The sequence below is a fragment of the Papio anubis genome, chromosome 1 (assembly GCF_008728515.1).
Source record: "Papio anubis isolate 15944 chromosome 1, Panubis1.0, whole genome shotgun sequence".
NCBI classification, from domain to species: Eukaryota; Metazoa; Chordata; class Mammalia; order Primates; family Cercopithecidae; genus Papio; species Papio anubis.
This window is the reverse complement of record NC_044976.1, coordinates 139,401,787-139,545,965: the sequence shown is the minus strand read 5'-3', so window position 1 is coordinate 139,545,965 and position 144,179 is coordinate 139,401,787. Positions and strand designations below refer to the sequence as shown.

The 144,179-nt window shown below is 39.5% G+C and overlaps 1 pseudogene; it reads right to left on the bottom strand.

Annotated features, from left to right (window-relative positions):
* Positions 1-78,418: 78,418 nt before the first annotated feature.
* LOC100999627 lies at positions 78,419-130,390 on the bottom strand (annotated as a pseudogene).
* Positions 130,391-144,179: the final 13,789 nt, after the last annotated feature.

Below are 144,179 nucleotides of genomic sequence, written 5' to 3'. Positions count from 1 at the left end.
ATTCTCCACATTACTGTCTTCCTTGATGCAGAACATCATTACTTCAGGTCTAGGTGATATGGTTTGACTGTGTCCCCACCCAGATCTTACCTTAAATTGCAGTTTCCATAATCCCTATGTGTCATGGGAGGGACCTGGTGGGAGGTAACTGAATCAATGGGGTGGTCACCCCATGCTCTTCTCGTGATAGTGAGTGAGTTCTAGCGAGATCTGATGGTTTTATAAGAGACTTTTCTCCTTTGCTCAGCATTTCTCCCTTTCTCAGCATTTCTCCTTTGCTCAGCATTTCTCCTTCCTGCCACCTTGCGAAGAAGGACATGTTTGCTTCCCCTTCTGCCATGATTGTAAGTTTCTTGAGGCATCCCCAGCTCTGCAGAACTGTGAGTCAATCAAACCTCTTTCCTTTATAGATTACCCAGTCTCTGGCAGTTCTTTAGAGCAGTGTGAGAATGAACTAACACACTAGGTTACCACAAGAGCTTATAAAAGGTTTCCTAGTCTTTGGTCTTTCTTTCATTTGAGTCATCTTCTGAACTTTAGCCAATTCATTTTACTTTCCTAAAATGTAAATGTGTTCATTTCACATCCTACGTATAATCCTTCAAAAGTATAACATTATCTTTAGGAAAAAACCTGAACTTCTTAGTTCTATATGTAGTTTCAAATTTCAAGCCAATCTTACTCTCTTTCATTGTTGGTTCATGCAGTGACCAATAATCATGGCCATTCACATCTAACTCAAAATCAGGGAGTGCAGTGAGGGGCCAATGATCCTTTTAGCCTGGTTTCCATCAGAACTCCCACACAAAACCTAATTAGCTCTTAGTTATCTCTTTCCTGAGCACTTCCTATTAATATTGTGTTGGCCTTTCACAGACTGCATACATGCAGAAAAATGACAGACAAAAAAAAATCATTTTTATTAAAGGGCCATGGAGTTCTCCTGAGAGTAATATAGAATATGAAAAACAGATTATAATGTCATTTTATTAGACTACCCACTTGTGTAACACAAAAGTATAAGGCCAACAAGGCCTTATAGACTCAATCCCTCAAAAACTCTTTCTCTCTGCCAACACCTCTCTCTCCCACAATCCCACCCCCTTTCCCTGGTAACTCTTTTTTTTTTTTTTTGAGACAGAGTCTTGCTGTATCACCAGGCTGGAGTGCAGTAGCACAATCTCAGCTCACTGCAACCTCTGCCTCCCAGGTTCAAGCAATTCTCCTGCCTCAGCCTCCCAAGTAGCTGAGACTAGAGGTGCATGCCACCACACCCAGCTAATTTTTGTATTTTTAGTGGAGACAGGGTTTCACCATGTTGGCCAGGATGGTATCGATCACTTGGCCTCATGATCTGCCCACCTCCGCCTCCCAAAGTGCTGGGATTACAGGCTCGAGCCACCATGCCCAGCCGGTGACTACTTTTTGATGTTATGAAACCTGGTGTAACATCCCATCCTCCGGAAGACTGATTCTTCCCCACACGGTACAGACATTTCAATCCTTAAACTCTCTTTATGTTTGTGTATTTGCCAAGTCAAGGAATGAGACCTCTGCCAGTTGTAAACAGAGGTTCACTTCTATGCAGACACTGCAGTTCCAGGGAACACAAGGTGGTCTCTGGTCACATTATATGGACAATGGTGAGTCCTCAGTCTCTGGCATCTCCACCAGTGAAAGCTATCATGGAGTTCCTCACAATTTACCTAGGAAGCAAGCTCACCTTGCTAAGGGTAACATAAGCTACCCCATCTCATATAAAGAAAGGATATCCTTCCTGTTAGTAAGACTCTGAGCCTGCCTGCCTCGTTTTATCTGTCATTTCTTAGACTTTGGGAGCAAATATTTGTGTTGATTTTAAGCTTCCCAACCCTTACCCATTTTGTCCTATGAAACAATAAACCTTGATTTATTATTCTGAGAGCCTGCAACTCTCCTGAGCCTGACCTAAGTTACAAAAGTCAACTTACTGGCTGTAAATAGCACGAGGGTTAAATTCTCCCAAAATTGATAACTAGCAATTCCACTTTTGGCTTTGCCTTCAGCAGAAGGAAGGGAGGGAAGATTTTCATTCATCCCACTCCAACTGTAAGAATTTCACAACCCACACCATTCAGTTCCCCAATCTCACCTTCCACCACTCTGCTCCATAAGGGCCATGTGTCAGAATTACTTGCAGTTCCCATGCCATGCTCTCTAATGCTTCTGTACCTTTGCACATGTTATAATTTACAGCTTGGAGAATCTTCTCCACATTTATCTTTGCCCCCTCCGCTATTATTCCATCACTTTCCACTCCCTAGGTATCTTGTACTCATTAATTAAAACCTTGGAAGCTTTTTCATGCTCTGTTTTTCTCTTTGAACTGGCTGACCATCCTGTGTTCCCACACTAACTAAATACATCTCTATCATAACAAGGAAACACTGTATTGCCACTGTAGAATGATTGTCCGTATCAGCCATGAGTAAACTCCTTGAGTTTATCCTAGAGATTGAGAATAATTTTGTATGCTTCTTTGCAACCCCAGAGTTTTGCAGTGCACCTGGTTCAAAGCCATTGTTCATCAATCATCTTTTGAAAGACAGATAGATAGATGATAGATAGATACATAGATACATAGAAAAATAGATGATCGATAGAGAGATAAAATGATGTTAATAGTAAGCCTTTCACCAGAAAGAACAGAATTCATTAAAGGAGTCTGATTTTGTCTCCCATCCAAGTGGAGAAGAATGTTGCATTAGGAAACAGCTTACTTCATTATATGAGGGCAGATTCTCTGAGGTCTTTTCCTGGCACATTTGTAAATGTGACTCTGGGAAAAATCAAAACCCAATATGCGGAGCAAATAAATATTTGTGTGCACACATGTGTGCATGTACATGCACATGTGTGTCATGATGTAAGAATGGAAGTAGACACAGACTCCTGGGGAAGTGAATGTTAAAAGCAGAGTATATTTGTGGGGCATCTTTGTTACTGTGCCTCTCTTCCTAACTGGAAGTTGTCTGTGTTTTAGCACTTTCCAGAAGGCAACACCAATATTCCACCTTCAGCAGACCCCCTCAGTTTGATATTCTCCAAGAAACATAGGTTTCTCTGAAGAGAAGAGAAAAAGATCAAAAATAAGAAGCAGAGACTTTTGAATTATATTTAGATTCTCTGCCTCATTTTCTTTGGACCCAGTATCTAACTTCCTTAGGGATTCTGGCTCAAATGCTAATTAATGCCCATACTCACAGATGACATAAATAAGACACTAGATAAATCATATCAGATCCACATGCTGGAGCTAATAGAAATGTCCAATATACTAAAACAGTGGTTTCCAAATATGTTTTTCTCAACATACACTCACACATTCCCAAACCGAAATAAATCTCACAAAGCAATGCAGTGTCCCCAATGTCCTAGTGCAGTTTTAAGCCATAATAGCTTCAGAAGGATAAATGCTATAAAATTAAAACAGCATCATTTGGAAATTTATTTAAATGTAATATATACTTACTTGGTTTTATGAACTTTGAAAGATTACTTTTTTCAGTCAGTGTTTTCCATATTCAATCAGAGGGACTAAAACTAAAAATTACAAATGAGAAATGTATTTTTGAGAACAATTTAAAACTGAACTAAGTCTCTGGGGACACTATGTATATATTTTTAATACTTAGTATTCTCTGATATTATTCTCTATTTGACTTAATCGATACTACTGTATTCAATTTGTTTTTTCTCAATGCTAGTCTCACTTCAATAAATTGGTTTCATGACCCATTAAGGAAAACCACAACCCTAGAAGGCAGGAGTGTATGACTAGGTAAGAAAAACTTAGTCCTTTGTTGATTCAAGAGCTCAGTCATCCTGGGCTCAGTGATTTCCACATGCATTCATTTTACAGATATGCTAGTGAGGGAAAGCCATTAAAGCTATGGTAGGATGAAATTGGGGCCCCATGGCTATGAGTGTTGCTTCAGGAAGTCATCACTTTAACAAGGTCTAAAAGCAATGGATCCTTGGGATGCAATGATTCTGGGACACAGTGGAATATTTTCTGGACTCAAGAAACATCGGAAAATATTTTACTTGTTAACAGCAAATCTTGTCTTCTGCCAGCACCCTCTGCTCCCCACTTCCCACCCTTGGTAACAGGATGTTTTAATGGAAAACATCCAAAATAGAAATGACTGTCTTTTAAACACCAATCATCAAGTTTGGATATCTGGAATAGGGGAGAAATAAAATCACATCCTCTGTCACATAATCTCTGGCTAACGATGTCTGTTTCTGATCACTGACATTAAAGCTATTACTCCCCAGCATATGATCCTACAAGGCTCCTATTTTTCCACGCATGCTCCACTATTTCTAACTTTTATTTTCTTAACTCTGGTCACATGTGCTTTGCCTTTCACCTACACTACACTTCACCTAAACTACAACTATCTCAAAGAGTTTTGTGAACTATCTCTTGTACATTTCATTCTGTTTCAGAGTGTTTTCAGCTGCAAGTAAACAGACAAGTAATAAACGTTGGCACATTAAGGACATTGTTACCATCTGATATGGTCTAGCTGTGTCCTCATCCAAATTTGTCCTTGAATTGTAGCCCCCACATTTCCCACGTGTTGTGGGAGGGACCTGGTGGGAGGTAATTGAATCATGGGGGTGGGTCTTTCCCAAGCCGTTCTCATGATGGTGAATAAGTCTCACGAGATCTGATGGTTTTATAAAGGGGAGTTTCCTTGCACAAGCTCTCTCTTTTATCTTTTCTGCCATCATGTGAGATGTGCCTTTCACCTTCCACCATGATTGTGAGGCCTCCCAAGCCATGTGAAACTGTGAGTCCATTAATCCTCTTTTTCCTTGTAAATTACCCAGTCTCAGGTATGTCTTTATCAGCAGCGTGAAAAAAGGACTAATACATGATCTCCACAGAGATGAGGTTCCTAGGGTCAGTGACACATGATGTCAACAAGGATCCAGGTGTTTCCATTTCTCTCTTTGCCATTTTCAGCATAGAGAGCTGCATCATCCTCAGTCTTATTGCTTCATGCATGCAAGACGGCTGCCATGACTGGTGCTTCATGCACCACATCCTCATATCACTGAGCCAAAAGGCAGGGAGAAGATCTTCTCCCACACTTCTTGACCTCAGAAGTTCTCCAGCAGATGTTCCCTCAGGACCCTTTGGCCAGGATTAGGTTCCATGCTTATGCATCAATAGCAAGAGAAGCTGGGGAAAATGAGTCTCTGGCATTTTCAATTTCTGCAGCAGAAGGCTGTCTCTCCCATCAAGGAAAACACACCCACCCTGTGTTCTGCACTCAGTAGTGTTCACTGTGTTTTTGAACTGAGCACCCTATGGTTGCTCTTTAAGTAAGAGGATGAGGACATAGATTTGGTTTAAATAGCAAGTGAATCAGCTAATTTAGCTTTGTTGAAGGGTAATCGACTTTTCTCCCCTGCCTGGGGAGAAGTCATTTCACATACTGCCAATTACTATTCACAAGGATATTGGATGGGAGGGTGTGCAGAAGGATCAATACAAAGCCATTCCCCAAGCTGTAAAACCAATTATAACAATAGCTGCCTGATGCTGGGTCAGGAGGACAATTGTTTTTCTACTAATAATGCACATTTCCCCATTCCTGTTACTGTCTTTAGTTTACATGGGAGGATACTGGCAGTAGAGGGATGTCGCTAGACTTCTGATACCATATCTCCAAACCATCCTGCATTTGATCATCAAAATAACTTTTCATAAAGAGCATTTTCATCATGAGATTCAATCAGTAAAGATATATAGGAAACTTACTATGAAAAAAAGTTCAGGGCAGGAATGAGGAGATAGGGTGAAGAGAAGCAGAAAGCATCCTTAAATGTGTATGTCCATGCGTGTGCACACATGCACATGCATGCACGCTAAATTTCTACCTCACTTTTAACTCATATCTATGAATTTAGATTCAGAATTGTTTGGCTAAATTGTCCATTGATATATTACTCACTGTTGGTCCATGTGTATTGGCTTTCTATCTTAGGATAGGAACCTTCCATCTTTATGCTCCACTTCAACCATCCAGTATCTGGCAGACAGTAGGTGCTTAAAGAATAAAATGAATATAAACACAAAACTCTGAGTCCCCTGAAGACACACATGTGGTGATTTTTTTTGTAAAAAAAAAAAAAAAAAGAAGAAGAGTACAAATAGCAAGCATTTGTTAGGACAGGCACTGTGCTAAGCACTTAGCCCTCATTGTCTCATTTAATTCTCATACTGAATCTTAGAAGGAATCCCTTTTTCCCATAGAGAGAGGATATTAATAAACTTGTCCAAGATCAGATAGCTATCAAATTCCTGAACTGGGTATCATACTCATCTTCTGTCCTGTAATCCCAGCACTTCTGGAGGTCGAGGCAAGCAGATCACTTGAGGTCAGGAGTTTGAGATCAGCCTGGCCAACATGATGAAAGCCCGTCTCTACCAAAAAACACAAACATTAGCTGGATGTGGTGGCACATACCTGTAGTCTCAGTTACTGGGGGGCTGAAGCGGGAAAATTGCTTGAACCTGGGAGCCAGAGGTTGCAGTGAGCCAAGATCATGCCATTGCACTGCAGCCTAGACAACAGAGTGAGACCCTGTCAAAAAAAAAAAAAAAGAAAAAAGAAAAAAGAAAGAAAGAAAGAAAAAAAGAAAGAAAGAAAGAAAGAAAGAAAGAAAGAAAGAAAGAAAGAAAGAAAGAAAGAGAAGAGAAGGGAAGGAAGGGAAGAGAAGGGAAGGAAGGGAAGAGAAAAGAGAAAGGAGAAAGGAAAAAGAAAGGAAAGAAAACTTACAATATATTCCTAACTCTTACCTCTCAATTTTTATGTTATTGCTATGGCACATTTTATTTTCACATATATTATAATTCCCACAATAGAGTGTCACTACTTTTGCTTTAGAAGGTTAGTTATATTTATAAATAGTGAAAATAAGAAATGAAATGTCTTTTACGTTTACCTTCATTTTTATGATTTCACATTTCTTTGCATATACCCAAACTTTTCTCTGGTATTACATAACATTTTTCTGAAGAGTTTCCTTTAACAATAGTTCTTTTAGCATAAGACTTCTAACAATTAATTTTCTCAGCTCTCATTTATTTTAATGATATTTATTTCATCTTCATTTTTCAAAAAATTTTCACTGAGAATAGAATTCTGGATTTATAGTTTCGCCTTTGTTGGTTGGTTGGTTAGTTGGTTTTAGTACTTTAAAAATGTCCCTCCATTTTCTTTTTAGCTTGGAAATTTCCTAACAAGAAGTCTGCTTTAATTCTTCATGATTCCTCTCAACAAAATATGTCTTTCTTTGGCTGCCTTCAATATAGTTTATTTATCTTGGTTTTTAGCAATGTGATTACAATATGAGTAGGTTTTTTGTTTGTTTATTGCTTTAATTTATTCTGCCCAGGATTCTCTGGGCTTCTTAGATTTGGGGTTTGATGAATCTCACTACTTGGGAGAAATCCTCACTCATTATTTCTTTACCCATATTTCTTCTTTTTTCTTCTGGGATTCTAAGTACATGTCTTAATCATTTGATATTGTTACATGGCTCTTGAATGCTCTGGAGATTTTTTAATTTCCTCCACTCTATTCTCTTTGTTTATAAGTTTGAATAATGTCTACTGACCTATCTTCAAGTTCACTGATTCTTCCCTCTGCTGTGTGAACTCCATTGATGAGCCAGTCAAAGAAATTTATCATCTTTGATATCATCTTTGTATTTCTAGCATGTCCATTTGATAATTTGTTTCCTTCTGTCTGCTGAAATCTCCATCTGTTTAAAATGTTGTCAATCTAGATGTTGTAAAACTACAATTTTAATTGTAGTTATTTTAAGGTCTCTTTTATAGACTAAACGTTTGTGTCCCCTCCAAATTTCATATGTTGAAGCCCTAACCCCCACTGTATTTGAAAATAGGGTCTGTGAGATGATTAAAGTTAAATGAATCTTAAGAATGGGGTTCTAATCTGATAGGGCTGACGCTCTTATAGGAAGAGGAAGAGCTATGAGAATGCTCTCTCCTTTCACCATATGAGACACAACAAGAAGGCAGGTGTTTGCAATCCAGGAAGACAGCTCTTGCCAGGAACGGAATCTGCTGGTACCTTGATCTTGGACTTCCCAGTCTCCAGAACTGTGAGAAATAAGTTTCTTTGTTTACACCATCCAGTCTGCATGTTTGTTTGTTTGTTTTTTAGAAGAAGTCTCACTCTGTCACCAGGTTGGAGGGCAGTGGCACGATCTCGGCTCACTGCAACCTCCGCCTCAGGTTCAAGCAATTCTCCTGCCTCAGCCTGCCGAGTAGCTGGGATTACAGGCACACACCACAATGCCCAGCTAAGTTTTGTATTTTTAGTAGAGACAAGGTTTCATCATGTTGGCCAGGATGGTCTTGATCTCTTGACCTTGTGATCCACCCACCTCAGCCTCCCAAAGTGCTGGGATTACAGGCATGAGCCACTGTGCCCAGCCTGTAGTATTTTGTAATGGCAGTCTCAGCTAATCAACACAGTTTCTGTTTGACATCTGTGTCATCTCTGAGTCTAGTTCATCAGTTGCTGCGTCTCTTGACAATGGCTTGCCTCTTTTGGTATTTTATGTGTTTTATAATTTTTAATTAATATCAGGCACTGCATATAAAAAAGTAAAACTGAAACAAATAGTACTTTTTTCCAAGAATGGCCAAGTATCATCTTATATAAGGCAATTAGTATTTGGGGTTGAGTTAACCTAGTCAGGAGTTGAACTGAGTATGGATTTTGTTGTTGGTAAAGTTATCTTAAGTAGATAAAGTCTTCAAGCTCCTCTAGAGGTGAGCTACATTTAAGGTGTTGTTAATGTGTTTGGATTTAAATCTAGCTTCCTGATGTTTTCTCTTTGATCGATTCGTTCTTGGTGGGAGTAGGGTGCACAGATTTTTTTCTCAGTGTCAGTGCTTCACCCTCCACTTCCAGCAGTCCCTAAACACCTGCATCACAGAGAGGGTCTCTCTCCATGCCAATGTTCTTGTTTCTGTCTCAGCAATGCATCACTGTTGCTTGGCGCTCTGTGTCATGCCCATGGTGGGAGCACAGCGGATTTCTGTTTTGCTGATCTAGCTTTACTCTTAGAGAAACACTATGCTCTAGAGCCCAGGAGTGAGGTATTTTCAGCGTTTCAGCGTTTTTGTTCCTCCTTCCGTTGTTGACCAAACTCTGCATTTTATCTACAGTCTGTCTTAGTAACAGTTTCTTGCCCCATCCTAGACCTCTCCTTGATCTCTGTCACTATAATTACCACTTGTCTGTTTCAGTCTGAATCCCACCAATGTTCTTTCTCACATGAGCACCTCACATCATGCACGCTGTTCTTAAACACTCTGATTTCGATATCGATACTGATCGCCTGCCCTTCTCTTCACCTGCTCCACAATCAGACTTGCTTTGTGCCCCTTTGAGGTTGCCATTCTATAGGAAACTTTTCCTTATCACCACATTTTCTATACAACCAGTCTCCCAGGTACAAAACAAGTCCCCCTAGACCACAAAATATCTTATACATTTCATATTTTTGAATTAAAATTAATGTCTTTTATAGTGTTAAATTCATGATTCTTAAAGATAATGGTGCAAGGAATTAGTTCATAGACTAAAACCTCTTAAACAGCTCTCAACGTACATTTTCTCAGATTGTTCTCCATTTTGGAACCCTTTCTACTGTCATATTGACCCACTGTGTGAAAGAAAGTTAACTAGGTTATATACTACATTAGAATTTGCAAAATGTTGTGCCATTTGCAAAAGTAATCACTGTTGTTTCTCTCCTTATAATCTTCCCCTAATATTCACTTCCACACACATTTCCTTCCTCACAAATTAATATGACACTGCAGAAACTCAAATAAATCTTTGATTTTTTATTAACTGCAAAAGGTCAAATAATATTCTCTCTTCCTAACAATGATTTACACCAAAGTCATAAATATCTGCTTTAGAATGATGGAAACTAATGTTTAAAATCAATTATTTTGTTATTCAGATACTGAAACAAGTAAATTTAATTAACAGTATTAAGCATCATTACATTTATTTCTGAAGTAGATAAATTATTTTGCTAATGCTTGTCATTTCAATTAACATAATTACGTAATTATAAGTGGAACCTACACAGAAAGCAGGCTTCCAACCACCAGGTCTGTGGCCTTCTCCACCCCTAGCCTTAGCATACAATGGCCCATCTTCAACCACCCCCTGGAAGCTCCTATGCAAGAAGGCTTTTCTTGAGATTCTCCCAAGAACCTGATGGTTGATTCAGACCATGTCGAGTCCTAAACAGAACAGCCATAAGCACAAGTATTCTTCCCAAAATGCAATTCATTTTGGCTGAAGCTGACTTTAGAACCCCAAATTCTCTATTCCTACAATTACCACCATGCTGCACCTCTCATGATCAACTTGTGGCCAATTTAATGCACCATTGTCACTTCTTTGTGATCTGTTATTATCTTTGGTGCACACACAGGATTTAACTGGGTTTTCTAGTCACCCCATACTCTCATCCTAATTTTACTCTGTGTTTTTCCCTGGCCCAACTCCTGCAGCTCTTGTCCATCCTCAAAAACCTTCCATAGTAAGCAAACTTTCTTCTATTTTTCAAGGCTCTTTTAATAGTTCCTGTGCTTCCTGGCATGACTAAAGCCTGGTTATCCCCTAAGGACACGACTGGCTCTAAAACACTGTTACATGCAAGTTGCCCATTCTCCCATGGTCCACAGACCTCAAACCCCAAAGATGGAGCCTACAACTTTCCCATTATCCAGTTCTACTTCCACACCCTTTTTCTGCTCCTCTGAGGCTCATACTACTCAGCTATGCCAGTATCAGTGCTCCCTTATTTTCCTTACCCACTGGTCATGCCCTTTCATTCACTGAATCATTTTCCCCCTTTTACCCACTCCACATGTAGTCATAATAATGGACTTCTCCTCTAGCCCTTTAATTCCATATGGGGCTTGTTATTTCTAATGACTCGCACCTTCACTCCATATCAGTTACTAACCAAAAAGGTCATACTCCAGACATCATCATTGCCCAGAACTCTTTCATGTATGAAACTATACTCCAACATTTATGATCACATTTCCTATTCCAAGAGTCATTCAAACACTCCTGCTTCACCTGCTCTATACCATGATGGAACCCTCCCCCACCAGGGTCCTATCCCTTTTCTTCCTATCTATCAATCCCCAATCCCCCTTTTAGTCACTGTTTTTCCTATCCAATAGAGGAAAATAGAATATGGACCTATGGGTTCCTATAGCTAGGAACCCATAATGGATAGATTCCATGTTTCATCACCTCAATTCCCTCTTGCCCCAAGGCTCAAATGCACATTAATTCAACTGTCAGAGCCATCACTATAACTACACCAGTGTTGCTGATCACAACTGTGCAGATTATTCTTTTTCTAACATCATGCATACCACTGTCACATGGGCCTTGGTAGCTGTCTAGCAACTCTTCCATGTTTTCACGATCAGATTTCACTCTCTTTCTTCAGTCACTTCAGACGTAATAGAATCCCCAAGACTTTCTGCCTTCACATTTGTGCTTATAGCCACAACCTTTATTGCTCACTTCTCCTACTACCAAGCATGAAGTATTTCCCCTCCTGTCTAAGGGTCATTCTTCTACTTATTCTCAGAATTCCTTCATTTCTGTTTCCCCAGGGACATTCTATTTATTAGTAACTCTCTCCTACGATTTCAAATTCTGCCTCATTTATTATCATTTTTGTCAGCAATTATAAATGCCAAAGAATTTCCCATCTTTAAAAAAAATTGTCCCCAACCTCATTGTGTAGCAACATCTCTTGAAGGAATTAGTCACATCCTCAGCTTCCATTTTACCACCTCCCTATTGGCTATGATCTGGTTTCTGGTTCCACTATTTCACCAATGTCTAACTCCAGATTTATATTGCCAAATATTTACTAGATATTTCATTTGTACATGATACCAAAGTCACAGAGATAGCAGAATTTAATATGTTCCCAAATAGTGTCATGGCCTTACTCTCCCACCCCAACAGTTTCCCTGCAAACAAATTTTCGTTGTCTACCAACCACTCTGGCCACCATTTTTCATTCTCCTTTGCTAAAGCATCCTCCTCCACCTGACTTTTAAATTTTTGTTTCCTTTTGTTTTGCATAGCAGACCTAGGCAATCACATAATTTTCCATGATTTCAACAACTAATGGCTCCCAAACCTTTTACTAATCTCTAAATTCATTGCTTTCTGGGCACAACTTCCTGGAATCACACAGCCCACACTCAGCAGGCCTGAAATGCAACTCTACTCCCACAAAAATCTATTCAACTCATATAACTCTTTGAATAAAACCATTCATCCAAAACTTTCACATTGAATCATCCTCAGCTCCCTTCCCACGCCTCACACTCTATATCCAATCAATCCCCAAGCCCCATGGATTTTCCTTCAAAACACCTGCCTAAATAAGGATCATCATAATCGCTGGCTGAATTATTCCAATGGTTTTGGGACTGATCTACCTGCTATCAGTTTCCTCCACACAGCGTATCTTCCACTTTGACTTCCAGAGTCAGCCAATATGCAAATTTGATTTTATAACTCTAAATGGCTTCTGCTCAAGCTTGCTATACTAAGGACTACCATATGTAAATCATCCTCAGTCCACTTGCATGACTCCATTATATGGAATGCTCAATAAACACCAGGTGCTAACGAAACTTGGAGGGACTATTTAATTGGGTACTGTGGACCAAAAAAGGAAAATCAAAAAGTAGTATGAATCCCATCTCTCTATTTTTCTTCCCTCATCCTAAGGTAAGAAACTTTCCCAGTTCATTCTAAGGATGGAGATGCTTGGTGAATTACAGATGCCAGTGACCTATGCTGTACGATGTCATGGTGTGTTGGCTCCAATTTTATGTTATTTGGATGGTCATTGCAGGCATAATTATCAAGGATGAGTTGGAACACAAAGTATCATCTGAATAAGAAAGATGAGCCCCACAGCAACTCCCTCCTCTGAGAGAAGTTCAACCTTATATTGTTACCCCACCACAGTCTACATCATCAACATTTCTAATGCAAGCTGGTACCTCTATATGGATTGCTGTATACTCATTTCTTAATCAAACACTGTTCTGCTTCCTTTAAGTCTCAAGTCAAAAGTTATGTCTTTGTGATTTCCCCAAGTAAAGTGAATTTCTTTATCTCTGCATTCGCATACCTTGTAATTTATTGCCAATTTTTCTATCTTCCTTCCACAGTAGTGATTCATCTTATTTACATTCAGAACTTAACACAACACTTGACTTTTAAAAATGTATGTTGAATGAACAATGAATGGATGGATGTGTCATTTTGGTGTCCCTGGAATAGATGTTAAGAGCAGACTTTCAGTTTCCCTCATGCTCAGTCTTCTGAAAGTATTTGTAACTTTTGTACATATTTTCCAATCTCAACAAGCTCACTAGTAAAATTTCAAATTACCCTTTGGGCTAGTAAGATCTAGAATAGTGTTAGAAATAGTTAATATCATATAACCATTCATTTATGCTCACTCATGAGGATCTAACTTGTGTCAAGTAAGAGAATCAGTCAAGGTCCAATGAGAAAACAAGTGAGAAAAAGCTTCTGTCTTTCAGAAACTAAAAGTGGAGGACCACAGCCAGGCCTGCCCTGAGCAGCATGTATCTGAAGGAGGAAGACAATGGTAGTAGATAGACATTGGCATGCTGATAGGGCACCTCCCAAAGCCTTCTGATGCAACAGGTATCCAGCCCATAGCTCCAGGCTCATCTAATGTGCCAGATTCATCATGCTATATAGGGTGCATTGATAGCCTCACTTCAAGCAAGCTTCTAGAAGAAACTGAGACACTGAAATAGTCCATCTACTTACTGATATCATTATATGGCACAAACATCATTTGAACCATTTATTTGTTGATGTGGCAGTAAAGTAAAATGAAAGCCACTCTGAACTAAGTCTGAGTCCTCTTTCATGCAAGCTTCAAATGCAGCCTGACTCTTATATCTGGGGTTGCTCAGAGAAAGATGTGTGCGTACACACATACATACACAAAGTCCACAGATCTTTTTATTTTTCGAAGACTTGTTACATCAAGGCCCTAAAGACTAGTTGTGGGAGTATCTCTCCCCTAATCAATACCCCCTACAGAGCTGAACTGCCTCCTACTGTTATCCCTGAGAAGTGAGAACTACCTCTGAATTCAGTAAGTGTTTGATGAATTAATGCGTCAGCCCTCACCAAAAACCTCAGTGAGCAAAAATGAACTCTAATGTGTCTTGACTTCTTCCATTACCACTGACTTTCTTAACAGGCCAGTTGTCTTTGTAAGAAAATCAGAGATGTATAAATTAAGAATGAAAAGAAGCACGCTCATTAGTCACTTTGCTGAGAGTATAAAAATAACCTCTTTCAAGACATTTCTACTGTCACAAATCTTTGAAACAGAAATAGAGACTAGGTTTTCATCCTTTAGTCAAACACAACTCTCACCCTATATGTGTGTGTGTGTGTGTGTGTCTCATACAGCCATATGTGTGCAAATAAATAGATGATATAGGTGGACAGACGATTGATGATAGATAGATAGATAAATAGATACATACATAATAGGTTCCTCCATAATTCTCTTAAAGATGTTATTATTTTCCTAAACTAATTTTCCCGCACCCAGCTCAAAACTTAAATTCTCCTTAGAGACCCTCCTGAAAGCTATAATTCTCTGTCATCTTGTAACTACAGCATATAACCAACCCTAAACTTCCATGGTATTTCTAATCCTTGCCATTCATCCTCCCTTTGGGATTCTGAGCTCTGATAGTGGTGTCTATGTTTTTTTTTTTTTTTTTTTTTTTTTTTTTGAGGCGGAGTCTCGCTCTGTCGCCCAGGCTGGAGTGCAGTGGCCGGATCTGGGCTCACTGCAAGCTCCGCCTCCCGGATTTACGCCATTCTCCTGCCTCAGCCTCCTGAGTAGCTGGGACTACAGGCGCCCGCCACCTCGCCCGGCTAGTTTTTTGTATTTTTTAGTAGAGACGGGGTTTCACTGTGTTAGCCAGGATGGTCTCGATCTCCTGACCTCGTGATCCGCCCGTCTCGGCCTCCCAAAGTGCTGGGATTACAGGCTTGAGCCACCGCGCCCGGCCTTGGTGTCTATGTTTTGAGATCAGTGATAAGACAATTGATTTCAAACAGTGCTGTTCAACTGAGATAAAAAAGAATTTATTTTTAACAGCTATGAGCCCTGCACAGTGCTAGTTCTTGTATTGGAAAGAGATGGAAACGAAGAAGGGTTGGGTGAGTACTTTCTAAAAGTATAAGATACGGGTCTTCCAGTTTGAGCTTGCAGATACTAGGAAGAACCCAGGACTTTGTGAGAAGAGCCACTATCAATGAGTGAAAGATCTCTATTTCTTGTTCTATACAGAGGACCCAGGACTGGCAACAGCCATACCCCCAGGATGTATTAACTCCTTCATCAGTGTTTGTCAAAGTGTAGTCTCCAGACGCCTGCATTATAATTACTTAGGGAGCATAATAAATGCTGATTCTCAGGCCCTGTCTCAGATCGTGATTAGAATCTCTGGAGTATAAGGTCTGATAATATCAATTTTACCATGCTTTCTAGAAGAGTTATTGATGCACATAATAGTTTGTGAATCACAGCACAAAGAGTTCAAGAGAAAGACTCATTACTATCCACGCACCCCTCATCTTCCTCAAAAAGAGAATACTGAAGCTATTGCAATTGGTATCAAGTCTAGTTTAGTTTGCTCTGCTTCTGCCATTGGGGTCTCTCCACTTGCAGATTCATTCTTCCCCAGGTCCAGAGCCCATTCTAAGTCAACTCATAAAGACCATCTTGGAATTTAGTCTCACTACCCAGACCTGGAAATTTGTGGCCCCAACAATGACTGCTGAGTTGCTGTGTTTCCTGTCCAAAGTCACACAGTCTGGTGTTAGGAGCACTGAAAGGTGAGTCCTTGGCCTCTGTGAACTCCCATGGATGAACCATCACTATGCGCTGTATTGGCTCAGTCTGTGAAAGTGACTTTCTCCTCAGCCTTCCTCTACTCTTGCTATCTGGTATCTAACATGAACTCTAGCACTGGGACTTTGCTCTGAATTCAAGCCATTTGTTCTACAAAGATTTATCGAATACTACTGAAGGACTAAAGTACAAAGTTGAATACAATTGCTTCTCTCATACCTGGCAGTTCATGTAAACAAGTAATCACAATATGTGATAATCAACAGAAAAATGGAAGGTGAAGAGTTGATAAGAAGAAGAAAACGTTCAACTCGGCTTGAAGTGGTGAAAAAACCTTCTAAGTTACTTGAACTAGACACTTCAGAATGGGTATAAGTTGGAAAAATGAACGAAGCAAAAAGTGCTCCAGAGATAAGGTCCTATGAGAGCCATGAAACAGTATGACACATTCAGGGGTCTGCAAGTCTGGCTTGTGGGATGGCTGGACTTTGAGATGGGAAAGAAGACTCTCTATGCTCTCTTCCTTTAAGCTGAATCCTGCTGATCCTACCACCTTTGTGCTAAGTACGGGCAGATCTTCTTTCATTGACCATCTTCCTCTCCAGTTCTAAACTCCACCTACTACATATATCCCTTCTCTTCAACTAAACCAGACTTCTAGAAGTACCCTCTAGAGACTGTAATGGACCACCTCAATCCTTTCAGAAGCATCACTTTTTAAACTTTTCTTTTAAGTTCAGGGATATACGTGCAGGTTTGTTAGAGGTAAACTTATGTCATGGGGGTTTCTTGTACAGATTATTTCATCACCCAGCTGTTAAGGCTAATATGCATTAGTTATTTTTCCTGATCCTTTCCCTCCTCCGACTCTCCATGCTCTGATATACCCCCAATGTCTGTTGTTCCCCTCTATGTCAGACCAACTTTTGAAGCCTGAGCCACACCTAGTAAAGAAGTTTGTACTTTGTCCTAACCTTTTTCCTGTCCTGCCCTCACATTTTGCTTAGATTCTGACAAGTGCTACTCCAGTCTTAATGTACGACAATCAGGGTTTACCTCAGCCTTGTCATCTCAAGCACAATGAAGTAGAGGCTGCTCTGTGTAAAGTTCCTTCTCCTTCTCAGTATTCACAGCCTTTTCTTCTACTTGACTTACAAGGCATCATCATTGCTTGTCTGATCCAGCTGGTATTTCTCAGCAGCTCACTGATCTCTGTAGTCCATAGCTGAGTTTTAGTGCCTTCTTAGAAAATACTTCTTGGTTTTGGCATCTTCTGCTTCTGCTCACTCTACACTACCTGCCCAAGTACTCCACATTGCAGCAATCCTGTAAGCTCAATAGCAGAAAATACTTATTTCAGACTAGTACTATTGTTGATTCCAAGATCCTAGTTATGTATTATTTCTGCTCTTGTACAAGAAGCTTCCTCATAGCAGTGCCACCCTCTTCCCCTGATCATTTGTACTCATGGCCCCACAGCTCAAGCTTCTGTTAACTTTCAGCAGAAAGACATAGTTATGGGGCTAAATCTACTTACTAAGGCAACTTAGTACATCAACTCTTCTCTGCTTTCCTACCAAAGGCAACTTGTCAGTCAATAGAGCTTTATTCTGAATGTTTCATCATTATCAATCATGATAATACCTTAATGATGTATCTATCAAAGAAATTCTTTTTAAATTATAAGTTCTTTGATGGAAGAAAGACAGTAAGAAAATATATTCTTGGGCTAAAATTATGAATTATGAATTTTAGCCCAAGAATATAGCTCTATGTCTGGCATATATAGATGTATACATACAATTGTGGAATTTAGTTAATTTGCCTCTAACTTTAAACTTTTCTAATAATTTTTAACTCAAATCACAGGGGTAAGAAGTTCCACTCTGACAATAGCAGATTGGGTAAAAACAACTAGAGACAAAATTTGAAAAATAATTTTTTGAAAGCCCAAGAGAGCTATAAGCACAATATGAAATTGTAGAGCCAATATCTGGGAAAAACAAGAAGACAAAAGACATAAGCCCAGCATTTGGAGCCACTTTTCCTCTTAGGTGTTTACCAATTATGAAAGTGTGATTGAGAAACCTAGAAAATCTCACCAAAGACCCTATGATGACAAATGGTAGAGTTCATGGTCTGCCAATGAAGAAGAACCCTAGCAAACCTCGAAAGATTAGGGTTGGACTCAAAGGCTCACACCCAAGGAAAAAAAAATGATGGACCAAAAACAGTAAAAGGGGCCAAGCACGGTGGCCTATGCCTGTAATCCCAGCACTTTCGGAGACCAAGGCATGCGAATCACAAGGTCAGGAGTTCGAGACCAGCCTGTCCAACATGATGAAACCCCACCTCTACTAAAAAAACAAAAATTAGCCAGGCGTGGTGATGGGTGCCTGTAATCCCAGCTACTCAGGAGGTTGAGGCAAGAGAATAGTTTGAACCCGGGGGTGGAGTTTGCAGTGAGCTGAGATTGTGCCACTGCACTCTAGCCTGGGCGACAGAGAGACTCTGTCTCAAAAAAAAAAAAAAAAAAAAAATGTGAAAGGCTTAGTGGTAGATATTATCATTCAGGAAATTTAATCAGAAGTTTCCTTGGATCATCACCTATGAGGGAAGGGAAAGAAGCAAATGTGGGCATAGGAAGAAGTTGAGCTATGATACAGTCTCAAGAAAAGACTCAGCCAATCCCTCAGGAAGCTTTGAAGCTGAAGCAGCCCTTCAGCATTCTCCCTAGTTGGGAGAAGGGAGCCAAGACTTTATACCCCTACATTAACCAGTCATTGCATGCAGACTGCCTTTGGGAAGAGAGTATGACCTAGGTCAAAATGCTTCTCTTTAGCTATGGACAGTATCTGTAGAGGACTGACAGCTTAGGGCTGAGTGCAAGCCTCATTTCTGGCAACCTGGGAAATAAACTTGGGCTCATCCTTTGTCAAGAAGGGAGAGAGATAGGCAGTGTAACACAGGAACCACTACAGGCACAGAAGCCCAGCTTTAAATCATCTCAATTCCTGATTGGATTAATGTGACCTGAATGCTCCTAGACTAGCTGCCTGCCAGAAGCAAATGTAAATCCCCTCTGCAGGAATATAATAGCATCAAAAGACTAAAATTATCTCTAATTTTCTGTACATAATGACTGTCTGAATCAAAAATAACCAGGAACATTGGAAGACAGACCCATATGACTAAAAACCAAGAGAAACAGAAAAAAAAAAGTAGAGTCACAGAGATACAGATTAATGTAATAGCAAACACAGACTTTCAAACAGTATGATTAAAGACTCAAAAGACAAGAAAAAATGGATAGAATATAAAACTAAAAAATAAGTCAGATGATAATTCTAGAACCAAAAATATAATAACTGAAATTATGGGCTTAAATAGCAGTTTAGACACAATTGAAGAATTAGAGGACTACAATATAAAAATACCAAAACTAATGCATGTAGAGAGAGAAAAAGAGAGAAAATATAGATAAAAGAGAAACAGCTATATGGGATACTGAAGGAAAATCTAATATATGCATAATTATAACGTCAGAGAAGAAAGAATGCAGTAAAGTAATATTTGGAGGTTAAGAGTTAAGAATTTTCCAAAACTTAAAAAAGACCTCGAACCATATATTCAATAATCACAATGAACACCAAGCATGATAAAAACAAAGGAAACCACATCCAAGCCCATTATAGTAAAATTATTGGGAAAAAAATGACAGTAAAAATTTACAAGAAGCCAGGGAGCAGACACATTGCTTTCATAAGAGCACCAAGATTTATTGCTGACTTCTTCATGGAAAATTTGGAAACCAGAAAATAATATAGGGACATCTTCAAAGTGTGGGAAAAGAGTAAATGCCAAACTGAAAGTTTGTATTTATCAAAAATATCCCCCCCAAAAGGCTAAAGACATTCTGAAATAAAGACTGAGAGAATTAATTACCAGTGGACCTGTACTAAAGGCAATATAAAAAGAGTTCTTCTGGAAAAAGGAAAATATTCCTAGATAGAAGCATGGAGATGTAGGAAAGAATAAATGTCAAGAAAAGGGAAATTATATGTGTTTATCCAAATCAATGCTGATTGTATAGGCAGTTATAATAAAGTCTGTGGGGCTTTAAAGATAGTGAGAATTTAAAATACACGAAAACAGATCACTTATACATTTGGAGGAAGACAAATGGAACTAAAATGTTCTCAGGGCTTTGAATTGTTCAGGAAGAAGTAAAAGCACTAATTTATTTTGAACTTTAATAAGTAAAGAATTTGCGTTGTAACAAATCAACAATTTTATTTTTTAAGTAATTTATTTCCCTGGACAGTGAACATTTAGGGCATTAAATCCAGAGGCCCACTCCACTGCTGGGATGCTACTTGAGGCAATTATCTTCCCCAAGGCTCCACATTTTAGCCTTGTACAGAGTGGTGATGTTGTAGACCCTGGGATGGTTCCACCTGTGGCCATGGCACTCTCAGTTAACCCTTTGAAATTCCAGAGGCATCACTGATCTGGAGGCATATGCAATCTGTTCTCTGCAAAGCCTAGGAGGGTCCAAGCAGAGCAAGCCTGGCTAGGCCAGCCACACTTGTCCTTCCTGTCATGTTAAGCCTGTCTGTCACAAGATGTCCTGGAGGTTCAAAGGTGCAACATTTCCACATGCATGCTTTGCACCCATGAGCCAAGGCTTTACTCTCTCCCCTTTGGACTCAGTCCTTCCTCGTGAAAGTAAGAAGTGGAGGCCTCTGATGAAAGCTTCTTTCTCCCAGTCTCCTCTCTCCAAGGCTAACCCCCATCTCTGAAGAGAAGCTATTGTGAATGATTAGCCTATTCACTCCTCTCCTTTCCAATAAGGAGACACATGCCCTAGACTGGAGTTGTGTGAACAGATGAGAAGGTGAGGCTGCAATGGCTCTGAGTCCATCCAGTTTCCTGATTTTCAGTCTATGTCTCTGGGTATTTCTTCCTTGGTAGAAATGGCAAATGAGCAGCATGGCAAATGAGATTCAGAAACATGGCATCTGCAGATTCCTCCAGGTTATATCATGCTAAGATAGGGGCTTCCTAATGATCATGTAAACCCTGTGAAGGGGATTCACATGATACTGTATGTAGACCTTCTGGGTTTATAGTCCTTTGAGAACAGTTGCCACAAGATTTGGTTCTGATGGACCTCATCTGTGATCACGTTCTCCCTTGGGTGTCCTGCCATGGTCTTAGTGCTGCTTAGTCCATTCTGGTGGTCTCTCAGCCCCCTGTCTCTAATGTCCTGGTCCCCAGCCTTCTGCTGTCTTCAGGCAACAGAGTCACATACTGTCTCCAAGCAACAGTGCCCCTGTAGTACTGCCCTGCCCTCACTTCTCAGGACCCAGCCTGGTTACTAGAACCACGTCTGGATACCACCAGGAAAGGGCTCATCGTCAAGGGGCAGACTCAGGAGGTAATGAACCTATGACTGGACCTCACTTTAGCCACTCATTTCCCTCCTCAAGAATAGGTTAGATGCTTTTCACTCCTTATTCTCCTCTACCTTCTATGTCACTGGTCCTGGAGATTGCCCTGTGGTTACAGACCAAGTTCCATGGAGAAACCATTTACAAATGTAGAGTCTCATACAGGCTGGCTGATCAGGCAGGAGGGGAAAGGAATAGATGAGGCTGAATACTAGCATGCCATCGTCTTGCGTTCCCTACCAGGTCAGGCTGCTGGGAATCCGCAGTCCTGGTAATTCTGAACTACCCAAGAACTGTCCCAATAGGAAGGAAACCAACTCTCCAGGATGAGATTTGGGAATCATAAAGTCTGGTTGTAAGTGGCTGGATTAGGAGTGGAGACTAGAGTACAAGGATCTAGAAACAAGGGCTAGGAGGAGCAGCAGGGGGAGAGGTATAACGGAAATTGGAACACTGATAAACATGGCAGTGGCAAATGCATGACTTAAAACTAACAGAAGAGCTGGGTAGAGGGATCCTTAAGGTAGTGTAGTGGGCAGGGATGATGTCAGTCAGACAGGGAACAGAGCAGAAAACAAAAAAGTTGGATGAAATAAGAGAGTAAGATACAGGTCTGAAAATTGAGGAATAACAGGAGAAAAGAGGGCTGGAGGACAAGAGCACAAAGAAGCAGAAAAAGGTGAAGGCTGGGGTTGAGAGGGAGAAATTCAAGGTAGCTTTCTTGTCATTTTTTCAAATGACAGCTCCACTTACTCACTTGTTCAAATGAGTCAAAATGAGTAACTGGAAGATGCTCAGACCAACTCCAACTTGTATCTCACACCCAGTCCTCGGAATATTCCCTGACTGAATGCCCACTGCACAACATATATTCCTCTCCCTTTTGGTCTAGTGAGGAGGCCCTACCAACCAGGGAAATGGTCCCGGTTTCTAGGTTTAAGGGTGATCACGGAAAATAGAAGAGAGAAGGAATGGGGCTGTAATATTAGTCCCTGTTCTTGGAACACCATGTAGTTTTGCCCCACTGTAAGCAAAGATGGATCAAAGGGCTAAGATAGAGTTAGGGAGTTGGGGCATAGGAGAGTGGTTCTGATGCAGGAATTGGGAAAATGGGGAAAAAACAGTGCCCCAGCTTCCTTTCCCTACTACCGTGTTCATAGCCCTTTCATATTATTTCCATCACTGCACACATTCCATACAATGAATATGTGTGATTAGAGATATGTCCATTTGACCATGGAGAACAGTGAAGACCAGAGAAGGAAGTACCATAGGCAGGCAGTGGGTGACAAAGCAGGTTGGACTAGGACTTGGGCAGGTAGGAGAGAGCATAAAATGACAAAAAGCACTGAGCAGCAGCATATATCTCCTTCTGTGTCTCTGGACAGGATCCTGTAGGGGATGCTTCAGTGTAGAAGTGGACTTTTTATAGCTTACCTCTTGGTCCCTGTGGTCCCATGGTTTGATGCCTCTTTTTTATTTTTATTTTATTTTTAAAAATTTTTAATTTTCTACATATTTTTAACAGGGTAAAGAGGTGTTTTTTTTTAATTGTGTATACGTAACATTAGACAAAATTATTTAAAGTCAATAAATTGGTATTCAAGGAATTCCATGTTGTGATTTTTTTCCCCTGTCCATCAAGGCCACTTTAGATCCTCTAAAGAGCTGGAGTCAAAAGATTTGTCTTCAAGTTAGTCCTTTTCAATGAAACTGATGCTAATTTTAATCCAGTTGTCCTGTCAACCCATAGTTCTTTTATTTTGGCTCTGTCATCTCCTTTTAATATGGATTTATTTTTTAAAATTTATTTTATTTTATTTTAGACTCTGGGGTACATGTGCATGTTTGTTACATGAGTATACTGTGTAATGATCAGGATTGGTATTCTACTTTACCCACCACCCAAATAGTGAACACTGTACCTAGTAGGTCATTTTGTGGAGCCCTCTACCACCTTTTGAAGTCTCCAGTGTCTATTATTTTCATCTTTATGGCCACGTGTACCTATTGTTTAGCTCCCACTTATACGCAAGAACATGCAGTATTTGGTTTTCTGTTTCTGTGTTATTTCACTTAGTATAATGGCCTCCAGTTCCATCCATGTTGCTGCAAAAAATACTCTTTCTTGTGGCTGCATAGTATTTTCTTTATCCAGTCAACCACTGATGGACACTTAGGTTGGTTCCATGAATTTGCTCTTGTGAATTGTGCTGCAATAAACATGCAAGTGCAAATGTCTTGTTTATATAATGATTTATTTTTCTTTGGGTATACACCTAGTAGTGGAATTGCTGGATTGAATGTTAGTTCTACTTTCAGCTCTTTGAGAAATCTCTATACTGTTTTCTACAGAAGTTGAACTAATTTACATTGCCACCAACAGTGTTCCCTTTCCTCCACATCCATTTCAACACTTGTTGTGTTTTGACTTTTTGTATTTCTTTTTTTTTTTGAAACGGAGTCTCTCTCTGTCACCCAGGCTGGAGTGCAGTGGCACGATCTCGGCTCACTGCAAGCTCCACCTCCCGGGTTCATGCCATTCTCCCGCCTCAGCCTCCTGAGTAGCTGGGACTACAGGCGCCCACCACCACGCCCAGCTAATTTTTTGTATTTTTAGTACAGAGAGGGTTTCACCGTGTTAGCCAGGATGGTCTTGATCTCCTGACCTGGTGATCCACCCGCCTCAGCCTCCCAAAGTGCTGGGATTACAGGTGTGAGCCACCATGCCCAGTCTTTTGACTTTTTAATAATAATAACCATTCTAACTGATATAAAATGATACCTCTTTATGGTTTTAATTTGCATTTCTTTGATGATTAGTGATGTTGAGAATTTTTCATAAGTTTGTTGGCTTCTTGTATTTCTTCTGAGAAATGTCTGTTCATGTCATTTGCCTGGTTTATAATAGGGCTTTTTGTTGTTTTTTGTTGAGTTGTTTTGAGTTTCTTGTAGATGGTGATTATTAATCCTTTGTTGAAAGCATAATTTGCAAATATTTTCTCCCATTCTTTAGGTTGTCTGTTTACTCTGTTGATTATTTATTTTGCTGTGCAGAGCTTTTTTGTCTATTTTTTGTTTTGTTTTGGGGGTCTTTGTCATAAATTCTTTGCATACGCCAATGTCCAGAAAAGCTTTTCCTAGGATTTTTATAGTTTCAGGTCTTATCTTTAAGTCCTTAATCTATCTTGAGTTAATTTTTGTATATGATGGGAGGCAGGGGGTCCAGTTTAACTCTTCTGCATATGGTCTGCCAATTTTTCCAGCACCATTTATTAAATACAGTGCCCTTTTCTAGTTGTTTATTTTTGTCAATTTAGTTGCAGATTAGTTGATTGTAGTCATGTGGCTTACTTCGGGGTTCCGTATTCTGTTTCATTAATCTATATGTCTACTTTGGTACCAGTGCCATGCTGTTTTAGTTATCATAGACTTGTGGTATAATTTGAACCTAGGTAATGTGATTGCTACAGAATTGTTTTGATTATTTGAGCTTCATTTTTTTTGTTCCATATAAACTTTAGGGCTTTTTTTCCTAATTCTGTTGAAAATGATGTTGTTAATTTGATAGGAACTGGGTTGAATCTGTAGATTGCTTTGGGCAACAGGGTCATTTTAATGACATTGATTCTTTCAATTCATAATCATGGGATGTTTTTTCATTTGTTTGTATCATCTATACTTTCTTTCATAAGTGTTTTGTAGTTCTCCTTGTAGAGATCTTCCAACTCCTTGATTAAATTTATTTCTAAGTATTTTATTTTCTTGTGTGGCTATTTAAAAAAAAAAAAAAAGGCAAAACTACAGTTACTTCCTTCAAAACGAAGACTCTTTCCTTGTGTTTTAATTAGAAACCTTAGATTTTTAGAAATTGATGGACTAGCTCACACAAACCTACAAATAATGCAAGCCTACATCTGTGACACATTAAAAAAAAGTAATGTTTCATTTTAGTTTAGTGCAAAAATTAAGTTTATAATTCTTACCAAGTGATTATTACAAAATGTTTATTTAATTAAATCCAATGCATTCACAAGGTGTTAATACTTTATGTATTTATCATTTCTACCAACTGTGTTATCTAAGTAAACCAAGCAAGCACTTTTATCATAAATGTAGTCAATGATTACTAATACTTTTTTTAAAAGGACCTAAATTTTCCCCACGTTTCAGCACAGGTAGTTTTATTGTATGTTACATATAGTAGACAATATAGTAGACAATTTTAAAAAACAGTTCATAGGAATGAATAGTTTCAAATAGAGTAAATATATTCTACCATGCTGCAAAACCCAGCAAATCAAAAGCAATTGCCAAGTTGAATAATGTCACAAAGAAATAATTCTGGCTTGTACAGGAATGTGTAGTATATTCAAAGCTCTTAACAGTTACTCACTAATACATATTTCTAAAGCTTAACTTGGAGTTGGAAGATGAGTTTCACAGTAATATAATTTTAACTTTCATTTACATTAATTTTTATATATTACTAAGATGCTTACTCTGTGTCACAATGGTGCTTTCCAGTGTTCACAATTTTTAGTTTCAAGATGCACATATGTAATTCACTAACATATGGGACGGTTCTTACTATTATTATACCAACTATCCTAAAAAGAAAAATAAAACCCTACCTTACATAGAACTCTGAACATGGTGTAACTTAAAACAGATTAGTAAAACATGCCTCTTTTTTTTTTTGAGACAGAGTCTCGCTCAGTCACCCAGGCTGGAGTGCAGTGGCTCGATCTCTGCTCATCGCAAGCTCTGCCACCTGGGTTCACGCCATTCTCCTGCCTCAGCCTCCCGAGTAGCTGGGACTACAGGCACCTGCCACCATGCCCGGTGAATTTTTTTGTATTTTTTTAGTAGACACGGGGTTTCATCGTGTTAGCCAGGATGGTCGCGATCCCCTGACCTCGTGATCCGCCTGCCTCGGCCTCTCAAAGTGCTGGGATTACAGGCGTGAGCCACCGCGCCCGGCCAGTAAAACATGCTTTTTAAATATTTTAGCCATTTTCTACATATCAGTGTGTAAACTTACCTACTTAATGTATGAGAGCTACAACTGTATTCACTGATAAATTATGCATTAATTTTATCCAACCATCTTTCTTACCTTAACTCAAAAATCTCAAGACTTTCTGGCTCTGTTTCAGTGAATTTCAAACTGCATTTTCTTTTTTTTTTTTTTTTTTTTTTTTGGAGAAGGGGAGGGAAGGAAGGTGCTAAATACACTGTAAACAGAAATAAGCCTCCCTCAAATTAAGCCCTTTTTGTGTGAGTTCTTTTTTACTTCTATAATATTTCTTTAATACTTTAAGAGTCAGTTACACAGGCCCGGCATGGTGGCTCATGCCTGTAATCCAAGCACTTTGGGAGGCCATGGCGGGTGCATCATTTGAGTCAGGAGTTCAAGACCAGCCTGACCAACGTGGTGAAACCCCATCTCTACTAAAAATACAAATATTAGCTAGATGTGATGGCAGATGCCTGTAGTCCAAGCTATTTGGGAGGCTGAGGCAGGAGAATCTCTTGAACCCAGCAGGCAGAGGTTGCAGTGAGCCAAGATTGCTCCACTGCACCCTAGCCTGGATGTCAGAGTAATACTCCACCTCAAAAAAAAAAAACAAAAACAAAAAAAAAAGGGTCAGTTACAATGTTTCATGTTTAACACTAACACAAATAAATTACTATAGGGTAAGTCTTCCCTACCATTTTGGGACGTAAAATTCTAAATATGTGAACAGAAAAGTCAATACTTCAATGTTCAATTCTGAAACTTTGAACAGTTCTGTGATTTGACTAACTGGGTCAAAGCAGTTACAAACAAACAATTCAATAGGAGGTTGGTTATTCTGCTTTTGGAGGTGGGCAAAGAACAGAGAGTACAAATTGAATGAGAAATAAAAATTGTTTCCCATTTTGAGGGGGTGGTATGATCACAGGACAGTTTAAGCCTCTGTAAGTCCGTCTGACCTAACCGCCCATCTAAGACAAAATTTTTAATTTTTGAAGTAACCCTCATTCTTTCCTTGAGACTTTCATTAAACTGATCTGTAGTCACACCTCCAAGTGTGATCAGAGCTTAGCAATTTGTTGAATAAAATATTATGAAGGTAAAAAAGACAGACTAAAGTATAAACTAGAAAAATACCTACTCAAGTATCACATTCAGTTTTCAAGTCATTTACTGACACAGCCACAGATTTGGCTTCAATCACTCCTGAACATACTCACACCCACAACAGGCACCCCAGCCACTGATCTGCCTTACAACACAAGGCTATATAGTGAGAGATGAACTCTCCAAGCCCGACTTTAATCGAATTTTAAAAGTAATTTCTAATTTTATGAAAACGCTTCTTCAGAAAATATTTTTCTATAACTCCTTCATCTCCTAAACTGAGAGATGTATTTTTTTTATTCTAAGCTTAATCTGAACTTGCAAATTTGATTCCAGGCAGAAAATCTCTACAAATTAAATCAAAAACAAAAATAGATTATACTTTGGATATATGCGTGTTTATGTGTGTGTGCGTGTACGTGTGTGTGTCTGTGTGGGTGTGCATGTGTGTGTACTGATTGGAATCCTCCAGTATTTTTAAACCAAATTAGAGATGAAGTTTGGGATTCTACCATTCACAGCTCAAAATTCATAATGAGATTATTTCATATTGCATGCCTGTATCAAAACATCTCATGTATCCCATGAATATATACACCTACTATGTACCCACAAAACTTAAAAACTAAAAAAAATCCATAGTGATTTAAGTATGTATTTTCTCCTGTTTCCTTCTTGGCTACCCCTCTTCCTGCCAAAATAGTTCAGTATAGCCATGGCTCAAGTTTAATGAGAGGAGAGAGAAGTTTTTGAATAGTTTTTTGATTTTTGTTCTTTTTACTTTGGTGATCAGGGTGGCACATAATGGTTCTTGGCCATTACATGGAGTCACTCCCTGAGGTACAGCCCTGCAGCTAAACTAGCGTCTCTGTGATTTTCCCAGCTGCTTCCCTGGGAGTGGTCTTGTCACACCAGCCAGAACCACTCTTCCTAGCCTTTGCTTCCAGATTCTCATGGGGCTCCTCAAGGGACATCTCAGGAGCTCCATTCTCTTCATTTTTGGTGGGACATACTGCATTGGAGCGAAGTTCTTACAGTGACTGCATAAGAACTAAAGATGGCCCTTCAGGGGCTTCTGTCACACTTCAGCATAACTATTCATATTGTTTGCCCATTTTTTAATGGGATTATTTGGGTTTTTTATTTTTTGCTGATTTGTTTGAATTCCTTGTAGGTTCTTAATATTAGTCCTTTGTCAGATGTGAAGATTGTGAGTATTTGTTCCCATTCTGTAAATTGTCTGTACACTCTGCTGGTTATTTCTTTTGCTATGCTTTTGGGGTCTTAGTCATAATTTATTTTGCCCATACAAAACTCAGCCACTAAAAAATAATGAAATAATATCTTTTACAGCAACTTAGATGAAACTGGAGGCTATTATCCTAAGTTAAGTAACTCAGGAAGGGAAAACCAAATACTGTGTGTTCTCACTTGTAAAAGGAAGCTAATCTATGACTATACAGGGGCATACAGGATTGCATAATAAACACTGGAGGCTCAGAAGGGGGAAGAGGGGATGAGGGATGAAAAACTACCTATTGGGTACAATATATACTATTCGGGTGACAGATTACACTAAAAGCCACGACTCCACCACTATGCAATTCATCCATGTAACCAAAAACCACTTGTACCCTTATAGCTATTGAAATTCAATTTAAAAAATGAAATAAAATAGCTTTGCTATGGGTCACTGTAAACTGTTACCCTTTATGTGGAGCTAAAGACCAAAATATCAAGACATTGCCCTATCATTAGGGCAGGGCTCTGTATTACCTAAGCATTCATAAGCAAATAGAGAGACTACCTCTTCTAGGGTTTGTAATAATTCTCAGAGTTCAAACCACAAGATGGACAGTCAGACCAGTTAGTTAATACCAAGCTCACAGGCACTGATACATACACAGTCTTAATAGAGGAGCCAATAGGAGATGAATCCACTTTCAACTGCATGCATGCGATAGAGTGATACGGTGCTCTGTGGTGTAATCTTAGTAAATTTTTCTTTTGACTTCAGGTTGTGGCGGGTGTTGCTTTCTGTATCTATGATTATATAGTAGAGATTGTAATTGACTTGGAGCTTTTTGTATTTTATTATAAATTGACAAAATATCATTGTATATATTTATGGGGTACAAAGTGATGTTATGATGTATGTACGGATTGATTAAATTAACTAACATATCCCTCACCTCAAATAGTTATTTTTTGTCTTGAGTATTGTATTAGTCCACTCTCACACTGCTATAAGGAAGTACCCAAGACTGGGTAATTTATAAAGGAAAGAGGTTTAATTGACTCACAATTCCGCATGGCTGGAGAAACCTCAGGAAACTTACAATATTGGCAGAAGTGGGAGGGGAAGCAGGTGTCTTCTTTCACAAGGAGTCAGGAGAGCTAGGTGAGTGAAGGAAGAACTTGCCAAATGCTTACGAAAACATCAGATCTCATGAGAACTCACTCACTATCACCACAACAGCATAGAGGAAACTGCCCCCGTGATCCAATCATCTCCCACCAGGTTCTTCCTTCAACACCTGGGGATTACAATTCAAGGTAAGATTTGGGTGGGGACACGAAGTCAAATCATACCAAGTATAAATTGATATTTTAATTCTTATTTGTGATAAAGCTGCTTGGAACTTTACCCTAAGCCAATCAACTCATGTCTACCCCAAATACAAAATACCATATATGCAAGAGGTCAGTGTGCACTGCATGGAATGCAAATTCAGGCTCAGTGCCTAATTGATACAGATCATTCTTGCTGTTTGAAATTGGCTCAGCAATTTTTCCCTCAAATTTTTCTTCCACTTTTCTTAAAACATGGTATTAAGAAATGCTCAAAATCAACCTGTAAAAAAAGAAAAACCTAAAGAGATTTCCTAACATCCCAGTTAATGAGAGATTTGACCCCAGAGTCCTCTGTCTCCAAACTAATTACAATTATTTATAATCAAGGGACTGTAAAGAATAAGCAGCCTCGTTGTTGGATTTTACATACCAGACATGTTTAAGTTCTCAAATTCAAGAATTTTTACTTGATGGCATCAACTGAGAATAATTTTTAAGACCAAAAATTAATAAGTAAACTTGAATTGTGTGCCATTTGAATCAAAAGTGAAAGAATTAAAGATACTATAAGAGAAATGGTGAGAGAATTTATGGATGCTGCTTTGACTGTAAAGTGGGGCTTAAGGACTTTGTGAGAACAGTGTCCACACCCTCCCAATAAGTGCACCTTAGTGTTGACAATTATGCTGAGCTTCCACTGTGGTCTGATTTATGCTGGTGAACACATCTAACACACACACACACCACCCCATGAATCAGATTCTGATTTGTATCACCCGTAACGAGAGAAAGGAATCCCCAAGATCACTTAAGATGATTTTTGCACCTTTCTGTGTCTTATTAAGAAGACAATTTTACCTAAAAGAACCTCTTCCCCAAAAGAAAATTCTTATGGAAAAGAAAAATAAGCCTTTTGTAATGCTTGTTCTGATGTGTCTACAATCAATATTAACCAATATAATTGGGAGACCTCTGGAGATGAGGGGGCTTGTCCTGAGATTTCCTTAGGGGATAGAAATACTTAAGACAAAAAAAGTTTCAAATTAAAAAAAAAAAAAAAAAGACTTCTACTTTAATGAAAAACTTCTACCCACATGAAAACAACCTCCAGGGGCTTTGTTGAAAACTGTTAAGATAAAATATATCCCACATTTTATTCTTCGTAAAAAGGCTTATTATGTTCTCTCCCATTAACTTTCTCTTCGGGGTATTTCTGATGTCTGCAAAACATATTATAGCCATTTCCTGCTGAAAGGTTTTGCAATGCTGTCATTGAATTAAATTCAAGAAATGATGGAAACTGTGAACAAGCATTTGAGGACTTAAATGAGGCACCTATTAAATAAGAGATAAGGAGGTAAATATAAATACCTACCTAATCCAGTTATACAGCGGACCCAGGAGAGGCTGAACATGGGGCCAGGGTCTTCTTCAGAAGAACTTTCTGAAGAAGTTCTTCAGAAACAGCGGTTTCTTCTTCAGAGAACTCCTCTTCAGAAGAAACTGCTCACCTTGCCGACCAAATCCTAAATTAGCCTTTCCCTTGCCAAATGTCACTGTGCCCTGTATCCTTTCTCAATCAAATGACTTCCTTTCTGAAAATGTTGAAAATTCTGCTCTCTACAATGCAAGTTCTCCAGGCCAAGGCAGCAGAGTCCATTAGGTGGTGAACCCTGAGGGCTTCACACATTCATACATGTCCCTCACTTTCTTTTTTTTTTTTTTTTTTTTGAGACTGAGTCTCTCTGTCACTCAGGCTGGAGTGCAGTGGCGCGATCTCAGCTCACTGCAAGCTCCGCCTCCCAGGTTCACGCCATTCTCCTGCCTCAGCTTCCCAAGTAGCTGGGACTACAGGTGCCCGCCACCACGCCCAGCTAATTTTTTGTATTTTTTTAGTAGAGATGGGGTTTCACCACGCCAGCCAAGATGGTCTCCATCTCCCGACCTCATGATCTGCCTGCCAAGGCCTCCCAAAGTGCTGGGATTACAGGCGTGATGTCCTTCACTTTCTGATTTGACTGCAGGGACAGTGGGTCTTTCTCCAAGAAAGTATGGAAAAGAAGGGATGGAGGTGGTGTGGAGGAGAAGACCAGAGTGTGACAGTGGGGCCTGTCTCCATTACCCACCTATAATGATTGTCCTGCCCAGCGTGGCCTCATCTACATGTTTTAAGAGTCAGTCCTATGCTGCTTGACTGCTCGTACTCAAACACAGTATTAGAGCCCCCCTTTAATTAGGGTGCAAACCAGCTTCTTCCACAGACCATAGTTTAAAAAACATCTTCTTATGATTTATAAAAAGCATTACAATCATATCTAGCAACATATAAAAAATGGCAAGAAAAAATATCATCCATAATGTCACCTCCCTAAATGGGGTGCATTTTAGAAGAAAAAACTGGAAAGCAGGAGGGACTCTAGCCTGGCTTCCCGTCAGGACTCCGAATGATGCTTCACTGGTCACAAGGTCACAACCCAGGATTGCTGGGGCATCAGGGAGAGAGACAGTCTAGGTTAGCACTTCCATGTGTACAGTAAAGGGCAGATGTTCCTGCATGCCCAGCTGAGGAAAGGTTGTGACTGAGTAGTCAGCTCCTAGAAGCTGACTCTCAGACAAAACTGAGTGACCCTGAAGCTAAGGGCTATAGCGCAAGCTACCCACACTAAGGATGAATGAGGGGTGGGGGTCACCACCACACCTCAGACTCAGGTGCTCCAACCTGCACTGAGGCGGGACTGGGACTGAGTCAGTCACCAGGCCCTGGTTGTGCCCAAAGAGCCCCCATGGATTCGTCACCCCTAAACTTCAGCATCAGATGAATGTCCAGGGAAAAGGGTCATTACCACAGAGGCCAGGAAGGCAGAGGATAGAGCAAAGACCTGTTCATGCGCTTCTGAGGTCATCTGGTGGCCATGAGGGGACATTCACACCCTGCGCTACACACCCAGATACCATTTGGTGAGGACAACGGGGAGGGGCAAGAAAATGAAAAACTGAGTATTATCCCAAAGAGACTGAGCTAACTTAACCAGATGAGAACACACTTAGATTTCTCCTTTCCCCACAAGGCAGAGAGAGGGTGGCGGAATGGCAGGATGAGCACTCAAGGGGAAGATTAGGTAAGTTACAGGAAAAAAGAAAAGGGAAGTTACATTTCCTTTGCACATCTCAACACAGAGTAAGTACACTTTCTACCTCTCTTTATAACATTGCAAAGATCATCCTCAGGCGTAAAGCTTTTTCTATAACTTTGGTCCTTTCTTCAGAGTAGATTCCCAGAAGGGCTATAATTAGGTTTAAAGTTTTAACGTATCTAGTTATGCACTGCCAGACTGCTTTCCAAAAGAAATGCAGCAATTTTGATGCTTTAAAGCAACGCATGTGAGAGTAACTGCTTCTCTATATCCTACTTTCTAAGAACTCCCTTACATTTCCAGAGAAGCAATGGAATATGGAATATGCAATAAGAGCAGGAAAAACACACCATGACCCTCATGCATTCTGAGTGCAGATCTGAACTCTGATTTGTTTCAGATTGCATAGACTGTAGTCCCAAAGATTCCACCCTACAGGGTATGTGAACTCAGCAAGTTATTCATACTTTTTGCGCTTTCCTTTCTCATATATAAATAGGGTTAAAAACATCTACTTCCAGGAGTCATTGTGAGGATTAAATAAAATACATTTAGAAAGTGCACATTACCTAGTAAACACTCAATACCTGCTAGATATTTTATTTTGGATTAGCAACTCCTTCATGCCTCGTCCATCTCTGTTCCCTTGGGACTGGTAAAATGCCAGGCCTATGGTGATATTTAATAAACATTTGTTTAATAAATGCTGAATGTATATATTTTCATGCATATATTTTCATGTTCACACTTGCCTACAGGGCAGGAAACATTTCAAGAGGCAAATCGTGTGAATCCCCAGATGCAAAGCCTCAGGGTAGCAAGTGTCAGGAGCTCCTCCACACTCAAAACCAAAGACAGAAAGCAGCCCCCACAGGATGCTGATAGACCAGTGAACTATTTTGGAGAGGAAATGGGGAGAACATGGGACATTAGGATACAAATTTAAAGATGCATTGTATGGGGATATGAAATCAAGAATACAGAAAAGAATTAGAAAGATAGGGGACAGGAGAAGATACAGTTTTTCACAGCTGACATGGACATAAAACAGAGTTTTTGTGCAGCCAGCTGACCCAAATATTAAAACATTCTTGGTAGTCAGAAAACTGGCTGGGTGCGGTGTCTCACATATGAAATTCTAGCACTTTGGGAGGCCAAGGCAGGCGGATCACTTGAGGTCAGGTGTTCAAAACCAGCCCGGTCAACATGGTGAAACCCCATCTCTACTAAAAATATTAAAATATTAGCCAGGTGTGGTGGTGCTCGCCTGTAAGCATAGCTACTCAGGAGGCTGAGGCAGGAGAATCGCTTGAACCCGGGAGGCAGAGGTTGTAGTGAGCCGAGATCGTGCCACTGTACTCCAGCCCGGACAACAAGAATGAAACTCCATTTAAAAAAAAAAAAAAAGAAGAAGAAAAGAAAACTTCTTTGTGTGAAAAACAGCAGAAACTAGCATGCCAGAGGCTGAGGATGGAGGTGAGATATCCCTGGAGGGAACAAGTAGGTGGTTCTGAGAAGCACTCACTCCCTGAAGGAAACCAGTATGTGTGTGTATATATATATATACACACACAGCTTGAGGAAAATAAGGATGCTGTCCTGGGGTAGACAGGAACCCATACTATAACCAGATTATTACTGGGCCCTGTCCTTTTCCCTTCTCAAAAGTGTGAACATGTCCAGATGGGGCATTCAGGGAGACAGGTATGATCACTGTCACTCTCAAGGTCTTCTCTGGCCCTCAGGCAGTGAGTCTCTCTGCCTTCGTCATTAGCCACAGGGGCACTCATCCATGTTCATGTACCCATAGCTCCCTTTCCCAACAGAGTCCAGAAGGTCAGCATGACTGTGGTGGGCCAAATAATGGCCCCAAAGATTTCCAGGTCCTAATCTCTAAAACTTGTGAGTGTTACCTTACATGGTGAAACTGTAGATATTTGTCCTCTCCAAATCTCATGTTAAAATGTGATCCCCAGTGTTGGAGGTGTGCTTGGTGTGAAGTTTTTTGGTCATGGGGGCAGATCCTTCCTGAAAGTTTTGGTGCTGTCCTCAAAGTAATGAGTATTTGTTCTACTAGTCCACATGAGAACCGATAGTTAAATAGAACCAGCCACCTCCCTCCTCTATCTCTTACTTTCTTCTTTCTTGTGCTGTGATACCTGCTCTCCTTCCTTTTCCACCATGAGTGGAAGCTTCCTGAAGCCCTCTTCAGATGCAGATGCTTGTGCCATGCTTCTTGTACAGCCTGTGAGATAGTGAGCCAGATAAACCTCTTTTCTATACAAATTACTCAGCCTCATGTATTTATTTATAGCAATACAAATGAACTAAGACACCTGCTTGCTTATTCCACTCATTACCTAAAAAAAAAAAAAAAAAAAAAAGATGTATAGGAAGTAAAACTTCTGAGATCTTCCCTACCTCGGATGCTGTATTCCAGCCTCACATTTGATTTCTATTTTGTCTGTGTACAGAATTACATTTTGGGCATCACAGAATGTTAGACATTTTTCCTTTGTCTTCCAGCTTTTATTTTTGTCACTGAGAAGTTGAAAGCCATTCTAATTCCAGACCTTATGCATATGATCTCTTTTCTCCCCAGGAAAGGTTTTGGGATCCTCTCTGCCCCTGGCGTTCTGAAATTTCACATTAACGTACATTTTAATAGGCTTTGTTTGACCAACTTCATTGGCACTCAGGGGCCCTTTCAATCTGGAAAGTTCGTATTCCTTAGTTTTAGAAAATCTTCTTGAATTACTTATTGGATAATTTTCTTCAATTTTCTCTGTCCTAAAGTATATACTTTTAAAAGCTGGACTTTCAAAGTTAACCCTTTGCTTTTTAAAATGTTTCTATTCTATTCTTCATCTCTGCATTTTTTTCTTGTTATTCTACTTTCTGAAACATTTTCTCACTTTATCTTCCAAACCTTTTATTGAGACTTTTTTAGATCTTCTATAATAAGTTTGGTAAGCTTAAAAGCTCTTTCTGGTAACATTAATGTCTTTCTTTTGTTGATTTGTCGATCCTTGTTTTTTAGATGAATTTTCATTTATTTCTCTAAAAACATACTTCTTCAAAGAAAGTGTTCTACTTTTATATACTTTCTCTTTCTTCTGAAAGTTTTTTCTTTCTTTTTCTGCCTGTTTTGTACTCTGGCTCTCCTTAAATCTATCTGCTGATAGTTGGTTATGTCTTCATTTTTAAGAAGGAGGAATTAAAAATCTAATTGCAAGGTTCTTTGTAGGTATGGGGTTTATTGCATAGTAGGCCTCACTGTAGTGTTAGATCCCTAAAAATTATTATTGATAGTGCTTTTCTCCTGTGTAGATACTTCTCAGAAAGAAATCTATGAATTTTCTGCTAGGAGATTGGGACCATGGGGGTAAACCCAACTATTATGATTTTGGGAGGCAAGTGGAGGAAAGAGTTTGAGGATATGGATCTTACTGTTTATATCACCTTTATTTAATTCTCCTATTTGTATTGAAACCCCAAACCTCAGTAAAGAGTCACATTCATTTAACTTCTTCAGAGAGCTAATCACTGGTCTTACGCAGGAGTGTCCTAGTGAGGTTTCTTTAAAGATATTATCATGACTTTGGGCCGGGCGCGGTGGCTCAAGCCTGTAATCCCAGCACTTTCAGAGGCCGAGACGGGCGGATCACGAGGTCAGAAGATCGAGACCATCCTGGCTAGCACAGTGAAACCCCGTCTCTACTAAAAAAAATAACAAAAAACTAGCCGGGCGAGGTGGCGGGCACCTGTAGTCCCAGCTACTCGGGAGGCTGAGGCAGGAGAATGGCGTAAACCCGGGAGGCGGAGCTTGCAGTGAGCTGAGATCCGGCCACTGCACTCCCGCCTGGGCGACAGAGCAAGACTCCGTCTCAAAAAAAAAAAAAAAGATATTATCATGACTTTGTATTGCTCATTCCTCTTCAATGGCTCTTTAATGCTATTTGGGTAAAATTCAACTTACTAAGCATAACCTTGACCTGATTACTGATCATCCTTCCACCTTCTCTCTCAACACACTCTCTCCCTCCTCATCTCGCTATTGTCATTTTCTCCATCTCTGCTGTATGTTCCAGGTACACTGGGCTTGTTTCGATTGCCTGCCTGACCGTTGCTCTTTCAAACCTATGAAACTTCTCAAATGTTATATCCTCTGCCAATGATCAATATTTTGACCGCTGTTTTATATAACTCCTACCTATTCATTAGGTATCAGCCTATATGTCACTTCCCATGAGAAAATGTTCTTGAATTTGATTAATTGAGTTTGATACCACATCATGTGCTTCCTTTAGCACCATGTTCTTTTGTCTTTACCACACCATATTATAATTTGCTCATATGTTTGATCCCCCACCAGAGCAAACAAAAGTTCTTTGAATGCAGGGATATTATCTATCTGGTACAACACTCTTTTCCACAGTGTTGATGGCAATACCTGGTCCAGAGAAGTGTTTTAATAAATATTAGTTAGATAAAGTAACTAAGGAAGTGAAGGAGGTAAGATGGGAGGGAGGAAGGGAAAAATGAGGAAGCCACTGGGGTCCCACTCTTCAACCTTCCCAGGTCCTGACTTGGTGTTAAGATAAATCTGAAATGTAATAAGGCATGTGTGGTTACTTTTCCCTTAAACTAATTAAACTAGTGTACCTATAAAAATGTTAAGCTGATACAAGATATGATTAGAATGGATATACCCCTTTTAGTCTACAAAAAATGGACATTAACTCAGTTTACCTCCCTATCTCAAAAACACACCAAGAGACACCAGAAAGACTGAACCCTTGTCCAACATACTTTTATAAGTATATTGGGACAGCTCATATTTAGTCTTCCACTATTTATAAGAGTTAAAGAAAGAAAAAAGAAACATGAAACACGTCCTGGCAGTCAAAGACAGGTTTTCTTTAGATACAACCTGAGAGGGGCTTCTGGTCGATTTCAGTAAGGAGCGTTTTCTCTTAGAGACTAACAGTATATATTGCTTTTAGGGTGAGGGGCTTACTACAAGCTTGGAATGTTCCTGTGTGAGGGAGAAGTTTTATGGTGGGCTTGGAATGTCTTTGAGGGAAGGGGAGGTTATGTTGGGGCAGACATCTTTCTGGCCAGAGTAGGGTTATCTCAAGGCTGGCAACTTCCCGGCTGGAGGTGAGTTATCTCGGGGCTAGCATGTCTCTGGTTGGGGAGGGGTTTGTAATGTTTCTGGTTGGAGATGTTGTTTGTGGTTTATGGTTGTGCTGACCTTAGCCATTAGGCCAATGCCCTTTGGATTTAGGTGGTTTTTTATTAAGGTGAACTTTAGAATGAGGGGCTTGTCAAAGATGGATATGCTCCTGCTCTGTCACTATTTGGAGGAGAAAAAAACAACATGTGGCTTACTGATAGTATACAAGCAGCATTAGAAATGAAACATGATCTATAATTGGATTTTATGATACACCAATTTGGAGGATAGAAGGAAAAAGAATTTCCCATGTTGTTCTTCAATTTGCTCATTTTGATTTCCCAGGTAAATGTATCTGACAATAAGCTAAGTAGGTTACAAACTGTTCCTTCACCTTCCTCTGTAACTCCCTGGTCCTTAGCACTCAGCAGAACAGGGCTGCACTCCATGCTGCTGCCTCACCCACTCCCTCTGCACCCACCACATCTCCCTTCTGAGGGCCCTTCATCATTCCTTTCCCCAGAGGTCCTTGCCCCAGCAATTTTCCTCCCAATTACCATTAAAGTATACCCTTTTTCATCAGTTACATGTAGTAGCTCCTAGACGGATGACACCATTACCTTCCAGATGAAATTTCTAACCTTATTAGATGGTAGCAGAGCCTTCTGAGGGATATATCAGAACACTGAGTCTGGCCCTGTTTGAACCCTGGCAACTGTGCTGAGAGGAACCCAGCTGCAAACTAAATGACCTAATAAGGTCTTTTTCAACTGTAGTATCTCTGATTATAGGCCTGTCATTTTTATTCCCATTCCAGAATAGATTTATTACTTTCTGAAGACTTAAAAAAAAAATCTCATTTGGTTGTTTATGAGGCCAGAAGTGTTGCATTTAAATAAGTTCGGGTTTAATGACACACTTGACCTACCACATTCGGAGTCTCCCTAGAAACTTAGTCACAATGTCTGAATGAGTAACCTTAACAACTAACCCTCTGTGAAGAAAAACCCCTATATGGACACTTGCAGTGCAACTTTGAAATGCCTACATGTTCTGAGAGTCTAGTAGGAACTCTACCTTTGGAATAGCTGCTTTCACCCTAACAGGCCAAATAATTTGTAAATGTATCCCAGAAGAGAATATTTCATATAATTTTAAAATATGAGTTCATGTTTGTGTGCCTTGCCCAGTCATGCTCAAAGCAAAGATAAGAGGGAAAGAGAAGAATGGGAAGGTAATAATATATCTGCCATTCCCATGACAGTCAGATACTATTGTCAGAGTTTCATCATGTCACATCCAAGCTCACTTTGACTTCAAGTCTGTCCCTTCTTAGGAAACTCAAGGTGAACTTTAGAAATTCTACTGCTTGATTGTTTCTACTAAGCTTATTTTTACATCATTGTTTCCCAGTCTGTCATGATACTTGCCATTTGTACGGAACAGTTAACACAGCAGGCTATCTTTATAAAGGCCTTTTTGCAAGGTGAAGGTCAGCTTTTGGCAACTAGGCATTTGTGCAAAAGGATTTCCACCACCGTAATTGACAAGAGTGGCCCACTATGTCTAAACCATTATACAAACAACATGATGTCTGCTAAACATCTGCTTTCTTTGTGGAAGTCTAGAATCTTGTTATATGTTTGGCAAAAGGTACCTACATGATCAACCTACAATGAAAACCCTGGGCACTGAGTCTCTAATGAGTTTCCCTGGCTGGCAATATTTTACATCTGTTGTCACAACTTGTTCCTAGGGAATGAAGCATGGCCTGTGTGACTCCACCAGGAGCAACCCCTTGGAAGCTTGTATTTGGTATCCTCTGGACTTCACTCATGTACCTTTTCCCTTTCCTGATTTTGCTTTTGATTCTTTTGCTATAATAAATCAAAGCCATGATTTGATGAGGTCTGGGAGACTTCCTAGTAAATTATTGAACCCTAGAGTGGTTTGGAAGACCCCTGATTTGCAGCCGTAGTCACAAAATTGTGCAAGTAGAAGGCACTATTATCAATTACATTATTTTTAACATTGAAGTTGTTTGTTCTTTAAGTTTCTAAAGAGTGGTTCCCTCTAATGCATAAACTCATTTTTCTTGGTTGCTCCCAAAAGAAACATATTGTGATCCTCTTCATTTTCTGATCTTGATTCTGTGTATTACTCTCTCCTATGGAGCCTTGTTTCAAGAGTTACTTGTATAACTATAAGCTGAATACATAACAGGCTTGGTTCACTCACCAATACTCTGGCAATACTTTATATTCTTTGTTAGTACCACTTTTTTTCTGGAATACTCTGTATTCTATTCCCACATAGATTTTGAAAATGTTGTCTTGTTTTTGGTTTTAATATTGAAGGATCCAAGTTCTACTTCCTCCTTTATTCTCACACCCCACACTTGTTTGTAGTTACCTGTGCCTGTGATCTTATTGACCCCAATCACTTCAAAGGCACTTGGATCTCAGAACAAGAGGCTTTGAAAAAAATACGCTTTGTTTCTTTGGCAGGAAACTTACAAGTCAAAAGTTTTACTTCTATACTAATCTTATTTAATTGGATTTATTTTATTAAGTGGAGAAAAAGATATTGGTACTACAAATTCCAGGTCAAGATCACCCTCTCAGCACTGTCTACAAAACCCAGATCACACTTTAGGAAATGTGATCACAGACCTCTGTAATACTCCACTGGGTTAGAGCCAATCCTTACTAATGTAACGTAAGAACGAAGAACCTGTTAGGCAGACATAAGAACTCAAATTATTCCTTTAAATCTTATCAGACAAGCTTAGAGATGGCAACCTAAAAAAGAGAGACAGTAAACCCCACATAAACATAAGCTTTCTGCCTAAATCTCTAAAATCTATGTCAACTGCATATGGGCAGTTTAGCTCTCTAAGAGCACCCCACTCCCAGTGATACACCCAGCTCTGACACATCATGCATGGTTGTTATTCATCATCTAGTCACTGAGTTTAAGGTACAGCTCCACCACTTATTAACTGTGTGACATTGACCAAGTTAATTACATACATTGGCCTGAATTTCCTCGTCTGTAATATGCAGATGATAACAGTATCTAACTCATAGTGATGTTGTTAGAATTAAAGAGTTTATACATATTCAGCATTTAAATGACTTCCTGTCACCTGGTAAGCACGATAATCTAATTACTCATTATCATTAGCATTATTTTAGCCACTTGAGGTCACAGTTTTCTTTTCAAACAAAAAGAAATCCTGGCTTCTTAGGTTGGCATAGTTCCATACAGCCCAATGACTCTCTACTATGGTTTGGGTCATTAGAAGAAAATATATTTGACATTGAACCTTCAAGAAGTGAAAAACAGGAACTAAAAGTGAAAGGGCAGGAATTATAGTTGGCCGATGACATGGATCACTCCTTTATTCAGAGCTAAAAATGGCAGCATTTTAAAAGACTTTACATAACTCTTAAAAAGCAAAACGCTCTATGATTTTTTTTTTCCTGAGCTCAAGACTAGCCAAGCATGAAGTTTCCTAGAAACCTCTTCTTAATTATCTTTTGTCCACTCCACCCCACCTCAACTCCTGGAAATAAGTCAGCATTCAGGCACTGTGGCCACCTTGATGCTATACCTTAATTCATAAAATTGAATGATTAAGACGCATCAATCCCTGCAGACGTTTTTTGAGTCCCAACATTTTCAATAACAACTCAATACTGGGTGTTAGGGAAACCCAATAATGCTGCCTCTAAGCCATACGTCAAATGCGACTCAAGTTCCCAAAGGGTTGTGAGAAATGATAAATGCATTTAACAAGTTTTTGAAATCTTTTCTTCTAAATGAAGTGCAAAATATTTTGATTATTAGGAAATTAGTCATAGTCTTATTTAAAGGCATATGTGGATACAGTTTATACTATTTTATCTAGAAGAACTGCCTTAGGCTTAGAACACAAATCTCTGAAACTAAACAGAGCCAATAATATGGATTTTATTTTTTAAACTGGCAAAAGGCCCACACTTCATGATTTTGTTCCTGTTTGTTTCTTAAAGAACAATTTTCCTTAGTGTCACTTCTAACTGTTACAGTTTGACATGGTGTCAACTTTAGCTCAAATCTCACTACTTAAATTGTAATATCCAGAAACCATTTGCAGATGAGAATCACAACACTAAGGATTATCACGTTCCACGGATTCATTGGCCAACCTTCTCCAAAGAGATTTTTAGTGATTTTTTTTGAGTAGACATATTGCAGGGAGAGGAGAGAGTGTCTCTACTATGCTTTTTATTATCTGTTCATTCCTATTAATGTTGCCAGAAATTTTATATGCCTTAGAATTTAGCCAAAACAGAAAAAGATCATGGGTCCAGAGATCTCACAGTCAGACACATTGCCATCTTGCTGGATATTTTTATGTTGGGGGGTGTATGGATTTGATACGCAGAGGAATAGATGTTATTCTATCTTGCAAGTGTCAGGGAAAAAATCTGAAGCTATAATACAAATCATGAAGGAGTCAGAACGTCCTTGCCTTTAAGGTATTCATAGTAGCAAATGTGTGTGTACACACACATATACACAAATATCCTGGAAATTTTCAAAGATTAGAATTTGAGAATATGAACCAGATTGCTGGGGATAAAAATAGATAGCAAGTGTCTATGAAAGGAGGAAAGGGTCAGAGAGAAGGGAAAGGAAGTAGCATTTATTGAATAACTGTGCAATGGAGTAAATATGATTTTACATGGGTTGACTATTTTAATCCTCACTCCGACCCAGCTTAGTCAGTAGTATTTTAGTGAGGAGAAGCTTAGATCTGAACAAAAGGTCAGTATATTCCAAAATCCTACCTTTTACCAAATATGACACATTAACTTACCAGACCACCAGCTATTAATTTCCTTTCATTTAAATGTTATCCTCTTTATTTTGGAAATTTTCTGCTATGTGGTATACATATGTGTGCACACATGCACATATTTTATGTACTGTATTTAATTCTATACTATAAAACATCCTGAAGGCAAGGGTATTCTTGCTCCTTTACGGTACCTTTATAGCTTCAGCACCAACTGGTGGAGGCAATCTCTAGGTGACATAAAAGAAAGTAAAATTTTAATCAACTACCCAATTAGAATTGATTATCATCCCCATTAAAGTTGTTAACATTAATTGTCCACATTACTGCATATGTTATAATCTGCCTGCATTACTACAAAGGAATCCCTGTGACTGTAATTTATGATGAAAAGAGGTTTAATTGGCTCATGGCTTTTTAGGGTGTACAGGAAGCACAAGGCCAGCATCTGCTTCTGGTGAGGACATCAGGAAGCTTACGCAGACACATCACATGGCGTAAAAGGGAGCAAGAAGAGAGCAGGGAGGTGCCACACACTTTTAAACAACAACCAGATATCACATTAACTCACTCATCAGCAAGAGGATGGTGCTAGACCATTCATAACAGATCTACCCCTATGACCCAAACGCCTCCTGCCAGGTCCCACCTCCAAAACTTGAGATTACACTTCAACATGAGATCTGGAGGGGACAAACATCCAAACCCTAATACTGCATTTTAAGGAAAGCCTGACTAAACAATAAACAAAAACTATGGAAACCCTCTATCAAACAAAGTTGTATGTGTGATTCGAATACACAGAACTAATAATAAAGATGGTACTGCTCTGGGGGAAGCAGGGGAGAGCAGAATTGCCTCCATCTTGGCCTTGCCTGTACACACAACAGCCTATGAACCACGGCCTTCAAGCCTCCCAGATTTCACAAAGTACAATTTTAGAAACAATCAGATCAGAATACTTGAGCCTATAACCTCAGCTTCCCAGAGCAATGCCCCCATTGTTTTGCCTCAATAAGAGAGATAGTTGTTTAAAAATTTAACAATAATATAACACTGGGTTCTAATTTCTTCTTCAATTGCCAATTAATGGATAAACGGCAGAGTCAGGAGTGTATGCTAGGAGGTTGTTCCAAAGACGATTCCCTAAGAATCTGGATCACAGACTTCAGAGGAAATTTCTAAGCCATTCAATACCAGTATGAATATAAAAATGCAACAGAGTTTCCTCATCGAAATGTTAGTCTAGAATATTCCATTTCAAGTGAAATAAAGCAGAATTAAGATCAGGAAGTTAGTTTTGTGATATGATTATTCTGATTTAAGATTTATAACTGCTTAAAAATCAGAACAGGAAAAAAGAGGAAAATGGGAAATCAAGGAAAGCTAGAATCCCAGGCAGCAGGAAGTCTGAAAGCAGGACACTTGACTCACATTCTAAGAAATGTGCTAAGAACTCAGCTTCCCAGAAATGGAAAGTAAGGGCCTCCTACGGCCTGGGTCTTTGACAGTGTTGGGCAACATGCAAAAGGTTGCCCACTGAAGATTTAATATATGTAAAAACAATTAGGATACTTTCCTGGTCCCCAAATAATTAGCATATATTTTCACCTAGTAGAGTCCACATTGTGTTGCTTAGATTTCAAGTAATTTGTCTTGAGATCAGACACTGAGCTCAATACATGAAAACAATGTTAATGAACAAAATGAGTAACAGCCCAATAGGGAGAAAAAATAGGCTAAGGATACGATTACACAATACACAGGTGAGGCAACCAAAAAGGTAATAAATAAGCTCAAAATCATTAGTAATCAGATAAATAAAATTAAAACAAAATGATATCACTTTCGGCCAGATAGACTGGCAAAAATTTACTAGGTTGTTGCACCAACCTATAAAAAGCCGAACATTTCCAAGATTTAGGTAGCATGTGGGTTTCATGGCCAGGGTATGAAGAAAGATGAAATTGTCTTTATCTGAAATGGGGAAGGATACAACTAGAGTAGATTTGTGAGAGAAAATCTAGAGTTCTGGTTTTGACATGTTAATTTTGAGGTGCCTATTCCAAGTGGAAATGTCAAGCAGGTGATCAATTACACAAGTCTGATGTTTGAGTGAGGGATTAGGCATAAATTTGACTGTTATCCATATATAAAGGGTATATAAATCCATGAAACTGGATGAGATCACTAAGGGCGTAAGTGTGTATAGAAAAGAGAATAAGATCAAAGACTGAGTCCTAGAGTTCTCCAACATTAATACTGGGAATAAAAGGAAACTAAAAAGGAGGATTTAATGAGTCTAGAGGAGAAAAGAGGAGTGTAGTGTCTGTGGAAACAAAGAGAGATGACTGGCCATGTCAAAGGCCTCTTAAATTCAAGCAATATGAGGACTAAGAACAGATCATTGGAAATAGTAACAGAGAGGCTGATATAAGAAACAGTGGAGGGGAACGAAGTGGCTAGAGAATAGGAGTAGATAGAAGACATTTTACCAGATAATCTTTGATACCTTTTGCATTTTATCCATGTGAATGTATTATCCATTCAGATAAAAACAAATAAATAGAATTTGATTTTTTAAAAATCAAAGAATAAAGTTAAACAACAGATTAGTTACAACTGAAAGAAAAATTAGTAAAACAAGATTTTTTTTTTTTTTTTTTTTTTTTGAGATGGAGTCTCACTCTGTCGCCCAGGCTGGAGTACAGTGGCATGATCTGAGCTCACTGCAATCTCAGCTCACTGCAATCTCTGCCACCCAAGTTCAAGCAATTCCCTGCCTCAGCCTCCCGAGTAGCTGGGATTACAGGTACCTGTCACTGTGCCCAGTTAATTTTTTGCAGTTTTTAGTGGAGACAGGGTTTCATCATCCTGGACAGGCTGGTCTTGAACTCCTGACCTCACAGTCCACCTGCCTCAGCCTCCCAAAGTGCTGGGATTATAGGCATGAGCCACTGCACCTGGCCCAACAAGATATATTTTAAAATGTATACACTGCCACACAGAAAATGGGAAATACAAAAGAGAGATTAAGACATATGGTGTATTAGTCTGTTTTCATGGTGCTAATAAAGACATACCTGAGACTGGGTAATTTATAAAGGAAAGAGGTTTAATCGACTCATGGTTCCACATGGGTGGGGAGGCCTCACAATCATGGTGGAAGGCAAATGGGGAGCAAAGTCACATCTTACATGGCAGCAGAAAAAGAGCTTGTGCAGGGGAACTCCCCTTTATCAAACCATCAGATCTCATGAGACTTATTCACTACCATGAGAACATTATGGGGAAAACAGCCCCCATGATTCAACTATCTCTACCTGGCCCTGTCCTTGACATGTGGGGATTATTACAATTTAAGGTGAGATTTGGGTAGGGACACAACCAAACTATATCATATGGATAATACATAAAAAGGTATATCATGTATGTAATCAGTTTCCCAAAAAGATAGAATAAAAACAATAATGAGGCAATATTTTTAAATATCATGAATTTTTATCTATTTTAGCCAATAGACAATATAAATCTACAGGTATTAGAAGCCCAAGATATTTCAAGCAGGAAAAATAAAAACAAATCCATGTCTAAATATATCATAATAAAGTTGAAAAACAACAAAGACAAAGTAATGGTTGTTAAAGAAGCCAGAAAGGAAGAATGGGTTACCTAAAAAGGATGAAAATAAGAATGACAATAGATTACTCAAAAGCACTAATAGAATCCAGAAGACAGTGAAATAATAGTGTCAATGAATTGAGATAAAATAATGTTCAATGTAAAATTTTTTAACCAGCAGAATTATATTCACAAACAATAACACAATAAAGTCCTTTACAAATATAAACAAAAATTGATAGTTTACCACCAAAAATGTATTACTCTTTATTATAGAGGTAATAATGAATTACTTCTGACAAAGGAAAATAATCCCAGAAGACAGTCAATATGAGAAAAGGGGATCAAAGGTAAATGTAACTAAGATTCTGAAGTTTTTCCCTAACTATCAGGTGACCACATTCATCTCACAAGCAAGTGGTCCTCAGTTTAAAATCAGAGAGAAAGAGGCCGGCTCTTATCGTTGGCCCTAAATGACTTCACAGTAGTTGACAGTTCAGCTCCTGAGACTCAGTGGCAAAAAAGGTTGGCATGTTTAACTAATAATGAAATCTTGATTTGTGAAACCCACCCTGGAATTAGCTCTTAATAAGTTGTGTCAGTCTTTTCCTGATGCTACTTTTTGCTTTCTTTCTATTAGAACAACTCACTTGACTTATGTTCTCACCTGGCTCAAATAGTATGTTTTGCACCTAGTGATGACATTTCACTATTCCCTGCACCAATCCAGGACCTTAGTTGAGAAGTCACTATTGTGGCCACTGAAGCTGGGGCTGAATCTTGACCTCTCTAAGTCTCCCTTTCTTAAAAGTAAAATCTTAAGAAGTTTTTTCCTACAATACTTCTCAGCTAGCCTTTAATACTGGGCAATATTCAAGTCAAATAACAACCCTCACTTCTCTCTTTGTTCAGTCACTCCCAAGGTGAGTTCTCCACTCTTAGAGAATCTTGCAGGTAAAATGTTGGCTTGAGTCTGAGGTATAATAGCTTATTTTTACTAGCATTTTGTTTGTTCAATTGGTTTGGCATTTGGGAAGACAGATTCTACAGTCCTGTTTAAAGCCATTAACTTCACACTAGAATTAAAATACATTTCTAAAGGGGAAGGATAAAACATTTGCCGAATGTTTAGATAATGCAGTAGCTTGGAAGACGCAAACTGGGGCAATTGGTGCGCTGAAAACTTTACCTAAGGAAACTCCCTAGTGTGCAAGATAAAGAGGTAAGTAAATGAAAAATGAGAAGTTAGCAAACACAGAGGATAGAATTAGAAGATTCAATACATGCTATAGAAGTAGATTAATATATGCTATACAGAAGATAAATTATTCAAAAAATGGCTGAAATGTTCCAATATTGAAGAAAAACAAGAATATACGTCATTGAAGGAGTACCACTAATACTGAGCTGGCCTCGAAGCACACTTGCATTCTTGCACTTGCCACACCATATGGTGAGTATTGATTTTCTTGTCTTTCTCCTCACTCATAATTAAGCTAATTAAGAGCAGGAAATCTATCATATTCCTTTTTGGATTACTAGCACCAATGCAGAGATTTGCAGAGCTTAAGAAACATGTGTTGCTCACAGAGGATAGAAAATAGAAGATGTTTATTAAGAAAATAATTACTATGCATTTGTTGGATAAAGGGGGCATGCACTGTGGAGTGTGACCATTTTTCCTGCAGATGTTTGTATGACATCAGCCTTTCCCATCTATAGGATGCTGCAGCTGGGGTTGGGGAGGGGAAGAGAGCTCCACTCTGAAGAGAAGAATTTGCTCAAGGGCTATGATTTCTGAGACCTGCTCTCTGTAGCCTTATTTATTCTTCCTATTTATCCTAAATAGGCTTCTGGTTGTGTGTAAAACGGAGACTTGACATCAACCTGAAGCATATGGAACAAGAACAAAGGCCTGAATAATATACAAAACAGACAGGTGGTAAGTGAAATAAAAAAAATTTTAATAGCAACAAAAAAATCATGAGCCACTGAACTTCAATGGAATGAAAATTTAGCCCTTCTTCCCCCCACCGCCCACCCCCAAAACAATGCCTGAGAACAGGGGAGATCAGCAAAACTTAGATTTCATGAAAATGTCTAATCTGTGGACTATTCCACTAAATATCTTTATTGTGATGAAAAGTGATAACACTTGGGATTCACAGAAGTTTTTCATTTTTGCAACCTCTGTACAAAATCTGAGTAATTAGAACTGACAGTGCTGCTCTAACAGATGCTGGTTAGAGCCAGCAACAGCGTGGGTGTCCTCATACACATGCCTATTGTGTAAGATCTGCGTGCATCCATTCCTGTCCTCTACAGTTTCCCATCATCCACAACTTAAACTCTCATGGCAGATTTTAGGCAAAGTCCTGTCTTCAGCTTGGCCCTCTGCATTTCCTTCAGGAGTATGTCTCCCCTCGGAGTTAGCCAACATTAAAATGTACCCCAGGATTCTAGTCTGAAAATGAAGGACATGTGATAAGCCCAATGCTTTCATCATGTAAGGAGCCCATCCCTTCATGTTTGTAGACGGATGCTACAAGTACCTGCCTTCCAAGATATTTCCCATAGAATGAGAAGAAAAGAAAAACAAAACCAAATATGAGAAAAGGCAATGTCACCACTGCAAAGGAGAGAGATAAAAGGAAACTCCTCCAAAGAACTGAAATACTACTCTCCTTCCTTTATCCTACCAATCTTTCTTCATGAAAAAAATCTAGACTCAAATAAAGTTGCCTTATTTGTGAAAGACTATACTCTGTCTCCATGTTTAGATACATAAGTCAAATCTTATACCAGAGCCCACTAATGTGAAGACAGGATAAACACATTGACATTGAAAAGCTTTGATGTTTCCCTACTTCTGTGCTCTGGCTCTAAGAGCAATTGAGCCTGGATCCAGACACCTGTGCTAACTTCCAAACCCAAGTCTGTGAGCTTGTTAGAGAATGGGCTGGGATGATTTCCCCACCTGAGATTCATGTTGTCCAATTTCTGATGAATTAGTTGGGTATTTGTCATCAGTTAAATGAAGTGTCCCCCAAAAGTATCTTAAAACACCTTTCTGAAACATCTAAGAAAAGATGATAAGAAAAGATGAAAAATGATAGAAGCCCCATAACACTATGACAATCATAATCAAATGGCCATAATTATTCCTGCAAATCATGAGAGTGACTTGAAGTCAAACAAATGTAAAACTAATAAAATAAAACATAGAGCCAAGATTTTTAATTTAAGATGATGATCTAAGGAGCAAAGCAAGAAAGGAAAAAATTAAATGGGCCATTTTAATTAAATACTCTAGAAAACCTCATTTTGCAGCCTCATCCATTCTACAAATATGGCTTCTTGTTAATAATTTAACCTTAACAGTTCCCAACTGTGGCACATTTTAACAACCCACTTACAATGGCTGTAAATTCTTCAAATAAGACAAAGTTAAATGGTCACCAACCGCTCAATATGTAAGTTAATGGCTCTCTGAAGTCCCATCTAATCTTTAAAACATTACTGTTTTGACATTCACTCATTTTAATAAGACTTTGGAACTCTCTGAAAATCTTGAGTGGCTCTTCTCCGGGGACAGAACCTCCTTAAGGTACCAAATTGTCAGAAGTCTGCATGCTTCATCTGCGTTCATTCCCAGTGGTTCTTGACTTGAGTGAGTTTCCATGTCAGCCTTCCCAGGCCTTCAGATGTCATGAGATGTGGAGTATCACTGGAAGATGAGACTAAGAAAAACTGATTAAGGGCTGTGGAAAGCAAGGACTCCCATATAAAACTTCTCCAAAGGACTGGGCAATATACAGATGTCTTTAACTGGCATTCATGTCCATGCAAAGTCTATGCAAAGGTCAGAAGTTCCAGAGGTGGCCAGTATGCCAGCTGCTAGGAAGAAAATGAGAAAGGGGTTTGTTTTTCAGGTGGTAAAAAGAATCCCAGCAAGAGTTAGGTAAGAGGGTAAGATCCTAGTCAATAAGGCTGAGGTCCACAGCAAAGCACTGTCCTAATATGAAACTTGAGGCTGCATAAGAAGCAAGTACAGCCCAGTCTTGCAGAATAGGGATCCACATTCCAGCTTAGGTGAGGGCTGCAGCATCATGAACTGCAACACCAGGAGTTCACCCTAGGCCACCAGAAATATACAGCAGCAAAATAATCTCCATGCCATATGACTGGTGGGTCAGAGCTGCGTCCTGAGTCAGCTTGGCTTAAGTTCTAGGCAGAGAGAAACTTCAGATAGAAGAAATCAGTATCTACTCTGAAGTGGGCTGGAGAAAGCAGGGGATGAAACAAACGGAGTTCCCTTTACCTCAATAAGTCTGTGAAATAAATAACAAAGATGAGCATGAGGCTTCTTATGTCCTAAGAGCAATACCATTACTGACTTATAGATGGCCCTCTCTCAAACCATTCCATGGCCCCTTTAGAAATGTACCATTAAGCCAGTATGTGATGTTTTTAGTAGTTTGAAGAGATCCATTTATCCTTTACCTCTTAAGTATACTAGGCAGTCAATTGTAGATGTGAATTTTTTTCACATTTTAACACCTCTAATTATCAACTGTTGTCTCACAACCACTGCTGGCTGTCATGGCAGACTGTCATTTCCTGTATGCATGTGAACTTGGGTGCTATTCCTGGGGCTTGTCTGAACAACTGGAAACTCTAAGCATTTCAGTCCACACAGCGTTCAAAGATCACTTGAAGAAGTATGATTCCTGGTTGCCATTTTCTGGTAAGATCAAAAAAATACATGCATCAAAACATGTGAGAAAGGTCACAGTAGCCCTAAGAAAAATCCAAGAGACACAGTGAAGAACATTTCTTTGAAAGCTCTTGACAGCAGAGAGGGCAAAAGTGAGTGGGAAAACATGGACATTGACGACAGAACTGAACAGCTATTCAGAAAAACCAGATCCTCAGTTTGAGTAAGTTTTAGGAACTGAGAAATATAAATGAAATTCTTACTCCCTCAACTGACTGAATGGACCCCCATCTTGGCCAAGGGGACCCAGAAAACCTTGAAAACTGAATTCTCAGGAGGATAGGTGTTCAGACACACCTACTAATACCCCCTCCATCACTAATGGCCATTAGGCTTTTTTCCCTAAGGACTAAACAAAAACCAGCCCTCTGGAAATATTGCTCCACCCCGATATTAATCAACTGCCTGATGTTTTCCCTCCCTTTTGCAGTTTCAGCAAAACAACTGACCAGCATTCCTTCCTGATAAGAGACCGCCATACATGAAGTGGTTCTGGCCAGTCTATGGAGAATGTAGTGAAGGTTTTCATGTCTTCTGCTTCACTTTTTGACCTTAGGAGGCCAAAATCTCCACCTTGGATCATGCTAACACCACCATTTATTGAACAAGGGTCCCATGGAGAAGCATGAAGCTCAGTTGTGCATGTGCATGTTTCTCCTTTCATAAATATTCATGACTCTTCCCATAGCTTGTTGAATATGCCCCATTCAGCATAAATTCCTGCCTTACTCTTCAAGTGTCATTCCAGGATTCTGACAGGAGGGAGGCTACACTTCCCAGCCTGTCAGAATGGCCACCCTGCAGGCTGCAACTCTTTATGAGAAATAAAGCTCTCCTTTCCAAATTTATGAATCTTGTCTTTCTTCAGTTATCAGAATATATTAACCAATTTGTTTTGTTTATATCTTCCTTTCTATGGGATATGCAACAGTGATATATGTTTCTTAAAAACATGTATAAGTCTAAAAGAATCATTTCGATAAGTTTAAAGACTCTAAATGACAAAAAGTGTAACACTGTTTAATTTGAAGAAAATTTTCTTTATTAGCAGTACACAAAATATAGTGGCTTAAGATCAAAAGCATTTGGATTTAATGAAATACACCAGCACTTCTCATTCTCCCAGGTTGTATCATTTTATTTAATCCCATCAAGAACCATTTTTTAACAACTGTCACTTCATTTTCCATGTTCCAACCAAATTGACCTTCCTGAAGTGACTCAAATGTGCTGTGGCAGAGAATGCTCATGCTTGCTAGTGTCCCTGTTTTGCCTCTTATTCCAGAGCACAGGCTAGATGGTAAATCCCAATCCTTTGTAATTATAATGTGTATGAGTTCCGAACAATGGCACATTTGTGGAAGTGATATATGCCCCCCTCAAGCCTGGTCTCCTAAACTACTCATGCAATACAAGTACTCCCTCTCTATGCCCTCTTTATACCGGACTTAAGATGATCCCTATCACAAATTTGGGACCCATTGGTAAAAGTAGGAGGACCCTCCTCAGCTTGGATCCCTAAACAATTAAGTGGAGCAGAAGTCCCATACTTAGTAACACCCACTAGGTTCCTCTACAAATAAACAAAAGATAAACTTCAATTGCATGAAGCCATTGAGATATGGTGTATTTTATATTGTTGTCATTGTTGTCAAAGTAGTTATCTTATCCTGCCAAGCACATGCACACCTCCTGCTTTTATACCTGCCAGTTCTTCTCCAGGCATTCATTGGCTCAATCTGTCGCTTTATTTATGTCTGTTTTAGAGAAAAACTCTTTGTTTTTCCTCTGCTCTCACACCACAATTAACACAGAAGACTTCCATGACCAAATGTGTGGGGGTTTTCTCCCACACATCAAGCAGCAGACACCGGCTGGGTGTCCTCTAATTTAATTCTGACACTATCTTCCTGCATTTAGTGAACTCCAACAGGTTGAGGGCTCAGTCTCCAAGACTGCTCCCCCAGCTCCCAGACTTCAATAACAAGTCTGGGCCTCTAAAACTTCTGGCTGATCAGCTTCAAGTTGGGGTTCCCATGACTCGCTCTTTGGGTTCAATTAATTTGCTGGTGTGGCTCACAGAACTCAGGAAAACACTTACTTGTGTTTACCAATTTGTGAGACTATTACGAAGGATACAGATGAGGTATGACAGAAGGGGTACAGAGCTTCCATGCCCTCCCTGGGAGGTTCCTCCAGGAATCTCCAGGTGTTCAGCTATTGGGAAACTCCCCAAATCCTGTCCTTTGGGCCTTTTATGGAGACTTCATTGGTTGTCCATGATTGAAGCATGGACAACCATGTCAAAATGTGATTGGACATAAAGGATAATATCTAAGCCCAGCAAGACCTGTCTGTTCAGATTCTTCTTGGTCTTTCTGTGCAGCAATCTTTCCTCCAGAGTATGGGGAAGGACTCTCTCTGGAATGAGGGTCTTATGATTTACAATGAGATTACAATCTTGCATTAAGTAGGTGAAACGAGGACATGAGAAGATCAGAGAGAAAGATTTTGTTTCTGAGCCCTAAAGCACCCCAACATTATAACAAAAGACTATAACAAGGGTGACGGGAGTTATAAACCAGGAACCATGGATGAATATATGTATACAGATATAAAACACACCATAGGGTCTATTCTGAAATGTCACATCCTCAGAGAGGCCATCTCTGACTTTCCTATCTCTTTAATCCCTTATGTGGCTTTATTTTTCTTCATAACTATCAATGAAAAAGAGTCAAACTCTGTAAAATATTTGAAGGGATCTATTCTGAGCCAAATATGAGTGACCAAGGCCCAAAGCACAGTCTCAAGAGGTCTTGAGAACATGTGCCAAAAGTGGTTGGGTTACAGATTTATTTTATAATTTTAGAGGGACAGAAGTTACAGGCAGACATCAATCAATAAATGTAAGGTATACATTGGTTCAGTCTGAAAAGATGGGACAACTTGAAGTGGGGGTTTGTGGGTCATATGTGGATTTAAAGATGTCCTGAGGGTAATTGGTTGAAAGGGTTAAACTCTGACTGAAGAGTTGAAGCCAGCAGAAAGAAATGTTTGTAATTATGATTCAGGATGGAGGGGTGGGGTTGTGGAAGCCAAGGTTCTTATTATGTAGATGAAGCCTCCCAGTCACAGACTTCAGAGAAGAAATGATAAATGTCTTTATCAAGCCCTAAAAGGTTCCAGGCTCTTAGTTAAATCTCTCCTGGATTAGGAAAAGACCTGGAAAGGGAAGAGGATTCTCTATAGAATATGGTTTCCACATGAGAGACAGCTGTGCAGGGCCATTTTAAAATATGTCAAAGAAATACATTTTGGGGTAAAATACTTTTATTTCTTTCAGGGCCTGCCATCTGTCATGTAATACTATACTAGAGACAGGTTGGCATTTGACATCTTATTGCTACAAAGAGGCCGTTTTGTCAGTCTTAAAATTTCTGTTTTAATGTCAATGTTGGTCAGTTGTGCCTGAATTCCATAGGGAGGAGATTACAATGAAGCATGTCTGATGTGATGCCCACTTCCCATCATGGCCTGAACTAGTTTTGCAGGTTTACTTTAGAATGCCCTTGGTCAAGACTGGGGGTCCATTCAGTTAGTTGGGGAGCTTAGAATTTTATTTTTGGTTTACATAATGTTTATCACTATATAATATTACATTGTAGGTTTATCTGCTGTTTGCTTCCTCTAAAGAATATTAAACTCTTTTCTTCAGTTGGTGTACTCTTGTGCCCATACCCTAGAAGAGTACCTAGTATAAAGTATTGTCTCCATAAGTACTTCTTGACCAAATTAATGAATTAATTAGCTATAAGAAACCAGTAGAACAGGTTAAGTCACTGTGCCCATGTTCAAGAAGGAAACTAAGTTACAAACAGATTAAATGTCATCCCACAGTGCTAAGCAGTAGCAAAAATGAGGTTGGCCCTAGCTTTCTAAGTTTAGGGGAGTTTTTTGGTTTGTTTTCCACTGTACCATACAACCTTCCTCCACAAATTTGAAGTTCTAGTAAGTTGTTGTACCAACTACATACTTGGAAAATGTAGAGATCATAAACAAGTAGGTAAACATTTTTAAATAACCTTCAAAACTCTAGATGTGAAAAGAGCTGACCACAATTTCTCCTATCTTTTCATTTATTCTAGCCAATTATACCCTCATGATATAAGGAAACAAGCTCACCATACCAGGACCCCCCTCAGCTTCCACTCCAGTGACCCTTGGACCAATAGCATTTTTAACTAAATGAATATCCCTTCAAGATTTAGGATACCTACACTGAATGTTTCTACCTCCTTCTCTCCACCCACCAATGCATCTAGTTCTCCATGGTCTCCCAAAATATCTCCTGGAAACCTATTAATAAATAATCTTCAAACATTTGGCCAAAATCCTATCCCTCCCAGAATTCCTAAATGCTGGACTTAAAATTTAGTCTCTCTTTTCTTGTCCAGAGAGAACAGTCAATCAATGACCTCATATACTGTATCACTGAGTTCCTCTTGTAACTTTAATGTTTTCATTTAAGTATTAGTGCCAGGTCCAGATTTGGGAAAATCCTGAAATTGCTAAGCATTCATTTTTTTGCCATTCTTTAGCCCTTTCTGCACCAAAGATCAGATCTGGGTGCTTGACTTCCAGGACAGTACTGTATGCACTAGTCACACATTCACCAAAATTTGTTCCCCAGAAGACTAATTGTATGAGATGGTCCATTATTTTATGCTCAGAGAAGTTGGGGGAACCTTGCATCTTACACCCCCATCATGGATTTATGCTGCATAAATATGTATTGAAGGCTTGAGAAGCACATAGGTGTTTAACGTTATTTAAGCCAGAATTTCCCAAAATTATTTGACTAACAAATGTCTTTTTTCTCTTTTAATGCCTATAGCTTCCCACTGAATTACTGTTCCTTGAAAGGTATTTTGAAGAATGTTGTTCTTGGTTTTTATAATCCCAGCCACACACAATTTCCCAACCACTCAAAGCCAAATAATGGTAACAACAACACAAAAAATCGATTTACAATTTAAAATAATTGACACCACAGACCAAACATCTGCATTTGCATCTCTGGGGCTGCTGCAGTCCTGGAACTGCCCTTGATGGCTCTGCTTTCTCCTGACCTTCTTCTGGGCTCTCTTTCAGCTCCCTCTGGCCAGGTCCAGCAGTACTTGTCTCTTAAGAGCCGTGTAATGACTCTGACCTGAACAGACACAGCTATCTAAATTCTTTCCTTCATTTCTCTGTATTTCAACCTTTCTCCCAGGCTATCTGCTCCAGGTTCTAAATGTCCTCTGCCATTTAAACAATTGCCTGGTGAACAATGATTAATTTAATGATGGAAGGAGTCAGGATGGCTCAGGCCAGAAAAACAATCACTTGTGGCTCTCTGGTCAACTCCAATTACCTCTGCTAATGAAAGGCAGAAATGATTTTTAAAAATCCCAAACCATGAAGTTACGGAGGTTCCAGCTGAAGACTGCTTTGGATTTTTTGTGATTGAATTTTTTTAAATCCAAAGAGGACCCCGCTTGTGGCCATTTCGGCCAAAGGGTCATTATGGAATCTAACTGACTTTCAGAGCCTCATCCATTCAACCCCTGGGCCAACGGTTCCCATAAGAGAAAATGGCAAGGACAGACAACTTCAGCATCAGGGAAAATGCCAACTGACTGAGCCTCATAGGAAGTTTTTGGAATTATAAGGTAAAACTTGGATAGTGCTGCTGCACTGAGCAAGTGTCAGCTACCTGCCCCATGTCCTGCATTCTATGGGAGATGGCAATTTGTATTGCATGAACCCAACCCTCCAAATTTTAGATCCTGGAAATAGGTACAGCTGTTTTTTGAAAGCAAAAAGTGAAAAAAAAAAAATACCCACACAAGTCCTAGGAACAGGTTTTATTTTTGCTGCTGGTTCTATTTTCAGTCATTTTTGAGGGTCAATGTTCATTCTCAACTCCTTTAAGGGTTTGTAACTTGGCTGCTTTGGGGATGGCTGAGTCACATTTTACAACATCAGCTTAGAAAATGCTGTGGCTTTTCATACTCTTCAGAGGACACCCTTAGGCTGGAGTTAACAACTTAGGCTTGAAGCTAGTTAGACATGGGGTATGGTCAGGTCACAGTGCTTAGTAACTTCAGAAAGCTTCCGATGGATAAAAAGGTACTCAAGAAGGTAACTGGGAGGGGTGCAAGACACCAGTGAAAAAAGCAGAAATAGTAGATTAAAATAATAATCACAACAGTAACATAGGACAGCAATTTTGGGCATGTATAATAAAAAAAAGACACAGTAATTAACAGAACTTGTAGATCTATGGAAATGGTTAACAAATGAGGGGAAGCATGAAAGAGAACCACTGTAAAACATGGCTCTTTCCTTATGAGCCTACTGTGAAACAAATGGAGCAAAGGAGTAAAAGAGTTAAAAAAACTTTGGGCATAATTCCCTTTGAATTTGTTTCTGTGACTTTTCATACTCCAGAGGACACCCTTAGGTGGAGTTAACTTAGGCTTGAAGCTAGTTAGACCTAGCATCTAACTAGTTCTGGTCCCTTACTAAAAAAAGCATCCAATATTTTTTTTAATTGGCCAATAAATTCACTCTCTCATAATAAAGATGGATAGAAATAATTTTACTCACATTCATTTTTATCTAACATTCAACGAAATCTTCAATCAATCAGTCCTATCCTTAGCTCGCATTGAAAATATCACTATTGAAGGTGACTCCTGTGTACAGAAAATTTTATTTTGCATCCTCCCCCTGCCACCAAAGCTAACTAAAACAATGAGTGACCTATGCTTTTGAAGGTCATTTTGTGTCCTTGACACTGCCCCTGCTTCCTCTAGGTTCCCTTCCATTCTCCTTGCTCACCTCCAAACTCCAGATAGAGAGGAAGAAACCCAGGAAATGTGGAGCTTCAAATGTGCTTAAAACTGCAATATCACCCAATCTGAAATTGATTACAGGGAATGTAAGTGGCTGTTTTGAGGCTATTACTAAGGTTTTCTCAAAGAGTTAATAGAGATTTTGTTTGTTAGCTTTTCACATACAATTGTATATGATCTTGTGACTTATGTAAAACATTACAATAATGTATTTGAGAAGTAGCAACTCAAGTTTTTTCCGGACTAACAAAATGTGTGCCATTTTCCTTTTCCCCAGAAGAAACACATATACTCATATTGATCTGCTGTCAAAAGGTGATTCCTGTACAAAATTAGCCTCCAAATCATCTTGCACCTAACTAGATGTTTTGAGTACAAACATGAGGATGATTCATCTTTTCAAAACAGAATGTAGCTGGCGAAAATGTTGTATTGCTTTAACTTCTCATTTTGGATTTGAAAAAAAGGGCAGCTCAGCTATTACTGAATGAACTACTTATTCTTCAACATTGAGTCTGACTTGACCAGGAGGGCACACAAATAGTCAGCTTGCTTTAAGAACAGCTGGTTGACTCACTGATTACAGTCAGCAAATTTTCTAGCTGTGTCAGGGACTGCCTGGGATTGCAACCTGGAAAGTAAAGATACTCCTTAGGCAGATGAGACTTTTGAAATCAGCCAGTTGCTCATGAAACACAGAAGTTCAAGGCCTTACGTGGCCAAAACTCATCATATGGCCCACATTAGCCTATTCTTTGTGTGTAAGATTCAGCCACCTGAGAAAACCTAATTATTCTTTTGCCATCAGCTTCATCAACATCACGATCTTCACCCAAAATAATCAAACTCCGACCTGCACATGGTGCTGTACCTTACAAGCACAAGGCAAGCAATGTCTGCCTCCCCAAGCCTCCCACAATGTTCTTTCTGAGTCTACTTTTCCACCACGTATTGGAATAACGGTGCAGGTGTGTGCCAACATGCACTTCTTCTGCAGTCTGTGAGTCCCTCAACTGGAGATACTATTGTTGTGGTTCAATCAGGCTGGTGGGAAAAATATTAGAGATAGTTATAGAGATAGACACAAATCTTCTTCTGGAAGGCCAAGAAATTTGCATAACTTCGGTAATAGATCTCGCTGATGGTGGCCTGCTCCCTTTACCTTTAGTTAAACAAATTAAAGTAGTAACAAAGGAAGGCAGAGTAGTTTACCTAGCTAGCTTGTTTACTCATGTGGTCTTAGGACTAACCTTTGATGTACTGCCTGTGCTTAAGTGCTTTTTACTTGGGAAGTCCACAATGTCAATTACCCTCTAAAGGTGTTGACTCAAGCCATTGCTAATTAATCCTACTGAATAAATGTGAGTCTCACTAGCTGGTCAGTGCCATAGTGGCAACTGTTTACAGCACTCAGCAGGGAGTCTGTAAGCGGCTCCAGACACCCTCAGCTGGACTGGCAAAGCAGAATATCTGTGTGTCAGTGTATGTTATTCATCCATCCCTGGGTCAGGTGTCTGCAACGGACAGACCCCCTGCAGCTGGTGGCCCTGTGTGAGGGGCACTGCTGCATACTATGACTCACACTAACTTGCACAGTGACGCACAATCCAAAGGAGGATCCCAAACTTCCTGCAACTGGAAACAAACCAAAATTCATCATCCAACGTAACACATCAAAGTGATCATTTATAGAAAACCCTTCAAGACACTCTGATAATTACACATTTATAAAAATTACACAGATATACATATATAAGCAAATATCCACTATTTTCATTAATGAAAAAAGAATAAGTAATTAATCTAAAGCAGAACTTAATCAAGATACCATTAATATTTGCCTTAGGAATATTATATGATTTTTGCACAGTGATTTGATATGTCCTCAGTTCTCACTAAAATTAGTTTGTCTTTTCCAATCCCACTGTGTCAGGTCACAGGACAGTATAACTCAGCGTGTTCTGGTTGGCAAGGGACAGTCAGTGAAAAATGAATTAAGTGGTCCCATTAAACCCTAATATGAATAAACTATGTGTGATGAGTGCATGTGTCTGTAAGTGCATGAGGTGTGACATAGTATATGTGAGTGTGTGCATGTTTCTGTGTGTACCTGTGTATGCGTATCCAGATCTCATTGTCTTTACTTTGGATACAAAGCTATGGCACAAGTGTGTTGACAATCATCTTTTTAAAAATAGCCCTTTCACATGGAGTTTATTTAGTTGGTTTTACTGATCAAGACTTAAATATCATGTAATGTGTGCCTAGTTTTGTTCTAAACGAGGGCCAGCAAATCATGACCTATGAGCTGAATCCAGGCTTGTTTTGGTAAATAAAGTTTTATTGGAATACAGTAATTCCCATTTATTTACATATTATTTATTGCTGCTTTCATATTAAAATAGTTGCGACAGAGACCATATGGCCCACAAAACCTAAAACATTTTCAGTCTGGCCCTTTACAGAAAAAGTTTGATAACTCTTGTTAAAAGTACTTAACAACCACTAACTGCTGCCTGTAAGGTTTCATGTGCATAACAAGACCACCTTTGCTAGCCAGGTTTCCTCTTCTCTTCCTCCCATTACCCATTTTACCACCATAACCTGTTTTATCACAATCCAAGTTCCTATTCTTTCTGTAACCTCAAGATGGTATACAAGCAACAACCATCTGACCATTTCTTTGAGTTTTTATATTTTAGATAATACCTGTGCACACATACACATCTCATAACATTTGTAAGCCTTTTTTATCCCCAGTGAATCTGTGTATTATCAGTTTGCTTTATAGACTCAAATCATTCATCCTTCAGGGGAAAAATTTAAACTTCCCTACAGTAGATACTATTATTGGAAGAAATCATTTCTTTAAAACCAGCAAATTAAAAGCATTTTGATGAGGGCTTCATTAGCCTTATAAAGGTATGAAATTAGAAAAGAATTAAAGAATTCACAACATCCCAGGGTTTATGTGTCCAAACTACTCTGCGGACAATGAACTCGGGGAAGAAACAGAAAAAAAAAATCATATCAGAAAGCAAAACTAAATTATAAGGTACTCAAGAGAGGAAAGCTTATAGCTTTTAATGAATACTTTATAAGGAACATTGAAGAATGGTGTAAAAACAACCAAGAGAATGAAAATGGGATACAGAGGAAGTATAAATAGTCAAGAGAGAGCCACTGAAAAGGAAGATAGGCAAAGCAGATTGAACATTCATTTTACCAACTCGTGAAAAAGAAATTTTTTTAAGGAAACAAACTAATATTTAAGATGATAACATAACAAGTCTTTCTATAAATAAAGGAATGCCTGAATCTACAAACTGAAAGACCTACCAGATACAGGGGGAAATTACCCAGAATTATCAACTGTCAGACATGTTCTTATAAAATTATTACACCTTAAAGATCAAGATAAATATTCTCAGGGGCCTCCGGGCAAAAAGGCAAAATAACTTTAAAAGGTAAAAAAAAAAAAAAAAAAAAAAGAAATAAAAAAAGATTGTCCTCAAACTTCTCAGAAACAATTTAAAAAGCAAAACAATAGTGGAACAGCATTGTTAGAAAACTTCAAGAAAAAGTGTAAATGAAAGACATTATACCGAACCCAGCTGTTTTTCAAGTTTCAAGGCCATAGAAATGCAGTTCTGAATGTGGCATAACGAAGGAAATACTATACGCATGTGCCCTTTCTAAGACATTTAGTAGATGATAGACTTCATTTAACCAAAATTACATATACACCCTTCAAAAGGATTGGCAGTGGGCGTTTTGTATTGTCAATTGTAGAGGTAAGAACAAAACAAGAGTGGGTTATGGGCTAAGTAATAATATGTAAATATTATATATTCTGACAAGTCGAAAGAGTGCAACTGAAAAGTGGGACCAAAAGGGACAAAGTAGGCCAGGTGTGGTGACTCACACCTGTAATCAGGCCAGGCAGTGCCGTAATCCCAGCACTTTGGGAGGCTAAGGCGGGCAGGTTGCTTGAGCTCAGGAGTTTGAAACCAGCCTTGGCAACATGATGAAACCCCGTCTCTACAAAGATAAAAAATCAGTCAGGCAGGTGGCATGTGCCTGTAGTCCCAGCTACATGAGGCTGAGGTAGAAGGATCACCTGAGCCTGGGGTGGTCAAGGCTGCAGTGAGCCATGATTTCACCACAGCACTCCAGCCTAGGCAACAGAGTGAGACCCTGTCTCAAAAAAAAACATAAAATAAAATAAAGACTTTATAAAGAGAAACAAAACAAAAGGGACAAAATGGAAAATAGAATCAAATCATTACCTGTTGTGTACAGATAATAGATGGGAGTCAAAGGGCACCATTTAAAACTGATAAGTGGTAAAACTTAAGTAAAAATAAAGGGTATTGAACATAAATAAAATGTATTAATACAAAGACAACTACTTAGAATAAAAATTTAAATTTTCCTAAATATCAAAATAAAAATTTAAAAGTCAAAGAGGGTATACCAAATAGAGAAGGAGAAAAGCTAGTAAATTTAGGATAGTGCACATGGTAATCTCACTGTAAAATAGTAGGGTGGACTGGGTGCGGTGGCTCATGCCTGGAATTCCAGCACTTTGGGAGCTTGAGGAGGGTGGATCACCTGAGGTCAGGAGTTCAAGACTAGCCTGGCCAACAGGGTGAAACCCCATCTCTACTAAAAATGCAAAAATTAGCTGATCGTGGTGGCATGCACCTGTAATCTCAGCTACTCAGGAGGCTGAGAGGCAGGAGAATCACCTAGGAGGCAGAGGTCACAGTGAGCTGAGATGGTGCCACTGTACTCCTGCCTAAGAAACAGAGTAATACTCTGTCTCAGAAATAAAGTAAAATAAAAGTGTGGAATTGAGACTAAACATTATAATATCAAAAAATGTGAATATGCATAAGGTATCTATTAATAAAAATGATTTAAAAGTTGGTATACAAAACAAAACCTAACTCTATGCTATATATAAGAGATACACTTAAAATGAATAATTCAAAGAGGCTAAGAGTAAAGAGGTAGCAAAAAATGTACCAAGTAAAAGCGGAGGACACAGTGCCGTTACTAAAGTAGACTTCAAGCCAAAAAGCATTCAGTGAGACAAAGAAGGAAATTTTATAATATTAAAAGTCACAGTGTACTGTGAACAAAAAATTATCTGAGATAAGTCTCAACCAATTTAGTTTATTTTGCCAAGGTTAAGGATGCACCTGTGACAGCCTCAGGAGGTACTGACATGTGCCCAAGGTCACTGGGGTACAACTTGGTTTTATACATTTTAGGGAGACATAAGACATCACTCAAAACATGTTAAGATGTAGGTTGGTTTGGTCTGGAAAGGCAGGACAACTCAAAGCAGGGGCTTCCAGGTCATAGGTGGTTTCAAAAATTTTCTGATTGGCAGTTATTTGAGTTATCTAAAAACCTAGAATCAATAGAAAGGAAAGTCTGGGTTATGATAAGGGGTTGTGGAGACCAAGGTTTTATTATGCAGATGAAGCCTCCAGGTAGCAGGCTTCAGAGATAATAGGCTGTAAATATTTCTTATCAGAATTAAAGAGTCTGTTCTATCAGCCTTAAGGTCTGTGTTGATGTTAATGATGATGAGGTATGTCCGGACTGCCCCCCACTTTCCATCATGGCCTGAACTAGTTTGTCAGGTTAATTTGGGAAAGTTCTTGGCCATTCCAAATCTGTTCAAATGGGTGGGGGGGATTTTTTGTTTATGCTACATTGAAAATATAATAGTTATGAATAGCTAGGCACCAAATAACCTGGCAACCACCTTTATGAAATACAAGTCATGGGAGATGCAAGGATAAATAAGTAGAAACACACTAATAATAGAACACTTTAACACATCACTCTCAAATAACACAGGTTAAACAGACCAAAAAGTAAGGTTGTAAAGTAGCTAAACAACATAAGGTGGATTTTTTAGGCATATATCAAACACTACATCCTAATAATAGAGAATATACCTTTTTCTCAAGTGCACATTGAATGAAAATTGATCATACACTTTGGTTCAAAGAAAACACCAGTAGGCTCCATACAATAGAACTCTTTGATCACAACGCAAAAAAGGTAAAGAATGAAAACAAAGAAAGATAAAAAAGTCCTTGACCTTAGAAATTTAAAGACTTTCTAGCCCTTGGCCAAAAGGGAAATACAGCCAAGCACTATGGCTCATGCATGTAATCCCAGCACTTTGGGAGGCCAAGGCGGGAGGATCACTGAGGTCAGGAGTTTGAGACCAACCTGGCCAACATAGTGACCTTGTCTCTACTAAAATACAAAAATTAGCCAGGCATGGTGGCAGGCACCTGTAATCCCAGCTACTCAGGAGGCTGAGGCAGGAGAATCGCTTGAACCCGGGAGGCAGAGGTTGCAGTGAGCCAAGATCGTGCCACTCCACTCCAACCTGGTGACAGAGTGAGACTCCCTCTCAAAAAAAATAAATAATTAAATAAAGGGGAAATACAAACAGTAATTATAGAATTTGTGAAAAATGATGATAATAAAAACATTACATATCAATCTGTGAGATGCATTAAAGTAGGGATCAGAGGAAATTTATAGCTCAAAATATCTTTATCAATTTTAGAAAGATAAAAATAAATGAAAACTATTGAAAAGCAGGTAAGCCAGAAAAAGAAATTTAAGATCAAAGATTAATTAGGAAAAGTTTTTTTTAAAAAAGAGATTACAAACAACTTTATGCTAAAAAAAAAAAAAAAAAAAGAGAGAGAGCGAGAGAGAGAACTTGGATAAAACAGATAAATCCCTCAAATAAATTCAACTTATAAAAATGTACACAGGACAAAAAGAAAATTTGACTAGCCATATATCAACTTTAAAAAATTAATCCATAATTTAAAATCTTCCCACAAAAAAACCTCAAGCCCAAAAGGCCATACCAGTGAATTAAACTGAACGTTTTTAAAAGAGATAACAAAAGATGAGGGAAAAAAATCACCTCAAGTTCCAAAGACATTTTGTTGGAAAGTCTGTTAGTCAGCCTGTGCCTTAATTACCACAGGTAAGCAGAACAAAAGCACCCTATTCCAAAGCTCTCTCCCATTGTGTTGGGAAACTGCTCTTTCCATCCACACCTCAAGGCAGGAGACAACAACCATTTTGTCTGCATGGCAGGAACAAGACAGCATAAATACCTTGCAGACAATGACCAGAGTGGCGCACACTGAAAGAGTTGCAGCTTGTAGGAGCTCAGCAGGAAGCCCAGCAGCTCATGCTAAGCTTGTGTTCCAACAGTGAACATGGGAGGAGAACATAGGTCAGAAAACAAAGAGATGAGGATAGGGAATTTAGAAAAGCCAGCCTGGGCAGGATAGGCTCTTTAGACAACCTGTGTACTTCCAAAGGGAAGGAAGCAATGAAGCCCTTCATCTGACCCCAAAAGAGACATCACTTTCTTTTCTTATTCTTCCAGTTTTATGACCCTCCCCACATCAACACCCCAATAACTTCCTAGAGACCAACACCCTCCTCCCAACCTCAACCCAAGACTTCTTAGAGACAAACACCTTAGGGGCAGAGATTTAAGTACTTTGTGCACTCTTTTCTTCCTCTAACTCTAAGGAAGAGACATTCTCCCAGATTGAATTGCAAGTCGAGAATCCCACTGCAAACCCAGGAAACACATCCAAATAGAATATGAAATTGCTGACTGCTCAGAGCTTTGTGCTGCATTAAAAAAAAAAAAAAAATCATCTAGAAAAAAAGTTCATTCCTGATAGACTCACTGATGTTAGGCTGCCTGTTTTCCACTTGCCCTCAGCACCACCCCGTCTCTATCTCTGCTTATCCTTTCCACCCTGCCTTGTGCTCTGGGAGGCTGACCTGTACAGATGGCATTAAAAGGCCTTTTGGCTCCCATTAAAAGGCCTTTGGCTCCCTGGGTCCAGCCAATGTGGAACGCTACCATAAAATGGGAAGGAGGAGGGGAGAGACGGGTCAGTGTACACGCGGCCTCCCTCCCTGCAGAGTCCTGGCTGATTCTCAATATGGAAGCATCCTGCTCTGATCAGGTTACTCTTGCTACCTAATTCTGTCTCTGAGTAACCACTCTTCTTTTCATCCTTCCAGGCCCCAAAACACACCCTTCCACCCTCTGTTACTTCCTCTGGGGCACTGCACAGTCCCCTGTGGCTTTTCCGTACAGAGCCTTCTCATTTCAAAATAGTCCATTTATTAACCTCTTTGAATACCTGCCATCTCCTCACATTCTGCTGTTGAGTTTCTGACTCTACAGTCAAGAAAATAAACTCTCAGAAAAGAACTTTAGCCTGGAGATCCCGGGCCATGCTGCTGAATCAAGCTGTGAGGTCATGGCAAGGAGGGCCTGTCCCTAATTGTCACTTCAGGATATTCCAAATATGAAGATAGGAGGGAATACTGGTGTCCATCTTTGTTAGGCCTAGAAAACTAAGCTAAGATTGGATGCTTATTTTACTTTAATGCAGTATCTGCACAGTAAATGTTTGCAATTCAGAAGCATTTTTCCCCAAATATTTAGGAAATAGCCCTCCTCTCTAATAGAAGTATTTTGAAATTGTTATAACATTTTGTTTGTTTTCTCAGGTTTTTATATTTTCAGGTCATTAAAAAAATCATCCTTGCTTGGCTATGCTACTAAAATCTCAACTGCCCTGTGAGTATGGCCAGGAAGAAAGACAATGCTTGCCACCAGTCCTGCTGGGCAGTCCAGCCTTGATCCAGAGGTCTGGGAGGGCATGGATGATGTGTTCCAACCCTATTTGTATCACCCTCTAATTGGAATCCTGGTTTGTAGCCCATTCTGAATGAGCCTGCTTTAATTCCCTAAACAGATGTCTCCAAATGAGAAACGAAAAAAGAAATTTGTAAAGCAAATGACTGTCAGGTGTTTGGTCCAGTCTGACTTAACCAGACACTTCAAGTACAGTTAAAAAAGAAACAAAGAAAGAAAAAGAAACATAATTTTGGAGCCAGAAGACCCGGGTGCAAATTCTGGCCAATGTACTTAATGTATCTATCTTGTGACGCTCAACTGCTCATATTTGTCATCTGCGAGATGGGTATAGTAAAATGTTCTCACCTGCACAGTATCATAAAATGTAAATAAGGTAATTTGCCTAAAAACATATTAAAATCAAATATGCCAGGCAGATTTTATGTTTGTTTTTGTTGTTTTAGAAAACAGAGTCTCACTCTGTTGCCTAGTCTGTAGGGCAGTGGCATGATCATAACACTGCAGCTCACACTCCCGGGCTCAAGCAATCCTCCCACCTCAGCCTCACAAGTAGCAAGGACTACAGGCATGCACCACCATGCCTGGCTAACTTTTTAAACTTTTTTTGTAGAGATGGGGTCTTGCTAGGTTTCTCAGGCTGATGTTGAACTCCTGGCCTCAAACAGTCCTCCCACCTTGGTTTCCCAAAGCTTTCAGATTACAAGCTTGAGCTACTACACCCTACCAGATGTTTGTTTTAACAAAAATCATGAAAAAACAAAATAGTAGAATCTAAGCCATTTTGTCCAAAAGTCATTCACCCAAATATTAATTAAGGGCTTGGCATTGATTCAGAAGATGTATACAGCATAGAGTCAGCCTCTAGAGTTTGCAACATAATTAAGGAAACAAATATAGCTTTAATGATTATTAGAGTATTAGGAAGTATATTCTGATGGCTACGTTGTGTCATTTTAAAAAGTTCTTTATGACCATGGTTCACAGAAGAAAGACAGGAAGGTAGATTCATTTCTGTAATGAGAGAGGTCTTCACAGAGGAATTTGGTGTGGAATAATAATTGGAGTTAACATTTATTAAGTAATTCTTATCACTTTAAAACATAATTTTAAGCTGTTCATATATTAATGCATCTAAGCCTCAAACATCCACATGAAATAGTTATCACAATTTTCTCCATCTACAAAGGAGGAAACTAAATTTCAGAGAGTTTAAGTAATGTGTTCATTGTGCACAATTAAGCAAGTGGAAGACCTAAAATTCAAACCTGGACAGTCTGAGTCCAGAGCTCTACTTTGACCCTTCCTGATGATGTGGGTGCACCTGGTACACCTGCTAACACATGGCACAAAGGTTCTGCAAACTCTATTGAACAATTTGCCATCTGGCTCCTTCCATCTTGGCTCCTTCTTATCCAGTAACTAAATGAGAACTAGAAAAAGGTGTTCTACTTCCAATCCACGGGTGACCTGCTAAGTAACCTTGGGAGATTTCATATGTCCTGCCACAGATTGTCAGTCTTAAATAATGAATTTCAGAAAATATAATTAAGTACAGTTTATTTGAGTGCAAAGCTTGAGGATGGCCACACAAGACACTAACTCCAAACAAACAGGGTCAGCATTCCAAAGTGGAGAAGTTAAGGTTTCACTTAAATAGAAATCTTAGCAGGATTATGACATTTTCCATACAAGATCAGAGCATATGCCACAGCAATTTAATTGGTTAAAAATTGCTACATCCCAAGGCAGATTACTCTATAACTCCCCAAGGAGGGGTAGTCATCTGAGTAGGTGTCTTAGCTCCAGCACTGTTTGGTCTTAATTATTTAGAGAAAAAAGAAAAGAAAAAGGCAGAAATTGCAACTGCAAGGCACATGACTCAGATGGCATAGCCACCTTCCTCTCAAGGCTCAGGATAATTTAAAGCTCCCACCAGATGCAGTGGCAAACACTTGTAATGTCAGCACTTTGGGAGGCCAAGGTGGGAGGCTCACTTGAGCTCGAGAGTTTGAGACCAGCCTGGACAACATGGTGAAATCCTGTATCTACTAAAAATACAAAAATTAGCTGGGTTTGGTGGCACACACCTGTAATCCCAGCTACTCAGGAGCCTGAGGCAGGAGAATCCTTGAACTCGGAGGCGGAGATTGCAGTGAGCCGAGCCGAGGTCACACCATTGCACTCCAGGCTAGCAGAGCAAGACTTCGTCTCAAAAAAAAAAAAAAAAGAAGAAAGAAAGAAAGAAAGGAAAGAAAGAAAGAAAGAGAGAGAGAGAGAGAGAGAGAGAGAAAGAAAGAAAAGAAAGAAAAGAAAAGAAAGAAAGAAAGAAAGAAAGAAAGAAAGAAAGAAAGAAAGAAAGAAAGAAAGAAAGAAAGAAAGAAAGAAAGAGAGAAAAAAGAAATCTGGTCTCTACAAAAAATACAAAAATTAGCCAGGCGTGGTGTTGTGCACCTGTAGTCCCAGATACACAGGAGGCTGAGGTGGGAGGATCTAGGTTGCAGTGAGCCTAGATCCTGCCACTGTACTCCAGCCTGGGCAAAAGATTGAGACCCTGTCTCAAAAAAAAAAAAAAAAAAAAAAAAGAACAGAAAAGTGAACATGGTCAATTTCTTTAAATTATATTTTTAAAGTATTAAAAATGTAAAGTTCCAACAGCTTTAAGTTTGAATTAAGTTTGAATTGTTTAATTTCACAGCTTCTTTATCAATAAATCCAAAATACTTCCACAAATGTACCTCAACTATCAGAATAAAAGAAACTGAGAATAAATGGGAAAGGCTGCTAAAGAATACAAATGACCTAAAACAGTAAATTAATTGTCACCATTACTATTTATTTTTTACTGTCTATTTAACCCCATGGCCAGAAGGCATATTTCTAACTATAATCTGTAATGACAAAAGGAAAGTGGGCAGAAGCATGTGCCCAGATCGGCATGGTCCGACAACCTCCGCAGGATTAGTTGCTGTGTATGCAAGTCCTGCAGCAGATGGAACAGCAAGTGTGCACATCTGTATTATTCAGGTGACGCGAGGATACAAAAGAAGAACAGAAATGACTTTTAGAACCAGTCTTGTTTTCTGCTTGTGTTATTTTATACAGGACTACTTAATGTCTCATTTTCAAAATTGTCTAAATATGCATGTCTTTGATGCAAGCAAGACACAGGGCTCCTAAATAAAAGAAGAAATAGGAATATAAGTAAACAGTAATGACTGTTTTTCTTCTTCTTTAAAATATATTATTCTACTCTGGTAGCATAGAGAAGCCCTAAGGGAGCACTGAGTAGAATTTTTAAAAATCCCTTCCTCTGATTCAGTCCATACTAGCTTCATGATGACACCTGAGCAAACTCAGTTGAATGAATTTCTGAATGAATAAGAAGTGACAGAAATCAATCAGATATCTCTGCTGCCGCCAAATGTACAATATGACAATGTCACTGACTGGGAGAGAGCTAAGATTAGCCCTTGGACCAAGTGTGGGAGGCTTAAAATGCATAATGTGGAAGTAATAGGACAGGAAGTACCTGTCTTACATTTGATAACCTGAAAAAGGGGATAGAATTAATATCTCTTGGCTTGCCACGTCTGGTGAATTAAAGGGACTATTTACTTGACTATAGAGAATGCAGGAATAGAACCATAGATGTGACAGAAATATTGGCAAGTATTTATTCATTCATTATTTCACTCATTCATAAATCATTTAGTGACTGTCAAATAACTGACTACCTGTCAAGCAAACGCGGCTAGGTGCTGTAGATTAAACACGAAAGAAGTGGAGTCCTTGATAAGAGGAGCTCACAACGTAGTGATAGAAATAGGCATAAGCAAATAAATATAATGTGATGAGTTTATCTTAATTACAGTGATGGGCACAGGGTACTGGGAGAGCCCTTAAGGAGGTGCAGGGAGGCAGGAGGAATGCTTCCTAGAGAAATGACCTTGGAGCTAAGTGTTCAAGTATCAGCACGAGTTGACCAGGTGAGGGGCAGGGAGATTTTGCACCAAGAGGACCTATTTGAGTAAACAACTGAAAATGAGATAGAGAATGGTTTATGCAGACAACTGCAGACAATTTACTGTAGTATAAAATGCAAAGCAGGAAATGGGAGAGAAGAAGCAGAAAAGGTGGTGAGGACCAGGCCACAGTTGGCCTTACCCAAAGAAGCAGAAAAGGTGATGAGGATCAGGCCACAGCAGGCCTTCTCCAAAGAACCAGCTTGTTTTTTATCCTTTTGGGTAGAGGTTCTCAAACTTCAGCCTGATTCAGAATGACCTGAAGGGTTTTCTAAGCATTCATTGCTGGGCCCCACCTCTCAGAGTTTCTGACCTCCTAGGGCTGGGGTAAGGCCTGAGAATTTGCATTTCTAACAAGTTCTCATGTGATGCAGATGATGCTGGTCCTGATAACACCCTGCTCTAGGCAACCAAAAGGGCTTACTGGGTTTCAAGCAAGACATCCATAAGGTAAGTTGTGCCTCTTAGAATCCATGGACTCTCTGGATAGGCTGCAATTTTAAGAGCCAAGGCCTGGAGGTGGGGAAGCCAGTTAGGAGGCTGTGCCAGAGGCCCAAATGGAGAAGGAGACAGACAAACCGAACTATAACTTTGTTAGTTAGCAATTCCATACATTACTCACAAACATTATTGTGGAAAAAATCAATGTATCATGTTTGCAATGTCTGGCTCTTTAATTAGTGCATAAAATGTGAACAATATTGAAAGAAAAAATATTTAAGAGAAAAGAGGTAGAACTGGAGCTATACACATTTTCTATTGAGAAATGAATCCTACTGATTAAAACCAGAAAATAGAGATTAGTTTCCTACCTTGGATTCCTCATCCCAGTGATAGGGACAGAAGGGAGGGAAATTCTGGGCAGAAGAGGGCAAGTCCTTGGCAAGGGCCCCACCCTCAAGCTGAAAAGCCTAATACCGCACCAAAAGTGAGAAGTTACATCCCTGTTTTCCTGATCAATGTTGCCTTTTCCAAAACCACCTGTGGCCCACCTTACCCCTGATCCTGTGCCCATAAAAGCCCCAAGCTTAGCCAGTAGAGACAGCAGAAGCAGTTGGACGTCAGAAACTACAGTTGGACGTTGGAGAGAAGCAGCTTGAATTCAGAGGGACAGCTTGATGGCATAACTTCAGAGAGGAGTCCAACCAGGGACGGCCAGACTCCAGGGGAAGATTACCTTCCCTCTCTATCCCCTTTTCAGCTCCCCTTCCAGCTGACAGCCACTTTCATCAGCACTAAAATCCCCCACATTTACCACCTTCAATTCGTTCATGCCACCTCATTCCTCCTGGACACCAGTTAAGAACTCAAGTGCCACAAGTGTGGGTTCAAAAGGCTGTCACACTGACCCTCCACTGACCTGTTAACACTTAAGCCATCAGTGGATGGCAAAGCTAAAAGGGCACTGTATAATACTTCCTCTGGGGCTTCAGGGGTCATGGGCACCCTCCCCTAGAGGCTGCAACAGGGCCAGTACAGGGTTGGCTCTTGCTGGTATCCAAAAGCACCCACCCCAACTCCTGTACCCACTCATCTGCACTCCCCATCTCATAAGGGGTGGAGCAGCAATTGAGTGGAGTTCACCACTGCTGGTGCCCATGCACCCCAGTTCCTACCAATGAAGGGGTCAGGGAAATATCCTGCTTTACCAGCCTGGCCTATTGGATGAGCTAGTAAGCAGTGTCTCATCAAACCCCTTTGGAAAGTAAAACAATTCCAACTCTGAAAGAAGAAGAAGGCAGGGCTTTGGAATTAACAAAGAATATATAGAAAATAAAAATGGACACCTGGGTGGCATGCCAGACCCCTGATGACTCCAGTAAGGATGGTATCATGTCCAAGAGGGCAAAAAAAAAAAAAAAGAGAGAGAGAGATCCAGAGACAACAAAGGAGACATGGGGTTTATTAGGGGGAATTTCCATACAAGGATGGTCCAGTGGCAGTGGGGCTGAACAGGAGAACCACTACCATTTGTAAAAAGTATACAGCTTACATAGTATTTTTACTTAGCACCCTCCATCCAGCAACCTTTACCTTGCAACCTCCATTCAACCCAAAACAAAAAACCTCGATCCTCTGTATGACCTGCATTCTAAGTGATGGGCTAGAGGTTCAGATGTCCTTCATAGATAAAGACTGAATCTCCAGGTTGGCCACTCCTGGACTTCGAACATACATTCTTCTTAGATCACAGTGTCATTCTCAGGGTATGCTTAAGTTAAATTATTGCTGTCAAGTGTGCCTGCTGGGGGGTGGCATGAAGGAGGTGGGAATGAGTGAGCTCAGACACATCAATTCCCCCAGTCTGACATCCAGGTAAAGCCCCACACCTGCAAACCCAACCCCCAAATCACCAAATATTTTCTAGTTGACTTTCTCCACCCTGAGTTCATCACAGTTCCTCCCCTGGAATCTGAAGATCAATGAGAAAGACACAGAGACTAAAAGATGTTCCAGGAAAATCTCAGAGCAAAAGTTCTTCTGCTGGGAGCCCCAGAATCCAGAGGAGGTCTGGAATCACCTTTCCCTAGGTCATTCAGTAACACCCTGAATGCTGTGTGACCCCAGTTTCACAAAAGCATGCTTCATCAACCATCCGCAGGGAAGAACTAGTTTGTTTGTTTGTTTTGAATACCCAATCCACCATGCATCTGTGCACTTGTAAAATATGATTTAACAATGGATTATGATAACCACAGTCTGATCATGACAAAAAACATCTGAAAAATCTCAACTGAGGGACATTCTACAAACTACCCAACCAGTACTCCTCACAACTGTCAAAGTCAACAAAAACAAGCAAAGTCTCAGAGACTATCACAGCCAAGAGGAGCCTAGGGAGACACGGTAATTAAATGTAATGCACTAGCCTAGATGCAATCCTAGAACAGAAAAAGATCAGGTAAAATTAAGGAAACCTGAATTGAGGGACATTCTACAAACTACCCAACCAGTACTCCTCACAACTGTCAAAGTCAACAAAAACAAAGTCTCAGAGACTATCACAGCCAAGAGGAGTCTAGGGAGACACAATAATTAAATGTAATGCAGTACCCTAGATGCAATCTTAGAACAGATAAAGATCAGGTAAAATTAAACAAACCTGAATAAACTGTGGACTTTAGTTAATAATATGTATCAATATTGGCTCACTAATTGTGACAGATGTACCACACTGCTGTTAAAACACAGGGAAATGGTGTAGGGTATATAGGAACTCACACTATCTTTGCAATTTTTCTGGAAATCTAAAACTGTTCTAAAAACATTTTATCTTTATTTTTTTTTTTTTTTTTTTTTTTGAGACGGAGTCTGGCTCTGTTGCCCAGGCTGGAGTGCAGTGGCCGGATCTCAGCTCACTGCAAGCCCCGCCTCCCAGGTTCACGCCATTCTCCTGCCTCAGCCTCCCGAGTAGCTGGGAGTACAGGCGCCCGCCACCTCGCCCGGCTAATTTTTTTTGTATTTTAGTAGAGACGGGGTTTCACCGTGTTAGTCAGGATGGTCTCGATCTCCTGAACTCGTGATTCGCCCGTCTCGGCCTCCCAAAGTGCTGGGATTACAGGCTTGAGCCACCGCGCCCGGCCAAACATTTTATCTTTAAAAATGAAGTTGCTAGAAAAATAAATTAGAAAAAGCAAAATGAACAAAATATAACCTCCAAATTTATGATATTCAGCAGACATAAAATTACATTTCAATAAATATAAGAATAAACATAACCTAGAAAAAAGAAAAGAATAGCAAACATTATACACCTCTTTTATTGAAAGTGTGTATATAGGACAATAAGTAATGAATCACTTACATACAATGATAATTTTTGTCATTCTGCAATTGTAACTAAACAAAGAGTGTGGAAGAGTGAGTCCACATACTAAACACTGAAGTGCATACTCTGAAGGAACATCAGATTTATCAGTATTAAAGTTCTTAACATGACAAATTAGCATGCTTTGTGCTGGTTAATGTATTTGATTAAGTTTGGATTGATCACAATGCTTCTCACTTATGATGATGTATACCTAAATTATTTCTGTGTTTCATAACACTGATAGTAGAGAAACGAGTCTTACAGATATATGTTGACAGGAGGATTAGAAGTGATTTTAAAAGGAATTTTAGCAAGCTTAGCATATTTATGTTGGAACTTTATTCAAAATGAAGAAAGCAATATTTTATTTTTGATATTTATTTTCAATCCATCAGTAACCACTCCAACAACTTTTTCCAATACAGTCATAATGAAATTTAAATTATCTCTCAATGAAAGGAATGGATTTCAGATCAATAAATTTCCTATGTAAGAATTTTTTTTTTTTTTTTTTTGTGACAGAGTCTTGCACTTTCGCCGGGGCTGGAGTGCAATGGAGTAATTTCGGCTCACTGCAAATTCTGCCTCCTGGGTTCAAGTGATTCTCCCACCTCAGCCTCCGGAGTAGCTGGGATTACAGGCGCCCACCACCACGCCCAGCTAATTTTTTGTACTTTTTTAGTAGAGACGGGGTTTCATTATGTTGGCCAGGATGGTCTCGAACTCTTGACCTTGTGATCCACCCGCCTCAGACTCCCAAAGAGCTGGGATTACAGGGTGCCTGGCCCCCTATGTAAGAATATTTTTAGTAGAAAATAAAATGCAAAAATTCTGCCAAAATTCATCAAGTGTTTGGTGATAACATTTTACATTTTTGAAATAATCAGGATCATGACTTAGGTGAAAATTGTTAAATTATGGAACATGTCATAATAATCTTTAAATCTCTGTTCTTCTAAGCTTCCAATTTTGTTCTTGTCCTTTGATCTTATCTGCCACTGACAATTATTCTGTACTCCTTCCTTTTATGGAAGTATTAGGATCATTATAATACCAAAGATACGAGACAAACGAGCAGTTCAGATGTCCAATTTACCTCTTTAAGAAGATGAAACCTAATACTTTTCTTATCTTGCAGAAGTATTAAGAGCTTATTCTATAAATCAAGCACGCTCAACTTTTCTGCTCTACAATCACTGTGCCTTAATATGTAATGAGTCATTTGTAATTCATCTTCCATGTTATCACATAGTAAAGAGAATAATCTAGAATGTAATGCATTCCACTTTACTTAATTTACAATTTTTATTGTGTCACTTGGCACATTGTTTATTTAGGCTTTTTTCATGGCATGACTTTTGCAATAAAGGAAACAATGCAGTGATTTTTCTTCTGGCCCAAGCTCCTTGATCTAGGTAACTACTTCAGAAAATTTTCTTTTCACTGGAAGTGTGACATCAGAGCATACTTCTATACAAAACTTAAACTCTAAAACATACTTGTTAACTTTGTAATCCTTCACAGATTTATATAGTTCAGAGTTAATTATAATTGTCAACGGTGAAGCTTAAAAAATTAATTCTTCAAACCACCATCATGTTCAAGTTGCACATATATAAAAAGAATTGCAAGTTTATAAGTCAAATTTCAATGAAAAACACTTTGCTAAGTTTATTTGTTCTTTGAGTTGGTCTTATCTCATTAGCCAGTTCAAAATTACATCAAGCTATTGTGTCCAAATACAGTTACACCTACATGTCAAAGTAGCTTAAGCTATTTTGCTACATAATTATCCTATATTTCCCAGCAAACATCTTTAAAACAGTTTAGCAATTATATATGATTTTTAGTGTTATCAATATGAAGTTCTATTTTATGCATAAAATTTTCAACGTCTATTTCTTCCATGTTTTAAATTCAGCACACTTTTTTTCAAATAATTCTTTTGGTTTTGACCTTTTTTATGTTTTGTGTATAAATGTCACTTACATTTTCTAGTTTTATTGTCTCATTAGCTAGCACGTCTCTGAAAATGGAATCCAACAATATATTTAAAAGTTAATCCATTATGACCAATTAGAATTTATCCCAGGAATACAAAGTTGGATAACATTCTAAAAGCACAGTATAAACAAATTAAGAAAAATCATACTAGCTCAACAGATGTAAAAAGGCATTTGACAAATTTCAATATTAATTCCATTAATTCCTGATAAATACTCTCAGCAAACTAAGAATAGATGGGAACTTCCACAACATGAAACAGTGCTATAAAAAACCTACAGCTAACATCATACGTAATGATGAAAGATTGAATGCTTTCCCCCATGACAGGCTGAATTACGTCCCATCCTCCACATTCATATGTTCAAATCCTAACCCATTGGTACCTTAAGATGTACCATGGGTATTTGGAGATATGGTTTTTAAAGATGTAATTAAGGTAAAATGAGGACACATGGCTAAGCCCTAATCCAGTATGACTGGAGCCCTCATAAGAACAGGAGAATAGGACTCAGATGGATACAGAGAAAGACCATGTGAAAAGGCGGCCATCTGCAAGCCAAGGAGAGAAACCTCAGAGGAAACCAAACTTTCTAGCACCTTGATCGTGGACTCCTAGACTCCAGAACTGTGAGAAAATACATTTCTGTTGTTTAAGCCACCCAGTCTGCAATATTTGGTTATAGCAGCCCTAGCAAACTAATCATCTCCTAAGATTAGGAAAAGACAAATATGTCTTCCTTCATCACTTCTACCTAGCATTGTCCTGGAAGTTAAGGCCAGTGCCAAAAGTCAAGAAAAAAAAATTAAAATTGTCCAGAATGGGAAGGGACAACTAAAAATATTTTTGTTTGCAGATGACAAGAATGTCTAAGTAGGCCAGGCGCAGTAGCTCACGCCTGTAATCCCAGCACTTTGGGAGGCCAAGGTGGGCGGATCACAAGGTCAGGAGATTGAGACCATCCTGGTTAACATGGTGAAACCCCATCTCTACTAAAAATACAAAAAACTAGCCAGGTGTGGTGGTAGGCGCCTGTAATCCCAGCTACTCAGGAGGCTGAGGCAGGAGAATGGCATGAATCCGGGAGGCAGAGCTTGCAGTGAACCGAGATTGCGCCACTGCACTCCAGTCTGGGTGACAGAGTGAGACTCTATCTCAAAAAAAAAAAGAAAGTCTATATAGAAAATCTTATGAAATATGTTTAAAGGGTATCAGGATTAGTGAGCAAGATTAGCAGAGTTGCATTTTATAAAATCAACACATAAAACTATTTTATTTCTCTATACAAGCAACAAAAAACAGAATTCAAAATTGCAAGACACTACTATTTACAGTAGCTTAAAAAATATTAAATACCTGAGGTTAGGTATGACAAAAGGTACACAAGACCTGTTCAGTGTTAATCACTGAGATAAATCAACAAAGACCTAGATAAATGGAGAGATATATCATGTTCATGAGCCAGAAGACTCGATACTGTGAAAATGTCATTTCTCCCAAAATTGACCTAGAGAATCAACACAACCCCAAAAGGAAACACCAGTCAAAATTCCCAAATTCCTTTTTTGTAGAAATTGAAAAACTGATTCTAAAATTCATATGGAAATGTGAAGGACCTAGAATAGCAACAACAACTTTGAAAATAAAGAACATAGTTGGAAGACTAACACAACCCACTTTCAAAATGTATTATAACACTATAGCAGGAGTTAGCAAATTAAGACCTGCAGACCAAATTCAGCCCATGACCTGTTTTTTACAGTCCTCAAGCTAAGAGTGGTTTTTATATTTTTAAATGCTTGTTAGAAACACACACACACACACACACACTACAGAGGACATATGTGCCCCACAAATCTTAAAATATTTACTATCTGACCCATTATGGAAAAAGTTTGCTGACCCTCAAGCTACACTAACCAAGACAATGTAGTATTGTCAAACAGACACACAAATAGATCAGTGGAACAGAAGAGAGAACCCAAAAATAGACCCATACATATATGGACCACTGATTTTTTTACAAAAGTGCAAAGGCAATTCAGTGGACAAATGATAGTTTTACTATCAAATGGTGCTGAAAGAATTGGATATCTATGTGCAAATAAAGTAAACTTTGGTCTATGCTAAACTTTGCATAATATACAAAAATTAACTCAAAATGTATCATAATCTAAATGTAAGCCTAAAATTATATAACTTCTAGAAGAAAACATAAAAGAAAATCTTTGTGACCTTGGATTTGTCAAAGATAACCCTTAGATATGACACTAAACCAAGATCCATGAAGAAAAAAATTGACAAATTGAACTTTAAGTAAATTTAAAATGTCTGTTCTCAAAAGTCACTGTTAAAAGATTAAAATACAAACCAAATACTTGAAGAAAAATTTGCAAATCATGTATCTGATAAAGAATTTGCATTGGAATACACAAAGAACCCTCAAAACTCAAAAATCAAAACCTAGTATGTTTTAAACAGGCAAAATATTTGAACAGACACTTCACTAAAGAAGATATAAGCATAGCAAATAAGCACATGAAATGAGGGTCAACATCATTAGTCATCAAGACAATGCAAATTAAAACTTCAGATAAATACCACTACACATCTATCAGAATGACTAAAATTAAAATTATTGGCCATACCAAGTATTGGCAAAGATGTGAAAGAAGTGGAACTCTATACTGCTGACAGAAATGTCAAAATGGCAGAACTACTTTTAAAAACAGTTAGGCAGTTTCTTAAACATATGAACGTACACCTATTATGATCATGCCTAGGGGTAGTTCCAAGAGAATGAAAACATGTGTACATATAAAGATTTGTGCCCAAATGTTCATAGCAGCTTCATTTGGAGTAGCAAGAAACTGGAAGCAAACCAAAGAGCTATCATCACATTAATGAATAAACAAACTGTGATATAAGCATACAATGGAACAGTATTCAATGGTGAGAAAGAATTAACTATTGAAAATGCAACAACATGGATAAATCTCAAAATACTTATGCTGTGTAAAAGACATCATACCAAAAAAAAAGAAAAAGTATATACTCTGATTCAATTTATAGAAAATACTAGAAAACAGAAACTAATCTATTTGACAGAAAGCACATGATCCTGGGGATATGGAGAGGGTAGGCAAAAGAGATCAGGAAGAAGGGAAAAGATGCAAGAAAACTTTGGGAATGACGAAGATGTTCATTATCTTGATTGCGATAATGAGTTCTCAATTACATACATACATCAAAACTTAGCAAATTTTATGCTTTAAATATGTACATTTAAGTTATACCAACTACACCTCTATAAAGCTGTTTTTAAAAGTAAGGCAAGCTACAATTTTTACTTTGCTTCAAAAAATTAAACTAATTTTTTACTTAAAGCAAATAAACAAACAACAAACACTGCCATTTAAGTACTGAGTGTGATAGAACACAAAATTTCACTGAGACACAAACATAAAGCAGAGAAAAATCCAAGACTACCCATCATTTGTTAGCAAATATAAATCATTTGGGGAAACCCTGAATATTGTACACACCATATTTCACTCTCCACCCTCAGTTCCATCTTGGACATTCTCTGTGTATATTAGTATGCAAAAGACTCCACAGGTCCTGAGGAAGGAAACTTACTTGACTGGCCCAGGCCCATTTTTCCCAGATAACTGTTAGTATTCCATAGAACTAGCATCCATGGGTACACTTTAGAAGACAATTGTATAGACTATAGGTGTTAGCAGACATCAAGTAAGGGTGATAGGCATAGCAAGGAAAAGACGGATTACTTCTAGCCCTAATATTTTATTAATCTACGACACTCAAAAGTTGGACTATTAAGCTAGACCCAAGTCAAGATCAAAATACATGCTAGAAACACTCTCAGAACATTTTAATTACATTTTAAATGTCATAAAAAGGGGGAGGAAATAAAAAGAGATGATGAAGTCCAAAGTCAATCGCTAATTTGCCTTTGCTTCTTACAGGTTTTACCATATTCTGTCCTTGACAAATTTCTGTATTATCTTAGCTGTGAATTAACCTCTATGCTTTGCAGACTAAGTTAATCCTTCTGTAAATTTTACATCTTTATGGTTCCATGTCTAAAAGGATAACCATCACCAAGTTAAAAATGCAAGCAATAATTTCTAATTTCTTTTTTTAAAGAATCTCTAAAAGTCATTTTAATTTGCATTATATATTTCTCTCTACCATTTTAGAGAGACAGAGACCAGCTTTTCATTTTCAAGGATTGATGGACAATCATCCATGAGCTCTTGAAGTTTAATAACAGAAAACTGTACTTGTTTCTCAAATCATTTGGCTACTGTAAGAAGCTGCAGGTCACAAAATGCACATTCGGTAAACTACAGTCCTATTGGCAAACCTCGGTTTGAGAGTGCAACAGGAATACTCACTGCTGGCTATCCTGCCATGTTTAAAGCCTGTGTGAAACTATCATCCTGGGCACTTCTTGTTCTGTTGTCTTCTTTGATGAACTCCAAGTATGGTACTGTTTCACTCAAGGTGGTGGGAGTTAGCAAGACATCTACTCCAGAGTTAAAAGCGTTCACAAAATCATTAGCAATGAGGTATCTCACCTTCTGTGCTTTGATGAAAAAATTTTCATAGTTTTTTTTAAACAAGAAAAAGTTTCCTGAGAGAATTCTTCCTCTCACCACATCACTGAATCCTTCTTGTCTGGTTGCAGCATACCTGGCTTCACTGGACACATCAATTTCACATCTGTGACCATATCATAGCCCATCAAATCTTGCCATATTTGATGCCACTTCCAATGTGCGCAATACATGGTAGCAGACAACTGAATAACTGGTGCGAGGAAGGGATGCTTCAATTACTTTGGCCCTCACAGACTCAAAGAGGTCAGCAACTTTGGACTGAAGAGATTGTACTTCACTGATAATTCTGGTACAAGATATTTTTTGGAATTCCTATACATTGTTTGTTTACATCTGTCAAACTGGGAAGTATGAATGATTTAACAGGATCTTGTACTGTGGTAGAATCCTTGGGGTCATGTCCAGCCAGTACACCCAACACAACTGCTGCATCATCCACACATCTGGTTAAGATTCCTGGCAGATCCATCAAATTCACCAGGGAAATGAGACCATGACGTGAAAGTAAGCCATAGCTTGGTTTGAAACCAACAGGTTTAATTTTCCTCTGATTTGTATTCCCATACTCCTATTATAGTTCATGACACATTGCATTATAACTATATGTTAATGTATCTGTCTTCTTTGCTCCTGAAGGCAGACACTGTCTTATTCAACACTCAGTAAATGTATTTTAAATTGAATTATCATCATTAATAATATATTAATGGTTTTCCTCAAAACACACACACACTCTCTCTCCCTCACACACACAGAGGGAGGGAGTGGGAAGGGGGAGAGAGAGGGGGAGAGAGAGAGAGAGAGAAACTTAGGAGGAGCTATAAGAGAAGGTTACAGTTTTAGCTCTTGCCTTTTCATGGATTACAACCTAAGACAGACAATAAAGAAAGACATGGATGATCGCAGTGAACTTCCATAGTATACACCTGAAAAGGAGGCAGACAATGAACAGATAAGATAGTAAATAAATCAGGACTTTTGCCTGCAGCAGTTGAAGCAAAAACCCTAGTGCAAAAAAAAGTTACATTGGCTCACAGACCTAGAAAATTCAAGAAATGTATCTGACTAAAGGTACAGCTAAACCCAGGGTTTCAGATTATATCGCTTGGATGTCTAATACCCATTTGAAGCCTAACATGTCAAAAACCTGACCTTCTTCTAATCATTCTCCAGAATCCACTCCCTATTGTGCCTTCTGCATCTCAGGAAATGGCAGCTCCATTGCCTCAGTTATTCAGGCCAGGAACCCTAGAGTCAGTCTTGATCCCTCTCTTTCTCTGACTCTCCACATCTAATCCGTCATCATATTGTAGGCTCCACCTTCAAAATACATCCTGAATGCAATGTTCTTACTACATCTCCTAAACCAAATCATTCCTCACCTAAATAAATATCCTCTCCCTTCCTAGGGTCACTTTTCAACATAGACGAGAAAGACAGTTTAAAGTAAGTCAGATCATGTCTCCTCTTTGCAAAATCCTCCATTGCCTTCTCATCTCACTCCACACAAAAGCCAAAATCCTTACATTGGCCTCCAAGGCCCCATGCTATAGGCTTCCCTCCCCTCTCATCATCGCCTCCTCATCTCCCCCTCACTCTGCCCCTGCCATACTGGTCTCCTTGCTCTTCTCTTACTCAAACAGACTGAGCATGTTCTCATTCTCAGGCCTTTGCATTTGTTCTTCCCTTTGTCCAAATATGCACTTCCTGTAGATGTCTGCATAGCTCACACTCTCATCCTGCAGACCTTTTCGTAAAATCATTTTCTCAGAGAGGCCCTCACAAGCTGTTCTTTCAAAACCACAACAATCCCCACCACCCAATTCTCTATTTTCCTTCCTCATGGTTTATCTCCACAGCACTTATCAAACATGCTACCTAATGTACTGAATTGTGTCTATTGTCTGTCTCTCCTTGCTAGAATGTAAATTCCTTTCTCCATTGGTAGATACCCATGTGTTCCAGGAAGAGATGATGGACAGTTGCTCCTTTTCCACCACAGTTCAGTGCAGCATTGAACTATGTCACCTGGACCTGAAGTTTTATAGGGTTTCTTACCAAAAAACGATTCTTTCAGCTTTTTCCAGTGTTTCCTTTTCCACTGGGGGTCAGCCCTAGTCCTGGAGCCAGGATATAGAACAAGACACCATCCCACCCCCAACTGGGACCATATAATATCCACCCTCCCTGCTTTGATAACAGAACTCCCGAGTTTCAGCTGGCAGCCTATGTGGCCATGTGCATAAACCCTGAACAACAGAATGTGAAAAAATGATATGTGCCACCTACGAGTTGTACCCCTGAAAAGAAATGTGTAAGTACTTCCCTGACGCTTTCTCTTTGATTTCCCTTTGCTGGTGAAATAACAAGAATTATCATCTGCCTTGGACTCTGAGATGGGAACTCTAAGTAGAGGACTTCACTGACACCTGGCAGCCCTGGACTACCTCCTCCTGTACAGTGATAGAAGGAAGAGAGAAACTTCTATCTCAGTTAAGCCATTATAGCTTGAAGTTTATTTGTTATAGCAGCCTGGCTAAAACCCTAACTAATACAAAAATTACACTGAGAATGTCTTTCTTGCCTTTGGGTATTTTGGGAGCAAAGGAAAATAACTGGGGGTTGAAGAAAGGGAGTAGAAGAGAAATTAAGAACTACACAGTTCCAGACCCAATTCTTCCACAGAAGGCTGGGGCTTCTCATATCAGAAAAACATCAGAGCTCCTACTTGTACCGGTATGAAATAGCCTCAAGCAAAACTGCTGATATGCTGTTGTTAGTTAATTTTTAAAGGTTTATATATATGCAAGTGTTATAAATGTAGACTATTTATGGAAGAATATCAACAAATTTCTTAGGTGGCTGCCTCTGGAGACGGGGACTGAAGGATAGGAAGACAGTGTTGGAGGAAAAGAACTCACTTTTGGATGCTTTCTGAATATGATTTCACATGTAACTACTAAAAAATAACATTTAAACCTTAAGAAGTCAGTCAACAAGCTAAAACTAATTTTTAGAGAGGATTAAAATCTCAGCTATTAACCCTTTATCTCATACGAATGATTTTCACCCTTTTTGGGTGACCATAGCTCACAGTGGCACAATGAGAAAAAAATGTCGCATTTTTTGAAGGCCATTGTTATCAGTAGATGTGAAAGCAAACTTCCTTTTGGACATAAGTATGTACAGCTTTCAAATGGCACAAGAAAAATCAGATCTTTCCTCAATGTATTTTTTTGTTTGCTGCCAGTGAAAGCAGAAATCACCAGCAGCCTAGCATCCTTGAAACTTTCCCTCCTTTCCCCCGACATCATCATCATTTTATAAAGGTCATCCCACAATGAATGGGTTGCCAAGTTAGGGCGAAGGCAGCTCCGCCACAGCCCTCATTATGCTGATCTGTGCTGTCTTCCATCCCTCATCAGCAGCGAAGTCAGTATTTCATCTGGGAGCTAAAATTAAGTCATCACCCCTCCTGTGAGCAACGCTCCTCCTGAAATAAAAATTTTACAACGTTAGGTTGGAGGAGGATCACTTAGCATTTGAAAACACTTCCCCTGTGACCTTGAGCTTTTATCGCTTGGGAGCCAAAATAAAATCTCTCAGGCAAGATTTATGAATAAATAATTAACCATGAAAATAAAAGCAGCACTGAAAAAGAAGTAGGTCCTTTCCATTTACAGCCAAAGTTGGGGGGGGTGTGTGTGTGTGTGACTTTCTCTTTTATGCACACGGTGTTTTCAAGAAAAAAAAATCCAAGATATAAAAGCCTGACCTAACCACAGGAGCCATAAGACATTCGGAGAGATTCTGCATGGCCTGCTTCTTCCATGGGACTTCCTGGATCCTCAGAAAGTACCCAGGCCACCCAGACACTGAGCAGCAAGGACAGCCCTCACTGCTCTCCATCCTCCTGGGACTGGCTTCTCCCCACCCCACTCCACCCTTCCCCGCAAGAGCAAGGGGTGTTTCCCCAGTGGTCCACCTGCCAGCCAAGGTGGGTCTGAAGGAGAGGCAGCAGGAACTTAGTCCCGCAGAGAAGACTCTGGGCTCACACATCCCCCATCTCAGAGCAGGGCTCTCTAAAAGCAGTTCACCCAGTGAAACAAAAATGACAACACTGGGGAACACTCAGCTCAATTTCAAGGCAACCAGGAAAAATAATCACAAATTAAGAGAGCTCTCTCCCTCCTTTAAATGCAAACTCAGCATGTGGAGGAGGAACGCAGTCCAGTCTTCGGTTCCAACTGTCACAAGCTCTCTCTGAAGAACTGCAGTGCCTTCCTCTTCCTGAAATGCTCACCTCCTGGTGAGCTGCCCATCCCAGTTCAAGCAAAGAAAACACTTCCAGCATGAATGACAGGAATTCAAAGAGATGAGGCCTTGCTGCCTCCCGGTGAGAAAACTGACTGAGGGGCAAAGAGCCCAGGGATCTCCCTAGCCTGTCCCAGGGCGTGCAGTCCCTGAGGAAGCATGCGTCTTGAACTTCATCCTAACGTTGGAAATCTAAACTTTTTCTTTTTCATCTTCACAGCATCTATTGTTTTTCTTTAGACTGCTCTAACCTGCCTCCCTGCTGACTCATTTTTGTCATGTATTCTCTGAAGAAAGGTAATAGACCAAATTATTCTGAAGCATAACTGCCTGTTAAAAGTCAGAAGAAGAACTTGCCCAGCCTCCTCCTCTGAAGCAGGCGCTCCTCCACAGGGTGGACGGGAGGCAGGCCAAGCCTACAGGCTGGTGGAGAGCCCTGTTCCTGCAGATAAAAGTGGCAGAAACACTCCTCCCATCAAAAGAAGTCAAATCAAGGTTAATCTTTTACATCCCCAATCTTCCCTTCAGAAAGGAGGTTAATTTTAAGAATTCCTCTAGCAGCTGAATAATCCCTAAGGGTTCTTCTGTCTTCACTATTCCAGGATTCCCAAGCTTCCTACTTTGCTCAGGAGGTCTTCGGTGACTCTGCATTTCCATGACATTTCTCAATATTAAAGTTCCCTGAAGAACCTTAGGAGACAGGATTAACAAAAGCATTTTGTCTTACAGTTAAAACTGTAAGACAGTATTAACAAAAGCACTTTGTAAACCCTATGCATGCTACTAATGGCAGTTTGCTCGTCCAAAAAACTGCTCACTTCTGTTTCCCTATATTCCAGAAAAACTTCAGCTGTTATTTACCTTATTCTTAAATCAAGTTTTTTATTTGATTCTTGCCTTCGATATTTTTAAGCAGCTCCACTGAGGTATAATTGGCAAAGAACAAACTGCAAATATTTTAATTATACAATTTGAGAAGTTTTAATAAATATAAACACCATGAACAATCTCTATAATCAAGATAATAAACATATTCATCATCCTTAAAAGTTTTCCCAGGCCCTTCTTACATCAATTTGTGAGCAAAATAACATTGTTTCTTACCCTAGACCTAACCATAATTAGCTGTGTGACCTTGAGCCTCTTTGCAAGTTTTCATCTTTTCACCTGTTCAAGGAGAGAATTGTATCAGACGATCTTCCTAGTCCTCCAAGACAAAGCCTTCTATGAATCTAGGCTTGAAATCAACCTTCAAGGACAGAGGTCACCCGTGAATTTCCTCATTGTTTTTTCTGGCCACAAAATTTATTCTCAAGCTATGGCACTCATGATGATACACATGGCATCATAATATTTATTTTTGTTTCTAAGTAGTTCTACAATGTTGCCTCTATAATGGGACCGCTTTCATGGGCCAGTGACCTGCGCAGCCACACACCCTCAGAAGGGCCATGCTGTTGAAGTTCAATGCTCTGCAGTTGCCATCTTGAAATTCTTAATAATTTTGTCTTTGAATTTGTGGTTAGTAAATGAAGTCTAATGAGACCATGGAGCTGCAGGCTTGGAGCTTTGACTCACATACGCTCCTACGTGCCACCACCTCCCTACCTGCTTGCCTTTTCAGACAGGCTCTCAGCAGTCCACTCCCCAACCCCTGGTGTCCTGGCCCAGTCTGACCTCCTCATTCCTGAGACCAAATTGCATCAACAGAAGACGACTGCATTCTGCTGTCATTCTTTACCCCAAGGAGCAAGAGGATCAGGGTTAGACACTCACCCCATGGCATCTTGGGACAGGAGAAGATAGCATCCATCCTGCACCAGGCTGACAGCACCACTACGTGTTTGGTGGGTGACTAGTGGGGAGGGATGTATCATCCACCTCAGTCTAGGTACCAAGTACATCCAAGCAGGGGTTAGTATAGAATAGCCAGCATGTAGGAAGGGGAGACTGACTTTGCCATCCCATCCAGCCCCACGTTTTTATTTTGCACTGGGATCCACAAAGTATGTGCTTTTTAAAAGAATATTATGAATATAAATTGCCTGTTGCAGACCAGGAATCAACAAGACAGCCTCCCATCTGTGCCCTTTCAAGAGGTCATGCAGGAAATAACATTGCATAGTGCTAAAAGCAATGACTATTTAATGATCCTCTGGCCCTTGATCATCCTGTCACTCAGGGACAGGCAAAGACAGGTGAAGAATCTCCAGCTGGTTTAAAGAAAAGTGTGAAATGGTGTTAGCCAAGCTGGAGCTGAGCTTTAGATGCCTCTAAATTGCATCTAAGTATATGCTAAGCCTACCTGCTCTGCTCTCAAATGGGGACTCTGCCCCTCCTCTCTGGATAACTCTGCCACCACCTCACTGCTGCCTGAGATGGCTTGGTTTTAAAAGAAAATAGTACCTGTATTAGTTTACTAGGGCTGCCATAGTAAAGCACCACAAACTGGGAAGCTTAGAACAGCAGAGCTTAATTGTCTCACAGTTCTAGAGGCTAAAAGTCCAAGATCAAGGTGTCAGCAGGACTGATTCCATCTAAGGATTGTGAGGGAGAGTCTGCTCCATGCCTCTCTCTTAGCTTCTGGTGGTCTGCCTGCAATCTTTGCCATTCCTTGGATTTTAGATGCATCACACCGATCTCTACCTTGATATTGACATAGTGCTATTCTTCTTATAAAATTTTCCCCTTTTATAAAAGCAAATTCATGTTGGATTAGGAATCCACCCTACCCCACTATGACCTTATTATAACTAACTAATTATATCTGCAATGACCTTATTTCCAAGTAAGGTCACATTCTGAGTTGTTACAGGTTAGGACTACAACAAACATTTTGAGATGACACAATTCAACCCATAACAGGAGCCCTGAGTAGACCATCAGAGACAATGCTTCAGTAAATAATTACTCCTGGGAGAGGAAGCACGCTGGCTGACTCAAAATTCACACTAACAGTGAGCAAGTTTCGGAGAGAAGAGAAAGCAAAACCTAAGGTTTCTTTGGCTCTACAACACAGTTGGGGTATAGAAGAAAAGGTTGGAGGGAGAGAGAAGAAAGGGGAATAAAGTATCCTCACAGAATACAGGCATAAAGAATGTAAAAAAGAGTGACAAAGCCCAAGGACAGCCTTTACTGGCTCTGCAAAAGGCTCAGTCCTGAGGCTGGAGCATAGTTGCCTTTCTCAAAAGGTTGCCTATCCCCACTGTGTAACTTTACTGTCATTTTCCTAATGTGGAAACTTAAGCCAACACACACACACCCAACACATGCGCACACACACACGTGCACACATACCTACTGTCCTCTCTAATAATGTTTCCTTTGCTGCCACAAGGCCTGTTTCTCTTCCAAAGCAAGTTCTTCCAGAAACTACTCCTTCATCTCCAACTATGCCCAGAAGAATCAATACTTCTTAACTGTATTAAGCAAAATCCTGCAGCATCTGCAGACCTGGATATCAGAGTCCTGCTAAGAAGGAAGAAAATAAGTTGCAATTGCTGCACTCTCAGAAAAATGGTCATCAATTTAAAGCCTCTTCGAATATACTCCAGTATATTACAGTGTACATACAAAACGGCGGGAGGGTATTTTAAGTCCTATTAGGAGTCCCTAACTAAGTTATCATCAGTCAAAACCAGCAGCTATAATCTCTTCTACAATCTTGCTTTTGTAAACAACATGCTATGGTGTCAGCTGTCTGTAATAAGAAGACAAGGTAATCGTATGTTCTCAAGAAAATTCATGCACTTGTTAATGGCCCTAAATGTTCAACAAATTAGCAGACTTTAAAAATTCATTAACACTTCTGTTCTTAATCTATGGATTTGTTCATTTAATAACTGTGAGCTCATAGTAAGGATTTATTAGCATATCACAGGAAATGGTTTGGTTGTGTCCACACCCACATCTCATCTTGAATTCCCATGTGTTGTGGAACGGATTCAGTGGGAGACAACCAAATCATTGGAGCAGGTCTTTCCTGTGCTGTTCTTGTGATGGTGAATAAGTCTTATGAGATCTGACGGTTTTATAAAGAGGAGTTTCCCTGCACAAGCTCTCTCTCTTTGCCTGCCACCATCCACGTAAGATGTGACTTGCTCCTCCTTACCTTTTGCCGTGATTGTGAGGCCTCCCCAGTCATATGGAGCTGTAAGTCCATTAAACCTCTTTTTTGTGAATTGTCCAGTCTTGGGTATGCCTTTATCAGCAGCGTGAAAACAGACTAATACACCACAATTGCTATTTGGAGGATCTGGCCAGGTGATGTGTAAGATGGGGTTTTACTTTTCTAAACCTGTGTATGTTGAAATCCTCTGCAAGGGAAATTAACCAAGTCTTGTCCAGAGGTGAAGCAACATGGTTTTGAATGGTCTAGCACTACAGAATAATAATTGACATAAATAAATACCAAATTCTTTGCATCTTCCCAAATGCTCTAGGAGGTAGGTCCTATCATTATTCTCATTGTATTGTCCTAAGCCTTGGTCACATGAAGTCAGGGGCCCACCCTACACCAGTATGACCTCATCCTAACTTAACTAATTACATCTGAAATGACTCTATTTCTAAATAAGGTCACATTCTGAGCTACTGAAGGTTAGAGCTGCTACATATGAATTCTGGGGGTATACACCTCAACCCATAACAAGGGCCATGAATAGACCATCAGAGAACATGCAGAGCCATGAAGAAACTGCAGCTGCAGAGAAGCAGCCAGACTGCTGGACTCCAGAGCAAGGAGCTATGTGAAGGAAAAAAAAAGAAAAAAGAGAACGTGAGAAAAGGGAGAAATGGAGCTCATATACACTTTTATTTCATGGTGACAGTGATAGAGAAGGAGAAGGAGGGGAGAAAGAGAGTTCTACTCCTTTCCATGGTCAGTATCTTTTAGTTGTTCCTTTTCTCATAGTTTCGAGCCCATTCCTCTGTTTCTGAAACTACAGTTTCATGAGATATTTTGCTGTTATTCCATAATTCCAAACTACCTGACAAGGAGATTCTCAGCCCATAGTAATTTAGGGAATCAGATGCTCTTAAACAGTGGTTGATGTAATAAATATGACAGGCCCCAAGTGATGATCAATGCATATCTAATGCACTCATTTGCTGAGAATTGCTTGAAATCAGTGGACTTCGCAGTAATTAACATTGTCTGTATGCACATACACACAAACACCATGGCCAAATATCACATTAAAGAGATGGCCTGCTGGAGGAAAAAAACAGCAGATCTGTATCAGTCAAAGTAGACTTCTATTACAAAATACCATACATTGGGTGGCTTAAACAACAGAAATCTATTTCTCACAGGCTGGAAGTCCAGAATCAGGATGCCAGCATGGTTGGGTTCTGATGAAGGCACTCTATTTTTTTTTTTTTTTTTTTTTTGAGATAGAGTCTTGCTCTGTTGCCCAGGCTGGAGTGCAGTGGTGTGATCTCTGCTCACTGCAACCTCTGCCTCACAGGTTCAAGCAATTCTCCTGTCTCAGCCTCCCAAGTAGCTGGGACTACAGGCATGCATCACAAGGCACTCTTACTGGTTTGCAGATGGCCTCCATCTCACTCACATGGCAGGGAGACAGCAATCTCTCTCTTCCTGTTCTTATAAAGCCACCCACCCCATCATGAGGTCCCCACCATATGACCTCATCTAAACTTAATGTCATCCCAAAGGCCCCATTGCTAAACACCATCACTTGGGGGTTAGTGCTTCAACATATGAATTTTGGGAAGGATACAATTCAGTCATTCCACTCCAGCCCCCTTAAATTTATGTCCTTCTCACGTGTAAAATACATTCCTTCCATCCAACAGTCCCCAGAATCTTAACTCATTCTAGCATGAACTCTAAAGACCAAAGTCCAAATACTCATATCAGCAAAATCAAATATGGGTGAGATGCATATGCTGCTATGATTCATTCTGAGACAAAATTCCTCCCCTTCTGCAAACATTTGAAATCAGACACGTTTACATGTTTCCAAACTATGAAAATGGGACAGGTACAGGATGAACATTCCCATTCCAAAAGGGAGAAATAAGAAAGAAGGAAGGAGCAATGGGTCCCAAGGAAGTCTGAAATTTAGCAAGGCAAATTCCACCAGATCTTAATGCTCCAGATTAATCCTCTTTGGTTTCAGGCTCTGCCTCATGGACCACCAGGGTGACAATCCCACTTCTGAAGCTCTGTTAGGTACAGGGTTGCACCCTCAAGGCTCCATGTGGCCCCTCTCACAAGATTTTGCAGAGTGGTCCCATTCCCACAGCATTGGTCAGAGGCCATCTAGCCTGTTCAAACCAAGTGGTACCACTGGTAATCTCTTAATTGCCTTCTTGAAGGATAGTGCATGTTTTCTTGAAGAATAGTGCATGTTTACAGCTAAATGGCTCTATGGTCTGGTCCTGTTAAATCAAAGAAGTGCAACTGCCTTCCCTAATTTAGTCTCATTTTTTTGCATTCTCTTTAGTTCAAACTGGCAGGGTTTTTGTTGGTATAATCTCATCTTGATGCTTGGATTCTGTTAAAATGGCTAAGTCAATAAGTCATACCCATGATGTCTTTATCAAATGATTGTTCAGCCACATCTTTAATGTTCTCTTCAAAACAAGCTTTTCCATTTTTTGCAATGTGGATAAACTGAGAATTTTCCAAATCCTTAAATTCTGCTTCCTTTTGATTAAGAATGTCTTCTTCATTTCGTCTCTTTCCTCTTGTATTTTTCTATATACATTTAGAAGGAACCAAACCACTTTTTCAACACTTTGCTTAGAAATCTCTTCAGCCCACATTTTGCTCACAAATTCTACCTTCCACACAGTTCAGCCAAATTATTTGCCACTTAATAAAAAGGATCATCTTTCCTCCAGTTTTCAATATCATGTTCCTAATTTCCATGTAAGCCCTAATCAGAATCACTTTTAACATCTGTTTTTCTAGCACACAACTCAAAACTCTTCCAGCCTCTACCTATTAACTAGTTCCAAAACCACTTCTACATGTTTAGGTATTTGTTATACCAGCACCCCACTTCTTTGTATCAAAATCTGTATTAGCCTGGATTCTCCAGAAAAACAGAACCAATATGGTTTAGATATATAGATAGCTCTACATACAGATATATATTTCAGTTCTGTTTCTCTAAAAAATCCAGACCAATACAGACATGTCTATAGACATAGACATACACATCATATACATAATCCAAATACATCTATATAGATAGGTATCTATATCTATGTATATATAAACATATAGATACAACAATTATAACGAACTGACTCACATGATTCTGCAGGCTGAGAAGTCCCAAGATCTGCAGCTGACAAGCTGGAGACCCAAGAGAGTCAATGGTATTTCCAGCCCAAGTTGGAAGGCCTGACAACTAGGAAAACCAATAATGTAAGTCTTCATCTGAGTGTGAATCTGAAAGCAGGAAAAGAGCAATGTTCCAGCTCGAAGAGAGTCAGGCAGAGAGAAAGAATTCTCTCTTACTCAGCCTTTTTGTTCTATTCAGGTCTTCCATGGATTGGATGAGGCCCACCCACATTGGGAAGGCAATCTGCTTTGCTGAGTCTACTGACTCAAATGCTATTCTCATCCAGAAACACCCTCACAACACACTCAGAATAATTTTTGACCAAATATCTGAGCACTCCAAGACCCAGTCAAGTCAACACATAAACTTAACTATTACAGGACCCAAGGAGAATAACACAGCTCTCCAACAGAATGGTTTCTGCCTCTCCACCCTATTCCCTACTGATTCTTTCCCTTGCTAAGTGTTCTCTTGACCAGATGAAATGGGGAAGGATAGGAAGAGCAGGGAAGAATATAGACAGGATGGATGGAACAAGAAGAATTTCTAAATGAGTTTGGGGCCAACCCCCTTTTGAGGTAAAACTCGATTTTGGTAATCTGCCAATTTATAAAGGGGAATTTTAAGTAATCCCCTGTGTTTGGCCTATACTTGCAGTATATTAAGGCATTAAATTGGATTAAAATTATATGTTTAGAATTTTCAAGGAAGTAAGCAGGATCAAGAAGAGACTTTTTTTAAAGGAAGGCTTAATAAGCTTCCGCAATGTTCCTGGCCCTCATCTGATGCCCCAACAGCCCTTTGAGATAGATATTATTATCCCCACGTTACAGAAGTAGAAACTGAGGTAAAGGCGTGTTCCTGCCACAATGGTGAAGTAAGGACCGACCCAGGTAGGTGTCATTCCTGGCCTGCCATTCTTCACCACCTCACACCACCTGCTGTCAATTGGCAAAGACTCCCCATTCCTTTCTCCACATGTGCACAGCTCTAGAGAACATGTTTCCCTCATCAGAATAAAAAATGAATCAGGGAGGCCGGGCGCAGTGGCTCAAGCCTGTAATCCCAGCACTTTGGGAGGCCGAGGCGGGTGGATCACGAGGTCAGGAGATCGAGACCATCCTGGCTAACATGGTGAAACCCCGTCTCTACTAAAAATACAAAAAACTAGCCGGGCGTGGTGGTGGGCGCCTGTAGTCCCAGCTACTCGGAGGCTGAGGCAGGAGAATGGCGTGAACCTGGGAGGCGGAGCTTGCAGTGAGCCGAGATCACGCCACTGCACTCCAGCCTGGGTGACACAGCGCGAGACTCCGTCTCAAAAAAAAAAAAAAAAAAAAAAAATGAATCAGGGTTTTTAGCACCACAGCTCTTGAATCAATTAAGGATTTCAATCAGAGATGAGAATTACAAGAAACTTCCAGTAGACTCATTTCTAGGCAAATCCCCCTGCCCATGCCTCATGACTTCTAATAAGACCATCATAGCACTTTTAACCCTGGACTCCACAGTTAGTGAGGCATTCCTGATTACTCACATCTGTGGGAGAAATCTCCTTATTAGGCCCTGAGCTGATGCTCTTCTATAACCCCCTATATGATTTTACGAATTCTCCAGGACAGGGTATGTCAAGATGAGAGAAAACAGGGAAGCATATTCCAATCTGTGCAGAAGCTATGCAGAAGACATCACGTTTAATACAACTATAATGAAGCCAGGGGCTATTACTCATAGTTAATAGAGCTGAATTAAAGAGAGGTGGAACATTTTTCAACTTATCTACCAACAAGGAAGGAATCACAGCACATTCCCACTTCTTGGGGAAATAAGAAAATAAGGTTATTTTATGTGGTCAGACTTTACATACATTTTCCCTGTTACAGTCAATTCCCATTTCAAGAATAAGTAGACAGATGTGTAGAGCTTGTTTCATAGAAATAGACCCCAGTATTTTGTTAAGTAACACTGTCTAACTGATGAATTATTCCAAATAATTATTCCATCTACACTTGACAGGACTCTCTCTCTAGGATACCAAGGGACGCATACTGACACTTGCATTCTTCATCAATATATTTAATTGCTCAATTCTGCTTTGCATAAAGGGGATTCTTCTCTTCTGCACCAGTGTTTGGTTGAGAAAGCTGTCTGGGAGGAAAAAAAAAAAAAGAGGCACTCAGATTTGAATATGTAACTGAGCTCTCCACAACAAAAAATAGAATGAGACCCAAGAGAGCCTCCCAGTGCTGTTCCATCCAGGCCCCAATTCCTCAATAATAAATTTCCTTCCCCCAAAAATAGTAATGAACTCTGCAAAACTGTTAATTGCAGCTTGAAAAAGGTAAATCTAAGCTTCCACTTTCCAGAGAGCCTTAATATTGGATATTAAACCATAAGAATATGAACATAGCCTGAACGCTGCTGGCTACGTACACAGAACACTGCACATAGTAACCTGATGGAGCTTTATGCAGAAATTGTAACTAATTTACACCGCACTGGGTACACATCTTGTTCTCTTTTCACTCCAAGCCATCTGCTCCTTTGTCACCACCACCCGTGGCAGGACATCTCCTCAGCTGCTGCCACTGAGCTGGAATTGTGCCCTTTCCCTGTGATCTGCTATCAACAAGCATTTAGCACTCATCCCTGAATCAGATGGGACTCATTTAATCCAAAGGAGCTTGCTGTGTAGTAACACCTTGGCAGGCTCTGCATTGCTGGGGAGAAAGCAGACTTGAGAGATTATTTCACAACCTCATCAGATCGAAAATATCATGAAAATCTAGGAAACAGTTGCCCCTCAAAATGTATAAGCCAGCAGTAAAATGAAAACACATCATAGCACTGCCTGACTTCCACCTCCTGTGAGTGCTTTTTTTTGTTGATCTGCACCACACAAGGTATTCATTCATTCATTCATTCATTCGTTCATTCATTCATTCAATAAACATGTTCCAACACATCTTCTCAGTTCAAACTCTTAATCTTTACCTTTGACAAGGAGCAGGGAACCAGAAGAGCTCTTTGGACTAGTTCTCACATTCACAAAAGGATTCAAATTTAGACTGGTGAAGTTAACTCCAAATGAAGTTATACATCAGTCCCAGAGATACACTGAATGATTGAAAGAAGAAACTTATCACCCAGACTTACACTTACATGCAATCACCACAATGCACACCTCTAACATGCTATGAATTGCAATTAAGCTCTGAACAGAAAAACTATCTTGTGTCTTCATGCTTTACAGCATGAATTTTTTCTTTTTTCTTTTTTTTTTTTTTTTTTGAAATGGAGTCTTGCTCTGTCGCCCAGGCTAGAGTGCAGTGGCACGGGCACGATCTCCACTCACTGCCAGCTCCGCCTCCCAAGTTCACGCCATTCTCCTGCCTCAGCCTCCCGAGTAGCTGGGACTACAGGCACCCGCCACCACGCCCGGCTAATTTTTTGTATTTTTAGCAGAGATGGGGTTTCACCGTGTTAGCCAGGATGGTCTCGATCTCCGGACCTCGTGATCCACCCGCCTCGGCCTCCCAAAGTGCTGGGATTACAGACCTGAGCCACAGTATGAATTTTCTCAATGTAAACCTCTAAAATGTACTACAAAAACTTCAGACTTTTGTGTTTTAACATACCAAAAGCCTTTAAAAATGTAAGTGGCCAGGCAGGGTGCCTCGCACCTGTAATCCCAGCTACTGGGAGGTGGGGATGCTGAGGCAGGAGGATAACTAGAGGCCAGGACTCGAGACCAGCCTGGGCAACATAGCAAGACCTCATCTCTTTAAAAATAATAATAAATTAAGTAAAAATAAATAAAATGGAAGTGAATTGGACCCTCTCAATCCCTACAGAAAAGGAAAGAAGAGAAGGGGCTAGAGAAGTGAATAGCAATCCATAAAACAATCTGTCCACTCAATGCTCTGTATCTTTCTAGAGGCTTTTCTGTTGAGTGAGAGCACCCACTAATGCACTTTCTCCCTTACCTTAATATTCTCCCTTTTCCTGTGTCAAAATATCTTCTGGGGGCTTCTAATGAGAGAGCACACTGAACTGATTTTTTTAAAAAGAATCCTCTCTCAAAAATCTTGTTAAATGCTCAATAAAATATAACAAATACTTAAATTCAAGGTTAACTTTGAAAGAAAGAAGTTCTGGGAATAAAGAGGGAATCAAAGTCAGATAGTCAATGGGAGCTGTACTTTCAGGCCTTTTGTCTGTGCTAAACACTTGGATGAACATCTCTATGTATAAAACCTTTCTTCGATTTTGTCTGCCTCATCTCCACCCTCACCTTCCAGAATATATTCGCAGAAGTAATATTCTTTGTATATATGCTTTGTATCTGTACATATTCATAGGCGCTGCTTAAGGGCACTTATTTTCTCTATTGTTAGTAAATTTCAAAATGTGGACTGCCAAAACAAACCACTCTGTACCACAGCAAAAACTGCTTTCTGCAGGTGAATGACCAAGCACTAATATGGTCTTTCCACCAGCTACTGATATCAATAGCAAAGAGCTCACAGCGCTGGGATCCTCACACCCGGCAGATATCTCAGTCCAAGCAGACTGCATTGACCAGGTCTCAGTGACAAAGGCAGAAGATGATGGGGAGCCCATCCTCTCACTTGTGTTCTTGGTATTCTTGGCTTAACTTATTGTTGGTCCAGTAAGAGTCTTCTTAAACTGAATCTAACTCGTTCTTATTTCCAGCCTGACCGCACTCATCAATCATCGCCATTTCCCACCAACAGTTATTTTTCAACTTATACCCTAAGTGGCAAAGTTCTCCATCAACCCATTATCCATTTCCCCATCTTCCTCACTAACAGAACCTCAGTCTTAGAACAGCAGTGGACACATCCCCGGATCGCAATTGGTTTAAGCCAAACACAGCCATCCCATTCCTCAGTTTCTGAGCCTTCTGATGGGTGACCACAGGCTCCAGTTCTAGCCACTTTGATGCAAAGAGGATGCAGTTTTGGAAAAATTTTGGGTATTCTTGATGGAATGGACAGATACATCTGACAGTGGCTTCTCTTTTCTCCCCTCATGAACATGGATGTAATGGCTGAAGCTACAACAGACAGCTTCAACCAACAGAAGAAAAACCAAAGTTAAGGCAGAAAGGAGACTGGATCTTTAAGAATGTGGCTGAACTGCTGTTTCCACCCTAAATTGCCAAACTCTAGACTTACTATTTAAGATTATTAAATGTCCTCATTCTTAAGCCACTGGTTTTTGAGTACTTGGGTCAAAACAGCTGAAAGCATTTCCAACTGATAACACCCTTTTAGTTCCTGTATTGCACTCAGAACCACCATGTATGATTCATGGCACCTCCAATGTGATGAGTGCCCTGATAGCAACTATCACAATATGCAACCTCCTGTTTGTTTCATTATATATTATCCATTTCCTTTCTAGACTGTAAGCCCTATGGGATCTGACTTATTTATTATTATATTCCCAACATCTAGAAAATTGTCTAATACACAGTAGGCATTCAATAAAAAACTATTACTGAATGAGATCAACTGGAATGAGCACATTGGTGCTTAAGCCTAAGGACGCAGGGGGGAATTAGTTGTGGCTTTGATTGTAATTCAAGGGCCAGCTCTGTGAATACAACATAAGAGAAGTCAATTATGAGAAGTCAGGATTGGCAGGAATCTGTTCATTTGGATACTACCAATCTGGCTGTCCAGAGATCAGAATGAATCCCCTTTCCCAGACAACAGGGACTCTGAGGAAATCTGGAGATCCAACTGACACACTGATCCTTTCTCAAGGTTGGAAGTAGAGCAGGATGTCAAACACTCACTGTTGTCATTGTAACCTTGTAGTTCTGATCTTCCCTTGCCAGTGATATCTGCTGTGCTGGGCTCCTTTGTGGCTCTGTGAACTCATTCTGTGCCTGGAGCTCTGAAGTATGTTTAACAGTGTCCTCCCAAAATTCATGTTCACCCAGGACCTCAGAATGTAACCTTATGTGGAAATAGGGTCTTTATAGATATAATTAAGATAAGGACCAAAATGAGATTATATTGGATTAGGATGGGCCCTAAATCCAATGAAAAGTGTCATTATTATAAGAGATAGAAAATGATAATACTTAGACATGGAGAAGAAGATAGCACAAAGGTGGACACAGACTGGAGTGATGCAGCCATAAGCCAAGAAATACCGAAGACTGTGGGGAGCCACCAGAGCTAGGAAGAGGCAAGGGAGGAATCTTCCTTTGAGACTGTGAAGGGAACATGGCCCTGTTGACACCTTGATCTCAAACTTCCGGCTTCCAGAACTGTGAGAGAATAAATTGTTGTTGTGTTAAGCTAGCAAGTTTGTGGTAATTTGTTAAGGCAGCCCTAGGAAATTAATACAGGCTCCCAGGGATTCTATTCTGTGCATCTGTTTGTGTGCTGTTTTTAGAAGTATGGCTTGTTTCTCCCTCTCTGGCAGGGTTAAGTACTCCTCCAGCTGCACTGCTAAGGATGAAAGTAGCATGGGTCTCTTCTCTCCCAAGAAGGGCTTATGCCTTTCTGGACTTTAGTTCAATTAGATTTCTTTCCATCTTCAATTCTCTGATGCATTTTTTTCAAGGATTATTTTGAGATGAATTCAGCTTTTTTTGTTGTTGTTAGTACGAGAGCAACATTCTTTCGTAAATTTCTAAAGCCTAACTACAAATTTGCATGAAACTTTTTAATTTGTCCTGTCAACTTCAACAAATTTACAAGAAAAAAATAAACAACCCTATTAGAAAGTGGGCAAAGGACATGAACAGACACTTTTCTAAAGAAGATATACATGCAGCCAACAAGCATATGAAAAGAAGCTCAACATCAGTGATCATTAGAGAAATGCAAATCAAAACCCACAATGAAATACCATCTCACACCAGTCAGAGTGGTTAATATTAAAAAATCAAAAAAAAAAAAAAAAAAAAAAAACAGATGCTGATGAAGTTGTGCAGAAAAGGGAACACATATACACTGTTAGTGGGAGTGTAAATTAGTTCAACCATTGTAGAAAACAGTGTGGCCATTCCTCAAAGATCTAAAGACAGAAATAACATTCAACCAGAAATCCCATTACTAGGTACATACCCAAAGGAATATAAATTGTTCTATTATAAAGACACATGTATGCAATGAAATTCCAGCACTATTCAAAATAGCAGACACATGGAATCAACCTAAATGCCCATCAATGACAGATTGGATAAAGAAAATGTGGTACACATACACCATGGAATACTATGCAGCCATAAAAAAGAATGAGATCATGTCTTTTGTGGGAACATAGATGAAGCTAGAGGCCATTATCCTTGCAAACTAATGCAGGAACAGAAAATCAAATACCTCATGTTCTCACTTATAAGTGAGAGCTAAATGAAGAGAACTCAAGGACACAAAGAAAGCAACTGAAGCCTACTTGAAGACAGAGGGTGGGAGAAGACAGAGGAGCAGAAACAATAACTACTGGATACTAAGCTTAGTACCTCGCTGACAAAATAATCTATACAACAAACCCCCATGACACAAGTTTACCTATATAACAAACCTGCACATGTATCCTCAAACCTAAAATAAAAAAATAAAAATAAAAATAATTTAACCTGTCCACATTTTAATAAAAGCTATTACATAATGAGTTTGTATCTCCTTTTTTGTTCTTTCCCTTTTTGTAATACTTTGATAAAAATAATCTGAATTAGCATTGGTCTTTTAGAGAAATTTTTCTTTCAGAGGCAGTGGTTTAGCTCATTCAATTAATTAGGAATTTACCTAGTTTTATGCACTTGATCCCACAATTCCCATCTCTACATTCCTAGAGGATGTAATGGAAGATCTCATCACATTTATTGCTAAAATTCTGATTGATTATATCTACAGAATTCCTTTTTTAAAAAATTTTTTATTGCCATAGGTTTTTGGGGAGCAGGTGGTATTTGGTTACAACAGTAAGTTTTTTAGTGGTGATGTGTGAACAAATACATAATATTAGATGGAGATACATCTGGCATAAATATAGCCATAGGTATAGATACAGGTATAGGTATCTGTACAGGCTCAGGTATAGGTGCATAGATAATGGATAATACTAGTTAGTCTTGACTTGCTCATAAGTGAATCCATGCTGGCTTCTGATGATTATCGCTTTCCTTTCTTGGTATTAGTGGCAAGAAACCCACACAAGTCAATGTCAACTTATGGATTTCTAGTTTGTGAATCTTCCATTTTTAAATTCCATTTTCCTCTATTGAATCTGGCAATGTATTGTCTTACATCTATTCTCCTAGCACCTCTCTTGTCAAAATGTGAATCATATGTCCCACAAGCCCTCTCTCATCCCCCAAAAACAATTATAAAATTAATGCTGAGGGCCGGGCATGGTGGCTCACACATGTAATCCCAGCACTTTGGGAGTCTGAGGCAGGCAGATCACAAGGTCAGGAGATCGAGACCATCCTGGCTAACACGGTAAAACCCCATCTCTACTAAAAATACAAAAAAAAAAAAATTAGACAGGCATGGTGGCAGGCGCCTGTAGTCCCAGCTACTCGGGAGGCTGGGGCAGGAGAATGGTGTGAACTCAGGAGGCAGAGCTTGCAGTGACCCGAGATCACGCCACTGCACTCCAGCCTGGGCAACAGAGCGAGGCTCCATCTCTAAAACAAAACAAAACAAAAAAATTAATGCTGGGAAACAAAATGCTATTTTCTATTTTAGATGATTCTCAAGAATAAATGAGATTATTAGAAGAAGATTAGCCTAAGATACTAGCCACAGAACCCATTTCCACTCAGCAGCAAATAACATCATAGCATAGTTCTAAGATATTTAATTACCCTATAGATAATGCTATGATAGTCTGACATATAACATTTAATGCTATGTAAAGTGTTTGAAAACTTCCAAAGAGAAAGTTCTTCCTCCTCCCCTGTTCCAGGCCTATATAAATAATCTAGAAAAGACTTCTTCCTATGAAAAACAGACCTTCTAAAGTCTGTCTAAACTTTCTAAAAATAAATATGTAAATAAATGTGTGTCCCCTAATTCCTATGATGTGAATGCTTTCTATACTGGACCAGATCTCATCCCCCATCATAGTAGAGATTTCTGGAGACATATGTCTCCAATCCCTTTAGAACTTACGAAACTGAATTTTGAGTGTTAAAATTGTTTCTGTTAGAAATGGAAAAAATTATAAGTGGTCCTTTTCATAGAGGAAGGAAAATGTAAGGTATCTTCTCATTAGGAATTAAGCTTCTTTTTCCAATTATCCTCTAGGAAGTTCTGTCAACAAACTTTAAATGCACACTGCTTTGCAGATGGCGTCACACTTGAGGTTCGTTCCTCATGCTCATTATTAAATGTAGTGAAACATTCCTTTGACTCAACGTCAGACACTACTAAGGATACAAGGCCTGGGAGAATATAAATATTTTCACATAAAAAAGAATTATGACTTGATTTGCTGCTCTTTCACCCAGATGTTTGCATTGCTGGTATTTTTTATCACTCTACTGCAGCATGATCTTCAAAATGGTAAAAGCTCCCAAAATGCTTTATCTTCTTTTTCCCATAATGATTTTTTTAAAAAAAACACTCGAGGCTGATGAAATATCAAGACATATGTCTTTTTAACTAGCTAAACCCAAGGAGATTTTGATATCCTGTTTCCAATAGTATAATCTCCCCTCCCAAGGATGTAGAGCCGGGCCAGGTGGGCCCATGGCCAAGCAGGTCAAGGTTGGGCTTTGGTCTGAGTAGACAGATTAATGCCCTAAAAAGAAGGAAGTGGAAAAAAACAGTGAGGTAGTGCAAACCACATCCAAATAAAATGCTAGTGGTCAGCAGTAATGAAGCAAAATCCATTGTCAAGACTAAAGACAAACTCAGGAAGTCATAAGCCAGGGACACAGGAGGATGGAGCTGGAGAGGGGGAACACAGGCAGGAAGGGAGCAATCTGTCCCAGAACATCTACTGTGAGTGAAGCTATGTTCTTGTCAGGAGCTGGTCTCACATTACGAGGCGGGTCATATAGACAGGTTTGCAGATGTGAACTCAGAACACACCCTGAGGTTTGCTAGAATAGGAAAGGCCCCAATATTTGCACACTAGAATCAGAAGACTAGACAAGAGAAGTTCTCATGTTTTTTTCCAGCTGAAGATTCTAAAAGATGTTTCATTGACAACACAGGATTCACTGGAATTGAGGGGAATCTCTACCTTTCTCTTCCAAATTGCAAGGATTTATGTTTAAAAACAAAACAAAAACATTGTTTTCTAGGTTTGTGACCTACCTCCACCCCCAACTTCCATTAGGCACCTTCCGTCTGACAACAGCCTCCTCAAATCTAGTTCTAAATCCTGAGATGCCCCACTCAATGTGCCCCATAACTGGCCTTTTATCTTCAAGTTTCTAGAACCAGAGCTCAGATTGATCCTTGGAAGTTTTCTTTCCTGGGGACAAAATCCCTAACTCTGAGCCCCATAGGGTGTCTGGAGCTTCAGGCCTGTAAACTGATCTCCTAGTCACCAAACTCGCCTGCTCAGATTTTGTGAGATAATCACCACAAAGACCCATTAAATTCTCTGATCACTTAAGTGAACAAGCACCTGCCTTGGGTCCTTGGTCTATCATGGCTACAGCCCTTAGACACCAGTAGCTGGAGCCATTGCTTTGCTCTCAGCCAGCCACTCCAACCTGCAACCTATCCCTACCACTTGGGCTCAATGGCACAACTACAAGACCAGTCTGTGATTCGCCCTTCCCTCAAGAGAAAAGCCGCAAGCCAAATAACCCATATTGCATTTGTACCCAAATGTAGACATCCGCAGTTGTCATTATCCAAACTTTTCATGTCAGATTCTACCAGGCAATTATGCAGGAATAAAGATCAAGGCTTGAAGAATAATAGAGATGGGAACAATGATAGCATTGGCATATTCCTCCAACTATTTGACACTATTGATTACAAGAATGTCCCTATATTTCAAAAATGTTAAAATATGGAGATTTGTCATGTTTTGCAGGCTAGTACACAACTTCTACTGTGACCTTTTAGAATTCATTCCCTTTCTGGTGATTCTTCTTTTTCTAAGTCCTGGCACTGCTACTTACCATGCCAGTTCCTGTTCCTTTTACCTGACACTCTGGATCTTTATAAATGCCTTAGGACTCTGATCTCATTTGCCTCTCAGTCTCAAAGCCCCACAGAAAGGGGGCCTATCTTGCAAATGGAGAACACTGTACTTCATCTCTGCCTCTCCTAGCCCTAGATCAACTGCTTTCTTTTCCTTTAAGGTAGTCATCCCACCACCTTGGGATGTCCCACCACAAACTTTTGACACTTTCCTCAAGATCCCATCCAGAGCTCTGGGAATTTGGTTACCCACATCTGGACAGTTGTTAAGCCTCAACATTATGGATTCCTTTCAAGATTTAACACACGCAACCATGCTTCTCCTTGAACTGCCCTTCTCTTTATTCTAAAGAGATATGTAATCATGCCAGGCTCATTGCCTAATGTGCAGCAAGTCAATACACCAAGACATTGGGCTGCAGCAGAGAAAGTTTTAATCATAAGGCTGCCAAATGAAGAGATGGGAGGAAACCTCAAATCCATCTCCATGAAGAGCTTGGGTTCAGGTGTTTTAAAGAATTTGGACAGGTAGTAGGCCAAGGTGTTGACCGGTTGAAGAATGAAGGGTGAAGTTATGGGACAGAGAGGTAAAGAAATCGCATTCTCATGCTGACTTGGTTTCTTGATGGGAACCAAGGACTAGTTGGCATCAGCTGTTCCGAAAAATATCTCAAATGGCAAGTCTTGTGCTCCTGATGTTAAAGATGCTGTTTATAGCAAAAATGAGGAAGTTAGAGTTTATGTCCTGGTCTACATGGTCCATAAGCAGCTACAGGGAAGTTAGTCAAAGGGTAATCTGATTAACATTTATCTGTACTTTTGTCTAATGCCTGTACATAATTCTTATTAATGCTATGGGGACAGTTTCACATGTATTTCCTACACTAGAAATGTTGCTCTCAGGATCTGGCATTTTTATCCTACTTACAACCTAACGAGTTAACCTGTTACTATTTCGTGGATGCTGATAGAAGACATGAGATTTCTAGACCTGACATAAATGACATTATTACTCACAGCTTGTCCAGCAGTATGAGTTTATGTTTCTGTCAGCTCCCTTTGTCTCCTCCTCATCTAATTCCTGCAGAGGCAACTTGAAGCAGCCCTAGTGAATGCTGCACACATAATGGGTTTGTGTCACAGTTGAGGAGCTCTGAGTTTGGGGACTCCACCTCCTCTATAGCAAGCCTGCTATTTGTTCCCAAGAGTCATTACCTCATTCCTCAAGGTTGCTCACTGCAAACATGACCCTGAGCAATGCCCCAGGCAAAGAGTGATCAAGGCCTGCATTCTTGAAAAATCCAGCAAGGATGTGCAGGGACACTCAGAGCTCATAAAGGACTGCCTCTCCCAACAGTTGCTACAAGATTTTGGCAAAAGGCCTAGGTCATATGGTCTAAACTATAAGGCAATGTTGGGTTCAGATGCAGGGAAGAAATCACGATTTTTAAAAAAATCTTTATCCATACAAACCATGCAACTCCTAATGAAAAGGGCTAAAATAATTACTGATAATATATGGAGAACATATGTTTTATAATAAAATAAATTTAATATAATTTTGAACTTTTAAAAAATAATTAGTGGTTTTGATACTTAATTTCCTTCCTCATTTCAAGGACCTTTTAGATTCTTCTTTCACCACCTTGCTTCAATATAATAAATATCCTGGATTTATGTACAGCTTCCTCATTCCACCTGGGATCAAGGTTCCTTTATCCTTATCTCTTCTTATGAGGAAAAATACCTGCCCTATAGACACACTCTTCATCAGAGGAAAATCTCCAGTTTGTCCTTTCATGCTGCAACTATCCACTCTGGCTCTATTTCCCATATTTGGCAGAAAGAAAAGATCGTAGCCACATAGACCATCTCTGTACTGAGGACTATTAGCAAGCTTATTTCTTGTCTTCGTTTGCTGCTTCTTTTTGTCCGTCATAATAAAAAACTACCATTCACTGAGTATCATTTCTGGGTCAAGCAGAATGTTCTGAGTTATTTATATGCATTGTCTCATTTAATCCTCACAACAACATATTATATTTATAGAGGTGCTTTATCATACCCATTTTATAGATGGAGAAACTGAGTTACGGAGGAGTTCGATAACTTGTCCAAGTCAGGTAGTAAGTAAGTGATGTAAGTAGATTTCAAACCCAGATAAGTGAATGAATCCATGATGAATGAATTAGGAGAGAATCTCAGGGCCAGAAGAGTGGGCCTAGTTGCTGCTCTACTCATGAGTCCTCAGACACATTTGGCATTTTCACCCATCTGAGCACCTGGTATTTCCCGACTCCCAACAGCCAGCATTTAAATCTCTATTTTAGAGAACTTGCCCTCAGGCTGCTGTTACCTGTTTTGCCTAGGTGCAGAGAGCCAGAAGTGCCTAGAAATTTACGTTCCCACAGGGACAGCCCTAAGCCAACATCTGTGGTGTAGCAGTATAAATGTTTTTGCTCCCTTACACCAATGAGGATCACTCTGAAATATGACCGCCACTGTTTTTGGAACCTTCCTGCAGTAGTGAGACAAAATTACCTTTTGTGCAACTTTGTTTGATACCGTGTTTTGGGAGCCCCCAGCAAAAGTGGGGTTCCAGTACCCGAGCAGCTGGCAAACCTGCCCCAGTGAGATATGAAGGCGAGTTAAGCATGGGCATTTACAGTGTCCCTTTCATGGGATACTTCTTTTACCTGGTGGAGGGCCTAATACCCAGTTGTCTGACCCATGACCAGGGGTCCCTCACATAGGAAACTTGTTTATATTGGAAAATACCCTTGCGGTCAGGTCTGACCCATGTACAGCTTATGCCTGCTTGAGCATCGCTACGGTGCTAGGAGTCCAACTTTGTGTTCTCCTGGGGCATCCTGCGGCAAACCCAGCCTAAAGCAGCTCCTGGTTCTTCAGAAGGAAGACTCAAATTCAATACACTACCACAACAGGAAATAAGTCCGAAGACTTATTATTTACAAATCTTAGGCAGGGAGGGCACAAAGAGTTGGGAGGCAGTCCCACTGCCCCCGATCACACAAGGCAGGAATAAAGTGTCAGGCAGAGAGACTGAGAGTGTGGAAATCTGCAGCATATATAAGGGAACAGGGTGCAGGTCACTTTAAGTTCAAGGGTAAATGCCTCAATAGTCTATTTAAAGGAAGCAGCAAGAAAAGCAGAGAATCCAGTCTGCTAGGCAAAAGAGATGCCTCTAAGTTACTATCCTTGGCTACTGGCATGAGTCATTTGGGTGTGGTGTTCTACTTCTAATGCCTAGGCAGAAACCTTACTGTTGCACTATACCCTCATTTGGTATCTTTCTTCCAAGTCCACTTCTCCACTCCCTACCAGACTTTCTTTGAAGCATTTCCTAATAAATCATTTTGAATAAATTCTCAGTTTAGCCTCTGCTTTTGGAAACCCAACCTAACATAGTTGGTTCCATGTTTCGTCCTAAAAAGCAGACTCTCAGGATAGGATTCTGGAACTGGATCACTCACTAGACAAACACTAACAAGAGACCCACTGTTATGGGGAAATAGAGGGTAGACATCCACTAGCATGCTGCCTTAATTGCTGAGACTTTTATTTGTAGTGAATTTGGATAGGATACAGATGGAAGGGATGCACTGGCATGCATGATACCTATATTAGTTGACATATATGGGAGATTTGGTAAAAGACTGTGGAGTTGGGTTGCTGCCATATACAATTGATGAACTGAAAAAATATATATGCAATTACTAACTCGGGAGAAAATGCAAGAGCTAGAATATGTTTATGACAGTGTTTAAAGATATCTTTATCCACTGCAGCCAGACAGTAGACTATGCTTAAAATCAGGCCCAGGCCTTGTTAGGAGAGTAGCAGAGCCACAACAATGGGTGAATTTGAAGCCTGAAATTATCTTACAGAAGGCCAGATATGTCGAGAGCCACATAATCTGGATAGAGAATCTGAACTGACACTAAAAACAGGCCCTGTTAGAGAGGAGACATATAGACATCAAGAGATAAATGCAGTCCTGGACCAATTCTAGCTTACAATGTGTTAAGGGGTTCACAAGGTGATCATTGCCGCTGTCCCAGAATATATAACTGAGATTGACATATTTTACATCTGGCAGAACTCTTACACTGGTTACTGGACCTGCAGAGTAAATGCAATCATGTTAGGAAAGGTCAAGAGGAAGCCTTTGAAAATGCCTCCTTTCCTGGCCAAAATAGTAATGCAGAAACAATACTGTATCTCAGGTAGAATAACAGTAATTAATACTACACTCAACACCTAAAGGACGCAGGATTGGTTACTCTAGCAAACAACATTTAATTCACCAGTAGAGCCATTGCAAAAAAAAATGTGGATTCTAGTAGATGATGGTAGATTATCACACACTTAGTCAATCTGTATCCCTAATCACAGTTGTATGTGAAGTATGTTATCTTTACTATAACGGATCAGTACAGCCTCCTTACTTGATACGTGCCTATTTATCTGGTGAACAAATTCTTTTCAATATCCATCAGAAAGATAGATCAGAAGTACTTGATTTCACATAAGACAGATAACATTACATTCACAGTCTTGCTCTGGGACTATGTTAACCCTCCTGCCCTCTGTTTCAATGTAGTCTGAAGAGATTTGGATCATTTGGATATCCCACAAAACATCAAGTTAGTCTGTTAAAATAATGACATAAGTTAATTAGATCTGATAATCAAAAAGTGACAAGAACTATAGATGTCCTGGTAAGAACTATGCCAGGGAGAAATATAACCCTAAAAATAGTCAAGAGCTTGCTGCATTCGTGAAGTTTTGAGGAAGACCGTAGTCTGGACATAATGGAACATCCATGCCCTCCATGGTAAAGAATAAGCTATTGTGCCTTCCACCTCCTTCCACCCAGAAACTGGGAAGCCTATTCTGATTTTAGAAGCAACATATTCTGCACTTGTAAAAACTGCTGCTGTGATCAATTTACTGGGGCCATAACAGGCTGCCAGTTTAAAGTAGAATGTCCAAAGAAAAAGAGAATTCTACAAATTTAGACTGTGAGGCAAGGAGACCTGCCTGCACATGAACCAGCAGACATAACAGTGATAGAACACACAGTGGAGAAAACCATCATACAGAGTTTTTGACCAGCCAAAGGAAGCCAATCTCCATTTGCATGCTTTCTGCAACAGGGAATTATACACCATTTGAAAAACAACTACTAGCATACTATGGCAGAGATGAAGTGTCTGACCATGGAGTATCAAATGAACATGTCACTAGAGCTGTCCCTCATAAGCCTGGTGCTATAAGACATACAAAATCATAGAATCAAGTAGAGACCCTCAGGCTTGAGAAGGTCCCTAAATAGATGCCCAAGAATCCCATTTGACTCATCTCTTCTGCACTGACACTGTCCATGGTCTCATGGAGTAGAATGGAAAGGAGTGAGTTCCATACAACCAGGTAATAGAGGAGAAAAAAAATGCCTAGTTCTTGAATAAATAAACTCAATATTAACGTTAGCCAAAAATAAACTGCTGCCACACTACAACCCCAGGAGCGACCTTGAAAATAATGATGAAGGGAAATTCTTCACAACGGGCAGAGCTTTGAGTAATGTGCCTTATCATCCACTTTGTGTGAAGAGAAAAGTGGTTCATAGTAAAGGTATATATAGCCACCTGCTTTGTGGGAAATGGCCTGGCTCATTGGTCAGGGACATATAAGGAGTAAGGTTAAGAAATCAGGGACAAGAAGGTATGAAGAAAAAGCACTGAGAAGGGCCTATAAGAATGGACAGTGGTATGGTTTGGCTGTGTCACCACCCAAAATCTCATCTTGAATTATAATCCCCATAATCCTCACATGTCAAGGGCAGGACCAAGTGGAGGTAACTGGATCATGGGGGTACCTTCCCCCATGCTGTTCTCATGATAGTCAGTGAGTCTCTTGAGATGTGATGATTTTATAAGCATCTGACATTTCCCTGCTTGCACTCACTCTGTCCTGCCACTCTGTGAAGAAGGTGCCTGCTTCTCCTTTGCCTTCCACCATGATTGTAAGTTTCCTGAGGCCTCTCCAGCAATGTGGAACTGTGAGTCAATTAAAACTCTCTCCTTTATAAATTACCCAATCTCAGATATTTATTCAAAGCAGTGTAAGAATGAACTAATACAGATACCAAACGTCAGGATCTGCATGCTCCACATTAACGCCCATCAGAAAGTATCTGATGTAAAGGAATTAAACAACCAAATAGGCAAGACATCTCATCTAGTAATTATCATCAAGACTCTGTCCTCAGCCATCACAATGCTTTCATGGTAAGAACATAAATGTAAGAGCCGTGGTGGCAGAGATGGGTTTAATAGTAAGGGATTCATCTTACAAAAACTAATTTCAATATTGCCACTTCTGAACGTCTGACCTATCAATCACAGATACTGATGCTGGGATCTAGACATGCTGCCATCTCTCAAGGATGCCAACCAGCCACTTTTTTGCAGGTAGATCACATTGAGCTCCTTTCACCTTAGAAAAGACAGAGATGCATCCTCAAGAGGATTGATATGTATTCCAGGTATATATTGGTCTTTCCTGCCTATAGTACCTCAGTTAGTATCACTATCCAAGTGCTCATACTGATTAGCCAACATAGGATTACATAGAATAATGTCTTAGACCAAGAAATCCATTTCCAGCCAATGAGGTTCAACACTGGGCACATGAACATAGGATTCCTATGTTATACCGCATCCAGGAGCTGCCAGCTATACACAACATAGACTATCCATTGAAAATGTAGGCCAGGCACAGTGGCTCGCACCTGTAATCCCACCACTTTGAGAGGCCAAGGTGGGTGGATCACCTGAGGTCAGGAGTTCAAGACCAGCCTGGGCAACATGGTGAAACCCCATCTCTACTAAAAATACAAAAAAAATTAGGCAGGCGTGGTGGTGCATGCCTGTAATCCCAGCTACTCAGGAAGCTGATGCAGGAGAATCACTTGAGCCCAGGAGGCAGCGGTTGCAGTGAGTTGAGATTGTACCATTGCAATCCGGCCTGGGTGACAGAGCAAGACTCCATCTCAAAAAAAAAAAAAAAGAAAAGAAAAGAAAAGAAAACGTAGCTAAGGTGCCAGATAAAGATAAGAGATGAAACTCCACAAAAATGAGGTGCTATCAAGATGTGGTATATACCTTGAACCAATAATAATATGTTGCTATGTCTTAATAGGTAGAATATCTGGGTCCACGATCCAAAGGATGAAAGCAGACGTGGCCTCTCTTATCTTCATACCCAGTGATCTACTTAGGAAGTTTGTGTTTCCTAGTCCTACAACGTTAGACTTGGCAGATCTAGGGGTACTGGTTCCCAGGAGTAGGAGTGGGAAGGAAATGCTTTCACTAAGGGACACAGTAAGGCTCCACTGAACCTAAAGCTAATCATTTTGGGCTCCTCAATACAGTAGATCAGCAGGAACAGAAAGGAGTTTCATTCTGGCATGAAGTATTGACCTAGACCATCATGAGAAGGTAGAGTTGCCGCTAGCTAAGAGGGGCAATGAAAAGTAAGTCAGAAAGTCTGATAATTCACTAAAGAGAAGCAGTGCTTTCTTCCCTGAATCACCTTCTCTTGGTGATGCCATGCCCAGTTTTTAACTGTGAGTAAGAAAGAACAAGATTCATGGGAGGGACATGATTACCTAATCCTCAGAACCTCAGAACTCTCTGGAAAGAATAGCTGTGTCATTTCAACTGGAAAGCAATCTACATTAGTAGAAATCCTGCCCATGTAGGAAAGGAGTTTAGGATGAATGGTGGAGAAAGGAGTTGATAGGTATCGCCTATGGACCAATTAAACATTGGGAGCTGCAGCTTATTCCATTAACCATCCTCTTGTAAGTCCTTTTATTTACTTAGAATTTGTAACTAGTCACAAAACCACAGGATCAATCAAATAAACTTACATGAGATGGAAGTGGCCCTGAATGGTGTAAGGGGTGGAATGTAGTTAGTCTTCCATCTGTGTTTCCTTGGATCCCTTAGCCACTTTTGTGCAGCTCTCAGTTTGCTTTCATTCCCAGCAGCAAGCATCTGTGTATCTTCATTGGAAGACTTCACTTAGGTTGCTAGAAGTCATGTTGCCTGCACACACATAGCACAGCCAGAAGTACCTGAGAACTGACATGGCCCCAAGGGCAGCACTTAACCAATGACTGATAGATGTGAGGTATAAATACTCCAGCTCCTTTACTCCATTATTAGAAAAAATCTGAGGTGTGACCTACATTGTCCCCAGAGTTCACTGCAGAAGTGATACAAAATTAGCTTTAAGGGACTTTGCTTAATTCCATACCCTCACTCAATCTCCTTCCTTTCCAATGCCACATTTCCACTTCTCTACTGGTTTTTCCTGGGATTATGTTCTAATGAATTATTTTAGAAAAATATAATAAATACACTATTACATATGCTACTAGATAATCAAAGCTAATAAAATCAGATACATAAAATAATTTTGGCCTGACATTTTCACATTTATATAAAGTAGAGTGACAAAGAACACAAAATACAGCAAAATGTAAAAAGGTATAGAAGGCACTCTGAAAAATTTTGAAAGAATTTTCCATTTGCACTCCTGGCTCCAAAGAAGAGAGAATCTCACTCTGTTGCCCAGGCTGGAGTGCAGTGGCATGATCATGGCCCACTGCAGCCTCACCCCCGGACTCAAACTATCCTCCTATCTCAGCCCCTCAAGTAGCTGGGACTAAAGGCATGCACCACAACACCTGGCTAATGTTTCTATTTTTTGTAGAGACAGTGTTTCGCCATGTTGCCCAGGCTGGTCTGGAACTCCTGAGTTCAAGTGATCTGCCCACTTCAGCCTCCCAAAGTGCTGGGATTACAGGTATGAGCCACTGTGGCCAGCCTAAACACTTCCGTTCTATTCATAGCTGTAAACCACCATCTGTTCTTACGAAACCTAAAAAAAAAGTTGGAGGTGGGGGGCGGACACCTATAGTGTGTTTATCTGCTCCAGTTAATGGTCAGCAAGATCTGGACAACCGGATACCAGCGGGGCCTGTAGCTCTTAAAAAGATATTTCAAGAGGATTTTAGGAAGATAGTGCAGTAGAAGGCACCAGCAATCTACCATCTCCACCTAGACAATAATTGCACTAACAGAATCTATCTGATGTAATTATATGGAACTCTGGAGTCTATTGAAGGCTTGCAACTTCCAGAAGAAGGTTTAGATAGTAAATTACAGTCACTTTTAGTCAATTTCCACTCTTTGCACAGCAGCCGCTACCTATCCTCCACTCCCAGCCCCATGGCAGGCAGCTGTGCACACATTTCAGGAGCAGCTTGCACACAGCTTATGGGAACCAGGTGGGCAAAAAGCACCTTCCCTACAAATATCACTGATTGCTGCTTCTGATAACATAGGTGCAGACAGAGGGGTAAGTAACCATTGTTATCACATCTCTCCCCATTGTTTGCAACCTCCTACACCACTGGCTGAAGTAACCTATGGGAGATTTAGGAACAGTGCCCTTTCCCTGATGGTAGATCTACTAGACAGACTCTAAAACTATCTTAAAGTTCTCGAAGAACCAAAGAAAGATGTAAAAAAAACAAAGGCAAGAACATGATGTCCAAACAAAATGAAAATATTCATAAAGAAATGGAAAACCTAAAAAAGAAACCAAAAGGAAATGCTGGAGCTGAAAAATAGAATAACTAAAATTAAAAATTTACCAGAAGTATGCAAAAGCAGAGATGAGCTGGAAAAAAGAATCCATTAACTGAAGATAGGATACTGAAAATAAATGTGTCTAAAGAACAGAGACAATAAAGATTGAACAACAATAAACAGAGAGCCTAAGAGACCTGTGGGACACCATCAAGCAGACCAACATATGCAGTATGGGAATTCCAGTAGGATAATAGGGACAGAACACGGCAGAAAGAATATTTGAAGAAATAACGACTGAAAACTTCCCAGATTTGATGGAAGGCATGAATATAAACATTCAAGAAGATCAATAAACTCCAACTAAGATGAACTCAAAGAAACTCACAATGAGACACATTATAATTAAACTTCAGAAAGATAAAGAAGGAATCTTAAAAGCCACAAGAGAGAAGCAACTAATCATATATAAGGGATCCTCAATAAGATTATCAGATTTCTCATCAAAAAGTTTGCTCATCAGAAGGCACTGGACCAATATATTCAAAGTGCTATAAGAAAAAACTATCAACCAAGAATTCCATATCCAATAAACAGTCCTTCAAAAGTGAGGGAGCAATAAAAATATTCACAGACAAACTTAAGCTAAGGGAGTTCATTATTATTAGACCTATCCTGCAAGAAATGCTCAAGGGAACTCTGCAGGAGGAAATGAAAGAGCACTAGACAATAACTGAAAGCCATATAAGATATCTTTAATCAATAAAGATAAATATATGGGCAATTGTAAAAGCTAGTATCATTTTAACAATAGTTTGTAACCCCACTATTTTTTTTCTATATGACTTAAGAGACCAACACATTTTTTAAACAATTGTAAGTCTAAAAGCTAGTATTACTGTAACATTAGTTTGTAACTCTATATTTTGTTTTTTTACATAATTTTAGAGATTAATGTACTTCAAAAAATTATTAGCTTATATTTTCTGTTTTTATGCTACAGACAATGTATGAAACATAATTTTATGACATCAACAATCAAAAGACTTGAAGATAAAGCTGTAAAGGAGCACAGCTTTTGCATATTAATGAAATTAAGCTGTATAAATTTAAATTAAAATGTTATAACTAACTTTAGGGTGTGAAATGTAATCCCCATAATTACCACAAATAAAACAGCTATAGAATATACCCCCAAAAAAGAAAATAAGACAGTAATTTAAGTGTCTCACTAGGACAGGTGCAGCAGCACATGCCCATAATCCCATTAGTTTGGAGGGCCAAGGTGGAAAGATCTTTTGAGTCCAAGAGGTCAAGACTAGCCTGGGCAATATATCAAGGCCCTGTCACTGCCTATATATATACTTAATTAGCCAGGTGCAGTGGCATGCACCTGTAGTCCTAGCTACTTGGGAGGCTGAGGTGGAAAGATCACCTGAGTTTAGGAGTTCAAGGCTGCAGTGAGCTAGGATCACACCGCTACACCCCAGTGTAGGTAACAAAGCATGACTCTGTCTTGAAAAATAAAAAATAAACTCACTATTAAAAATCGACTACACACAAAAGAAAATGAGGAGCCAAAAAAGCTATAAGGCATATGGGAAGCAAATAGCAAGATAACATAAGTTCCTCCTTATAATGAATTACTTTAAATTTAAATGAATTAAACTCTCCATCAAAAGACAGAGAATGGCAGAATGAAAAAATAACCATTATCCACCTATATACTGTCTGCAAGACTTAACTGAGATCCAAAGACACAAATAAATTAAAAATGAAAGGATGGAATAAAATATTCCTTGCAAATAGTAACTGCTATGGTTGAACGTCCACTCCAAAAACTCATGTTTAAATTTAATTGGTATTGTGATGGTATTAAGATGTGGGGCCTTCAGTTTCTACAAAAGGAATAAAATACCTAGGACTAGAGCCAAGAAGGGAAGTGAAGGACCTCTTCAAGAACTACAAACCACTATTCAAGGAAATCAGAGAGAACACAAACAAACAGAAAAACATTCCATGCTCATGGATAGGAAGAAACATTATGAAAATGGCCACACTGCTTAAAGTAATTAATACATTCAACGCTATTTCCATTAAACTGCCATTGACATTCTTCACAGAATTAGAAAAAAACTATTTTAAAATTAATATGTAACCAACAAAGAGCCTGAATAGCCAAGACAATCCTAAGCAAAAAGAACAAAGCTAGAGGCATCACACTACCTGACTTTAAACTAAACAAGTCTACAGTAACCAAAACAGCATGGTACTGGTATAAAAACCGACACATAGACCAATGGCACAGAATAGAGAACTCAGAAATAAGACTGCACATCTACAACCATCTCATCTTTGACAAACCTGACAAAAGCAAGCAATCGGGAAAGAACTCCCTAATTAATAAATGAGGCTGGGAGAACCGGCTAGCCATATGCAGAAAGTTGAAAGTGGACCCCTTCCTTGGACCTTATGCAAAAATTAACTCAAGATGGATTAGAAACTTACATGTAAAAGCCCAAAACTATAAAAACCCTAGAAGATAATCTAAGCAATACCATTCAGGACATAGGCATGGGAAAATAGTTTATGATAAAAACGCTGAAAGCAATTGCAACAAAAGCAAAAATGGACAAATGTGATCTAATTAAACTGAAGAGCTTCTGCACAGCAAAAGAAACTATCATCAGAGTGAACAGACAACCTACAGAGTGGGAGAAAAATTTTGCAATCTATCCATCTGACACAGGTCTAATATCTAGAGTCTACGAGGAACGTAAACAAATTTACAAGAAAAAAACAAGCAACTCCATTAAAAAGTGGGCAGAAGACATGAACAGACACTTCTCTAAAAAGACACTCATGCAGCCAACAAACATATGAAAATAAGCTCAACATCACTGATCATTAGAGAAATGCAAATTAAAAGCACAATGAGATACCATCTCATGCCTGTCAGAATGGTGATTATTAAAAAGTCAAGAAATAACAGATGCTGGCAAGGTTGAGGAGAAAAAGGAATGCCTTTACAGTGTTGATGGAAATGTAAATTAGTTCAACCATTGTGGAAGACAGTGTGGCAATTCCTCAGAAATCTAAAGGCAGAAATACCATTTGACCCAGCAATCCCATTACTGGGTATATACCCAAAGGAGTAGAAATCATTCTATTATAAAGATACATGTGGCCGGGTACGGTGGCTCATGCCTGTAATCCCAGGACTTTGGGAGGCCGAGGCAGGCAGATCACCTAAGGTCAGGAGCTCGAGACCATCCTGGCCAACATGGCGAAACCCCATCTGTACTAAAAGTACAAAAATTAGCCAGGCATGGTAGCCAAGCACCTGTAATCCCAGCTACTCAAGAGGCTGAGGCAGGAGAATAGCTTGAATCTAGGAGGCAGAGGTTGCAGTGAGCCAAGATCGTGCCATTGTACTCCAGCCTGGGTGAGAACAGTGAGACTCCATGTCAAAAAAAAAAAAAAGATACATGCATGCGTATACTCATTGCAGCACTATTCACAATAGCAAAGACATGGAATCAACCAAAATGCCCATTAATGGTAGACTGGATAAAGAAAATGTGGTACATATATGCCATGGATCACTATGCAGGCACAAAAAGGAATGAGATCATGCCCTTTGCAGGGACGTGGATCAGCAAGCAAATGCAGGAACAGAAAAATCAAACACCGCATGTTCTCTCTTATAAAAGAGAGCTGAACGATGAGAACACATGGACACATGGGGAGAACAACATACACTGGGACCCATCAGGAAGGGTGGGGGAGGGAGAGCACCAGGAAGCATAGCTAATGGATGCTGAGCTTAATACCTAGCTAAAGGGTTCATCTGTGCAGAAAACCACCATTGCACACACTTACCTATGCAACAAACCTGCACATCCTGCACATGTACCCTGAAACTTAAAATAAAAGTTGAACAACAAAAAAAGAAGTGGGACCTTTAAGAAGTGATTAGGCTATAAGGGCTCAGCCCCCATGAATAAAGTAATGCTGTTATTGTGGGAGTGGATTAGTGACTGTGGGAGTGAGCTCCTGATAAAAGAATGAGTTTGGCTTGATTTCCTCTTCCTGTCTCATGTGCTGACTTGCCTTTCTGCCTTCTACCTTCCACCATAGGATAATACAAGGATACTGACCCTTGCCAGATTCCAGTACCATACTCTTGGACTTTCCAGCTCCATAACCATAAGCAAAATAAAATATTATTGTTTAAAAAGTACCAGTCTGTGGTATTCTTTTGTAGCAGCAGAAAATGAACGTTTTAAAACAGTAACCAAAGGAGAGCAGGGATGGTTACACTAATATCAGAAAAAAAATGACTTTTAATCAAAAAAATTACAAGAGACAAAGTCATCATCTAATAATATAAATTTCAATATAGCAAGAAGATAGAACAAGAATAAACAGTTATACACATACTGATAAATCATCAAATTATATAAAGCAAAAACTGACAGAATCAAAGGAAGAAATAGTTCTATAATAATAGTTGGAAATTTCAATACTCCACTCTTTTTTTTTTTTTTTTTTTTTTGAGAGAGAGTCTTGCTCTGTGGCCTAGGCTGGAGTGCAGTGGCCGGATCTCAGCTCACTGCAAGCTCCGCCTCCCGGGTTTACGCCATTCTCCTGCCTCAGCCTCCTGAGTAGCTGGGACTACAGGCGCCCGCCACCACGCCCGGCTAGTTTTTTTGTATTTTTTAGTAGATACGGGGTTTCACCATGTTAGCCAGGATGGTCTTGATCTCCTGACCTCGTGATCCGCCCGTCTCGGCCTCCCAAAGTGCTGGGATTACAGGCTTGAGCCACCGCGCGCGGCCAATACTCCACTCTTAATAACGAGAACAGCCAGACAGAAGAAAAGCAAGGGAGCAGAGAATTTAACCACATGATAAACCAACTAGATCTAACTAACATGTATAGAATACTCTACCCAGCAACAACAGCATACATATTCCTCCCAAGTTCACAAGGGACACTTTCCAGGGTAGAACAGAGGTTAGGCCACAAATTAAGTCTCAATACATTTAAAAAGATGAATATCATACAAAGCACCTTGTCTGACCACAAAGGCATGAAGATAGGAATCAATAACAGAAGGAAAATGGGAAAAAATTACAAATTTGTTGAAATTAAACAACACATTCTTAAACCACAAATGAATCAGAGAAGAAATTACAAAAGAATGTAGAAAATATTTAGAGACAAATGAAAATAAAAACACAACATACCAAAACTTAGGGGATGTAGTGTAAGCAGTAAGGAGGAAATTTATGGCTATACATGCTTACATTAAAAAAACAAGATTTAAAATCAATAACCGAACTTTGCAACTGATGAAACTAAAAAAGAGAAGAACAAACTAAACCCAAAGCTAGAAAAAGGAAGGGAATAATAGAGTTTAGAGCAGAGATAAATTTAAATAGAGAACAGAAAGACAGTAAAGCAAACCAATGAAACAAAAAGTTTGTTCTTGAAGAGATCAACAAAAGTGACAAACCTAGATGGAATTTCTAATAAAAGAGAAGACTCAAACTACTAATGTTGGAAATGAAAGTGGGGACATTACTGCCAATTCTATTAAAATAAAAAGCATTATTAGAGAGTACAATGAACACTTATATGCCAACAAATTGGATAACCTAAATGAAATGAACAAATTCCTAGAAGCATAAAACTTACCAAGACTAAATTAGTAAAAAAGAAATATTGTTGAGGATTTCTGCATCAATCTGAATAGCCCGATAATTAGTAAGAATATTGAATCGGTAATCAAGAATCTCTTAACAAAGAAAGACTCCAGACCCTGAATTTGATGGCTTCACTGATAAATTCCCCTAAGAACTAACACAAATCCTTTTAAACTATTCTAAAAACTTGAAGAAGGAACACTTCCTTACTCATTCTATAAGACGAGCATTATCCTGACACCAAAACCAGACTGATACAAAAATCCTCAACAAAATACTAGCAAACCAAATTCAGTAGCCTATTAAAAGTATTATACCCCATGACCAGGTGTAATTTATTCCCAGAACATAAGAATGGTTCATTACATGAAAGTCAATCAATGTAATACACCACATTAACAGAATGAAGGGAAAAAAACACATGATAATCTCAAATGATGCAAAAAATTGACAAAAATTCATCTTTTCAACAAGGAATAGAAAGAAACTACTTCAACATAATAAAAGCCATCTATGAAAAACTGACAACAAATATACTAAATGATGAAAAATTGAAAGCTTTTATTCTAAGATTAGCAACAAGGCATGGATGCTCACTTTTGCCACTTATTCAACATAGTACTGGAAATTCTAACCTAATAAATTAGACAAGAGAAAGAAATGAAAAACATCAAAACTGGAAAGAAATAAGTAAAATTATCTCTGTTTGCAGATAATATGATCTTATATGTAGGAAAACCTAAAGATTCCACAAAAATATTATTAGAAATAAATGAATTCATTACAGTAGCAGTACACAAAGTGAACAGATAAAAATCAGTTGGATTTCTATACCCTAAAAATAAACAATCTGAAAAGGAAATCAGGAAAATAATTCCATTTAAAATAGCATTAAAAAATTCTAAGGAATTAACCATGGAGGTGAAAGACTTAAACAATGAAAAACATATTACTGAAAGAAATAGAAGTCATAAATAAGTAGAAATGCATTTCATGTCCATGGACTAGAAGACTTACTATTACTAAGATGCCAATACAACCCAAGCAACCTACAGATTCAATGCCATATCTATCAAAATCTCAGTGATATGTTTTGTAGAAATAGAAAATCCCATCCTAAAATTCATATGGAGTCTCAATGAATCTGAATAACCAAAACAATTTTGGTAAAAAAAAAAAAGAACAAACTGGAGGGCTCATATTAACATTTCTGGATTTCAAAACTTATACAAAGCTACAATAATCAAATATTGTGGTACTGGCATAAAGACAGACTTATAAACAATAGAAAAGATAGCTCAGAAATAAGCCCTCAAATACAGGGTTGAATTACTTTGACAAGGTGCCAAGTTCATTCAGTCTTTTCAACAAATGGTGTTGGGAAAATTGGATATTCACATGCAGAAGAATGAAGTTAGACTCTGACTTAATATAAACAAAAACATTAACTCAAAATACACAAAAGACCTAAATTTAAGACCTGAAGCTATGAAACTCTTAGAAGAAAACATGAGGCAAAAGCTTCATGACATTAGATCTGGCAACATTTTTTTTGATATGACACCAAAGGCATAGGCAACAAAAGAAAAAATAGAGAAATTTGACTTCATGAAAATTACAGTATTACCTTGATTATACAACCAGACAAGGATACAACAAAACAGAAAATTACAGGACAATGATTCTAATGAACATAGATTCAAAAATCCTGAACAAAATACTTGAAATCAGAATTCAATAGCACATTAAAAAGATCATTCATCATGATCAAGTGGGATTCATCTCAGGAATGCAAGGACAATTTGACATGAGCAAATCAATAAATGTGATAGATCACAATAACAGAATAAAGGATAAAATCCATATGACCATTTCAACAGATGCAGAAAAGCATTTAACAAAATTTGGCATTAGTTCCTAATAAAAACTCGCAACCAATTAGATATAGAAAAAACATACCTCACCAAAATAAAGGTCATATATGATAAGCCCACAGCCAACATCATACTGAATGGGGAAAAGTTGAAAGTTTTGCCTTTAAGATCTGGAACATAACAAGGTTACCCAGTTTCACCACTGCTATTCAAGATAGTACTGGAAGTCCTAGCCAAAGCAATTAGGAAAAACTGAAAAGCATTCAAATTGGAAAGAAGAAAGTCAAATTGCACCTGTCTGCAGACAACATGACATTATATATTTAAAAAAACCCTAAAGACCCCACCAAGAAAACTGTAAGAATTAATACAGAAAAGTGGCAGGGTACAAAATCGACATGTAAAAATCAGTAGCATTTCTATGCATCAATAGTAAACTATCTGAAAAAGAAATCAAGAAAACCATCTCACTCATAATAGCTACAAAAAAGGAAAGTAGGAACAAATCTAACCAAGGAGGTGAAAGATATCTACACTAAAACTTCTAAAACACTATTAAAGAATTTGAATAGGATACAAATAAATGGAAAGGTATTCCATGTTCATAAATTAGAAGAATACTATAAAAATGGCCATCCTACCCAAAGCAATCTACAGATTCTATGCAATCTCTATCAAAATTCCAATGTCATTTTTCACAGAAACAAAAAAAAAAAATCTAAAATTTACATGGGAACTACCAAAGACTCTGAATAGCCAAAGCAACCTTGAGCAAAAATAATAATAACAATAATAATAATAAAGCTGGATGCATCACACTACTTGATTTCAAAACATACTACAAACCTGTAGTGACCCAATAGTATGGTATTAGCATAAAAACAGACACATAGACCAATGGAACAAAATAGAGAGCCCAGAAATAAACCCACACATTGATAGCCAATTCGTCTTTTCGGTTTTTTCTTTTTTGTTTTTGGAGACAGCATCTTGCTCTGCTCCCACAGGCTTGAGTGCAATGGCTATATCACAGCTCACTGCAGCCTCAATCTCCCAGGCTCAAGCAATCCTCCCACCTCTGTCTCACAAATAATTGAGACTATAGACACATGCTACCATGCCCAGCTACATACTTTTTTTTATTTTTGGAAGAGAGGAGGTCACACTAGGTTGCCCATGCTGGTCTCAAACTCCTGAGCTCAAGCGGTCCTCCTGCCTTGGCCTCCCAAAGTGTTGGAATTACAGGAGTGAGCCACCATGCCCAGCTGCCAACTGATTTTTGACAAAGGTGCCAAGAACACACAATGGGGAAAAGACACTCTCTTCAATAAATGGTGCAGGGAAAACTGAATATCCACATGTATAAAAATAAAACTAGACCCCCTATGTCTTGCCATACACAAAAAACCAACTCAAAATAACATAAATACTTAAATATATGACCCAAAACTATGAAACTACTAGAAGAAAACATAGGGGAAATGCTACATGACAAAAGTCTGTGCGAGGATTTCTAGACAAAACCTTAAAAGTTAAGCAACAAAAGCAAAAATAAACAAATGGAACTACGTCACACTAAAAAGATCCTGCACGGCAAAGGAAACAGTCAACAGAGTGAAAAGAAAACCTATAGAATGGGAGAATATATTTGCAAAGTATACATCTGTTAAGGGGTTAATATCCAAAACTTATGAGGAACTCACACAATTCAATAGCCAAAAAACAAATAATTTTATGTAAAAATGGGCAAAAACCTGAACAGACATTTCTCAAATGAAGACATAAATGGCCAACAGATATAGGAAAAAAAATGCTCTACATTACTAATCACAGAGAAATGCAAATCAAAACTACAATGAGATATCACTTTACCCCAATTAGAATGGCTAATTTCAAAAAGACAAAAAAGTAACAAATGCTAGTGAGAATGTGGAAAAAGGAATGCTTTTATAAACTATTTGTAGGAATGTAAATTAATAGAGACATTATGGAAAACAGTATGGTGCTTTTTCAAAAAATTAAAAATAGACCTACCATGTGATCCAGCAATCCCACTACTTGGTATATTCCAAAGAGAATGAAATCAGTATATTGAAGAGACAACTGTACTCCCATGTTTATTGCAGCACTATTCATAATAACCAAGATATGGAATCAACCAAATGCCCATCAATGGGTGAGTAGATTTTTTAAATGTGCTATATACACAAATGGAATGCTATTCAGCCATAAAAAAGGATGAAACCCTGTCATTTGTGACAACATGAATGAGACTGGAGGACATTATGTCAAGTGAAATAAGCCAAGCACCAAAAGACAAATACCACATGACCTCACTCATATGTGGAATCTAAATAAATTGATCCCATAGAAATTGAGAGTAGAATAGTGGTTATCAGAGACTGGGGAGAACAGTGAGAAGAGGAAGCAGGGGAGAAGATAATCAAGGGGTACACATTACAGTTATATAAGAGGAATATACTCTGGTACTCTATTGCACAGCAGGATGATTATAGCTAACAATAATGAATTGTCCATTTCAAATAGAAAAGAAGATTTTGAACATTCTCACAGCAAAACAAAGTTTAAGATGATAGGTATGTTAATTATCATGATTTGATCATTACACCATATATATGTATCAAAACATCATATTGTACCCCATAAATATGAACAATTATATGCCAATGAAAATATTTTTTAAAAGGTGATACAGCTTCAACTAGTTTTCTCACTCAGAACATATGTCTTTGGAGCATACGTATAGCTGCTCTGAAACCACCATGTTGCAGAGACCACAGGAAGGTAAAGAGAGAGTCAGAGGAGCCCTAGCTGTTTCAGCCCCCAGCACTTTGAAGTTTCCTGGTCCCAGTGCCAAACATGTGAATGCAGAAGCCTTCAAGATGATTCCAGCATTATCCTGTCTCATGGCAGCCAGGTGAGATACTCTGAGTGGGAACCACCTAGCTGAACCCAGTCACCAAATCATAAGAGATAACAATAATAAACGATTATTGTTGTTTCACACTCAAAAATAAGAAAATTACAAAATTCTGTGCATCAAAAGATACTATCAGAGTAAAACGGCAACCCACAGAATGGGAGAAAATATTTACAAATCATGTATCTGGATATTAGTGTCTGGGATATGTAGAGAATGCCTAAATACACAAAAAAATAAAAATGGACAAAGAACTTAAATAGACATTTCTTCAAAGAAGATCTATAAATGGACAATAAGCAAAGAAAAGATGCTCAATGATATGGTTTGGTTCTGTGTCCCCACCCAAATCTCATATTGAATTGTAATCCCCAATATAGGGGGAGGAACCTGGTGGGAGGTGATTGGATCATGGGGGTGAACTTCCCCCTTGCTGTACTCATGATAGTGAATGAGTTCTCACAAGATCTGGTTGTTAGAAAATGGGTAGCGCTTCCCCTTTCTTTCCCTTTCTCTCTCTCTCTCTCTCTCTCTCTCTCTCCTGCTGCCACATGAAGCTGTGTGTGCTTTCCCTTTACCATTTCACCATGATTGTAAGTTTCCTGAGGTTTCCTCCGCCATGCCTTCTGTACAGCCTGTGGACTGTGAGTCAATTAAACCTCTTTTGTTTATAAATTACTACAGTCTCAGGTAGTCCTTTATAGCAGTGTGAGAATGAACTAGTACACTCAACATCACTAATCATTAGGAAAACTCAAATCAAAACTACAGTGAGATACCACATCACACCAATTAGGATAGCTACTATAAAAAATATATAGAAAATTACAAGTGAGGATGTGGAGTAATTGGAACCCCTGTGCACTGGTGGTGGAAATGTAAAATGGTACATCCATGTATTAGTCTGTTCCCACACTGCTATGAAGATACTACCTGAGATTGGGTACTTTATAAAGGAAAAGGGTTTAATTGACTCACAGTTCCACCTGGTGGGAGGAGACCTCAGGAAACTTACAATCATAGTAGAAGGCTAAGGGGGGGCAGGCACCTTCTTTACAAGGCAGTAGGAGAGACAGAGAGTGAAGGGGGAACTACCAAACACTTTTAAAACTATCAGCTCTCATAAGAACTCCCTCGCTACCAGGACAACAGCATGGAAGAAACTGCCCCCATGATCCAATTACCTCCCACCAGGGTCCCTCGCTCAACATATGGAGATTACAATTCGAGATGAAATTTGGGTGGGGACACAGAGCCAAACCATATCAAACCACTACAGAAAACAGTATGGTGGTTCCTCAAAAACCTTAAAATGGAATTACCACATGATTCCGCAATTCCACTTCTAGGTATATACCCAAAAGAATCGAAAGCTTGGTCTTAAAAAGATATTTGTACATCTGTATTTGTAACAGTATTATTCACAATAGTCAATGGTGAAAGGCCACTCAAGTGACCATTGATGATGAGCAGATTAAGCAAACTATGGCATACATATATATGCAAAGGAATATTATTGTTTCTGAAAAAGGAAGAAAATTCTGACATATTCTATAATATGGATAAACTTTGAGGATATCATGCTAAGTGAAATAAGCCAGTCACAAAAAGACAAATACTGTATGATTCCACTTAATATTATTATTTTTTTTTTCTTGAGACGGAGTCTCACCCTGTCACCCAGGCTGGAGTGCAATGGCATGATCTCGACTCACTGTAACCTCTGACTCCAGGGTTCAAATGATTCTCCTGCCTCAGCCTCCTGAGTAGCTGGGATTATAGGTTCCCGCCACCACGCCCAGTTAATTTTTGTATTTCTAGTAGAGATGGGGTTTCACCATGTTGGCCAGGTTGGTCTTGAACTCCCAACCTCATGCTCCGCCCACCTCGGCCTCCCAAAGTGCTGGGATTACAGGCGTGAGCCACTATGTGCAGCCCTCCACTTATATAAAATACTTAGAGTTATCAAAATCATAGAGACAGAAAGTAGAATGGTAATTACATGGGCAGAAGTAGTAAAAGGGAAGTTGTTTAATGAGTACAGAATTTCAGTTTTGCAAGATGAGAAAGTTCTGGAGTTGGATGGTAGTGATAGTTGTGCAACATTATGAAAGTATTTGATACCACTGAATGAAACACTTAAAAACTGTTAAGATGGTAAATTTCATGTTGTGTGTATTTTACCACAATAAAAAAAAAAATGGGGAAAAAAGATATTACAGTGAGTAAGAGCCCAGCTTCTACTGAAGTTATTTCCATTCGTGTGTGTCATTGAAATAGGCACCAAAGTCACCCCAAGATGAAATGAACATAGCCAGTATACAAGGTCAATCTCTTCCTTTTTAGCTTTGACTCAGAGAGACCCCTTGCTATTACTGCTGTCAACTTCATATTCTCACTGTCACCCTCTTGACAACATTGTCATTCAGATGTCCCAGGTCATATCAGGTAAGGCTAAAGCAATCAGAGCAGACAGATTTCTATTCAGGGCTATTTGGAACTGTCTTGTTACCTGAAAGATTCTCCTAATTCATGTGACAACTGGTGATCTACCTTACTCATCATCAGAGAAATATATAACTTTTTTCTCTCCCCTTCTCTAATCCTCTCCCCACCCCACTTACTGTTAGGGATGGATTTGCACTGAGTCATACATATTCTCTTCTAAATTTTAGGAGTACAAACATGGTCAGCCTTGGTCCCTGAGTATACAGTCTAGGGAAAAGATATATGTTAAACAACTAATTATGTAGATAACCATATAATTACTATTCTGATAAAAGATACAAGGGAGGATTATCAGAGTCCTATGAGATCATATAACTACAGGACTTTCTATTCTTGCTGTTTTCTAGAGATTGAGAGGTTGCTTACCTAAGGAAGGGGCATTTAAATTACAACCTAGAAGATGAAAACCAGGGAGAATGCAGTGTCATGAGCAAAGGGGGTGATGGTGGGCAATGAGGCCAGGGAGAGGCAAGTCTAGATGATCCTGTTGTTTGTTGTTACCTCACTGAGTTAGATTCTTCTTCATACTGAACATCAGAAGTTTAGATCTGTTATAGTACAAATAATTTTTATTTGCAAATTCTATAATGAAACACATAGGACAGAGAGCAATGTGAAAAATTCCCAGGATGTTTCAAACTTCTTCAAAAGTGCTTTTATCTTCTATCCTATATAAGTGGGGGCATTTTATCCAATATAGGTGAGGACATCTTTCAACCAAGGCAAGGTCTAACATTGCTCCAAAGAGTCAAAGCCCCGTATACCAAAGCCAGAATAGATAACATGCATGTTCAGGCAACAATAAAATAGAAAAGCAACTCCCCACTTGGAGTGTTCACTTATTGCTTGCATACTTGTTCACAATGTAGCCAATTTATCTCTACAGACCTTTTTGTTAAATAATAGGAGGCTTCAGGTAAGATTCATTCATTATAGTCCTCAAAGCTAATCTCAGAGTGGAAAACTTAAAAGAGAAAACTTCTGCTATAAGAAATCCAAATGAAATACCTAAAAGGAAAATTTTCTGAAAATTACTATCTTGAGTAGAAACTGTTAAAAATACAACATGTTAGAAAAGAATAAAAACTGATCAATCCAGTGGGCACAACAGTAACTCTGGAACCAAAGAGAAGCTGACGACCATATGAAATCATCAAGTATACAACGCTCGCCTGCAGGTACCCTCAGAGTTGCTCCTATGAGACCAAAGCCACTGGCTGACCTGCACTTCACCCCTATGGTTCCTGTGACACAATCCCTCTACTTGTGTTATTGAAATCAGAACATTCTTATCCAGAGGAGGAAAGGGTGTGGCAGCAAAACTGTGTGGTCCAGAGCTGGCTGTGGTGGCTCACATCTGTAATCCCGGTGACTCAGGAGGCTGAGGCAGGATAGTTGCTTGTGGCCAGGAGTTCAAGACCAGCCTGGGCAACATAGTAAGACCTCCACCACTACAAAAATATATATATTTTTTAATTAGCTAGGCATGGTGGCATATGCCTGTAGTCCTTGATATTTGGGAGGCTGAGGTGGGAGTATCTCATGAGCCCAGCAGTTTGAGGTTACAGTGAGCTATGACTGTTCCACTGCACTGCAGCCTGGGAAACAGTAAAATCTCATCTCTAAAAATATAATAAAATTGCACAGTGGCTCCCTCCTGTAATCTCAGCACTTTGGTAGGCCGAGGAGGGCAGATCATGAGGTCAAGAGATTGAGAACATCCTGGCCAACATGGTGGAAACCCAACTCTATTAAAAATAAAAAAATTAGCTGGGCATGGTGGCACATGCCTGTAATCCCAGCTACTCGGGAGGCTGAGGCAGGAGAATCGCTTGAACCCGGGAGGCGGAGGCTACAGTGAGCCAAGATTGTGCCACTGCACTCCAGTAGAGATGGAACCAGTTTCCCCCTCTCTAAGTAGAAACCATTGACAGTGACAAACCCATAACTTTTTGACTTTGGCTTTTGCTGAATTTGCAAGTGTTGATCACCTGTAACAGGGTCCTGTTGAAATAGGAAGGTCATCGGTGATGAAGGGCAGAGATGCCCCAAATGGAAAAATCTCTTTAAGCTCTGTGTAGCTTGGTAAATATAGTGTTAGGATTATCAATTTGCAGGAGATATCCTAAAATTTGAAGTCTGAGATATCTGGATAAACACCCTAAACAGCAGGCAATGTCCCCATAATATCAGAACTCATTTCCTTGGGTTAAGTGGCTTTTTAAATCCAGAATTTAGGAAGTGAAGGAGCAGGAGCTATCTCAAGATAAGCCATAGCTTCCTTGGAGAAGCATGGAGAAACGGTGGCAACTGCAATATCACAATGAGCTCCAACAATGAACTCGGGACCAAAGATAGATAAGAATCATTCTTGTGACTTTTAACTTAGAGAGAAATCTATTATTTCAACTAGGATGGACAAAATGTGGGCATGCGACGCAGTTCTAAAATGCAAATCAGCTCTTTCTTTTAAAAATGGAGACCTGGTGAATCACTCACAGACCACTTAAAATGTAAAATAAAAGAAATGAAATAGCCAATACACTCAGTTTGGAGCGATCCTTCAGACGATTTTGCGCCGTATGGCTTTACCCACATGCACATGCACACACATACACATACACACATGCACACACACACGCACATGCACACACACCTGTACACACACACACATGCACATGCACACACACATGCACGCACACATGCCTGCATACCCGCACACTGGTCTTAACGGTCATAACCATGGATCTTCCATGATCTTATATGAATGTATATGATCTTTCGCTGGATCTTATATGATCTTTGCTGATCATGATCTTGTATGGTCTTCCGCCATGATGTAACGGTCTGTTAACCATGCTGATCGATCGCCGCCATCGTCGCCATGCCATGCCGATCTGTGCCGATGTAGGTCATGCTGCTGGTCGCCATATAACCGCCATGCCGTCTTTATGCTGATCATGTTATGCCACTGGTCATGATCTTGATGCTCCGATGTATGGCGTTATGCTGCCGATCGCGTCGTTGCTGATCTGCTGCCATTGCCGATGCCGTAATGGTTAACCGCCAGATCTTATGCCGCCGCTATGCGTCATGATCTTCGATCGCCAGACGCCGATCAGGCAGACACACAAGAACATGCATAATACCTACTTACACAGGCACACATATGCACATACTTTAAATAAGTGGGGTAATAGGGTATTTTATTTTGTCAGTATTATAAGATAAAGAAATAGACACAGATAAAGATATATAGATATTTACCATCAAGCTCTTTAAATCATAAATAGAAAAACATGTAATACAATATGTATATTTTATTCCATTATCTGTATTTACTATAGTTTAGCCAATCCCCAAACAGTGGTAGAACCAGTTTTGTTCTTTTTATATTTTAAACATTCTTCTTAGATACAGTCTTTGCATACTTACCTGAATATGCTCTCAGGAAAGCTCCTAAAAGTGGAATTGCTGAATTAAAGGGCAGCCCAATATGTTTAAATCTTGGTACATATTGCTAACCTGGAGATGATCTGGCACCAAGGGAGCCTGTTGTCCTTGCACTTTCCCTCTCAGCCTGAAGCCCTGCAGCATCTTGGCTCAGCTGTGGTCTGTCTTTACACAGACAGCACAGGCATGCCTGAGTTTCCAGCTGTTTCCCTGCTTTGAGGGGAGCAGTTCTCTCTGGAGAAAAGACAGAAAGCCCCATGTTCCCTTCAGCCCCTGCTGCTCCACGATGGGGAAGGAGGCTAAGCAGGAACACCTGTCTCTCTTGCAACACCTGATGACACCACTTTCCACACTGGAGACCTGCAATGGGCCTGTCACAAGTGTTACCAGTGAACCCTGCCCAGGTCTTGCGTCCATGTGGGAGCTGGCTGCGTGCAGTGGCTCACACCTGTAATCCCAGCACTTTGGGAGGCCAAGGTAGGAGAATCACTTGAGCCCAGAAGTTCAAGACAAGCCTGGGAAACACAGCGAGATCCCATCTCTACAAAAAACTTTTTTTTAATTAGCTGGGCATGATGGTATATGCTTCTGGCATATGCTACTTGGGAAGCTGAAGTGGGAGAATCTCTTGAGCTCAGGAAGTCAAGGCTGCAGTGAGCCATGATCATGCACTGCACCCCAGCCTGAGCAATACAGCAAGACTTTGTCTCAAAAAAAATAAAATAAAATGACAGCAGAAGTTAGTGGAGCTGTATGAAGACTCCAGGTGAAAACCTACAGTATTAGGTCAGGGGATACCCTCTAGATTTGGTGCAGATCAGTGGTCCTCAACTGGAGGAGAAGGAGATTTTGCTCCCCTGCCCCTACCCCGGGAACATCTGGCAATGTCTAGAGATGTTTTAGGTTGTCACAATTGTTGGGGATATACTACTGGTATCTGCTGAGTTGAGGCCAGAGATGCTACTAAACATCCTACATTGCACACAACGGTCCTCACAACGAAGAATTATCTGACCCAAAATGTCTACAGTACTGAAGTTGAGAAACACTGTTGTACATAATGTATTCTCTATTTTTGGTTGTATTTGTTTATTTCACAGAATATCAGGGAAAGAAGATCTGCAAATTTGCAAATAGTTGAAACTGTCATATATGGGTAATTTTTTAAATAAAAACCATATTGTATCATTTAATCTTTGAATGCTTCTCCCATTCTCTGCCTCTCCTCCTTACCCAGAAACCAAGAACAACAAGCTCTCTAGTTTCCCAGAGTTCAAACCTGCTCTACCTACTTTGAAACCCAAGTGGCACTGACACAGATAAGCCTGATTAGAATTTTCCCTCTGTCCTTTGTTTTAAATTAACTTATATAGAATTAGTAGAACATGAAGTCTTGTTCCTTCCTTTCCTGCTGTAGGGTGATTTTTATCTCATTCATATCATTTTAATATATAGTCACCTATCCCAACAGACATCAGTTGATGTGATAACAATCTCCTTTAGCCTGAAGGCAGAAAGGGAAAAGGGGGGCTTTCTTTCCAAAGGGAGTAGCTTTTCTTTAAATGAGAGTTCCAACATTCTACATGCTAATCCCCTCTCTTCACCACCCTTTACATATATCAAGAGCAGGATCTAAGTCATTTGGAAGCATTTGAGCCAGTTCATTGGATATGCCCCATTGCTAAGATGACTATCTGAGAACAATCCATAATTTATTCAGACTTGGATCCATTCCAGCCCTTCCGTGAGGTCTGTAACCTCAAAAACCACTCAATCAGTGTTCCTGGCTGACCAAAAACACTCTCTCAGAAGAGAGATGCAATGAGTCATGAGTGAGAATTCTGAAGTAAACAACGACGGCTTCTATAATAACAGAGTCTCTGTAAGGTTTCCCTGCTGCATTGGGGTAGCATTCAGGAAACATTACAGTGTTCTGTAGTTCATAGAAGGGAACTTCACTGCAAAACTAAATTGAGTTCACAGCCCACAGGTATGCACACATATATGCATACCCCAACCTGGCCCCTTGTGGAAAAGCAGCCATGCTTGACTTATTTCCCTGTCACCAAAATGATTCCTCCACACCAGAGAGAGGAAATAGCCAAATTCTACCCAGGCTCAGGACAAAATGTCTTTTTTTTTTTTTCCCTTGTGCATCAAGATAAAAAGTATTGCATGTGGAACAAAGCTGAGGATGGCAGCACAAAGGCAACAGAAGTTGGCTCACATTGGTGATGTGGGAAATAGACTGGGAGTCAAAAAAGCAGCATCTCTTGAGGAATATAACAGCCAGAAAGCCTCTATCTTTCCATGCAGAGTGGCATGGGGTCTTTAGGATAAAAAGCAAGAATGAGTCTCCCTTACAATGCCAAACCCAGTTTTGCAACAGGTTAAAAGTATTATTGAAAGAATTGTTCATATAAGAAAGGCCTCTGTATCTTGCTATCACCTAGCTCCTTGCTACTCACAATATGGTCTGCAGACCAGCAGCAGCATTCCAGAGCTTATTAGAAATGCATACTCGGGCCCCTCCCCATATCTAATCACAGAATCTAAATTCCAACAAGGTCTCAGGTGATTTGTGCTCTTATTAAAATTTAATAAGCACTGTTGTAAACAAACTCTCTCAACAAAATATAGAAACCCTGTCCCAAGATAGCTAAGGATCTATCCAATTAATCAATCAACAAAATATTGCCTAATAGAATGCTCTGTGCATGATGTCAACAAGGTGGTCAAAGTGTCATCCAAACACAAAACCATGAGTGCAAAATAACATCAATAGAATAATGGTTTGGCAATACTTCCTCTAGAAGGCTCTGGGAGCAATACAGAGGGACAAATGAGAGAAGAAACTTTGGCCATGATAGGATTTGTCTTGAAAGAAGTCCTGGGAGTCCAGAACTATATTGATACAATGATTATTCCTCCAGCTTCTGTAGACTTTGCCAAGGTGCTTCTCCTGAGAAGTGAGCAGGGAGATATGAATGAAGATGTTAAATTAGAAATAACAGGAAATAAGCAAGCTGTGCATTAGCGTGGAGCAAAAACAGGTGAAAACAACAGGCACAGGCCTGTCCCTAGCAATTACTTTAATAACTAACTTCTGTGCTGCCAGAGGCAATCTTTGTCAGCAGTCACAAGTGAGTGAATGAATGGCTTGTGGCCACAGTGACTCTGTGCTCCAGCTTGGGAGCTGCAGCTATAATTGCCTGTTGGGGCTTAGTCTCAAAGTAAAAGAAAGGAGCATCCTGAAGGGAACACAAACTTGTCCTCTAGCTTCTGTTTGGGTTCAGCAATGCCAAGTAGACAGATGAGAGGACAGGCTAAGAGAGACACAGGGTTATTTCCTTCCTCTTCCTCACCATCCCCACCCATTGCTCTAGGTCTGAAATCATTTCCATCCCTTTATGACAATGGTTCTCAACCAGGTATGAATTGACCCTGTTACCTGGGGACAGTTGGCAATGTGAAGATGTTTTGGGCTATGATGGCTAGGTGGCTGTGTGCTACTGGCATGTTGTAGGGAGAAGCCAGGAATGCTGCTAAAGATCCTACAATGTACAGATAGGATAGTCCCCACAGCAAAGAATTATCTGACCCAAAATGTAGCCAAGGTTGAGAAATTCCACTCTGACAAAACAGCCTCATGGGAAGCCCTTGCCTGAAGGCTCTCTTCCAGGTAACAGACTCCTGCTGTTATTCCTCCCCATGTGCCTCAACTCCCCTTGCAGGTTCCTTTAACTCATACCTCCCCTGAAACAAGCACCAATATTAAACTATCTTCAGAAATCCCAGCCAAATAAGCTGTTTGATTGCTTCCTAGACTGTAACTGGTACAAAGACCAGAATGAGAAAAAATATGACTAGATTTGCCCTGGAGTGGTCAGTCTTAATTGATGACCTGGCCAAAGCTAAGGGGGAAAAGCAGGAGGGTCTGGAAGCAGGAGAACTGCAGCTACAGGGCTCATGAGAGGCCTTCAAGGAGAGAGGCTCTCAGAGTGATGGGGAAGGGGTAGCCTTGGAGCACGAGAGGCAGGGCAGGCTGGGGAGGGTTAAAGTCTTTCCTAACCCCCAGTGGATCCAGTGGCACCTTTACCATAATGCTAATGAAGCCAAAGGGTGTCACCCCTTACTTGCATGAGCACTTTTTCTTTCTTTTTTTCTTTGTTTGTTTTTTTTGTTTTGTTTTGTTTTGTTTTTTGAGATAGAGTCTCTCTCTGTCGCCCAGGCTAGAGTGCAGTGGCGCGATCTTGGCTCACTGCAAGCTCCGCCTCCCGAGTTCACGCCATTCTCCTGCCTCAGCCTCCTGAGTAGCTGGGACTACAGGCACCCGCCACCACCCCGGCTAATTTTTTTGTATTTTTAATAGAGATGGGGTTTCACCGTGTTTGCCAGGATGGTCTTGATTTCCTGACCTCGTGATCCACCCGCCTCGGCCTCCCAAAGTGCTGGGATTATAGGCGTTTCTTTTTCTTTTTCTTTTTCTTTTTTTATCTTGAATCTGGCTCTGTTGCCCACGCTGGAGTGCAGTGGCACGATCTTGCCTCACTGCAGCTTCTGCCTCCCAGGTTCAAGCAGTTCTCCTGCCTCGGTCTCCCAAGTAGCTGGGATTACAGGCGCGGGTCACCACGCCCAGCTAATTTTTGTATTTTTAGTAGAGATGGGATTTCACCGTGTTGGCCAGGCTGATCTCAAACTCCTGATCTCAAGTGATCCACCCGCCTCAGCTTCCCAAAGTGCTGGGATTACAGGCATGAGCCAGCACACCCAGTCACACGAGCACTTTCTAAGGATGCGGGAAGAGGCCTAACAATGGGATTACATTATTATATGTAAAAATTTTCAGAAATAAGATATTTTAATTGCAATTGATTTAAAATGCTGTCTCTTTGCACACGAAGTTTTCCTCCACATTTCCATTCGTATTAGGGGGCAATCGAAGGGGTCCAGCTAAAACAAAGTTGAGGTGGGAATATATATAATTTGGGTTTAGTGGGATATGTTTATGCAGTTAACAGATATTTGGGGGTAAAATTAAGTTGTTAGGCATCCAAGTGTAAGAATGACTTTCAAGAGTACTTCTGTCATCCATGGCAAGATTTATTTGGCATTGTGTCATGAAGGGGCAGGTCAAAGGTCATATGGTGATATGAACATATCCAACAAGGGTGTGTGGACAGTGGAGAAGAAACAAGGCTTGCAATGCACGGAAACAGAAGCTGTGAAAACTTCTTCCAATCACTGAATGTGTAAAATGTTAAAGAGGAAACTGTACTCTGCATCCTTTGATCAGAAGTTATTTCCTTCAAGAATATACTCAGTAATGCAGAGTACACAATTATAAATGTACTAAAGATTTTTTTCCTTTTTTAAGGTAGATTTTACTGGTCCCCTCAATCAGACACATTGGTGAGAGCACAAACTGCACAAATGTATATTCAGTAGCTTTGATGACAAGGGGGTTACAAATATGTACCCACAGCCTGGCACTGCATGGAATGTGAAGGGTGCTAAATAGACTTAATGAATGGATGAATGAACAAACTGGCATGGCCTGGACGGGAGAGACTTCATGGAAGAGGTAAGAGGTCAAAAAGAAACAAAACAAGCTCTGGAAAGGAGCCTAGAATCCATAAGGTGGAGCAAGGAGGCAAGCCCCCTGAAGAGGACCAGCCCTCCAGAAGGCAACTGAGATTATGCTGGGCAGGAAAGCAAGGCTAGACACTGTACATCCTGGAAAGCCAGAGTAGTTTGGCTTTCCAAACTACTGTTATTTAGTAGATAACTAAATAACAGAAAGCCACTACAAGATCCAGAGCAGAGGGTGGGTGTGGTGGCTCACGCCTGTAATCCCAGCACTTTGGGAGGCCAAGGTGGGCAGATCACAAGGTCAAGAGATAGAGACTATCCTGGTCAACATGGTGAACCCTGTCTCTACTAAAAATACAAAAATTAGCTGGGTGTAGTGGCACACACCTGTAGTTCCAGCTACTTGGGAGGCTGAGGCAGGAGAATCATTTGAACCCAGGAGACGGAGGTTGCAGCTGAGATCATGCCACTGCACTCCAGCCTGGGTGACAAGAGTGAAACTCCATCTCAAAAAAAGAAAAAAAAAGGTCCAGAGCAGAGTAGTGATGTGACAAAAGGTGGAGTTTTCTAAAAATTAACTTGACAGGGGACTCAAGATGGACTATAGCAGGGAGCAGACACAGGGAAGTACTGTCGTAACTCAAGTAAAAAATGATGTGGACCTGGGTTAGGCAGTTGGGAATGATAAGAAAAAGATGAGTCTTCAGACCCATGGCAGGAAAAATCTCATATTACTGAGAGTAATTGATATTCAGATAATCAATTTGAAAAATTGATATTCAAAATCTCTGTGATGTTATAGGCTCTTTCTTGGACTTGGCCACGGATATAAGATAACTAGCCTCATGGGTCTGAAGTCTCAGATGAGCAGCTTGACTATGATAGACTGTAGGGTTACATAATTTGTCCAAGAGAAGGCTCTCTTGGTAATGAAAATCTCTCTATAGCCAGTATCTTAGCCCTTGTCTGCATTCACAGTCAGCTGCTGCCACTGTCATCCTCTGCAGCTGTTCTACAGCATGTGACATCCTGACTGAGCCTCCGCCGGAAATCCAGTGGGTGCTGATGCCCATTTTAGGGTCTGCTACATGGCAGCGGAAATGCACATCCTCCCGGAGGATGGGGAGCGAGTTCCGGAGCCCGCATTCAGATGAGCCTGCACAGACCTCTCCTAAGGAACTTCAGGATGATTGATTAAATCACTGCCTTTCAGTCCCCCTGATTAGGTATTGAACTATCCCCTGTGAGTTTCCTTCCTCTAGCAAATCATCCCACTCAATAGGAAACTATGGTTTTCCCTTTTTCCTGGTCTTCAGGCAGGAGAAAGTCAGTCCAGCAAGTGAGCAAATGGATTATTCATAACTTTTGACAATACAGTCAGTTAACTGCTGTCGCTAAATGAATCTGCATTATTTATCCCTCTTCCGTAGTCTGCAATTCCATGCTGCCGGATCTACTTGTTACTCAGAAATTTAAAGAGATGCTAATATCCCCAGAAATGTAAAGAGATGGCAATACTCATGGTCTCTTTATGCTGTGGCTCACCGGGGCCCTGTTCTTGATGGTGCATGCAATCAGTAAGACCAAGGCTTCAGCTTGGGGAATTAAGGGGCACAACATGACAGCTTACCTCTTGCAGGCTGAACTTTTATTTTATTGGCCCAGAGTGGTTAAAAACTGTTCTCTAGAATGCCTTATGCTTCCTTTTCTGTAAGAAGGAGACCTGACTTTTGCTCTTACCTACCCCCTATTTTAACCAGATTAATCTCCTAGATCTCAATAAATGACTACAGAATTGTGGCTAAAAGCCATGCAAGAAATTTTTTTTAAAGAATGCAGAAATCCAATCAAACTAGAAAATGTACAACTTGAATGGTGAAGTACAAAGTTCAACAACTCCTCTAATTATCCAGCAAGAAGATTACAGACCACCCAATTAAGAGTGGGAAGAGTTCAAGAATTTTTTCCTATCCAAAACAGGCAACAAAATGTTGAAAGAGAGGATAAAAATTGGATAAAGGTAAAACTTGAAAGACATCCATCTTAGTCCATTTGGGCTGCTATTACAAAATGCCATAGACTGGGTGACTTATAAACAATAGAAATTTATTGCTCACAGTTCTGGAGTCTGGGAAGTCCAAGATCAAGGCGTTAACAGATTTGGTGTCTAGTGAGGGTCCCCTTTCTGTTTCACAGATGGTTCCTTCTCACTGTATCATTAAATGGTGAAAAGGGTGAGGGAACTCTCTGGAGCCTCTTTTATATGGGCACAACTCTCATTCATGGAGGCTCCACCCCCAGTCCTAATCGTCTCCTGAAGGCCCCACCTCCAAATACTAGCCCATTGAGGGTTAGGATTTCTACATCTACATTGGAGTGACATAAACAGTTCATAGTAACACCCACAGCACAAACTTAAGTATTCTTCATTCACTTCACAAAAAGTCTCCAATCAAAAGAGAGGATTCCATGGGTTCTTCTGTGACCGAGTTGAATTATGCAGAAAATAAGTATCCCACTCACATCTCTAATGACTAGTATCCAACTCATGACCCCAGCTTTTACCTTCATTACCGTAGCCCACATGATACATTTAATCTGCTCTTTTTAGTCAGAAATATGATTTTAAAGCCATAGAAATGTATAAAAATAAACCAAAGATAAAATATATAAAAACTTTGTTATTAATATTTTTGTCAAATTTTAAAATGTTTTGTAATTATAGGTATTATTTTTTCTCATTGAAACAACATATAATTTTAAATTGAAGTTATCTGTGCTTTTCATGTAAAAGGCATAAGAAAGTTCACTTGTAAACAGTGTGAACATTTACATAAACTTGATTTAAGATATTCATAAACATGTTATTTAATTTACAAAAGCTTCTCCAAAGCTAGAAGGAGTTGTTTGCTGGGTATGGGAGTTTTCCCTCTGAAGCATTTGATGTGTTTAAGAGAATCAGAAAACTTGCATTTAATTTACACAAAGATGTATAAGAGCTACAAATTAATTAGGTTTATAAATGAGGTTAATTGTTTAGGGGAAGTCAACCTGTTAAAATTATTAATTTATTGACTATTATTAATGTACACAGAAATATATTCTTACATAAAGATATATATTCTTAGATAAATGTTTACTAAAATTATAGATAGAATGACAAGTTTTATAAGCTACATTTAAGGCCTTAAGAAAAATAGGTTTTCCAATTTGTGACGTTAATAAACTAAATTGGTTTAATTTTATTTTATTTTAGGCAGCCATATGTTCACTGTTTATTGAGTATCTCATATGTAGGCATTATGGTTATCATGGACGAGATGCTGCAGTGAACAAAATATAGCTCGATATTTCACTCTTGGGGCTTATAATCTAGCAGCAGAAATAGACAGTATACAACTGATTATGCAACTAATGATTTATTTACAAGTCTAGTATGTTCTGCAAAAAAAAAATGTAGATTGATTTTTTTTTCACAGGCATTGCAGTCTACTTTGGATGTTGTTACAAATGAGAAAGGCATTTTGAAGATATTACCTATATAAGAGACATGACAGAAGAGAAAGATAGTTCCCCCAAATTGCCAATCAAGGCCTAAATTTAAAAGTGTAACTAAAAATATTTATCTTCTTTTTGTACAATAGGTCTCTTAAACTTAATTTTTCCATCTATCTGAAATTTCCTGTCTGTTGACCAACTAAGTATTAATTTTAAAATCACCTAACTATAAATAGTCTATTTTATACACACACATACACACACACACACACACAAATCCTTGGGCAAATTTTAAATGACTGTTAAAAACACAAGTCAACGCTTTAACGAAGCCCACCAACTGTCAATTGGTCAAGGCTCCTCCCAGCCCTGGCCTGGTTCTGCCCCAGCAGGGAGCTCTTCAGACTTCCAGGTTGGGTAAGAAGTTTATTTCCTTGGGGGCAATGTTGGTGGCCTCTGCTCTACTTGACCATAAACACCATAATTTGAGAGGCCATGTCTGTTTTGTGCATTATGATATATCCCTCATCTTTTTTATCTAACATTTAAAAGTCCTAACATTAAAAGACCTAACATTAAAAAGTCGCTTAACAAATATCAAGTGAGTGAATGAGTGAATGGTGAGTCAACAACTTGCAGGGCTTCTGGCCTTTCCCTAGACTGTTCAGCCAGGGAGTGCAATGCCTTGCCTGTCCTTTAACTCTTTTGAGTTCCTTGTTCTTATTTGTCCATTCTTTGGCTTGCCCTCTTGCCTCACTCTCTAAACTCTGAACTCCTGTGACTTTAGACTACTTATCTAATGCAACACACTTTCTTAATGATTCTCCAACCCACAACCCCAATGTGTCTTTTGGGTCCCCATTGCATCTTTTGGGTCCCCTTTGCAAGATTCTTTGGCTATTACCTAAAATCAGAATCATACACTTGGGACACAGTTTTCCAGAGACAGACTCTGAGGCAAATGGACAATTTGCTGATAAGACGCCACCTTTTATAAGACTTTATTAACCAGCAGGAGGACTTTGGACACCAACTTCTCAGCAGAGATCAGCACATCCTGCAGCAACAGACATTGCTGGCATTTCTTCATATGAATGTTCATTAAGTCCTTTTAGGTTGTAAGTCTTCATAGGAAACCCAAAAGGACTTAATGAACATTCATATGGAGAAATGGCAGCAAAGAGATCCTCCTCATAGCATCATGAAGTCATTATGGAAGAATCATTGATGATGAAATATACTTGATAACAAAAGCTTAGTTCTTTTAGCTCTTTTCTTTTCCCTTATTGGTATACTAGTGGACTAATAATCCTGTTTGACCATCAGTGATAGAAAAATCTCATCCTACCCTCAGTGTGTCATCAATGTACCTTTTTGTGCCAGCCTCCTAATGCCTGAGGGCCTTCTAAGGCCTGCCTAAAACAACCTTGATTTCTTTCTTAAAGCAGGTGAACTTGTTATCTGTCTGTCTCCATAGTGATGACTCAAACTCTGCCTTGGATATGCTCTCTGACCTGAACTTCATGCCTCATTTTGACCTAAGACATTATTCATTTCAGCTCCAGTTTTACCTGGCTAGAGATCTCTGTCCCTCCCTGAGCGATAACATTGAGTTCCTCCCACTGTTACACCCATTTCCATGACTAGCTCTCCACCTGTGGTTCCGGGCTCTCATCTCACCTTATTACTAAAGAAGTTGACATTTCTAATCTAGTGTCTTCCCTTTTGCTTTCTATTTCCTTTTTATCTTCCATTGCTCAACATTTTACAGCCAACTAATGAAGGAGGAGGAATATCAGAAGGAAAGAATAAGATGAAGAGGATTGAATTTCATTCCTCTCTTTTCATATAGCCAAGAGAAAGAAGCTATAGATATTCTTCAGCCTTAAGGAAAAAATTGCCTAAATAAAAGAAAAAAAAAAAACTCTCTCTTTAAACCCATTTCCCCCCATGATGCCATTTTCTTTTGTTAAAGTTAAGAAAACAGATGCATAAGCCATCATTATACTAAAAAGATATCTCATATCTAGTGGTACTGCAGAATATCAGCCTCACTCAAAGGAACATATACCTCTAACTCTGAAGTTTCTCTGAAATCTATTAAAATTTACAGGATATATGCTGGTTTGAAAACTTTTTTGGTTACCATGGGTTTTAAATGGTAATCAGAATTCAAAGTCAAACTTACATATTTTTAGGTGATTGTCAAATCGGTCAAAATAAATGGAAAACCTTTGTGAAGTATATAAAGAAATGTAAATGCTTTATGGGAATTGAAACAGATGGACAGCTTCCCTGATAAGGCACCAACTTTGTTTGATGTCTTTTGTCACCAAAAGGACCAATTTCCTCAAGGACTCTTTGCTTGGGGCTTTGATATAAATCCTAATATAAACTGTCCCTAAAATCCAGAAAAGTCATTTGACAACCCTACCTCATCCTTTTTATTTGAAGTCTTAGTTGGGCTTTTTCAAATTTTCAAGAAATGTTAGGGTCATCTCAAGCAACACAATGTTTAGCTAAAGACATGAAGAATAAATCACACCTGAAAGATGCAGGCAAGTGGGCATAGTGGCTCACGCCTGCAATCCCATCATTTTGTGAGGCTGAGGTGGATGGATCGCTTGAGCCCAGGAGTTCAAGACCAGCCTGAGCAACATGGTGAGACCTGTCTCTACAAAAAATATAAAAATTAGCCAGGTGTGGTGGTGTACACCTGTAATCTTAGCTACTCAGGAGGCTGAGGCAAGGAAGATTGTCTGAGCTCAGGAGGTCAAGGCTGCAGTGAACCATGATTGAGCCACTGTCCTCCAGCCTGGGCAACAGAGCAAGACCCTGTCTCAGAAAAAAAAAAAAAAAGACACAGACCTCAGGAAACTGGAAAGTTGTTCAGGACACAAGGGCAATTTTCATGTCCCAACAGCAACTCTAATATCTACCTCACCTCTCCTCTAGGCTCCCTTTCTCTGTGCTTCTCTCAACACCCCTCTTGAGTTGTCATTGTGCTGACTCAATGCTCCTTCTTCTTGTGGACTTATGTTCACCGCCTTCTGTCTGTGGTCTCTTCACATGTGCTACCACTGCCTGCGGATCATCTGTTTTCACATTAACATTCCCCATAACAAGCCTGGCATGGTGATACACACCTGTAGTCCTGGCTACTCAGGAGGCTGAGCAGGGAGGATCACTTGAAGCCAGGAGTTTGAGTCCCACCTAGGCCACACAGCAAGACCCTTGTCTTCAAAAAAATAAATAAGAACAATAAAAATTTCCTATAAGAGAGTCAGATACTATTCTGAAAGAGTGGTAGTATACTTCTACTACTACTATAGGAAGTAGTATTATTTTCATTGCCAACAATTTTCTAAAAGAAGTCATCTCATTGATAACTACCAATTGCCAGTTTTCTTAATTTAACTAAGTACAGTTTCAATGCCTATCGTGAGTTAAAGTTTTGAATCTGCTGTCTTTAAATGTCTTCTTTTCAGCATTCAGAGCATACTGCTCATTGATGCTTGCTTCCGTTTAATTATAAGGTGAATATTCTAAGAATAAGACTCATTTTGAGTTTTCTAGTCATTGTCTACTATTAGCGCCCTCACTGGGCAAATTTCTCCCAAGAGTCACCCAGTTGCCCTTTGAGTGAGGCACCAATCTGTGGAGTCCAGGTAGAAGGCACACATGGCACAAATTGTTTGCAATGATATTTCTCTGAGAAAGGTAGGGAACATGGCAACTACCCCAGAACATCTGAGCCACTACATTTGGGTTTTATAGATATATGATTCCAACTTATTTTTATAGCAACAAAATTAAATCTAAAGAGGGATCACATATTATTAAATTATAAGCCTCTTCCCACATGTAACCCTTTGCTGCAGACTTATTAAAAATATAACATGCTAGTTTATGTTTATTGACATCACTGATAGAATATCATGGAGAGCAGGACAGTGCACAAAGACAGAATCCCGAGGCATGTTATAGACTAGCCTGGTCACCAATCAACATTCTTAAAGCACAGCACAGTGTTCCAACTGCTTATGACTTTATTCAACTTCATTATCTTCTCTCTGCAACTTAGAAATGAAAAGAATTTTGTTGAAAGCCTAGCTAACATTAAGCTATCTTATGGGTTTGGAGAGTTTGGCTTTTCTGGGTTTTTGGTTGTTGTTGT